We start from the raw sequence: 144,179 nt of genomic DNA on the forward strand, positions 1-144,179 counted from the left end.
TCATAACGCTACTACTACCGAACAACTTGAGAAGTGAATATTCGATAATTATGCGATCATTTATGATTGTACGCAGTAAAACTGAGTAGTCGGGATTGTAAACAACCTAAATAATTGCTTAAAACCATACAGGTATTACCAGAGTTACGTCCATTAATTAATTAGTTATAATTATCGAGAGATCCGCGATACTTGGCTCTCCAACACTTAGCGCCTAATGCGCACGCGTCATCGGTTGCCATGGCACAACTTTTTGAACACTATGTCTAGCAGAAGCAAAATGCACAAGTTTGTAGAGAGATCAAGTTAAGGAAATGTATGTAGTTTATACTATAGCAATTTTATAGATGTTATAAACCGTTTAATTCATCATAGTATTTGCGTATTCAATATTAAGTATACGGTTTGGAACACACACCGAATCTTTGTCAGTTGATATTGAAGTTTGAAGAGTGGAAGATTTCGTAGGCGATCGATGTCTGTATACACTCTTGTATGTATGTCGTATTGGAAATAGCTATAGTAGAATGAACATATTTCATTATGAGCTACGCTTGTAGTATTGCAACAAGATAAGTGTAATGCGGTGATATTTAGCTACTACTATAAGTCAGGTAATTCTTTTACACTATAGTAAACTGATATGATATTAAAGTACAAGTAGCAAATAATACACTGTTGGTAAGAATATCCATAACCTAAGATGGAGACATCAAAATCACCCATCGAACATTCAACTGCTTTAAAGTTTATAAGTGATTACAAAAAGGCTGTTGATGACGAAACAGTTGACAGCTTTCAATATAACGCGTCTGCACTGATCGATCTAGCCAAGGATAAGCAGGAATTATTTGAGGAGGATATCGCCATTATACGAGAACATTTGACGCGACTATTCGTTACTGTCCTCGGAGAAGAAAGGTAATCTTGACTTTTTCCGACCTTTGAATCATTCTAATAAGATTAATACTGTACTGTATACACAGAAAATGATCTAAATTGGTCAGTTAATTAGATGCAATTTATTATCGATAAAGGGCATAATCTAGTAATAAATTTCATCCGTTAACCCCATTGCCAATTTATTAATTATGATATCTCTATGCACAATTATTTGACACTGATGTATAACCTAGCAACGAGTGGCAGTGGTCGAGACTCTATGAGGTATTAGAATCATTACAGCCATGGAGTTCATCAATCATTAGCCATCAGGTGAGGGTAGCAATGTTGATCGTTTAAAAACCATGACTTGCGTGAATATTAACAACTAGAAGTTATACGTTAATAGGAAATTGTTTACATTTTTAAGTCTGTCAATTTTTTACTAATTAATCGTTTTGTATAAGCATAAAGTAGCTAATGTAACATTTTGCTTTAAGTATGATAAATTTCGCTTTTACTGTGGTAGATAACATACTATATCAATCGCATCAATCGACATATCATAACGAATCCGAGTACTCCATGTGCAACATCAATATCAGATATCATCAAAGCTTTCAATTCGGTAACTATTACATTGCTTATGAATTATTTCGTCTCTGTTTACTCTAACTATACAATTTTATCGTTATCTTTACAGTCAAAGGATACAACTAGCAATAATAAAATTACTTCAGCTGTAAATGGCTCGAAGCAGGCTGAGAACGTAACCGAGAATGCATCAAAAAGCCCAAGATTAAATAAACAAATCCCCGCAAGAAATCCATTAAAAGAAGAAGATAATCCCTATGTGCTAAAAATTAGGGTATGAATATTTTCATAAATTACAATATCATACATACATAGTCAGTAATTGTTATGATGTGCCAAAAGTCTTACAAAATAAATCTATATACAAGGATAATCAAAGCTATGTTCCGGATGATGAGTTAAAATTTAGAGACATCAATGAATCTCTCCCTGTAGTGCTCCAAGAAATATCTCAACGTAAGCTTAAATCTAGCAGACTAACACATAAAAAATAATGTATTCCACATGTACCATCATTGCTTACTAAGGGCCAATAATAATACCATTTTAGGTGAATCTGCATGGCCAAATCCTGTAGGAGCAACTATTGCTGCCATGAAATTAAATTTACCAGATCATGTAAGTAATCAATATGTTTAATCCTAACCAAAGATTCTATCTTATAGACAAATGTGATGTATTAAGAACTAAACTGTTGTTTTCTATATATTTAAGGTCAAGGAAACCGGTGAAAAACCTGACTCTATTGACCGTGGCAGTAAAGATAATTTGATAAGCATTTCAATAAGGTAAATCAATACATACGTATTAACTGATAGCATTTCAAAATAATTTTAAAACATTTTATTTAAATTTTAGTCCAAGAACAAAGAAAATCTTAAAAGACAGCCGTGCAGAAGAGCTTAAGGTTTGCTTTGTGCTCACTTATCCTAAAATATGTTGTGGAATAGAGTAGCAAATTTCAACATATTTCTGAATATTCTTACGTAGATAAATACCGAGATTAAAACCGGCTGGGATATTCTTAAGTTATTTGCAGCTGGAAGACATACCGGTAATCTATATATCTGTATATTTGGCCATAAAGAATGAAAATTCTTATGATCAGATGAATAATACTGCTGTTATATTTCAAACTTTATATAGGTCGTTTACAGTTTGCCTATTTAAATTTTGATGACAGTACGAAAGATTTCAGACCTTATGATTTAGTAGCGGTACCAAAAAATAAGGTAACGCATTTTTACGTTATAAATATTTACGTTAAAGTATTCTAATTGTCTCTTTTAAATTGATAATGTTTAGCATATAGCAATATTTAATTTTACTAAATAATGATGAAAACGTTATGTACTTTTATTTACGAAACCAATAAAACTACGAAATGGAAGATAAATCCTGAGCATTTCGTTATGTCATGCTATGGTGTTCTACACGTTTATCCGGATCAATCTGCAGGTTTCACTAATTTCTAATTACTCATATAATCTTATATAAAAGCTTTTTCAGGCGTCCAAAGTGATATAAACAATAATTTTTTTCTTGACTTAATAACTTGTTGCTTTATTTACTTTATTTTACCGACAGAATCATTAACTTTAGATGAATGGCAAAAAGAAGCAACTATATTTAATGCTATAACTAAAATATTCTTTTTTCGAAATTTTCTACTCCGGAAACTGTTTCTTAGGTCAGTATCGTAACATTTCATCTCAAACACCTTCATCTTAGTAGCTATGTGATAATTATTTGCGCTTTCTGTTATAAATACGAGTATATCGGTCATTTTTAAGACATATTCCATACCTCATGATATTAGTTATGTTTTATAATCATTATAATAAATAAAATAGTAATGATAATCAGTAAATCAAATGTAGATTCGGGTCTTACGTCCGACAACATTACTTATCAAGAATTTTATGTACCACGAATCTGAAGAAAAGTATTTATTATATTACACTTGTTGATTATATGATATGACTATAAACTAAAAGAATCATCGAAGATTACATTAGCATAACAAATATTTCTCAGTAAATTAACATGACAGTTGCATTTGTAGTACAAATGGAGAAATGGAAGCCTTTCATTATATAACACTTGTTGATTATACAACATGATTATAGAACCCAAAATCATGGGTGATTACAATAGCACGTTAAATTTTATTCAGTAAATTAATTTGTCACTCGCATTTGTATTAACTTATAAATGTGGCAGTGGAAGAATTATTCGTATGGAATCAAATATTAAATGGATAGACGTTATTTTAATATAACCTGGTTTACGATAATTATATGCGAATTCCTAATTCTGATACTTTTCTTACAACAGATGGAGAAGAAATTCAAAGTATTCCCAGTTTTATAAAACTCGTCAAATCATTAGTCGCGACCTACTTTTGAATAATAACTCATTTTATTCTGCCATATCCCAGATATCCAGGTATAAAAGAAATTTTTGAAGACTTATATATTAAACTTTAGATGTCTAAGCAAAGGAGAAACAATCTGGTATAACTATGATAACAATTTCTTCTAATCCTTATTTTTTAGTCTGCTTGTAGATCTCGAAACAATCGAATTCTTACCTTTGGATGAACAGTAAATCTCTTTTATATACGGATTTTTACGAAAGAATTTTATTTGCAGCTATATATATTAACATCCAGTCAATATTTAAATTATAGCACTTGCTTTACTTTGGCTGACTTTGTCGAATTTTGTCAAAGAACAAGAGAAAAAGCTGATAAATTTATTCGAAAATTTTTTACGTAAATGCTGAAACTTTTGCTAATTACAAAACTACTTTTAATTTTAAGTATAAATAATCTCGGCATTAAATTAAAAATTTTTAAATACGTATGTATCAAAGGTTGATTGTTTAGATTAACAAGCAAAAGGTATATAATCTGTATTGAAATTATCTAATAGCTACTTTGCGGCCAATTTATTTCAGGTATTCTCAGAAGATTATGGATAAAACTTTTGAGAGCTCATTAGACCGTTTAAAACACTATGAAGCCTTGTGTAAAAAGAAACAGCCAATGTAAGTTGGTTGTCATTTAGCTTAAACTATTTAGAGGAGATATTTTAGATTACTTTGCGCTTTCGTTGTGTAGAACGAAAGAATCGTTGTATATAATGAAACAGAAAGCAGATAAACGGCAGCAAGATCTAGAAGATGCAAAAAATGAAGTTCGGTAAGCATTTCATCCTCTTCAATATCTAGTAAGCAACTGATCGTGAAATAATCTCCGCTGCATTGGTAATACATTAAATTATGCATTCTTCTAGGCGTTTAAGCCATTTAGCTAGCTTAATCGACTATCTAACAATCGAAAGTTTGGTTAAAATGTCTCGTGCCAATATCACCAAGTTTGTTACTAAAACATTGAGTGATGAATCGACTAGAAGAGATGCCCTATTTAAAGCTGACTTAGTTTTTAATTCCGAAGGTATGTTATGATATTACCGGATGTTTATTATAACTACATAGCTTAGACATGAATACTGAGTGTTATGCTAGTAGTTTTTAACTTTATTACGTGAGCGAAAGAAAATTTGGTGTACTGAAAGTTTAATGTTATTATCACATACTGTAGATCAGTTGATGCTACAACCGTTTCAGCGCCATTTTAGGAAGATTATCGCATCCATGCTAAACGATATTCCTTCAATCTTGTGTGAAATGATTAAAACTAGTCAATCTCCTGACGAACCTTTGGTTTTACAAACACTTACTAATTCTAGCAGTTTTATGCAATCACCATTACCAAGAATATCCAGCGTAATGAATCAGGCTCAGGATACTACAGAAGTAAATGATTTAGAAGAATCACAAAATCAGCAAAATACTAACGCTAAGCGTGGAGTTGCCTTTGCACCCACACCATCAAACCAGGGTATGGAGATATTTGCATTTAATACAGAAGATCCGCACTATTAATAGTAATGTTGTGATGATTTTAGATGTAAACAACGTTAAAATATATGTACATACATTATTATTTTTATGATTTATCCGTCCATTACCATACATTGGACAAAAGGCAAAGAATTTATGAGACTGCCAACTCCAACGAAGTCTCCATCAATACAATTTTCCGACTCTAAACGCGATTTATCAACACGCGAAGAATATGTTGTTAAGCCAAATTACAATATCGAAGTGCAAGGACATAGTATTATAGCTCAGCATACGCCTCTATCTAAAAGAAATTTAGAAGAAAAATTACATTTAGAGTAAGCGATTTGAATGTATACGCGTATATTATATTATAATTTTAGCCATTTGAAGTTTAATTTTATACCTAATTCTAAATTATTTGTTTTTTTTCTTAATAATGAACAACGAATTATGTCTTTAACTTTAATTAACTCCCCAACAATTTGGTGCCAACTTCTACTTCTTATCAATAGTATTCTAATTCAAGAATATAATCAAAAACAATCACTCTTAGTCGAAGAAGACCTTACAGATATTGATCAGTTTTGTGCCAAGTATGAATGGCTTTGTGAAATTCATGCTTTCGTCAGACAATGGGGTAATGATCAAATGAATGAACTAAACAAAGTTAATCCTCAAGTATTTAAGGTATTAAACGAAAACTATAATATTAAATTATCGTAAGTTTGCCATGCTATATGAATAGTTTTTATATGCATCCTCATCATAGCCGTTTGCATACTATAAGTTGTTGTAGCAATGATGTGCCAAAGTGGCTACTGTAATCCATTTTCTCATTTGATAGGAGCAATTTCAGATCATTAGCCAATGGATTGAAAGAGTCCAGGAAGTTCCTGATTCATTTATCACAAGCAATAAACTGTTTAATATCCACTGTAAAGGAATAGAATATGCTTTACTACCGAGATTAAAGCAGATCTTTAAAAATTTGGATAATTTAATTAGCGAGAAATATCACACATTGGCTGTAGGATTTATACGTGGGATTGACAGTTTAACCACTGTAAGTGATTGAAAGCGCTATCTTATTAACCTGTTGTAGAAAGCTACAACAGAGTGGAATGTATAAATAAGCATAAATTGATCGGAGCACATAAGATAACGTAGGGTAATTTCTAAATTACTTGTTCAGGAAATGTACGAAAGAAAATTTGACATTGAAAAGTTTGCCAAGTTTGTCCATCGTGTTTCTCAAACGAACGAGAGTCAAAATCAGCTAGAAGATGATCTTAATAACATCAAATTTTATTACGAGGTAAGATGATTTATTGCAGTTTTTCTAATTTTAAAGACTGAAAGAGATTCACTTCATTTTCTTTATAGTAAATGCTCTATTTAATCGTTTATATAAGTCAGTAGAATCGATTAAGATCGAGAAAATAGTATAATACACAACTTAAAATAGACATGTTCATCATCCTTTGAATACTACATGAAGAATTTGTTTTCATTTCTAAAACTGACTTTGTATAATGATGTTAACTATTTGCTATTACAACTAGTGTATTACAAAGCGCAATTTCATCAATGCATTATATGGAATTTGCTCTTAATTTCATTATGTGATTCACATATTCTAGTAGTGAACAGAATGTACTAGGTGTAACATCTCAGTAAATTTATCCGTTGTAGGTTATCCGCAAGCACTGCCATCAACCTACTACGGAAGAATCGCATTTGTTATCTAAGGTAGGGTTACTAATTATTCGTTTAGCACGGATAAAAATTTTACCTTGTGCGATAAAATACCTCGAAAGAGCTTCAATTTTTCGTTCACTCCATTCCATGAGTAAGTTCTTCACCAGCACTACCGTGTATAGACGGTTGCTAGGCTTCTAATTTAGCTCATAAAGTATAATCTGTTTGGGACTGTATGATATCTATTAAGTTACTTTCGCAGAGACAAGAAAACAGATTTTCTTCTTGCATACATTCAATAACTTTCACTACGTGTACTGCTACAACACCGTAGTTCGATGAATAAACATCATAGTTGTAAGGAAAATAATCTATTTTCCCTTCTCCAAGATATAACACTCTGCAGCAGTACCAGTGTTGGTTATAGAGGTTAAGCTTTCGAGTCTACAGTAGTTTGATGTGCTGTCTGTTCCGAGAAAGTCTTGAAACTTTATGTCACGATACCCATGACGCTAGTAATTTTTTTATAATAAGTGGCTTTTAATTTAATATCCCCTAATAAGTGCTCTCAATTGGTGATACCGCTAAGGAATTAAGTTTAGCAGATCGAGCTACAGGACTTGTTACGATCATCTTATCGGCTTGCTAGAAGAACGTAAAGAATCTAACAGAAACAAAAAAATTCTAAGAACGATTTATATTGTAATTTTGTCACGAATCTGAAATTAGCCATAAAAATTATAGTTAAAATGTTAATTCCCTTTCAATGGGATGCTACGCTAATTCTATACACTCTGACGTACTGTATCGTCATGAATCTTTAGTATCACTGGATGTGAGTTAAAATAGTCATGCAATAACTATCGATTTATTACTACCATTATGCGAAATTTGTAGTTATTAACCCTATTACACAATTAGTACCATTATTCTAATTACTATTAGAGTTTATCCCGGCTAATATCTACGCTATATTTCGCTTTCCTCCTTGCAGGGCCTGCAATACGCTATGCAGTATACTGCAGTTATGTAATAATTATCTTTTCAGCTAATGCTCATAGTTTTTGTTACCAGTGATTGGCAAATAGAAAGAATTATTATTTGATTGTTAGAATAAATTGTAGACTGTCACTAACCTTGCTAAATTGGTCCTTCTCACATTGCATTGTAGCTAAATTCTTGTTGGAGGATATTCTCCGTTAGTCTGCTGGATGCCGTTGAATTCGTTGATAGCGAAAAACCAATCATGATTGAAGGTTTAGAAGAAAAGATCAAGGTAAATACCGTTAAATGGCATTATGACATTATCCCGATTTTAGTTGCAAATACTTTGATATTGCTAAATTCACTTATTTGATTAATTTGTTCTAGTATACTACTGTATATCATACACAGATTCAGCAAATTGAACACTATGTACTATAGTAATATGCGTAGTATGATTTTTCAGCCTTAAGCTACTATATTAACAAGCAGCAATTCTAAATTTCTACCTAAGATATACGCGATGTAATACTCGTAGTCCTGTGAAAAATAAATATTTCAGTACACGTATGCTATTATATTTTTGGGGGAAAAGCTATTCTGTGGGATAGCATTAATTAGTAATTCGTTTATATCTCATGATTTTGACACTTATAGGCTCTAGCTGCAGATGCAGAAGACATCGGCAAAGATGCCACGTCTGGTATTTTCTTGGATCCCGACCAGAGTCCTTCTCATGCTTTAACGCTTATGAGAGATGTAAGAACAAAATACAGTTATCATTTTTGGATTACTTGTATACGTTGACTATCGTTAGATGTAGATTGACAATGTTCTCAGCAGGCAATATTGACTTTGAGTCTAATCGCTCACTAATAAAATGATATACGGGAATTGATCCATTTTATTTTTGAACTTCTCGATCAGCTACGAAATGAATTTCAAGATATTCGAACAAGCTTACTTAATTTAAGTAAATGGCGTGAGTCGATTACTGGTCGCCCGTATGATTTTAGCCGTTTAACAGCGATCTTAAAGAATATAGACATACGCCAAGAGATGTGGAAATATATTGAAGTTTCGGAAGGAAGAATAAGAGATTGGATGAATACATCATTTTATAAGGTATTGATTCTGTCTTCTAGCGTAACAATATCAAACCTAGTTGTAAATTGACATTTTTGAAAGCTTCTATAAAATTTGATCGCGCTTTATGATATTATAACACGTTTAGTTGGATGTTACCAAATTAATTCATAAAGTAAACGAATGGAAAAATGCATCAGTCCAGCTCAGAAATCAACTTCCTATAGGAGATCGTGTCCTTGATTACTGGAAAAAGAGTCTGGTCGATATTGAACGTCATACACCATTTCTAGCAAAGCTTTCAACGAAATCATTAAAGGTAGGAATAATACGGTATTGGAAATGGCATATTTTATAAGCAACAGTAGAGGATATTTGCTGTAAACGGCTCTTCAATGACTAAAGAATAGCTGAATAAATGATGCAAGATAATATAGCCATGCTATTGACTTCTGTACTAGTATTATAGGTCAGACTATTTAACCATTCCAATTTTATCCCTAAATTAGGCGCGCCATTGGAAAGATATATTTATTGGAATTGGCCAACCTTATGATTCTACGTGGCTTTTCACTACTAAAGAGTTGCTATCATTTGATCTAGAATTACATACTTCGCTAATTAACTCAGTGGTTGCCAGGGCTGACGCGGAGTTTGCGTTAGAAGGATCTTTTCAGCAAATTTGCAAAGTTTGGGAAGATAAAAAGTTACAATTGACAAAGCATATACCTATCGTTCAAGGTTCTAGAGCGTGAATTTTTACTTAAAGTTTCGCCTCAACTCTCTATTTTTTGTCGACTCTCCATGTAACTTTTTTACTATTACATTCTTTATCAAATGTTTAGTTTCAAATGTAAATCAAACACCAATGTCAACAGATAGCAATGTAAATGAGATAGCTAAGGTAATGTTAATGTATATATAGTTGTAATTCTCACAAAGTATTTCATCGTGCCACTGTTTTATCGATTTTACAATAACTTAGCAAGAGATCATTGTCATTTTATAGCAGGATAGTAGAATGGACGACGATGCTCTTGTTCTTATGGGCGTTGAGGAATTAAAAGTACAATTAGAGGTAAATACGTTATAAATGGACAAATCTAATACCTATCATATTACAATTATCATTTGATTCACGTTACTGATTAATTAAGTTGTACGTGTGTAGTTGTTACCAGATTATAATATAAGAATACTGGTTAAACTGTCTTCATGCACTTATTTAAAATTTAATCAAACTACTACCAATGTTATTGAATATTTATTTTGTCTACATGCTCTTATTGATTGATATAAAACGGCGAGTAGATCATGTTGTTAATCAGTCCTACATTTCTATATCTAATACACAAAATATAATAGGATCACCAGATTACATTGCGTGGAATGCTAGTTTCTTCGCACTTAGCAGATTTACGCTATCAAGTCGAAGCATGGTCAACAATGTTGCAGCAACTTAATGAAATTATTGATAGTTGGAGCAATTGCCAACAAAAAGTAAAATCACTGCCCTATTTTTAGAATTATATTATTATAATTTCTAAAAGGATATATTACTAATTTATGCCATTTTCCTACAGTGGCTTCTCTTATATAATGTGTTTCAAAGAAAGCGTATTAAAACTGACTTGAGCAAGCAATATCAAGAATTTGAAAAGATCAACTCTGGTTATAAGGATTTCCTGAGATCAGTTGTCGAAAATCCCAAAGTTTTGAATTTAGTGAATCGTCGAAGGAGCCAGAAAGCCCACAAAGATGTTCACGGAGAGAATCTGTTGCAATTACTATTCAACTACAGCGATACTCAGGTGCATTATACATTTTGACCTTGTTTATTTAAATCAAATGTTCCAGTATCCATTTTTGTAGCTGTTGCTAAATCTAAAGTCACTACAAATTAGTACAGTATCAATATTAATCTCCACTACTACTTAGTGTTAATGCAGCTGAAAAACATTCATTACGTTACGTTTTGTTTATATGCTCTACGTCGTTCTATTTATCTCACAAGACTTTTTATCACGTAGGACCAAATAATAAAACATCTGTATTTTCTTTTGGAAGAAGCTCGTAATGAATTTCCAAGATTTTATTTTATTAGCAATCATCAATTATTAGATATTATGTCGTACGCAGATAACCCATCAGCATTAGCACAATTTGTAAATCACTGTTTTCCTGGAATTTTATCATTAAAATTGATTCTTCCGGAACAAACTATTTCTGTCATGAGAAATACTACTAATGAAATCAATGCGGCTTTCAACGGTAATGATTAATAAGGTTGAATTTTTTAATTATTTTTCTTTAAGAGGAGGAGAGATTGAATAATTATAACTAATTCTATTTGATCTTGAAATAGCTCATTTATTACAAGTATCAGCACTCGAAGGCAACCTAGATGAAGTTGTCGAATTGACAACAAGAATAAAGGCGGAATCCCAGCCACATAAATGGTTTGCAGCAGTGGAAACTGGCATGAAAGAAAGTTTAGCTATTATTTTACAGGATTGTCTTCATAGTCGATTGGATGGTATGAAAGCGCCAGATGATATCTCAAGTCTAAATAAATTACATTACGTTATTGAAAGTAAATTAACTGGACAACTACAATATTGGCGTTATGGCGATAATATTATATCTTATTTTATGAGATATCCTTCGCAATGTATCGAACTAGTGGAAGCAATTGTATGGGCCCAATGTGTCCTGTTAACTTGCTCTCGAGTTACGCCTGTCAGATTTACAGACATTAAGTATGCTAATCATCAACACAATACTAGCTCGCGGAAACAACACATATATCAAAATTTTGTCGTATTTATTTTTTTGTTTTAATGTACTTATTTTTGTTTCAGGGAATGGCTAATGTCGAATATCAACTTTCTTGTTGACAACCTTAATACTGGTATTAAATATCGAGTAGCTGAACATGCCCAAAAAAGAATTGCCCTCCTTATCACATCACTAATTACTAGAGCAGTTTACCATAGAGACGTTATGGATAGTAAGCTTATTTATACTTGCTATCTTAAAACCTATGTGTTGCTAAATTAAATTAAATTGTATATAAATCAATGTGTGCTAGGCAATACAATTGATATGTATCTTTTTATTATCTTAACCTTTTAGGATTGAATGAATCTGCAAGTTACTCACCAAGAAGCTTCGAATGGCAGAGCACATTACGTTACGATATCAAGTATATGAAAGAAAGTATTTCTCCCAAGCAACGTTATAAATTTGCAAATCAATCCGAACTATCGCAGATGTTTAATTTAATGCACATCGATTGCAATCTCAATATTGTTGGTAGACAGATTCAATATGGATATGAGTATAGTGGACCATACTCTAGATTAGTTTTAACTCCATTAACTGAACGTTGCTTTATTGCCATGGCTAGTGCTATCAGTAATTACCAGTGTGGAGCAATAACTGGCTCAGCTGTATTCGGTAAAGCGGAAACAATTCGAGAATTAGGCCTATCTACAGCACATCATTCTGTCATCTTCAGCTGTAGTAGTTTTATGGATATAAGCAATTTCTCCAATCTTTTAACCGGTGTATTAAAAAGTGGCAGTTGGCTTAATTTACTACGAGTTGATTTATTGCCAACCAACGTCTTATCGGTTCTTAGTCACTATCTCAATCAATTAAGAGATGGATTAAAATGCTTAGATCTATCACAATCCAGTCAATATAGTCAACGTGGTAAAACAGTCTATCAATTAGATTATGACTTCAATGAAGGCCTCGAGGAGATTCTAATCCCAATTTATTCCCGTCGAAATTCAATCAATACACTGCATAGTTTCATATCTAAAAAAGAAGATAGCAGTCACCATCAACGTTCTACTCCATTACTGCATCAGCTGCAACGTCGTAATTCAACGGGATCTTTATCTGGATCAATTCAGACTGCTCACAGGCCGATGAAAAAACAACATTCTAATTTTGAATATCATTTTCAGCATCGATCAGCTAATGATATGAAACGCTCAGCTATTGATTACCTTAAAACAACATGTAATTCGACTCCACCAAAAGTGTTACCGTTAGGTTCTATATGCTTCCAACAGCAATTAATCCAAGCTAATCCTCATCTAGGGTGTTTTGTTACTATGGAAGCACACCAGATATTAGGAAGTAGACTACCTGATAACTTTCGCAAATTGTTGCGTCCAATGTGTATTATTCAACCCGATATTCGCCCAATTACTGAAGTTCTTCTGCTGTGTGGTGGTTTTAATCAAATCACCTATTTATCCAGTAAAATAGAGAAATTATGGAAAATGGCTGAAATTCAATTAACGTCTTCGTTGTCCTTGAAACTATTACGTGAAATACTGAACTGTTCAAGGCAGAAACTTGAAGAAATCAAAATACAACAATTGATTCAAAGTGATCTTGATCAGTCATCGCCTACAAATCCTGATAATATCAAATATAGTAGTCCTGCACCATCAGAAACGCTTACAACAAGATCGGCATCCCCTATTTCGTCTACATTAAATCGTTCACCTGTCATGAGTGATCAGGAAAGCAATATCTCCATTATCATGGAGGAAAGTGCTATAGTTTATGGGATACAAACTATTGCAAAAGCGCAATTACTGATTAATGATAATATTATTATAAAAAGATTAGCCGAAGATATATTCCCAGTGCATCGTAAGATAGAAAATATTGAAAATTTGTCAGCTGACGATTCAACCTTAATTACAGCAGTTAAAGAACAGTTGAAATTGGAATATTTAGAACCAACGCCTACTACAATCAATAAAATCATCAGCTTAAATATGAGTATCAAAAATCATTTAGGTGTTATTCTATTCGGTCCTTCAGGTAGCGGTAAAAGTACTTCATATGAAATGTTAAGTCGGGTCTTAAATGTTCTTCATACTGAACAATTATATCAACAGTCCCCATCAAGTAGACCCGTAACCAAAGGTGGCAGCAAAACCAATTACATTGGGCAAGATAATGAACCGACTAAAGCCATTAATAGTGAAGAGTTAACTACGGTATCGACCGGTCCTCAACCGACATTTCCTCGAGTCGAAACAATTATTACTTACGTTAAATCATTAAGCAACAAGCAGCTGTTCGGTTCTACCGATTCTAAGGATGGTTGGCAAGATGGTTTAGTGTCTAAGTTATTTCGCGATGCTGCACAATCTCAACGTCAACAGGCAACACAACGAAGCCACTCCTCAGTCAGTAAATGGTTCATATTCGACGGTGTCATGGACACATCTTGGACCGAATTGTTCATTAAATTATTAGATCGATCAACTATTACTTTACCAAGTTCAGAAAAAATTACACTGCCTTCGTCTTGTTCACTGCTCTTCGAATTATGTGATTTAACAGATGCTAGCCCATCTATTGTTACGCGTTGCAGTCTTGTCCATAACGGTAGTGATGGAGTTAGTTGGAAACATTTAATTAGCAAATGGCGTCAAAATTCCATCGGTAATTGGCACATATCAGATCACGATATGGATTTACTAGCCTCATTAATTGAGAACATCATGGAGCCAGCAATAGAGTTTTTCCGCTCGCATCGGTCTAAAACGATGAATGATTTTCATTCAGTAGGTGTTGTTGAAGGTATTCATGAAATTCACTCCTTGTTGACTATCCTTTCCGCTTTATTCGACCGTTATATGTCGAGAGAGGGTTTATCAACCGCTGACTCGACTACTACGGATTCTACTAAAAGTTTTAGTCGAGATATAGGCAGTTCACGACAGTCTACTCCATCTAGTCCATTGAGAACTAGGTACAGCGGATCAAGCCTAGCTGTAGTTAACCTATTAGCTTATGCCTACATTTGGAGTTTAGGTGGAAACTTGAATGAAGAATTGCATCAACAATTTGATTTATTAGTTCGTAAATGTTTATCATCCTACGGTATACAGCTACCAAAGATGGGATTGGTATTTGACTATTTATATGATAAAAGAACTAGCCAGCTTGTCCAGTGGGAGTCTGTTTATAGTAGTAGCCAGCGAATGATCCCGTCATCCTATTTTACTACATGCAATGTAAGTAGATATTGATAATGGTTTTAGTCATTTTAATTATATACAGGTATCAATTATCATACTTACCTATGTAATTGAAAACGATATTATAGCTAGAAAAGTACTTTCATCTGCTGGAGATATTAGTTGCAAACGGTTCCTCCGTTATGTTAGTTGGAGAGTCTGGTGTCGGTAAAGGGTCTATGATTCAGGTAAACCATATTATCAACGACTAAAGTTGTCGAAGACTTTTACCGAGACTTTGCCTTCTAAAGTTAAAAATAACTTGAATCTCACTACTTACAGTGTATAGTTATGTTGATTTAATTTAAAAAAAAATACATTCTATATTTTTCCTATTTCAATTTGCTTTCTAGAATCGTATTCAATCGCGGCATTCCTATACCAAAATTACAATAACTCCGAACTTGCAAGTTGATGAACTACTAGATACTATCAACAATAAATTAAATAGTTTTGAACGTTTCCAAATTGGCAGGCAAAATAATCCACAACAAACGGGTTCGCGAAAACTACTTTTTTACTTAGACGATCTTTCAACAGCTTACAATGATCCTACCGCTAATGCACAGCCAATCTGTGAAATTCTTCGTCAAGTAATATCCATAGGTTTGTAACTGAAGGAATGATATTCGTGAATACTATCAATTTTTAGAAGAGTTTGAATACTTTCAAAGTAAATTTATATTTTAGTTTTAAAAATTACGTATACTTTATACTGTATTAATCAATTAATGCAGTAGTGATTCATGATCACATCAATTATATTTTATATATAAATTTATAATTTAGGTGGAACATTTCATCGGCACCGATTAAATTTTAGGAACATGAGACATATTCATTTTATTATTACTGCTACTGATCCTTATACCGCCGGTATGGGAGGTGGCGTATCGAGATACTGCATCAGTAGTCGCTTTCTCAGATTATTTCCAGTTATTCGACTACGTAACTCGAGTCATGAGCAGTTAACTGATCTCTTCAATACATCAATCAACTGTTGGCTAGAGCAGATAGTACCTCATCCTTTGGCTTGCTCAAATGAATTATCCAATGCACTTGCAACAGCAACGGTTGAATTATATACAAAAATTAAAGCTAACCTAAAGCCAACTCCACTCCATCCACAATATGTTTTTACCTTACACAATCTTCATAGAGTTTTAAGCAGGATGTTTTCTGTTTCCGTTAACCCGAGAAGTGTTCGACGACGATCATTTGTTCAATTTACAAATAACGATAAAACTACCGATAGGAAAGGTATGGAATATGTGGATAGGATAAATAATAAACATGTCGGCTTCAGAATATTATAATTAGGCCTGAGTCAGAAAACTTTCATTTTGATCTAAATATGACCCTTCCCTTTTAGCACTATCTAGTGTAAGTCAAGATCCAAATTTGCCAGTAATACGTACCACTATACGATTATGGTGTCATGAAGTTAGCAGAGAATTTTCCGACAGATTAACCAATGAAAACGATCAACACCTTTATGAAGAAGAACTACGTCAAATTGTTATTAAACATTTTTGCAGTCGCAGGTCACCGACTACGAATTTACCTTCAAAGGCTACTAGCAACAGTCTTACTATTCCAAGTAAGAGAGATCTACGAAATAATAGATATTATACGCTCTCGTACTAAGTTGATATAAATATATTTACGAGTATATACATAGATACATTAAATCATATCGGCCTTTCAATCGTTTAATGTGTTATTAATAATATTTTTAACTCAGAAACTCCTGTTAAAAAACCAATGCTGCTTACTGTTAATCTGCCTGAAGCATCATCGACTCCTAATTTATCTAACGATCCATTAATACAGCGAGAAGCCTTATTCTCATCCCGAGAAAAGCTTAGAGATATCGTTTTTACTAAATACTTTATGCCCAACAGTGATGGGAGATTTAATCGTGGTGACTTTAATCGATATTATACGGAATGTAGTCTAGGGGAATTTAGAATTGGATTAGAACAATGTCTTGCAACTTATAATGAAGAAACTTCCACTCATCGTATTGAATTTGCCTTTTTCCCCGAAGCAGTTGAACATATCAGGCATGCAGTAAATGCATTATCAATACCCGGCAGTCATTGCTTAATGATAGGTGTTCCTGGCTCTGGAAAAAGTACAATTGTAAAATTGGCTACCTTTGCTGCAAATTGTGAGGTAAAATTGGGAAAATTTTCACTGTAGTAACTGCTAGTTCTATTCCTGGGTGTGGACGTAGTTCTATTCTTTTTTTAACCACATGTACAAAATCTTTTCAAGGGTTACAATTGTACTACAATAGTTTCTTATTAATCAAAATATAAAAATTATTACAGTTCAGAAAATATAACCTAGTCATCTTCTTTGTGTTAAAATTAAATAGTTATGCTTTTAAAATGATCTCAAACTGTTACGTTGTGTTGCGTAAAGGTCTTAAAAATCGACAGCAGTATGATTGATCAAGAAATTTCGGATACGATAAAAATTGCTTGCTTGTCTGCTGGGATGTATGAAAAAAGAACTGTTTTATTGGTATCTGACACGCTGCCAGAAAAATGGATGTACTATATTTCCTGTTCCTTAATGACCGACGGTAATTAATTTGAAATATGGTTTTTAAATGCAGTTAAAACTGCATCTAACATTACAGTATATGGTATTAGTTTGCTTCATATGGCACTACAGATACACCTTTTATGCGGCTAAAATACTTTAACGTTTGATTGCTCACCACAATGGATCAATTGCGGGATTGTCATTATTTGTAAATAACATTCGTTGATATCTATTTTCAATATAGGCATTATTCCAGGTTTAATTACACCTAGTGAACTAATGAACATTTGGTCACAAAAAGCAACTGGTATTGGAACGAGAAGAATTGATAATCCGGATGTAGTATATGACCAATTTACGAATTTAGTACGAAAACATCTCCATGTCATTGTTAGCTTAACATATCGAGGTGGAGCCGAAGGGGATTTTTCATATGCGGAAAGAAGTTTATTAACAATGCTTAATAAATTTCCTCAGATGCTCATCAATTCTTCTTGTGTTGATATCTACAAGCCTTTGTCGATAGCATCATTACAAATTTTTGCTCAAGAATGGTTAGAGAATAATTTCATACCATTAATCGATACGAACGTTGATCATGATTATGATCTCGTTAGCCGTCTCGACAAAATTAGTAACGCGATCGCTAGGATCTTTGCTATCTCACGAGATACCGCCATTCAACTATCCATTAAAGATTCATCCTATGATGAAATGTTTACTTTGGATACTTACAATGAATATTTAGTTCTTATTAGGACGATAGCATGCGATATTCTCGATAAGGAAAAGGTATTAGAATAAAATAAAACTTGTTTTCAAATCGTAACACAAAGATAAGATTAATCATTGTAACGTTCTTTGATCAATTAGGAAATTACTAAGATCTATGAAAGTGGATTGAAGAAGTTAAACGAAGTTGAATGTGAAGTTGAGATGATAGAAAATCGATTATCTCAGTTAAAACCTGTTCTTCAACAAAATCAAAGGATCTCACAACAGTGGCAAGCGGCAGTTGTTCAAGAGAAGGAAGATTATGTAAAGGCTCGCGATGAGTGTCGTGATACTGAGAAAGAAATCGTGCGAATTGGTGATATAATACGAGAACTTAAAGAAGATGCTCATACGGAATTAAATAAGGTTGATGAGCAGGCAGCGGTGCCTTAATATTAGCATTACATTATGTCTCAACGGATATATAGCATTAGAAATCTCTCTAAAGCAAAGCATTAAATTATTGCCTACGGTATCATATCTAAAAACTTGCTCTATATTACTTTTCATCGTAAATTAGGTTTTGCCATTATTTGAAACTGCTCTCAAAGCTCTAAAATCATTAAAGCCTCAGGACGTTGATGAATTACGAACTTATAGGGATCCACCTGATGCGGTTGTCCATGTTATGAATGCAATTTGCGTGCTTTTCGATCGTGAAAGAAGGTATGGCACGTTATTGCAGTAATATTTATGTTCGTTTCCTCATTGATTGAATCAAATAAACTAACGATACATAAAATATTCTATTGTAACGCATTTATAAAACACAAAATTGTAGTTGGTTTGAATCGAAACGACTTTTATACCGCGAAAATTTCTTCTTGGATTTGGAACTATACGACAAAGATAATCTATCAGATAGCAAACATAAGGAACTTCGACGATTTTACAATAATCCGCAAATGAAACCTGAAGTGGTTGGCCAATCAAGTGCTGCTGCATGTTCTCTATGTCGATGGATTCGAGCTTTATATGAGTATTCTACTGTGTACCGAAAATTAACTCCTAGACGTCAGTTCCTACAAGAAGAATCTAAACGACTTATTAAAGTAATTGATAAAAGAACATAGCATATTATTGCATTAATGAACTTAAATCAATTCGGTGAAATTTAGCAAAATCGCTTGCAGCTTTGCTAATCAACATGATATCGCTTAACTGCAGTAATAGTTTTATAGAGGCCAGTAAGAATAGTATTTCAATTGAAAGTAATTTCTGATTATGATTGTATCAGGTGGAAACGTTACTTGGTGATCGACGGTTAACCTGTGAAGGCATTAGAAGGAAATTGGAGTCAAAGTTGCAGTCTCATAAAGATTGTATTCGACAAGTTAAAGAAACTGAAAAGAGAATTCAGGTCCTTGTCATATATACCTTATATGTAATATTACTCAAGCATAGGGACAGTATTTTACAAGTTGTAGTGAAAAAAATTCATTTTTCTGTAGATTTAACTATGGAAAGATAGACTTATTATGGTATACAGCTAAATAGGCTTGCTTGCTACTTTATTCCTTTATTTCTATCTTTAGGAATCGAATGATAGAATTGATAGCGCTACGACATTAATTGAAAGTTTAAGGTTACACACTGGCGACTGGAAAAAGAAGGTTGCAGATTCTAAAGAAAATATTAATTCTTGTTTCGGTGATGCTTTAGTAGCTGCTGCTTGTGTTTGCTTTCATGGTCCTTTCAGTATGGAAACAAGACTGCAATTGCAGCAACTATGGATTGATGCATGTCAAAGTGGTGATCAAAACGCAGCCACCACGGAAAATAATTCTCTACAAGGTTCCATACCAGTTCGAAAGAATTTCAATTTAGTAGAGATTTTAAGTAGCGAAGAAGAACAGTATATATGGAAAAGGAATGGATTGCCAACGGAATCGATTGATATCAATAATGCTTTGATATTAAGAACAGCAAGTGATCATCGTTTCCGATCGTGGCCGTTAGTGATTGATCCCGATGATATTTCACTTGAATGGGTTAAGGCATTAATGTCATCGGAAACAAAGTTAGGTCAATATGCTAAGAGAAGGCTAATGATGAATCCAATGCTAAACTATAAATTGAATGATATTGTACATGATATGACCTTTACAAGTTCAACAACTACCTCACCCGATATCTCTGAAGATAAAATTATCGATCTACCTAGTTTCGGATCAATGCATGGAATATTTAAGCCTCGTACTTTAACAGTGTCATCAGGAATGAATACTTCGCCATCTTTAATAGGAGTATCCTCAGTTTTGCCCGAACAGATCGAGACAAGCATGATGATTCAAAGTCAAGAAAGAAGTGTGATGGTAATCAATATAGACAGCGATGGAATTCAAGAACGTGTTTTAGAAGCCGTACAAAATGGTTATGTCTTGATGATTCGACATTTTGAGCGTGTTGTCAACGATGATTCATTAATCAGTTTAATCCAACGCAATATAGTATTCGATCAATATGATCACAACAAAATGAAAATGCGCATAGCTGGCGAACTGATTGATTTTAATCCAAATTTTCGTCTTGTCCTGATATCATCATTTCCATTAGCAGTGATACGAAGCAGTTTGTCTGTTTTGCCATTTGCCAACCTTGCTATTTATAACATTGCCGCTAGTGATCAAGGAATGCTTACAGAATTATTTAATATGACAATTTCGCTTGAAAGGCCTGAATACAACGGTCAACTACGATCTTTAGATGCTGATGTGCATCATCATCGTCAGCAGTTAGATGTTGAAATGGTAACAGTATTAAGATTAGATTCATATCATAATCAAATTGAGTCTTTTGAACTAGTCAAATTCTCAGATTACTACTGTTTAATATTGTCTTAGTGAAATTTAATAGAATCAACAATAATATCATTGGAGCTAGTTACGATAAACTATTATTAAATATACGTACTCTAATCGTATTGTTAAATATTATCTTATTTTGTATTTGCTCAATGATAGGGACGAATATTGAAAAAAGTTTCCAATTATGAAAACTTAATACTGGATGATGAAACACTAGTAGAAGAACTCCAAAAAACGCGTCAAAATTACGACCTTTATCAAGAAAGATTGCAGGAAGCGTTAAAGCAACGTAATAATCTAATTGATAGACAACAAGCATTTCTTCCTGTTGCAACACGTGGAGCTATCCTCTACAAAATAATGAGTAATATGATCTCACTGTCTTCTTTATATCATTTTCGGTTAGTATCATCCGTTTTAACAATGTTGCCCTATTGGAAAATTGTATAGTTGCATTTATGAAAATGTTGTGGAATTTTTTTACAGATTGGGATGGTTTCTGGATACTTTCACAAGTGCGATATCGGAATGTAAAGATAGTAAAATTATAGGTGGTTCACCGGACGCTAGAGCTGCGGAGTTATGCAACTTTCTAACTCTTTCTATATGCAAGCGTCTTTCTTGGTCATTGCTTAAAAAACACTCATTTCTATGTATTTCAATGGTAACAATCTCGATACTAAGGCAGCAATCAATTAATCAACAAATTACAAATGAGGAATATGTGCTATTTGCTAATGGCCCGAAAACACAGTTATCACTTAGAAATTCATCAGAGTTTACTATTAACGTAGACATTCCAGCATGGATATCTAGAGAGGTTCTATTGAAGTTTTTTTTTGTATATGTTTACTACTTGCCATATATCATACTGAGAGTTGCGACTAACGTATGCGACTATTTCTCCTAATTCAAGGCTTGGATTTCTTTAAAACAAATACCAAACTATGAGCCAATTGTATCGTCATTCTTAACACTAAGAAACCAATGGAACGAATATTTTTCTGTATGATACGATTTAGTGCAGTAGATTTTTGCTTATGAATTGGTATTAATGTATATATGTTATATATATTAATCATGATATTGCCTTTCAGTCAAATCCTAGTTTAATATCAACAACGCCTGGATATCCAACCTTATCTCTCAGCTTCTTTCAGAAAGCATTACTACTAAGATTAGTTAGACCAGAGTTGGTATGTTTGAATATATGGCTAGCATAGATTTTGGCTATAATTCATTGGTACTATTCATTATGAATAGCTTAACTAATGTAGCTGATTTTTTCTAAAATCTCGAATCGATTCTATTTCAGACAACCAAAATACTGGAAGAGTTAATATTGTATACTCTAGGAACTGCTTATAGTGTTATGCCGCCATATAATTTAGACGAGCTTGTCAAATCAAGTAAAGTGCATACACCTATCTTGTGCTTTACTGAAAATCAACATGCTGAAGGTAATCCTATAGGATCGTCGTATTATTTTACAATTATTACCTGGAATAACGACCATAAAGAGTTAATATGGAGCAATTTTAAAGTTTAGAATATCGTTCCTAATTATCAATTCGAATCAGTTGTACTTACATTTTCTTTGATATTATTATTAGATGATAATAAGAATATGGATAATACCGCACTCAGCATTGATGCTCTTAAGGAAATAATGTCGTGCGGTGCACGCTTTTCCATGAATGGTCGAATAGTACATTTATCACTCGGGGAACCAGACTGTATCTCTGAAGCTATTAGAATCATTAAACTAGCTTTAAGAACTGGATGGTGGGTTGTACTACAAAATTGCCACCTTGTTCAGTATTGGTCTACTGCTCTTAAAAATTTAATCCAGGTTAAAGGAATTAGTCTTACAAATTAAGTAATTATTCTCGCGTGCTGATCTAGTAGATTTCTCACTATTTTTTTTTTAATAATCTAATTCTGCTAATATTTATCATATTTAGAGAATTATTTACTCCAAATATTCTCCTCAAAAATGGAATATTCATCAAGATTTTAGATTATGGTTTACAACAAGCATCAATCGAGGATATGAAATGCCAGCACTATTCTCTCAACATAGTATAAAAGTTGCTATTGAACAGAGTGTCAAGCTGCAAGATATATTATTCACATCCTATCATCAGTCAGTAAATTTCCTGAAAGTTGGACTTCAGCGACAACACTATAAACCGTTACAAGCCCATGTATGACATAGTTTTTTCAGATACATTAACAATTATTACTAGGGTGTAGTAGGAATATTATCAATATTATTTAGTCTCTGCTAGAACGTAGTTTAACGAATGTTATTGCTCAATATACTATTTAGGCCAAGAGTGACTTTCTATGGTTGCTATGTTTTATTCATACCATTTTACTAAAACGACAAACTTTTGGTCGCTTCGCTTCAATTCATAACTACCAATGGTAACTACTAATTATTGTAGTAGTATCATAAAATTTTTATTCAGTGACATTTTTAATAGTAAATTATCTTTAATGAATAGTCTCTGTTGGTATGCCGATAAGTTATGGTTGCTAACATATAATATTTTGATCAATAACTGAATATGAAAAAGGTCACAAGAGGACTTACTAGCTGCTATTGATGCTGTCGTTTGCTGTATCAATGATGACATTGCGAGCCTTACCAGTTTAATTACCTCAGTATTTTATGGTGGTGCAGTTATTTCCGAATTTGACTTGAATACAACGCGTTCTGTCATCACATTAGCTATCAAGGTACGAGATCATAAGTACAGTATAGTCAAAATTGACCAGACTATTAAATATTGGGAATATTAAATGAGTTTACACAACTTACGAATATAACTTCTTTGCAGGATTTGCTACCGTTGGTTAAAGATAGACCATTTCTGTCCTATCAAATGTCGAATAAAGATTGGAAAGATGTTTTAAGTCATCTTGATCAACTGGTTTATATCGGACTATCTGAGAAAGTAGACGAAGCTGTATCAGCGAATTTTGGGATGTAAGAATAAAGCTTGTATCATACCTTAAATAATTAATCTGATTTTGGTTTTTGTTATTACTCCGATTATATTTCAATATTCTTCTACTCCTACAGTAGTTTATGATAATGGTTTTGAAAGATAAAAATAAATATCCAATTTACCGTATATGCAAAACTTCCTGATAGACGTTATAATTATGAATTTCATTAAGGGCCATTTTGCATAACATGAAGTTAAGCCTTGGTGACGAAAAATTAGTATCAATTCAATACGATGAATACCTTCAGCTATTAAGTCTTCTGTCGATCAGGATACCTGAGGAAATTAAAGTAGAGGATATTGATGCCCAATTAGACATTGGTCACCTTGCAAATGGTTGTTTACTAAGATTTTTACGTGATGACGCTAACAGGTATAACAAGGTTATTAGGATGATTCGTAAGGAGATATTTCAACTACGTGAAGCAACGAATGGAAACTATTCCTTAACGCCGAGATTGGAAAAAATTTGTTCAAATTTACGGAATTTGATTGTGCCTACGCATTGGTATCCTTACTTACCAACCCATTTACCATTTAACCAATGGCTAGAAGATCTAAGTCGAAAAGTTGCTACCCTAACGTCCTATATTAAAACTAGTCAAGAAAGTGATTTAAACGATTGTGATTTAAGAATTTTCTATCAACCAGCTGGATTCCTCGATAGTTTATTACAAGATTATAACGGTTTAGTTAAAGCTGGCGTACTAGAAATAGATTTTGAGGTCAAAATTTTCAACGATAGCGAAAAGAAATGTGATCATGGCATTCATCTTTTGGGTTTGCAGCTACATAATGCCGCATGGGATTTTACCAAATGCTGTATCACTCAAGTCAAAGAAGCCCAGGCAACTTGTCCATTGCCAATTATTTGGCTTCGACCAATCAAATTATCAAATAAAGTCAAGAAAAGTAGCTATCCAACATATTCATGCCCAGTATTGCACTCTTACTATCAAGATGTTGATAAAAATTGCATGATAAGATTATCATTGGCTACTGAAATTGAAGTTGGAATACTTTATTTAAAACGAGTTGCTATTAGTGTTATGGATAGATAATTATATATAATTACGCCCCCATCCAAGCTACATCGTCTGTTATAGTTTCTAGCGTGGCGTAATAACATCATAATCAACTGTCTATTCGAGATAATTTAGTAACGATTCTGTAATGCAGCAACGTGAAATTATATGCATTTACAGGTTGTTTAAATACTTGTAAAGATTGTGACATTGTTGCTATAGACAAGCTGACATAGAATGTGCGTTGAAATATGTAAATACTCGCACTGTATAGAAATGGACTAAATCTTATTTTCGCGTATATGTGCCGTACATTTTTGCTACCGTCAGTCATGCCTTTTACGACTCTATATATCTATTTAAATTTATTTTTTTATCGATAAATTGTATGATAACTTACTATGGTTCACCACATGGAGCTTTCTTATACATTAAGTTTGATTATTATCAGTTGGAATTGTCATTCAAATCACTGTATGTTTTATCACTTGCTAACCACAATGCCGGCAAACAATCTCTAAGATTTTTGTACATTGCTCTCGGAATAGATCTACGATGTAATGTAATCATCTATTAGTAGACTGTTACTATTCTAATTATAAAAACTACAACTTACTATTCGGTTTCTAACGACAATCTATTTTATGGATAGGTAACGTCTCCAAGTCTTTACATTTTAATACTGTAAATGCAGCATGTACTGTGGTTTGGCTAAAATTGCATGGGAAGAACTTTATAGCGCTCACTGTACTTGAAATCATGATTTGTAAATAGTGCATAATCAATGTTGTAGATCCACTGTATCAACTACTGGCATATACTCAGCTCTAGTATCGAAAATAATTACATGTTGTATCGTAACTGAAGGTCTTCTGCTCGGGTTTCATTACGACGCTCGAAATTGTGTCCCAAGATTATCGTAATGGTAGAACATAATACAAGTGAAAACTTCTTCTACGAGGGATCCGAAGTATGTACTGTATTTCGAATTAATAGAATAATACAGTGCATTGGAAATGCTAGGGTTAAAGTAGCAAGGATTTCTCGTATTTAATTTACTACTAGGCTGTCTCGAGCCTAATAAAGGGCTGCAATATCTTAAGTGATCGATACACACGCGGATAAAATTATTTGATGCTAGCGCGTTACGAAATGAGATTTGGTTGGTAATTTTAATGCAGCGTCTATATTGGAATTGAACTAATAAGTTAGCCCATTCTATTTTTGACCACAGTGAAGTAGCATTTTTGTCTAGCATAGAATCATGTAGTCTGGAACTTCTAAGAGAAAGTTCCCTAGGAAGTCCCTGCTGCAGTATGCAAGTCTGTAGAGGAGGCTATAGGTTAAAATACTTACCTCAATGTATTCTTGCGATAAGTTAGCGTCGCGTGCTCGTCAGTATTTGTAATATATCGTTAACTAACCCTTATTTTGTTCTACTGTATAACGGTAGAGTAAGAGCAACAAAGTTTCATTACAATATTGTAGCTCTACTGGACTCGACTGATGATATTTCGTTAATCTTACTTTTTAAAAAGTAGGAGAGCATTCAAAATCGTAACACTTGTAATACCCTTTAGGTTAAGAAAATGCAAGAAATTTAACTAGTTATAGAGCGTAAAAAAGTCACTGTACGCTGTTCTTTTAGTGTGACTTACAGTCCGGTATACTTTGCAGTGCTACACTGTGAGAAGCACCTTACATAAAAAGACGGAGCGATTATACCGTTATATGTAGAGTGAGTTTCTACTTTATAATGAATGAGATCCTTCTGTTGCAGGTTTTCGTTTTATGGAGTAGAATAGCATTCAATATTATTAATCTATTAACGCCCATAATGCCGTAGGAGAGAAGGTACAGAAGTAACGCCTTTACGCTGTTGATGCCGAGCGGGTTTCTGCTCTACTAAATGCTGAATGAAATCCTTTCCTTGTAGGACCTCATTTCAAGGAGTAGAACTATATCTTAAGGGTACAATGTTACGGAGAGAAGATGTAGAAAGTAAATCTTCCGCTGTTTAAGGCAGAGCAAGCTTGTACTTTATGATGAATGATTTTCTTTATTACATGCTTCATTTGTAGAGTAGAACTATGTAACAGAGCGTATAAGATAAAATAAGTGATTAGACGCGCCTCATTCGCTGTTATAGAAGAGAACAGTTGTGAATATTTTACCAGTGTTTCGAATGTTAACAGTTCACTTGCGCGAAATAGAACTATCTGAGATTATACTAGTTAAGAATATATATCTAATCATATGTTTGACTTGGGTAATAATGAAGATTAATTTGCAATATTACTTAATAGTAATAAAGATAACGATAATTGAATTTTGATGGTGTATGCTTAATTTCAAACAAAATTATGAATTTATGGTTATCTTGCAATCATAGCTAAATACCCATATAATGATTACCTAGTTTGAAATAACAGCATAATAATTCATTTTAATAAGAACAGCATTATTTCGAAATTAAAAGCTGTAGATAAAAGAGTTCATTCCTTTGAGTAATCACACACAAATAAATTTACAGCTAAACGTGAATTACATGATATCAATTCATTGAATTTCCATACATTCAATACTCTATCTCTCCCAAAAAATCATGATCTACTGTTGGGTTGTGGCTTAGATCTTTCTAACATGACTATACATACTTAAAAAAGTTTAACCATTACTTCTAAAATTTGCCAACTTGGCTTGGTACTTCGTAATCACCTTCGTCGTTGTAGCAGCTTCCTTGCATAAATATTTCTTCATAAATATTCAACGGATCTCTATCACTTTCATCCAGAGTGCTTCTCCTGAAATTATCAAAACTTTGCCTGAAACTTGATACGCTATATCGAACAAATGATGGGATAGAATTATGTCGACGGCGATTTGAAGATGATAAAGTCATGGTGTCGTCACGTCGTAAATAGATTTTATACAGCTGGTTTAAGGCGATGACTACGAGAGTTGCAAGAAGAAAGCCTATAAGGATTATTATGATGGTTTCTTCATCGCTTAACGGGAGTGATAGTTCGCAATGCTCACCAGTAAAACCCGACAAACAGAAACATCTCATTTCTCCGTTAAAGCTTGAACAACCGGCACCATTACGACAGCTACATTTACTTGTATCGAAGAGTGATTTGTTGACCATAACTCCAATATCTATTTTCCAAATGAACAACAATAACAACAAGCAGCTGAGAGGAAAAATTGCGAGATTCTTAAAAGATCATCAACTGAGCGAGGAGACGTTCTTCGCTATTGATTCCGTGCTGATGATTACTAGTCGTTCATTGACATTAAATAAGATACTTGGGTAATAATAGTAATGATGATAATAATTTTGTAATGTCATTCTCAATATATTTTACGCTGATTTTATGATCGAGAGATCAAACGCTGGAATTTGATTTTCTAGTCATATTTAGCTGTGCAGTACACGGAAGGCTGATCAATAGTTAACCGATAATTATAGTACACAGGAAAATTTGTCGTATATAGGAAAGTTGGCAGCAGGAATATCCGTATTTAGCTCGATTAAGGTATTAATTCATTCTTCGGTATATACAGTACAATCGCTCTATATAAAACAGATAACTATCCCCCAAAAGCCATCTTGGCACTTTATGCTGAGACATTGACCGTATCGTTATATTACTAATTGTAAGCGCATTGAATACCCCATGGCGGCAGATTTATGTATTTAGGAGTAGATCACATACTGTATTGTCCGATAATTCATAGCCTCAATTAGTCGCGATGATATTATGCCTATTAAGGTCCCGTTATATTTAAATATCCTATATGGACGCTTAATATTGGTCATTACAGTCCTAGAATTTTAATATTAAGCAAGGGAATAGAAGCAGAACTCGCAAAAATAATTAGGGAGATATGTAATTCTGAAGTTTACTTTTTACTAGCTCTACTGCCGGGTGCTTCAATACCTGTTTAGGCAATCTTCGCTACGGTAATAAAACGTTTTAAAATGAAATCTAGAATTTTATCCCAGACCACTAGCCCCTATTTTTACAGGTCCGCCTAATACGTTATATAAATTCATTGATTCGCGAAATACTGTACTATACTATATATATATATAAGTTATAGCGCAGCATATTGTCGCTATGTAATGTAGTAATAGATCCGTTTCAACGGCACATACTACATAAACTGTGTACTTATAACCACAGTTATTACTACAGATGATATAACTTAGTACATTCTACTTTAAGACAGAGAAATCTCTCAAAATAACGAAAGGCTACAAATCTTTCCGTTTAGGTTTAGATTAAAGTTCTCGTATCTCCGGATTCTACTGTGTCAAGGACTGTATAAACTATGTAAATGACCATAAGTGAAGTGGAGTATACTGTAGACTAAGTGATGGAGAGACACACAGCTCAATTATAATTTAATAATTATAATCAGACTCCAAGAATGATGCCAATACTCATGAAGAATTTTATTATCCAAAATATCTTAAACCGGCAATGCTGAATGTTGTTTATATTTTAGCAAGCAATACAAGTTATCACCCGCATAATTTATAAATATATAATAAAATCGATTGATGTGAAAGTTCTACGTGTATAGCTATCCTTCAGCAATTTGCAAAATTGGTAAATAATTCTAATTTCTAAAGCAGTAATGATAATTATTGCATCATCATTGCCTTCAAAAAGCTTTACAACCAAGACTCTTTAACATTACAAGGCAACTTATAACCTTAAAAGGTAAAACTACACTCTATGCTTTGTACTGCGATACTGTAGCTGCTGAAGCAAGACAGAGAAGAAAAATATAATAACATTACTTATATAGAATGCGTCAAGCATACAATTTTAACTCGTAAATTATGGCATATTTTACAGACAATACAGAATGTTGAATTTTCATAAAATTACATACATAGTACATGTAGAATCTTCTTGTAAATATATGTACAGGAGTTTAGAAGAATAAGTGACTTATTACTCCTCTACTTTAACGAGATAGATCTTAAATCGAACCATTTATCATATTGCTATAACATGCAGAAACATTAATTTTAAAAGAGTGTAATTATTGGATGAGAACGTACAGTAAAAACAACATACCATAAAATTCATTTAAAGTTTGAATTTTTCGCCGGTTTTTTCAATGTTTCAATTACACTGCGACACATAACACATCGTAATGGTAGATTTCTTTGCGCCACTGCCACTTGAATAGTTTTGATAAAGCAACGCCTACACAAGTAATTGTGACCACATGGATATGTCGTAGTACTTGCTTTAGCCACTGTACACGCCACACACTACAGTATCGATGAGAAGATAAAACAATCATATTATGCCACAAATCTGTGAAAACATTCGAAAAATTTTATCTGAAATTGCTGAAGGATAAAAAACAGTAATGTACATGCAAAACAATTGGTATAATCAAGAACTTTGAGTAGCAATGGAGTGGTAATTTTGAGTTATTGTTTTATTAAATTTAGCTCGCTGACTAAATGCATAATTCTACTATGTTGGACATTTTGTCTACCTCCTACTGTACAACAATCACTTTCCTGAAATATAATCAGGTAGGGTTTCAACCCTAATAAGATTCAAGAGCGTGAAGTATATCGAGTAAATACGTGCATGACGAAACAAGCTGGGATTAGAATTCCATGTTTACTACCTTGCCGATCCACTCTATTTGTATTTTTACTAGAGCCGATAGTAATATACTGTATGTACCGGCATATATGTTTTCTTCAATCAAAATCGAAGCAGAATTTGTAAATACACACTTAAAGGCAATCAATTAAAAAATTATCTTGGTAGGTAAAGGCATAAACTATATTATTTGCTACAACAAAATGATCGATATACTGCAGTTTTTAGGAAAGATTTGTCCATTGCTGTCAACTGTGCGTTTCCATTACATAGATTGATTGATTATTGGAGATGATTAGAATAAATTTTAAAATTTAGCAAGTATAAATTAATTTACCTCCTGATCATGAGAGTCAGATACAATCTCATTTTCGTGGGCTTCCAGCGCAACTAATAGCTTATCCTATGAGAGAGTAAAATTAAACAGAAAAAGATGTTTGACTTAACAACTGACTTCTTCCTACTCGTAGTTACGTACAATTTTGCATAAGAAATTAAACGTAAGCCCTCATTCGGCTTCAATTTGCAAGTCAACAAGACTACAGATATTCAACACATGTTCACATAGGAATTCAACATTAGTCACACGGAAGATCTGCTTACACTAAGAAGAGCCTACTACATTGAAACTGCATGTCAATGATACCATCTCGTTCGTTATTTTTATCATCATTGATAGTTTAAAAGCAACTAAGAACCTGTAGGTTGCAATACAACTGGTTTAAAATGAAGAATGTTACTAGAATAGCCAGCCATTCAAATTATTATAATTGAAGGCAGTAGAGTAGAGTAGTGTGATGACGGTAATAATTATAATGGATCGTCGTTATTGCATCATTACCGTAACTAGGTATTGGGTGAAAGTACGACCTAGGGTTACTCTCATTTTGATCATTAAAGCAATACAATGGAAGAAAGCCGATGACATATTGATTGGATTACGTTACGACCAACTTTAACATGTCCAATTTCTTGATAGTCGTCATTACTATCGTCTATTTTATGAACTACTACTTACAATTTTCTCGTTTATTGCAGTGAAGTCGTTTTCGCTGGCACATTTTCGCTTATGCGAATAGACTATGGTTCTGTGGCGATTGACAGCATACAATCCGATGATATTAGCAGCTGCTAATCCAATAAATGCGTTCACAACGTCCATTTGAGCAAGATTATAGAGGATACAGTGGACTCATAACAATATTGGATAGATTAAATGATAATTCAGCAAGTATTTGATCCAACGCTCTCACCCTGCACCAATTTCTGCAACGATCAATAACCACTAGTACAACAATAACAAACCCCTTTTGGGTGGTCTTGCAAGCAATATTGCACCGGTACCGTTGCCGCATACCTCACTGGCGAGTCTTATGACTCTCATTCTACCGTATCATTTTTGTTGTTTCTTTAACCTCCACTATGGCTAGATGTCAATGTACTGTAGAGTACTGTACTGTACTGTACTGTACAGTACGCTATGGTACAGTACATTTTTCTTTCCTCGTCGAGAAAAAGACTGTGCAGTACGGGGCAATCATGGACTACTGTACAGACGTACAGCGTACAATACTAGAAATTACTAGTAGTGATTTCTAGCAGTCTATGGTACATACTGCAGGACGTACAGAAGTATGGAAGTAATCTCTATGATTTCGGCTTTTGTGTTATAGTCACTTAATATACTGTAGAGATGCAACAGAGAATCCAAGTGCTACTCGGAGTTTGGACAGTTCATAAAAGTTCACTGTTGGTGAAACAGTGAAGCCATGGTTCAATTCTCCTTAGTATTCCGTAAACGGGCCCAAAATGGACTACGTTCAAGGTCCAAATTATGATTGCCGTTGCGTCCAAACTTTGATGATAGCAACTGGGAGTACAGTTCAAGTCCAATCCAGTGCTCGCGATACTGTACAGTACACTGTAGAGTATCGTACTGTACAGTATAGTACTTCGCTTGTTCTTTCTGTACAGTACTGTACAGTGTACTGTACAGTACAGCAGTGTTTCTACTCCTCAAGCAGCTCAAATTCGATGGAATTTCCTCGGGTTTTGCTAATCATCAAATCATATTAATGCGATTGTACTTGTGTCACGCGGTTATTAACTTAAAATTGCATTACATTCCGTGAAATTCCACGGGTTTCGCTACTAATTATTATTATGGTAAAATTCTACCTAGTAAACAAAGCACGCAAAGTATCACGAGCACCGGATTCAACTAATACAGACAAAATGATGAATTTTATTGAGTTGCAATACAGTATAAATGGAAATTTAATTCCAGTATAAACGTTTATAGTATTATTTACTGAACTCACTCACACATCATAATGCGCGAAGTGTCAGTAAGACTAACTAAATTTGATGAGACTCACAAGCATTCTATTAATGCTATGATTAATACGCACGCGACGCATAGTAGCATTTAAGAGAACACTGTTGTATTCTACCTAAACGTAGCAGTCTATGCTAGTTACAAAATGTACATTACACTGAACATGTCTGCCTAAAGGATTTACTTCCTAATACGCTTATATACCTATAGGGCTCAAAAAATTTAGCATTTACGGCTATATTATCGCACAGCAGTGTTTTGCATTTTCCTCCTTATTCACTCCGAAATCCGAAAACACTGTCACACAATAACCACAAGTACGGATTTGTCGCATAGCTAACAAGTACAACTTGTCAAATCTGAAGTGAATAGTGCATAGAGTAGAGTACCGCACGTTTTTATCTACCCACATCAAATGCCTTTTACACTTCCTTAGTTTTAGAATTTACTTGAATTAATTAAGGACGTTAGTTCCGAAGATCGAAATGTATCATTTCACAAACGAGAAATAGTTTGTAAGAAAGTTTATAGAGGTATCTCTGTTACAAGTTGCATCAGCCTGTATCATGTAATTAAGATAATCCACAAATGTATAATTTAGAAATACTGGGCTGGTGTATACGTATATATATAAAACATATTTTTACAGGAAGTGACTACTGGTAGTTTAATTTATACCGTAGCAGCATTTCGTAATCTTAAATAGCCTTGGACGATATCCCAAGGCAAAGTCCTGATTGTCTTAAATTCATCCGATGTAGAGTATCTAATTTTCGTCTGAGGGTCTGTATATTTAGCCTATAAGTTAAGTAGAGAAAGATATTTATACAGTATTGGTTGTATTAGTACAACTTTACAAATTGAATGGATGCTTTATGATCATCTAATCACCAATGAAGTAATATGAATAAACTTACAATTGTTCCACTAATATCAGAGTACTTCTTTGGAGGGAGGAAAGCACCTGGTGCATCGATACTATTATCTTTGGAAATTTTTAGCAAACTTACAATCAATCAAAGGATAATGCATAGGTGGTTTAAGTTGAATAGTACAGTAAAGAGTTTTTGGTTATCAACGATATCTTACAAGTTGGGTCATATGGTTTCCAAGACAACGATCTTTCTATCGCTATTATCTGCTTAAGATTTTTCCATGTTCTTCTACGGTTAATGTAATAGCCACCAGTCTAATGGAAGATCAAATAACATGCATTTTACTATTAAATACAAAGTTTATGAAATTACATTGAACACGCCATGTTACTTTTGCGTACAACGCATATTGTATTGCGATGACTATACAGTATACCGTGTAATACAACGGATATTTCAAAATGTCAACTGCACAGTATACGTAAAACTACATTATGTTCACTTGTTCAGTGTCTGTCAGTGAAATAGCAATAATCGTATGCATAGGAAAAGCAATGGAAACGAACATTGAATAAAGTAAGAAAGAAATATCTTACGGTGTACTTTGCATCCTTGAAAGTGATACGACTTTTACCAGAGGCCGTTGGAGATAATTTACTATCTTCTTGACTTAAAGTCTTCTTGCTCTCGGTGTCCAGATCACCATCGTCATTCACTTTCGTTGCGCTTTCCACTGCGAGTAAATGTTCATGGCTCGTTTCTTTGGTTGCGCTAGCCGATTTTTTATCGACAGTCAGCTCGTCCGTTATATCCTACGTGATGATTAATGATGAAAGTCTTACACAATTTGCTCTATTATTCATAAAATAAAATAATTTCAAATAATAAGGTGACTATACAGTATTGGTAATGCATGAAGTGTAAAAGTGCTATACGAGTACAGTATTGATTGATTCTCATAAAATGGCTAAAAACATGAAAACTAACGGTAGATATCTTCCTTTTTTTATCAGCAGGAGAGTCTGGTGGGCTATTCGAAGTGAGTGATTTATGTCGTTTGTTTCTTGTCGACATGTTGCATGGTGCAGTGTTATTCAATTAATTTCTTTCAATGCACTATTAGCTCACTATAACCAATGCTACTCTATATTGCATTGCAGCAATGCTCAAGATTTTGCTACTGATTCAAGTAAAGCCGGTGTCAGAGCAGTTACTGTACTGTACACTGTAGTCTACAGTACAGTACTGTACAGTATCGTACTTCGTACTGTACAGCATACCGTACTGTACAGTGTACAGTATAGTGTAGTACAGTGTACAGTACTACAGTATATAGTACTGTACGTACCAATGCAACCAATGTTCTGATTTTCCCATCCCAGGGACTACGGTACTAAAAGAGGCAAGTCTCTATCATGGTAAACTAATTGAGGGCCTATTATTTTTCTGGTCATTCTAATACTGTATACGCTACCACTGAATCTGTATACTACGGTACACTGTACAAATCAAACAAGCAGCTCACTTTTAGATGACAATCATAGACAGTATATTGCATCGTTTCAGTTGGAATGACCAGCAAAATCGTTGGCCCCGATATTTTAGTACTGTACTGTACACCCAACGACCGTTTCCTGTCTCTTCTCTTCACGCGGACTTCTAGCTAGTACTGTACTCTACAGTATTGTAAAGTAGAGAACCTGGTGTAGAAGATTGTACACATGTTCTGTACTGTACTGTACACAATCAGCGACTTCTCAATGATTAATCATGCCCCCCCAAAATCGTCCAATTTCAAAATCATAATAGAGAGAGAGGGACTGGAAAAGAGCTTGCAGTGCAAACAATGTGGAGGCCGATCCTGTTAGATCAATTGTTACCATACTGTTCGTAGTACAGTACTCTAACTGTATCAAAATGAATACTGTACAGTACAGTACATACTGTCCAACGGTATCCAATAGTGACAGTACATAGTACTGGCTATATTGACAGTATTTCAGGTTTGGCGTACAGTACTGTACTGTACAGTACAGTACATTGTACAATGTACAGTGTACAGTACACGATTCGTACAGTACACTGTACCGTACCTTCACAACGTCATGCTAACGTTGGGAAGGCCGTGGATGAACGTTTTCACTAGCATCACCTGACGGTCTCTTACCGGTCTTCTGTGATCAAAGCTGTGAGTGTGACAGGAAGGCACCGTGCGCTACTTTGGTTTAAAGCACTTGAAATCAGCTCTGACATCAGAACGGTTTTTCTATCTTTACTAGACGACTGAGTACTGTATTGCGCACTACAGTAGTACGCAGTCAGTGCATGCTCTCTTGTTTTACATAAAGCAAAGCTGCAGTTCAAGATGGCTTCCGTCGGAGGTAAGAAGATTATTTTTCCATGCCGAAACTAGTGTTAATCCATATTAAGTGGACTATCTCCTTTCTTCCAACTTTAAACATGTTATATACAGCGATATCTTTATTCTACAAAGTATTATTGATGTATTTCTCTTTTGTATTTGGGAGTTCAACTGGAGAAGTTGATATAACGTCGTTGACGATGTACCAACAGAGACATCAACAGTGACTCAACACTATCTTTGTATGAGATTCTACATATTGCAACATAACATTTCATGTCGACCTTGGAAAATTAACGCCATGAACAACTAGTTTACTTATCCGATCATAATTACTGTGCTAACTTTAGGAAATGCAATGTAGTATAAACAACCTTTACGTTCGTTGCATCGACTTACTGTACTGTAGATTGAATTTGGTGTGACTTTTTACCAATACGGTACAGGTACTACAAGATAGCAAGCATGCATTCCCATCTGATGGAATTACTACAATATTGGGGGGGGTCGTTTCAGCGCGGCATTAGCCTTATTGAGACGACTGCTTTCCAGTCTAAGATTGTCAGGCTTGATGAGTAAAACATGAACTGTTTTATTCAAGCTTGCAAAATTACGCTTTGATGATCTTCGTAGCTAAGGTTAAAATTATGAACAGTTTTCATAGTGATCACAGGGGGAAGCACTGTGCGTATCTTTCCATTGGTGCAGTAGAATTACGTTCATCATACACAGAATGGCGTAGTAGTCACACGCATACTACAAGCACTGCAGCAAGTGGTCTATACTCTATCAATGTCTACACTGTTACAAAATCCACTTTTCATGTTAACTCTGGAATACTTACTGCTGCCAAATATCGATAATTTAGACCGTAATGACATCTAACTGAAAATTCGTCATGTCAAACTTTTTAGACATCGAAAAGCAAATCGAAGATTTACAGCGCAATAGGTCCAATTTGAATGAGAAGGAAGAAAAAGTAAGTCTCCTTGCTGTAGTGAAGTGATATCCTTAATTGCTAATGATCGATATTACAATAGTTTCGTTGTAACCACTGGGATTACTTAGTTCGATTACAGTACAGTAGAATGTTAACGTGATGTTAAATCAGCAGATTGATGGCCGTTTCCGTGATATCAATCTGTTTCCAAATTTAAATGTTATTCATTTAAAGTTGTAATAAATTTCATTTTAGGTTGGCTTAGGATCAAAGGGTCACTTCGACAAGGACATCTATGGTGATTCCAGTACCAAGTAAGACGATTATATGCTGCGCCATTCGTGTATAATATTGTACAGCCCATTAGACAGGCAATTGCTTGTTTGTCTATTTGTAATTAGTTATGCCTACATATTATTGTATATGCTGAAATTTATAACAGCGCTATATGAGTTAGTCAAACATTTAAATTTATGCTTTTAATAACTTAATCTATACATCTTATTGCAGGACTGGCTACGTAACATCTCTTCCGTTAAATGAGGCCGAAGAGGTAATGTTGTCATCGTTTTATTATTGCAATATTGTATAAATAATCGTTAACAGTCTATCATATCTTAAATATTGAATTACTGTGCTATTGCTATAGGACGAAGATGACTATTCCGTGTCTAATACCCTTAATAAAAGAGCAACATACTCTGCTCCACAAGCGCTTCTTAATGACGTCCCAATGCAAGATAAGGTTTATAATTGATAAACGTTGTAATTTGTACAATACTTATGTCATCTGCTGTGTAGATGTATAGAAAGTGTAGAGGCACACGTTTCAATATAGAATTAATGCTAATGTTTTGAATACTTAGGACTACGATCCTTTAGCTGAATATCGTCACTCTCGTGTTGCTGATCGTGACGATGAATATCGTGCTAGAAGACGAAATTTGATAATTTCTCCCGAACGACATGATCCCTTTGCAGATGGTTTGCTATTCCTATTTTTGGGGATTTTTTTACTTGTATTGAATGAATATTTTAAGAATCTATTGTAATTCATATTATCTCATTGTACTGTGATCATGTAGGAGGGAAAACTCCAGATCCTAAAGCTAGGACCTACATTGATATTATGCAAGAGCAAGGTTTAAAGAAAGAAGAAGTATGATTCTTTTGGATAGTTACGTTATATTATTTTTTTCTGTTAATCATGAAACTGTATTATGTAGGCTGAGATAATCAAGAAAATTCATGACAATCAAGAGACTGCTCCAGGCGCCCAAGTAAATGGTAGCGCTAAAGCAGGTACGGACTAATCAGATTTTATTTTTAATGATCTTTTTCTACGCAGTAAAGTTATAGTAACTGTTTTGTCCGATAATACCTTTAGAGAAACGGAAGCGACGTTGGGATCAACCGGCTACGGAAACTACACCTACAGCCAAGAAAACGTCCTGGGAACAAGCTGAAGTAAGAATTTTTAGAATTAGATTGACTATATACTGCCTTTCTATAAATGTAATGTTTATCATATATAATGACTCTGATATTTATCATGTATATTATTTAGACACCCTCTGTTAGCCGATGGGATGAGACTCCAGCTAGGTCGAAAGGTGGCGAAACTCCTTCCGTCAGGGTGTGGGATGCTACACCAACTCACACCGCTCCTGGAGCCGCGACTCCTGGTTCTGTATCAGGTAAATTATAGTTCTTGTTCAACTCTGCGCATCACGCGTTACAAATTGAAACACTTACTCTAATAGGGCTTAATAATAATAATAATAATGAATTTTTAATTTTTCGAAAGCACGTAAGCGTAATAGATGGGACGAAACGCCTAAAGCAGATCAAGGTTGATAAGATATACACTTTACAACTTATACTTTGTGGCTTATTAATATAAATATTTTTTGCCATTCTCACGTCTACTATTCTTACCTACAAAGTAACGGGAGAAACTCCTGGTCATGGCAGCAGTGCATGGGCGGAAACACCAGGAATTGATCGCTCTTCTGGTGAGCCAATAGGCGACACGCCTAGTGCAAAACGAAGATCTCGTTGGGATGAGACACCGGTGAATCAAATGGGTGGAGCTACTCCTGTTTTTAACAGTGGTGTGACTCCAAGTGGTACAGCAGCAATGGCAATGCCTACACCATCTCCAGGTACAGAAATGCTGTTTGTTTTATTCAATTTTAGCTTTGCGATCAATAATAACGTATTATTTCTGTATAGCCAATCTCGTCGCGATGACTCCTGAGCAAATGCAGGCCTTCCGATGGGAGAAAGAATTAGATGAACGTAATCGCCCACTAAGTGATGATGAATTAAATGGCTTATTTCCAAAGGAGGGTTATAAGGTAAACTACGGTATTTTTTTATTGCTTTCAATTTATAATACTAATATTTGGTAAAATTATACTTATTTAGGTTGTAGCGCCTCCAGCCGGATATCAGCCAATTCGTACTCCAGCTCGTAAATTACTTGCTACACCAACACCGATGGGTGGAGCATCCACAGGTTTTTTCATGCAGGTAATACATTTGATAAATGATTTAAAATTAATGTATTAAGTTAAGAGTGTTTTAATATATGCGGGGCATTAATGGTAATTCAGGATGAAAAGACTTCTGGATCCTCTAAAGTTGTAGAAGATTTACAACCTGCTGGAAATCTTCCTTATTTGAAGCCAGACGATGTTCAATATTTCGGAAAATTGTTGGTAAGTACTGTATCGTACCTGGTAAATACGTGATTATATTGAAATTGCAATAACGAAGTCCTCCATTTCCTAGACTGAAATTGACGAAAACTTACTATCACCAGAAGAAGCAAAAGAGAGAAAAATTATGAAACTTTTACTAAAGATTAAGAACGGCACACCTCCCATGAGAAAAGTAAGTATCAATATACTCATTACTAACCTTATGGTATTAAATAAATTAAACTAAAAGTATCTTGTTTCACAATGATTAGGCAGCACTACGACAAATAACTGATAAATCTCGAGAATTTGGTGCTGGTCCATTATTTAATCAAATTTTGCCATTATTAATGTCTCCCACCTTGGAAGATCAGGTAGACTTCAATTTAAAACCTACAATAATGCAGTTTAGAATTATGACAGGAGTTATTGTTTTTCTTACATAGGAACGCCATCTTTTAGTTAAAGTTATTGATCGAATTCTTTACAAATTGGATGACCTTGTTCGCCCCTACGTGCACAAAATTTTAGTTGTTATTGAACCTTTACTTATTGATGAAGATTACTATGCTCGTGTGGAAGGGCGTGAAATTATTTCTAATCTGGCCAAGGCACTTCTTTAAAATTGCTTTTGATTTATATCATTGCGAAACAATGAAAGTACTTAATAGTTTTATTTGCTTATTTAGGCCGCTGGGCTTGCTACTATGATCTCTACTATGAGACCTGATATCGATAATATTGACGAATATGTTCGTAACACCACTGCTAGGTAAAAAATTATGTAGACTGTGAATTTGCAGAGTTTACGAAATAATTTCACACCTCGATTTCTCATTTATTACTATATCTTTTTATTTTACAGAGCTTTTGCTGTAGTTGCTTCTGCCTTAGGTATTCCATCTTTATTGCCATTTTTGAAGGCTGTATGTCGCAGTAAAAAGTCCTGGCAAGCTCGTCACACTGGAATAAAAATCGTACAGCAAATTTCTATATTGATGGGATGTGCTATTTTACCGCATCTAAGAAGTTTAGTAGAGATTATCGAGCATGGTTAGTTTCTCATACAGACTCGTCTTTATTTACTCTTTTATAATCATGACACCTAATTATCAAACTCTTTGATTTTAGGACTAGTTGATGAACAGCAGAAGGTTAGAACTATTACAGCTCTCGCTTTGGCTGCTTTAGCAGAATCTGCTACCCCATACGGTATCGAATCATTTGATAGTGTTTTAAAACCTTTGTGGAAAGGTATCAGAAACCATCGTGGCAAGGTTAACCTATTACCATTAAACAAGATTATTTATATGTTAAAGATGTTAGACGTTCTGATGTAATAAATTGTTTGTACATCTTTATCTGTATTTAGGGTTTAGCGGCATTTTTGAAGGCCATCGGTTACATTATACCCCTTATGGACGCAGAGTTTGCTAATTACTATACCCGTGAGGTTATGATCATCTTAATTCGTGAATTTCAGAGCCCTGATGAAGAAATGAAAAAAATCGTATTAAAGGTAAGATTAGAATATGGATATGTGATATTATTTTATTCTAGACGTATAAACGTGATATTTACCACATTTTCGTACACTAGGTTGTGAAGCAATGTTGTTCTACAGATGGTGTAGAGCCACAGTATATTAAGGAACAGATATTACCACCGTTTTTTAAGCATTTCTGGAATCAGCGGATGGCCTTAGATAGACGCAACTATAGACAGGTTTTGCTACATATATTAAAGTATATGTATAAAGCATTAGTTTATTTTTATCTAATCAATGTATAATTATGTTCGTAATAGCTGGTCGATACTACGGTTGAAATTGCGAATGCAGTTGGTGCTGCAGAAATAATAAGTAGAGTTGTAGATGATTTAAAAGATGAATCTGAACAGTACAGAAAAATGGTTATGGAAGCTATAGATAAGGTACCGTATTAAATTATTAAGGATACATAAGTACATTGCTGGTTTGATTTTATATATATATTGAAATCCCTTAGATTATGGCAAATCTTGGAGCTGCAGATATCGATTCTCGATTAGAAGAACAATTGATTGATGGTATTTTATATGCTTTCCAAGAACAAACACAGGAGGTAGAAATTTTTAAAGTGTTTACTATTTAGTGGTGAGGCTTAGAAATATAACTAGGATGTATTTTGCAGGACGCCGTTATGTTAAATGGTTTTGGTACAGTTGTGAACTCTCTAGGAACTCGTGTTAAAGCTTACTTGCCTCAAATTTGTGGTACAGTCTTGTGGAGAATGAATAATAAATCTGCTAAAGTTCGCCAGCAAGCCGCTGATTTAATATCCAGAATTGCAGTGATTATGAAAACATGTGGTGAAGTAAGTACCGATTAGCATCAACAGTTATACGTGATTGATTCATTAATTAGTTTGTTAATGGCTGTATTTGTAGGAGAAACTTATGAACCATTTGGGAGTTGTATTATATGAATATCTTGGTGAAGAATACCCTGAAGTACTTGGTAGCATACTGGCTGCTCTTAAGGTAATTAGATCTTTTTTAAAATGGTAAAAAATCTCTGTAAAAAATTTAACTTTGGTTATTTATACTATTTCAGGCTATTGTAAATGTAATTGGTATGAATAAGATGACACCACCAATTAAGGATCTCTTACCTCGCTTGACACCCATCCTAAAAAACAGGTATAAAATAGTAGTCTAAAACGCTTATTATGGTTGTATAACTTATTGATAATGCAACTTTTTTCCCAAGGCATGAAAAAGTTCAAGAGAACTGTATCGATCTCGTTGGTCGTATCGCTGATCGAGGTGCTGAATTCGTATCTGCTCGAGAATGGATGCGAATCTGCTTTGAATTGTTGGAACTTTTGAAAGCTCATAAGAAAGCAATTCGTCGAGCAACAGTAAATACTTTCGGTTATATCGCTAAAGCTATTGGGTACGTAAGATATTACAAAATAACTAGCTACCTTTCGAATTAGTACTAATTATATAATCACATCTTATGTTTTGTTGCAGTCCACAAGATGTTTTAGCTACGCTCCTCAACAATCTTAAAGTGCAGGAACGTCAAAATCGTGTGTGTACAACGGTAGCTATTGCAATCGTGGCGGAAACATGTTCACCATTTACTGTCCTCCCTGCTCTCATGAATGAATATAGAGTACCTGAGCTGAATGTACAAAACGGGGTTTTAAAGTCACTATCTTTCCTTTTTGAATATATTGGTGAAATGGGCAAAGATTACATTTATGCTGTCACTCCATTGCTAGAAGACGCGTTAATGGACAGAGATTTAGTTCACAGGCAAACCGCATCTTCTGTTGTTAAGCACATGTCTTTGGGTGTAGTAGGATTCGGTTGTGAAGATGCGTTAACCCATCTATTAAATTATGTATGGCCGAACATTTTTGAAACTTCACCTCACGTAATTAATGCTGTCATGGAAGCAATAGATGGTCTTAGAGTTGGTATTGGCCCAACGAAGGTTTTACAATATACTCTGCAGGTATAAACTATCTTTCATTAGCAACTTTTTTTAATATATAAATGCTAGAGATAATTTTTTGCTTTTAATAGGGCCTCTTTCATCCCGCTCGAAGAGTTCGTGAAGTGTACTGGAAGATTTATAACAATTTGTACATCGGATCTCAGGTATTTCAAAATTTTTGTGTACTACGATGTGCTTTCATATACATTGAATTTCTATCTGGATTTTATATGAATTAGGATGCACTTATTGGATCTTATCCCCGGGTTGAAAACGAAGAGAAAAATTCCTACTATCGCTATTTCTTAGACTACACTTTATAAATTTGCAGTATCTTTAGCAGTTTATTATGTACAAATTATTTCATCTATCCTTATCGATGATATTTCATGTGATACTTGTACTGAAGGTGAATTTATCCACTGTTGATTCATACGTTTAGATAAGCATTACAGTACAAGCACATACAATGATGCATATGAATAGAATGTACCTTCAGTTGTTTTATCAGCTAATAAATTAATCCCTTTGACAACTGATATCAATATTCCTACTAGTAGCCTTGATATTCAGTAGATGTGTAGACCGTGGAACGATTTGCCTTAAGATCGTGTTGATCTGCTTGTAAAAATGATAGTAATATGCAATCATTATATAATGTATCGTTTGTTATGTTTCATATTATATAATAAATAGTCAGGGAAGTTCGTGTACCTACTTGACTCGTGTCTGTGATGAATTATCTTGAAAAAAAAATGGCAGGAAGTGTGATTTGTATTATATTAATCGGTTCTTCGATTAACCTTTCTCATAACGTTCTTGAAAAGGTAGAGTACTTAAGGGCTACCTCGTCTTGTCCTATACCGGATGACACACCTTGATGTGATTTAAAACATAATAGAGGGAAGCTTGAACAGAGTTCTTATTTGTTGTCTAGTCAGAACATTGATTGTCTACATAAAGAAAAGGCGTACAGTGCAATCAGGAACTAGTCGACGATCCGTTAGTACCGTGCTTATAGTACTACTCAGACTAATACTAAAGTTAAGCATATTAGATTAATACATCCTATTCATGCTGATGCTAGATTTAGGCATGGACTACTAGAAAATATGCTGATTTACTTATTACTGTATCATGTAGTCATCCATGAATAATATTAAGCCTTTCGCTGAGAGTATTGTCGACAAGACCACGGGAAACAGTGCTGTACGGCACAGTAAAGAATTGCTGCTAGCAAAGGCCCTTTCCCTTAGTCTACGCCCAGTACTGTACTGTATGACCTCCGACTTGAAATCACAGTATACTGTAGTGTAGCAAGTTGCATCAGACTAGACTAGCGGAAGCTGTTCGATCGATACCTCTAGTCCACAATGTGCTCACCGCAAACTGCTGCAGTTTTGCAATCAATAAGGAAATGATTATTTAATTAATTAATTCATAAATTATTTAACAATTTTCTACATTTATCCCTCTGTCTGCCGATCATTTTTGTTATTGATGGCATTTAATCAGCTGTCACGTCGTATTGTTAACTGTAGTCAACTATTACGTTATCGAGTGTGGAAGAAAACGTTGAAAATGTCGTCTATAGATGGTAGCACACACATGGAGAAGACAGAAAATAGCCCTAGGAATGAGGTTAAATCAAATGTTACTAATAACTCATGTGTACTCATACTGATAACCATCGTGCCTTTGCAATCTCATCAATGAATGATTTACTTGCAACACTGATTCATACGCCTATTTATAAATTGAAAATCACAGATTTATCGAATTGATTTCTACGCTTGCTTCATGGATAAAGAGAGATATCTATTTTACGTATAATAGAAGATAGTAAGAGATGATTAGAGATACAGGAGCTATCCAACGAACTATAACCGATTATTGCTATTACAGTTACAGTTGTTAACTATCTATTTTATCATGATAAATTTTAAGATCACATTATTTTAGAATGATACTCATATATCGCTTTGCACATTTATCCAATCCGATTTTTATGCCCATATCTTTAATTATATTATAATCGTATACTGTATTATAATTACCCATCGATGCGATACAAGATGTCGACAGCATGTGATATAGTTGCTTAGTTGGAGACCCAGAAGCTATCCTACTAACTATAATTAGTTGTGCCTATGACAGTTACAGTTGTTAACTATTTATTTTATCGTCATTGATTTTAAGATAAGAGCAATTTAGAATAGCATACCTAATGACCCATATTCTAGACTTTATGTCGTTGATTTCTATACCGGCGTCATCAGTTTACGATCGATAGAAGATATCCATACATAAACGTGAGATTGTCGCTTAGTTACAGATCCAAGAGCTATCTTACTAACTGAAATCAATCATAAAGTGATAGCTATCAACTGTTTATCTTATTACCATAAATTTTAAGATCAGAATAATTTAGAATGATATGTACTGTACTATTGCAGATTCATCTAATCGATTGCTAAGCCTTTGCCTTCAATAACCAATCGAAAAAAGATATAACGTATGATAGAGATCTACGTAGAAACTATCCTACTGACTGTAATCAATTGAACGATTGCTGTTATTTACTATTTATCTTATTATTTAAATTTCATGATCGCTGTAATGATGAGCAATATCGGAGATTCATCTAACTGATTTCTACGCCTGCTTGTTCTATTACCTATCGGTAGAAGATATCTATAACGTACGATAGTCATAGATCGTAGAGCTATTCTACTGACTGTAATCAATTGATAATCGCTGCTGTTGACATTGATCATATTTCAGGTTGTTTCTCAAGCTACACTTGTTCAAATGGAACAAATTTCACCTGATGTCAAATCGCTATTCTTTCGCGTACATGACAAAATGTTTACCTTTAGGCCTGGTCAATGGTTAGTTTCTTCAATTATTCAATTCGCTGAATCTTTATTTACTCGTATGCTAGCTACAGATCGTGTCTTATAAACTCATTTTTCTAATCTTTTAATTATTATTATAATTATAGGATAGATATGATGATACCAGAAATTGAAGTTGTTGGAGGCTTCTCATTATGTTCTAGTCCTTTCTTATTACAAAAAGAAAATTTAATTCAATTAGCTGTGCAATATAGTACCCATCCGCCAGCGTTATGGATTCATACAAAGGTGAATGTGAACATCAAAGTTAACAAACTATACGCTAATGGCGTAAAATAATATGTATAATATTGATGTGATTCCTGTCATTTAAACTTTAAAATAATATTTTAGGCAAAAACAGTGTCAAGTTGAAATGTGATCTAGCATATTAGCGATATATCCTGTAATTTATAATTACAATAATGAAATATGAAAAAATTAGATACTATATCTATTGGATGATATCTATCTACATGCATAAAGGATAATCTGTTCAAATTATTTTAATATCCCTCTGCGTTATCTTTTGATTGAAAAGTGCAAGGTTGGCGATGTAGTGAAATTACGTTGCGGTGGGAATTTTTACTTTGATTTCCACAAAACTGATAAAAAGAAGCATTTGCTACTCATCGCTGGAGGTGTGGGAATTAACCCGATATGTTCAATCGTGCGTGACCTTGCTGAACATATTATTAGAAGTAGATCAGACGAATATCGAGCATTGTTGTTATACAGCGGAAAAAGTAGAAAAAATTTATTATTTAAGGTTAGAGAATAAGTTAATATTAAAATATCCCATTTCTTATTGAATTTATATGCTTTCAACACTAAACGCCGTTACATAAAGTTTTAATTAATTTTCAGGAGGAATTAATGGATATTGCAAAAAAGGTGCCATCAATTAGTTGCAAATTTTTCGCTACTAGAGAAACGTGTCAGGAACAAGAAGTACTATGTTAGTAATGGCAAAGCTTTCTCTTCCACAGAACATGTAGTAAAGCTTACAAAGTACCTTTAAGCGTTTCTAAATCTTTGTTACGTTTTTCTACTTAATTTACATCTATAACACGTAGTATGATGTATTCGTGCCAAGTATACGACAAATCCTACGTATAAACCAAGTATAGAAATGATAAGTAATTGTTTTTATATAACGTTTATACTATTTTGCATAGCCCACAGGATTGATCCGTCTGTTCTCAGGGAGTCCGTCTTAAACCTGAATATATCGAAGATGCAAACATACATATGCGGGCCACCACCTATGATTGAATCAGTCGCTTCAAATTTATTGCAAATTGGATTAGCTGAAGATGATATAAAATATGAAAAATGGTGGTAACACGGATGAAATGCTTTAAGATACGCTATAAAAAATTTACGAGCAAATAAATATATGCTTTATAGCAGAAAGGATGATCGTACTCGTATCTTGATATCAGATTGAATTCTGAAATTTTCTCACCTTTATCAAAGGATATACTACAAAGTAGCATGTTATTCTGTTACTGTACGTTAAAAAAAGAGCAAAATGATTAGTCATAAACTGGATCGTTTAAATTGCATACTACCCTTTTCCTAGTAACCACCTGCAAAACAAACCTTATTAGCACTAATGTAAAATATGTTTCGCTCTGTATCTTATTTTACAATTATCTTTTGGGGCTATCTCCGAATAGCGGCTATTAGATAACTTTGTAAACACCCTTCAACTTAATAGCGTCTTCGTTACAATTTGGAAAAGAAATTTTTTCCGTCAAATGTAACAATGTTGTTTCAATTAGCTATCCATGACAGGGTATTCAATTAATTATAAAAGTGCCTCTATCGGATTTATTCGTCGCGGTCAAACACTCTTGTAAACATCAATTTAGACATACTGTAGTAAAAATTTACTGTCTTGAAGTATTCTTTATCAAAGTTATTGAAATCACGCATCATTTCTATGAATTTCTCATCAGAATATTTCAGATACTAAACACAAGATTGTAATTAAAATTGAATACCTTTTAATGCAAGCTGACTACTCTGTCTAAGCAATAATTGCGTTAGAAATTCGATCAGAGATGCTAGTTTAATTATAAATTGTAATAATTATTGATCATAATACAGTTTTATACTTCCTTTCACAATGATTAAATGAGATAATACAGATGATTTACATATTCTTACAAAGCAAAGTCTCGGTTTGTAATAGTAGAAACGCAGTAAATTATTTCTAGAAATATAAAAAGAAATTTTAATCACTAATATTATTCCAACCTTAATGATTGGGTATTTAGTAATCACATATACACAGCTATATAGGTGTAATAAAGAAGTTACAACATTAAAGCTATTGGCATTGACCGATGATGTTATTTTGTTAATAATGCTACAGATTCCTCGTTATGTGGGTAGCTTTCTCATTGCCTACATATAGTCAATAAACTCTTTCTTTCAAATTAATATCAGGAATATCATTTTACATCGTTTAACATAAATGCTAGCACAGTCCAATAATATAGCAGGGTAAGATTTTGTAATTACAACCTTATTAAACAATTATTTAGTAATAAACAATCAAGATAGGGTTACATTACCTATACAAATGAGATAAAAAAGATCGGCTAAAAATTGTACAGTTAATAATTCTTTTTCAAATTTTAATAACAAAATCATAACCAAACAATTAAAAGCTAGAAAATTGAGTCAATCAAAATTCATCATAGTTGATCTAAATTTGCGGAGCCTTATCACGTTCTACATATTCGCTAAATAACCATTTCTGAGACGGACCATTGTTACAAGGATTTAAGACTACAAATTGTTCTTTACCACGATCTAAGCACCAGCCAGTTGGTGCATGACGCATCTCTCCTTTCTGCAAAGAGGAAATTTTTTGCATTTGTTAAAAAAAATCACAACATTACTGTACAGTAGATTGCTAACGTGGCTTATTCCTACCTTTGTATGTAGCCATTGTTGATTGCCTTTCATTGAGTGACAATCAAGCATTTTGACCTTACTACTCGGTTGAGAATTAGCGTAATCAAAACAGTTATCGTCAACGATGATTTCCTCATTTTTAGTGTAAACCAGGTACTATAAAGATTGTAAAGTCAACATTTATGCGATGCAGTAATTGTTTTAAATAAATTAGTCAAGATTAGAAAGCTACTTGTAACAATTCTTACCTGATTACCCATTTGTTTATGACATTTATAAATGCCAATATAAGCATGTTCACCTGCACCGAGGGAATCGATACAATCTCCGCTAGCGGGATTACGGAGCTAAATTTATAAATTAACGTAGGTTTTATCATATTGCCGTTAGATAAAAGCGATCGTTTACGCTGAGATACTAGCTTCAGTACGTCTTGCACAATTATTCTGGTATAACAATTATAATTATGGCTATACATGTATTTAGATAAAGCTTTATCAGGCAAAGCGAAATATTTCAATCAATTCATTTTATTGCTACGCCAAGATAAACATAACAGGTGATGTATGTTGTTCAAAATAGGAATAGTAAATTGCAACGTTTCACAAAAAAATATTACACTAACCTCTCCTCTGGCAATAATTGAAGAGTTTGGTAGAAAAATCTCCGGAACTACATTCTTTATATACCAATCGAAGTTTTTGCATTTTAATTTTTTCCTTAATTCCAGTCGCTTAGAAATATCCCCAAAAGGATGACCTTTCAAGTGAGGTTGCCGCTTATAAAAGTATCGTTTATAGCCATCCATCCATACTTCAGCAACTCTTTGTAAGTTTTTACTTAAGGTTTCTCCAGTTCCTTTAGGAAAACTATAAGGCTGACTTTTCCGAAATACATGCCCTACATGAGAACAAGGAATGATCTCCAACTGACCACCGCACTGCCAAATCTATCATTTAAAAAAGTTTTCAGTATGATTAAGAGCTGAATCAAAACTAGTCGGAACAAATAGATTAATAATATCTTTTCTAGTACCCTAAATGATAGCTCTAAATTTTCACCGCCCCAAATTTCCATCTGTTTATCGTATAATCCGATGTCTTTAAAATACTGCGAATGAATCGTGAAAAGTCCACCAGCCATTGTTGGTGATCTAGCATAAATTTGTCAAATTTGGTAAATAGTATTTAATTTTGAAGTTATTCATGAATGCATTGATATGATTTATTGCGGCCAGTAACAATTGATGAAGTCTTGTTAAGATTTCAAGAACATCTCTTGGGTAGAAATTTGTAAAGTTATAAATTGTACCTAATTCCATCTGTTCGTGCAGCTCTTCTCTTATTTTCGTATTCCGGTACGGCTTTCCATCGGAAATTAAGGTTCCAATTAAAAGAGCCACGCACGTTCCCAGAGGAATATGTATACTCAAACGTTTCGTCGCTAATAACATCAATCTCAGGGCAAACAACTATCGTCCGATTCTGCATAATACGATACAGCAACGGCTCTAGCCATCCCACATTAGCCTCACAATGTGCATCAAGAAAAGTTACCGTAGGAGATGTTGCATGAGCAAAACCTACAAAAAGGTATCCAGAATAAATTAGTATTTCATATCGTAAGACTAGCTAGTTCGTGTTTGTAGCGCCCTCTATGTAGAGTATAAGGCGAATGCTACCGATAGGGATATTGTTAAGTAAAATCAATTTCAAATGTAAAAGAGGAGCTTTTTGCTATCGACTGACCATTTAGTCTCGATCTTATCAAGCCTTCTCGTGCTTTATTCCTGACAATTTTGACTTTGGATAGCTTAGCGACATATTTTTCAAGAGTAGAATGCAATTCCTCTAAAATAACAAACCAAAGAGAAGGGACATCACTACAATGCAGACTAAATAGGTGTTAACATTGCTAACATTGCTAATATTCTCAGATACGAGTATATTCTACTTCTTGTCTGTATACGCTAAACTCATAGGCCACGTAGGTTATCATTTCTAACATGTTACATAAATAATTATTATAATGAAATAAATCAATATTTTACCGTATAGCTATGGTAACCCTACGTTTTCAATGTTTTGATATTTTATAGCAAATGTTACATTGACGCAGATAAAAGAAAAGAAAATACACTCTATTTTATAGCATAATGCACATATCAGTAGTCTTTCACTCTTGTTTAATATATACCATGATCGCTGCTATCGTCCACTAAAATAATTTCGCGTAATAATTCCGGTGGTGATCTATCTAAAACGCTGTGAACGGTGCGTAACAACGTCGACCATGCTTCATTGTGAAAGACAATTATTACGCTTGTCTGGGGCAATTTATGAATAGGATATTTTAGACTGCTGCACCTATTTATTATTATTATTGCAATAAAAATAAGATTGAGTTATAGACGTATCCAGGAAATCCAATGGAAAGGTTCCAAGTAGCTGTTTGTATAACACTATTTATCATTAACTTATCAAGGAGATCATTCATTACAATTTTTATGCCGCTATGTAGATTGTAAGATACTGTCAATAATATTTTATTTGCACTATGTTCTACTGCATAGTCCAAGATATGTGTATGTCTACTCACTCCAATATTCGTGCATCTGGGAGTGATCGATGCAAGGATATTCGATCACTGGCCCATTGATTAAATCTATTTCTTTGAAATAACTTGCGGCTCTCCTCCTGATACTCTGGAGGTACAATTACACCCCTTCCATTTTCACCGGGTTCACTTAAGCCAAATAAGCCTTGTCCAGCAGCACCCATCAAATCTGGCCGTGCTCGTCTGTTAGCACTGCCTATCGTAGCAATAATGACGATGAAGGCTATCACCAAGCAAGTAGCGATCAGAATCAATACAATACGTCGTGCATTTCTCTTCCACAGCATCATCTTGGAGAAATACGCGTAGTTCGAAAGAGTTTGGCCAATGTTTATTGCTACAGAATAGAATGATAACTGATTATACAGTTTGAGTGAAGTTAGACTTTTATACTGTTTGTATGTTAATATCGCATTGAAAGTGTGTAGATTATTTTTGATACCTTTTACCTTTACGATCACAAAGTTATCTAGACTAGATACTCCATATATGTGTACACATCTACGGAGAAGTCAAAAATGAATTATAATTGTTGCCACATTTATATACAATATCGGTAACGATCGACATTCTACTCAAAGTCTAAGCTGCAGTAAATTACAAAGGAAATTGTTCTACATTTGTCGTATATAAAATATCAATCTTGTTGAGAGTTACTCCTTTCTAGAAGAGTATAGCAAGACAATGTGGTTCATTTTAACAAAATCGGAGGTGGACTTTTATCGCGATATGATTAGACTAGTATTATACCGTTGTTCCTCTTATTGGGAAGCGTGTATACTTGTGGATATATCACCGTATATTGTACAGTATCTTCAACTTGTTTTTATTGTACGACATTTCTTCATCATCATCGCACTATCATTATAGTATAGTATTGCAGAGTAACCGTATCGATAGATTTCTAACATTAAGAGGCTTCGAAATCTGTCTATATACAGACTACTGTATGCACATGCTGTCGATATTATGGTATTCACAATGCACATCTCTGTGCTTCGTTCCCTTATTTTAAAGCATACACGTACTCATATATGGAATCAATGTGGAGCCGTAGAAGAGAGGCTAACATGATATGACCATGATGGTCATATTATGTCTTAGTATTTATTCTAATTCCTACATACTATGCAGTTAGTTGAAGTGTCTAAAGCTGTCCACTGTACAGTAGATTAATATGTGTAGGTATCAGTAGTTTTTTGAATTGTAACATGTTCTCATATCATGAGGTATACGTGCATTTGAGTAACTGACCAATTTCTCGTACAGTCATAAAGAATAGTTAACGGACGTAGTAGATTAGACATCGATACGATGCGCAGGAATAAAGCAACGAATGCTAACTTTACGATTGTATACTGTTGTGAAGGTACAGCTCGCTAGTCCATGATATCATTGTCAACGTTGTATAATACAGTAACGATGTTAGGCATGATTGATTTTGCAATGCTAGCGAGAAGAATTATGAATGATGCATTTAGTACCTGATTTCAATCCTTTTCGATTATCGAGTGGGATGGCAGATTACTGTGAAGCATAATCTCTTGTAGTCGCTATCCTCTTCAAATATTCAAGTGTAGAAGAATATGACATTACTACAGGAGTGGAGTTTATTGCATCGATGGATAGATACCAATCCCGACGAATTGACTACAAGGTAGAGAGTTAATTGCGGATTTTATACTAATGATCCAATAGTAGTCGTCTTGCAACTCTGTAATCGGTGGAACAGTTATCGACCATAGACCACGGAAAGTACCAGCTTGCAGGGAGGAATTTAGCAATATTCTCCTGTAATAGGCGTTTTCCGTTGTCACTTTAATGAATTCTAAATAACAGCCGTAACCATTAGGATTTATGGCATGACGTTAGAATGTCAAATAGAAAGATCGATTTAATAATTGCAGTCGGTAGGGTATTCCATACCTATTATAATGGTTAACTAACGCATCTATTAATTGATGAACTATAAATAATTAATTGATGTGCACCTGCAGAAAGTACGAGTCACAGTCCTACGCTGATCTACTTGCTTTCCCAGGTACAATGATCGCTATAATTGTCAATAGTATAGGAAGCTTAAGACTAGAGAGAACCAAATCAAGACTTTGAATATATCTCAACTAATGAATTTCTAATGGTAAAGATTGAAATAAAATTTGCAAAGGGGAGCTAGAGCTAAGTGATGCTAAACGGCCAAGCAAAAGTTTTGGGGCTAACTGGACACTGGACACTGGACAGCCGCCAGGGGTGTCATCAGAAATAGGAGGGAAGGAAAAGCGAGTCAACCGCCATACTATACAGTAGAGCCTGTACTATAGTGCGAGCTGTTATTTCTATGGCTGTAGTGTACAACACTAGACAAGCCGAAGCACAACTGTGGACATAGCCGTGTCGCTTAGAGTATCTTGATGTGCAGTACATTATACTGTAGACCACTGTACTATATACTGTACTATACAGTATAAACACCTATCTCATACAGTACTGTTCAGTATATAGCACAGTATGGAGATTTAAACGACTGTACAGTATACGCGCTGCATTGGACGTTTGTCATCCTTGATTCATCCAACATTCATGAACTACTAACTACTTCCTAGGGAAGTAGTTTAGGAAGAAGTTTGTTATCCATGATCGAGGTAAGAGAAGAAGCTTTTTTTCTCTTACCTCGATCAGGGTACATGCCTCTCCTGACCGTAGTTATATTGATGGATAACTTGACTACCAGTGGAAGAGATCAATCCGTGCCATGCGCCTGGAGTATTTGGGCACGTGTTATTGTTCATGTTGTACGATGGCCAAGAAGCAAGAAGTTCAATATCTTCAACTGGTAGCAACGCCATTTGATATCGACAAGTCTGGGATAGTGAGGACGAGAAACCCTTCTTCCAATTAAGGGTCTCTTATAAGTACTCTCCACTCGATTGACAGTTGTAACTAGGGCATGCTACTGATCGATCATCATGGACTTGATGATCCCTTCGCTGATGACATCACTTTCGCTCACAATCAGTCTTACTCCTCTTACTGTGCAAGTGTGCATGACCAATTGACCATCTACTGTACACTTTCGTAGACTGCATCAGCATGGATGAATAGCAACGACGTTGATCATGTCTTGCGTATGGCGTAGTACTGTATAAAGCGTTCGCCAAAATGCTTTCGCCATATTAATATAGGGCTGCTGTGCTATGGACTATTTCAACATAAGTATGTACATCGAGAAGTTCATGATTGTACTGTACAATGTACATTGTTATGGAGTAGTCGATGGCAGTAGCAATATCCCACTCCTCCAATTTGGATCGACTTCTATAATCTTGTCGTACTGTTGATACTATGAGAGCATCCATTCGTCGCTATGCAATCATAATGGAAAGTCAATGGAAATTGATTGTCTAAAACTTCTATACATGAATATTGAGTAGTCATTCTTCTACCTTCAGTACTGTAGCTCTATAGAGCAGACATCAGTAACAGTAAGGGCTGGATCGTAAAGGCACATTGCCTACTACTTTGTTGCAATCTTGACTTTAGTCTATAAAAAGTGGAGGAGTTGGATATTACTGTTGATGCGCACAAACTACGAAACATTTTGTCATCAAGTAGTACTATAAATGGCAGTCCCATCGACTACTACTGTACACTGTACACTGTGCACACAGCATATTAGATGCATCGAGTAGTCCATGATGACTCAACATTTACATTGCCATGGAGTAAAGTAGTAGATGGCAGTTACCGGTAGTCATGATTACCCATTCATTGATCATGGACGACTAAAAGGAGTATCCTTGTCTCTTTCTTTCTTTTTACTGTAATCTCTGGCATGGAGTAGTCTACTGTACAGTATATTAGATGCATTAAGTAGTCCATCACAACTCAGCATTGTCATGGAATAGTAGATGGCAATACCAGTAGTTCGTGACTGTACATTGTCATGGAATAATGTAGAAGATGGCAGTTACCAGTCGTCCATGACCCATTAATCATGGACGACTAAAAAGGAGAGGAGCATCCATCTTTCTTTCTTTCATTTTACTGCAGCACAGTGTACAGTGTACAGTGTCATGAAGTAACACTGCACTGTACAGTACTGTACGCCAGCCAGTTGCAATTCCATACAGTACCGTATAGCCCAAAGTGCTCGGGAGTCTGTCGTTACATACTGTCTGTCTGTATAGTACAATAAGTGGACGCTAGGACGGCATGGTATAGTACAGTATAGAAGAAAGTAATTCGACTTTCAAGCGTCATACTGTAGCAGCAGCCTGCATGATGGACGACATGGATGCACCATGTCGTCAAGCATTTGCCATCATTAGTCAGTAGCGGATAAATCATCAAACTAGTCCATCGTTTCATTGATTGTGGGTTAAGGTAAATAGAGCCTAGGGCATCTTAGGTAGCTTGGATAGACAAGGAATTGATTGATTCTTGAAAGTGCAGCAAGACACTCCAATCACAAGATGATTTTCGGCTTACGTTCTATTAAACGCTATTTAGTGCTAGCTGTTACAATCTTGGCTATCGTAACCATGGTAGTTCAATTCTATCTATGGTATAGCGAAGAAACAATTAGCGATATCATCTGGGTTGATAACCGACATAGACAGCATACTGTTGTCTTTAGGAAAGGCTCGAATAGCACTATTGTCATGATGCCTGCATTTCGACCCACACTACCTCATTACCGACGTAATAGCTACGGTGAAAATGGCCAAGCTGTAGTCGTTCCTGCTGTATATAAGGAAGAAAGCGATCGATTATTTTCCAGAAATCGTTTCAATCAATGGGCAAGTGATCGCATTTCATTACATAGGACTTTACCTGATCAACGACCGGCTGCGTAAGTATGATAGCATGAGTTTATTTAGATATGGATCAATGCATTGATTGATCCACAACAGATAACCTACTCAAGTTAGTAAGTTATTCGACACAACGAGGGGACAACAGTTTGATCAAGACAGTCACAAAATTGAAAGCATGAAATTGAAATCGCTCTACAATACAAACAGTAAATCATTGGTCAACACAAAGAAGCTTCAATTTTATACCTCCAATGTCAATGATCAATCTCTTTTCATCCTATCTTGCTTGCCATGCTCTACTCTAGCCAATGGTAGGCATGTTTGATATACTGTAGAGTTGAAAGATGAAACATGGAGACACCAATCCAAGCAGATAGAAATCACTCTATTTGTACAATACAAACAGTTCATTACTTGTTAACGGAAATAAGCTTCAATTTTATACCATCAACGTTAGTGTCAATATCTTTTCATCCTATTTTGCTATATTGTACTCCTTTCAATATTAGGCATGTTAATCAAAGATTTACATGTTGAACTGACGAATAGACGCAGATAGAATGGACTTAAAATGAGAAAACAGTCACATCTGTAATAGAATTGTTGTTGATATCAATAATACCCTAACTAGTCTAGTTCAAGTTTTTTACTTAATGAATCTTGGCTGACATCGTCATTTTAAATTCTCAAAAAATGATCTTGATTCATTCGCACATTATCCTTCTATATTGTTGAATTAATGAATTGTACATAGAAAATGTATTGTAAAGTAATTGTGGATAATATCAATATACATATTACAGATGTAGAAAACAACTCTTTCCTACCAATCTTCCACCAGCAAGTCTTGTTATCGTTTTCCATAACGAGGCATGGTCGACTCTATTACGAACAGTGCATAGTGTCCTGGATAGGTCTGATCCTCGCTTAATGCGAGAAATTATTCTTGTCGATGATTGTAGTGAGATTAAAGGCCACGGTAGGAAAATAACTTACTTTCCAATCAACTATCAACTCAATGTGATTCAACTTTATATTTAAATTTCCTCGTATTATTTTAGAGGAACTTCAAGCTCCACTTGAAAAATACATTCAAAAATTGAAAATTGTCAAATTGGTGCGAAATAAAAAGCGCCAAGGATTGATTCGTGCAAGATTAAGAGGTAAGAATCAATGACAACGGTAGAAACTAGAAGCGAGTATAGATATCTTAAATACGCGATGTTGTTTCATACTATACAATCAGCAAATCGAAATGACTAGATGGGCATGCTGTACTTTATCACGCTACAGCAACTTCAAAAATAAATAACCATTGAAACCAAAATTAGAGGATAATAACATGTTTTCTATACCGATATATACTAGGGTACAAGGAAGTAACCTCACCAGTTATTGTATTCCTTGACGCACATTGCGAGGTCGTTGATGGCTGGCTAGAACCACTACTTGCGAGGATACATGAAAATCGTTCTAACGTCGTCTGTCCAGAAATTGACGTAATTAGCTTTGAAAACTTTGGCTATAGTTATGCTTCAGGAATTCGTGGAGTATTTAATTGGAATTTACATTTTCGTTGGCGCACCCTTCCTGCAGTAGAACAACAACGTCGAAAATCCGTCATTGATCCTATTCGGTTTGTTTCAATGTCAACAATTTATGATTCTAATCATTCCATTGATCCATCCCACTCTACTCTGCATACAACTAGATAAAAGATAATATTACTCATCTATTTTTATACTATTATCTGAACAATTTTAGATCTCCTACCATGGCTGGTGGTTTATTTGCAATCCATAAGAAATATTTTGAAGATATCGGTTTATATGACGATGAAATGGATATCTGGGGAGGAGAAAATTTAGAAATGTCATTTCGGGTACAAATACGATCATAAAAACTTTTCTTTGATCAAAAAATTTTTTTACTACTACTAGATATCAATTGGAAGAGTTAAAAGCAATACGAGTACACACTTAAGATTGAACAAATAGAAAAGCTACATCTTAATAATGATTTTAAAATCCTATCATACGCGTAGATTTGGCAATGTGGCGGTAACTTAGAAATTATTCCATGCTCCCATGTTGGCCATGTTTTCCGCAAAAGTCAACCTTACACCTTTCCCAAAGGTGCTGGTGAGACATTAAACAAAAACTTACAGCGCGTCGCCGAAGTGTGGATGGATAACTATAAAGATATCTTTTACAATCGATTTCCAAACTTACGCCAGCATAGCTATGGCGATATTAGCAAGCGTATAGAATTACGAAAAAAGTTAAAATGTAAAAGTTTTGACTGGTATTTAAAGAACGTTTTTACAGATGTACAATATCCTGATATGATCTTTCTGGCTAAAGGAGAGGTATCTTCAAATTGATAATGCAAAAAATACTTCACTCGAATTTATTTACTGTACTGTACATTATTGCATACAGCCATATGTACTTATTTACTAGCTGTTGATCAATTACTTAATAGTATTATATCGTTCATCTATCAGCTTCGTAATCCTAGTACCGGCTACTGTCTCGACTCTATGGGTAATAAAGAATATGCCGATATTGGGATTTATCCTTGTCATGGCCAAGGTGGCAACCAAGTATGTTGATTATCATCAAACTGATTAACTTTAAGCTCCTAGTTATATTGAAAGGAATATTTGATACTATAATATACTATTTGTGTATGTGATCGTAATACAATTCAATAACTCCACTATTACCATTTTTGATTGTAGTTGTTAACATACACTATTCGTAAGGAATTGGAAATGGATGAAGTATGTTTAGATGCACTCTCAAGACGTGTTGCAGGAACAGTAAAAATGGCACCATGCCATAGAAAAAAAGGCACACAACTTTGGGAGCACAAAGAAGTTAGTAATGATACTAATAAATCCATTTAGCAATATTTATTCTAGCATACGGCAGCTATCGATCTAACAGTTCTTTCATTACTAGGGTGGACAGGTGAGAAATCCAGAAACGAATTTATGTATCGATAAGGGTACAGGAAGTCATGTCACCCTGCAGCTATGTAGCGATGTCGATTCACAGAAATGGTCATTCGCCCGATATTATTCTGATGTTACTCCGGTTCCATAGATAGATTTTTTTTATTTCTAAAATAACTATAGTATAGAAACTTTCCAAAAATGTTAATACTCGATGATATTCTATTCCGATCAGCATACTTTTGCGGTATATTTGTTCAACAACAGTATCTACACAGCCGGCTTTTTAGAAAGTCGGTTTATTCCTAAGTAGTTAATATGAGAGGAGAATTATGTTTTATTGCTATTACAAAGATTAAAGATTAATATTTTGATACATACAGTACGTATATATTACAGGCAATATGCTCGTACCCATTATGCGAGCAATGACTACTACTAAAAATTTAGTAGTCCCTGATGCGAGTACATGGCATATAAATATCAGAGGAGAGCAGATTTATTCTATTTGTCTATAAGATGGATGAAATAACTAACATCATCTTCATCTACTGTAATAATATACAGATAAAATGATGTTACTAGGTTGCATTTTACTATTATGTACTGTACATGTAGCTAGGCGACAATGACAGAATTTTCTTCTCATTTTATGATATGATATTATACTAATTCCGTTAATATATCTATCGCTTAATGAAGTTGATTTTTAGATGGAATTGCGCTTAAGATAGCACTTTAATCGCTTCCTTTGTTTCTGTCTTAATTTTCCCCCTTTATTGATTAACGTGCTGACTGAATGAGACATAAAGGAAATTCATGTATACTTCTTATATATCTAAATTTGGCAAATTGTATTATTATTAAGTATCCCTTTGTGAACGTGTGTGCATAAATGGGAATTATATTATTGATTAATAAGTTAATGTGTAATGATTTTACATTGTCAGTAGCTTAATGCCGATATCTTATAAATAATCGGAATTATCTACGCCAACAGATTTTTGTGTTAAAATAGCCGTAAGTTTATCGCCTGTCGAAATTGGAGAGATCATTTGTGTCCATATTATCTAAGCTTAATTTGGGTATAGATGTAACCACAACTTCAATCTTTTTGATGTTTGAATTATGGTGTGCAATGACTATCTCTATAAACATATATGTTCGTTATAATGCCTATGAAATTATTTTACATCTGCTGATAGCGAAAAATAAAAATGGATACATCAATGCACTCGTGTTAATGTATTGTGGCGCTTCGTACTGACATTGAAAAAGGTGCAATGAGTTTTCATTGGTCGAAAAATGATCGCGTGTAAACATTAAAAAATGCAGTATAACTTTAAATTAAATAATCTTGTGAATAAATTTCTATTATATGCTGAAGTACTTTTGTAATATATCTTTTGATAGAAAGTATTCGTTATTTTAATTATTATTGTCGGAAAACCTTTCGTAAACGATTCTCTACCACGAAAACGGACAAAGATATCCAAATGAAAGATGCTATTCGGGTCTATATAAATCCTTTAGAATTGAAATAAAGTTAAAATATTATTCTGATCACAAATATATATTATACACACATATTCAAGCATGCTATGCAACGCATATATTTTAAAACTGTTTATCGGTACTTACACTTAATAAGCTGTGTTAAAAATAAATTGAAAGCCTACTAATATTTAATTTCATGATTTGTATCTCTACACTCGTATGTCATAAATTAATGAATGCTAATATCTTTCATAACTAGTTCTAGCACATTATGCTTAAATTAAAGAAGTTTAAAATATTAATAACATAATCCTGTTTCAATTTATTTATTCATTAAATAAACATATCGAATACAAAAATTAGAACTACATGTCCACGTAAAAATATCATAGTAATGCTAAGCTAAATGTAGCTTTTTATGTGATTCAATTAGGTAAAAGCCTCTTTAAAGAAACATTGTCTATTTACAGACGAAGTTTACATATTATCGACTAATAAGATGAAATGGTACATACGTATTTAGATAGGAAAAAAAATAACGCAAATGAAATGAATTAAAAAATAGGAGAACAATCAAGTGCTATGTCTTCGCATATTGTTATAAAAAACTATTACTGCAATCAATTCTGTACAATATTAATTATCTCTGCTACGGCTACTGTGTCTGTAACATTTTAAATCACAAAGCAGCAATAGAAGAAGATTTATAAATATTGGATATTATCACTTTTTACATTAACTTCCTGCACATTAAAAGATCATTCGTCATGACGGCATATATAGACGTGATCATCGCTAAATTACCCATGGCTAAATTCCCCAAATTTACTATGCATCAATTTTTCTACTGACATAAAAGTATGGCCTTACAATGCTGTCGTAGCGAAGCTACTAAATAAACTATAGTTCTAGTTATTGTTGTCAACATGTTTGCAGAAGTTAAAAATAGATACTTGTTAAAATGGGAATAATTTTAAAAGAAACTAATTTTGTACTGTCATTATAATATTATATCAATTTAGTTTTCCGCAGAACTATAATAATTGTAGAATTTTCCACTCGTATACAAAATCTCGTAAGTTGTAAGTAATAAATGCGATTTGAATACAGTACTATTATTTAAGATCTCAAGATCGTAAAAATATAAGGTGCACGTAAAATAGCCTCACAATTCTTGTAAAAGTTATAGAAAATTTTATCTACCAGGGCTAGTTATATACAACTGATTCAATTTGATACAGAACCAGTATAAAATCTGTTATATTCCGAGTCTTTTGTGACTAAATTGCGCCCAGTTGAAGAAGTAAATTTAGTTACAATTACAATAATATTCATACTTTCTACATCCATACTGTCTTGAAAGAAAATAGAGGTGATGATAACTTAAACAATATTCTACTAATGATTTCTAAGGTGAAATGAAATAAGAGCTAGTTATAAATCTAAATTTGTAACCAAAGTATTAAATTACAATCTGTAAATTAAATACTACAAGTCTACTGTAAGGCCTATCCTCCCCGATATCGACCTACAATACGATACGAAACACTAATGATATTACTGTCGTCAGAAGATTGCCGTAAACTATACATCTCTCTAGATTAAACTATTAAAGCATAGAAATCTCATCAATAGCAGTAATATAAACTAATATCACATCGTACTATCTGTCGAAAATAAAGGAGTATTTGCCTACCAAAGTCACATAGTGGCAGATTACGTCGAAAATTCTTACGTAATTGCAGCTAGTACTTTCACTTGATATAATGCGAATTCAATAATAAATCTGAATTAGAATATGATGCTTATAGGTGAACTTTATATAACATATAAGCGTATATATATTTGTTCAATATGCGACAAATTCAGTTATCAGAATATAGCTATAGGCACGTAACTTACGTATTTTTCGCATGTAGATTATGGAATGTACAATGTTCTAAGTGATACTAGTATTATAAACTATCTTATCAAATTGTAGAAAAGTGTAAAGTGCACACTCAAACATCCTACCAATTTAAAGACAAAAATATAGATAAACCTACAAAATCTCTGATGATTTTTAAATAACACAGTTTATTAGATGATAGCATTACTGAATGCGATATAAAATCAATAATCTCTGATGACCTTTAAAATGATGCAGTTATGACAGGAAACTAATACTGGAGGCGACATAATATCAATAATTAGTACAATTCTTTATAAACAGAATTAAAGAATGGTTAGTGTTTTTGCGACATAAGTTACTTTACAGCAATGAAACTCTGCAAAATAGCGATACAGAAAATCAAGTTGATCGATAGCCCAACATCCTGTGATAATATTTTCTTTAATCTAACATATTGTAAGAACGCTTTTACAGTATAGCATTTAGGGAGAAAAATACAATTCAGAAAATTGGATAGATTTTTCTCATATGTATCGTGTCTTATCCTGCTATATATACAGTAATGAAGCCTATCGATTTTCATAGTTTATAAATGGGCGGAATAGTTATAACAATTGTTGCTTCATATCAACTGGCTTACTTAAATTAAAAGTTTTTTCATGTTAGCCTCTTCAAAATTATTAAAAAATTTTAATTTACTAATCTTGATAATTTAATTTTGTTCTTAGAGCTAATTTCAAATAGAAATATTTCATTGTTATTATTCACATATTACTAACCAATTACTGTAGATCATATTCACATTGTTTAAATTAAACCTATCGCAAATTTTATCATGCGCACACTGGCATTCTTTCGAGATTAATACTATAAATTGATTAGTGTTTCTTCAATACTTTTATCGATCAAAATTTATAGACCACTAAATCAACTAGTGCATTAAATTGGCATACCATAAGCTCTCAATCGCCACTCGATCAATAATGATTCTACTATTTGACGGACTTAAATGATATCATCAAGCTGCTAAAATAGTAAATATATTACAGTATATTAACGGATCCGCGATAGCTAAAAAAGGTTTTTATCTATTATACTTCAGAAGATACTGTGACGAAAGAATAAAGGTGGTACAAACTGATCTCCAGAGATATTTTTCTGCTGGATTTGGTTTATCTGATGCCTCATCGAAATCATCGATTAAACATTTTATGATTGACATATTATAAACAGAATATATATTACCAAAGTTTTATCTATTTGCATTTCATGCGAATGCATTAATAACGAATTAAAAATTTGATAAAAGATAATCAGCAGCCGAGTAGAAACTGAGGCTCATATCCAGTGTAAGAGCAAATATTAAAATACATTGATATTATGAAATGATATTACTGTTACAGCATAACGGTTCTAATATTCAATAGCACATATTCTGAATCATTTGATATTTGCTATTTGCCAAAGAAAATTAGTTGATTATCAATGTAATATAATGGAATCATCAGTCAACTGAAGGCCAAGGCTTTTACATCTAATGCATCGAATAATTTTACATTTATGTCAATGAAAGGTGGTTCATTGTAACAGAATAAAGGAATCTAGCATAAAATGTGTGCTAAAAATATTTACTATTTCATCAATATCCAATAGCATTGTTGAGAAGTTATAGCTGATACACCCACGATAGCAAAATTTTACGAAATAATAGATCTAGCATCAATTTTTCATTATAAAAATAAATCCTTGTAGTATAGTCCCAAATATATCTAAGACTAAGATTGTTAGATTGTGCGAAAATAGATAAGTTGTAAGCGAGATTGTAAGATTGTATATGGATAGTCCAGAGTTAGTCTAAGAATAGTCCTTGGTAGTAGTTAGACGAACCTAACTTATGTAATAAAGTGAAATTTACGAGAAACTGCAAGTCTTGTTTTATCTTTGAGAAGACACTTTATAAAAACTCTATAGACATACAAGAATAAACGCTATCTAGATAACTTTCTAATGATGATCGTTTAACCATAGCTAACAGTCATTATTATTAACACAGCAAGAATTATCACAATAATGTTCTAAATACCGTACTTCTTTGACTCAATTGTGGTATTAAGTTAGAATTTCGATAGCTACGCCTGGCGAAGATTAATAGATAAATCATTTATTTAGAAGTGAGCCGCCAATATGTACAATTGTTATTATGATTTATAAAAAAAATCAATCACAACGCTCCCAGCCTGTTGTAATAAAAATATTTCTGAAATAACTGTCTTAGTCAAATATTATTTTCAAAAAGGCTTTTACTACAAAGCTTAAGAATAGTAAAGCAATAATTGATTGCTAGCAAAAATTTAATTTAAAGTATCACGAGCTCAAAGGGAAATGAAGTCTCTTACGTGAGTTCATCTCTGTAGTTCTTGAATACATTTCAATAAATCATTTATGACAACACAATCTGTCACTATCAAACTTGAGTTATTAAACAAAATACTTTTCCTCAAATAAACCATCATTATCTTCTATAATCCGAATCATTCTGCTTAAAATATCACTTTTCTTCTATTAATATCTAGCACCTAATATATAGAAAATTGCTCATTATCAGATATTTAACCTAAACCTCAATTAGACTGATATTACATCCAGTCTTAATAGACAACAAGGATATTTACTTCGTTACTTTAAAAAAGTAGGAAGACCTTTACAAACTTTTGGCATTATGAGTTAGGAAAGCGACAAGCTACGGAGATAATAGTCTACGTATAATGTACTTAATTCAACTGTCTTCATAAAATACAGTTAATATTAGCAACCGCTAGCAGAGTCAATGATAGCTCCAGCGTAGCACTAAGGCCATTGAATAAAGAAATTATCCAACAGTAATAATGTACTATCATTCTATTTACTATCCTATTGCAGCTAATTTGCGCTATTACGAGGTAAAGCTTTTAATTTACGATCGTTCAATCGTATTTTAGAATAGGAATAAATAACGTTAGTATGAAGTATCAATAAAATAATCTTTTACAGAGATACAATTTAATCATCAATGCTCTTATTCTTAGTTTTTATCCAGTAGAAATATAGATTGTAATTTATGAAGTAATCAATTACGACTAAATTCCTTATCAAAGATCGGAACAATATGCTTAATACCTAGTGGCTATAATTTCTTGATGGCATGTTTATTTAATTTCTAATCAATGAGAGTAGTTGATTTTTATGGATGTATATATACTACAAATATACATATATTCAGCATTGCACTATACCGGTATACTCTACTTTATATCCATAATCTAATAAAGATAGTATAGAGTAGATTAAATTATTAACGTGGATATGGTTAATCAAAGTATGAATGATTAACGAAATCGTTAATCATTGTTAATAGTTTTACCTTCATGTAGTAAGTAATTTTAACGAATCATTAAATCGAAAAATGCAGTAAAGAAAACCTAAAATATCTTAAGACTTATTCTAAAGTTGATGAATTCTAATCGTATTGGCAACTAGACTCAATTCATCGTAATCATATTATCAATCGATCTAAAAAAACTTGCTTCTTAGAATAGCTTACGATAGACGATATGCTTGACTCGATTTCAAAAGGTTCCTTTCGCCCCATACAAAAGGATATCAGTCATGCGGTAGGATTATTTCATTCCGTAGTTTTTCTATCGTTCCATTTTAGATTGACTAAAAGTTTCCTAATGTATAACATACAGGTGACAGCATTATAAAGTAAGATGTTTTATGTATTATAATCCATGACAAATAAAAGAACGGGGATCTTAAAGTGGAAATTCTTAACACAATCATTTTAATCAATAACGGAGGATATCTAAATTTTTCCTGACGAATAAATGAGAATCTTAACTATTTGCATATTAAGGTCTAAAAATAATTTAATTGGTACAGATAGGCATCAGTACCTCATCAAAATGATTTCAATTACTCCAATAGCGATCTATGTATCGCATTAAGACATTTTAAAACTATAATAAAAAATTTAAATTGATCTCAATACGAATACAGTATTCAATTCATATTTTTACAAAGTCCGTCATACAAGTCACCACCTTCACAGTTAATTGTTATTTATTGATTCATACAGAAACGTTGTAATCATATGTTCGCAACTCCGAATTGGTTCATTTTTTTAGCTGTGAAAAATTTTAGTATTCATCATCTTGCAGTCAATTTTTAATTTTAATCTAGAAGAATGCTGTTGAATAGCTTATGCAATGTAGCCAATGAAGCAGACAATGCATTTCTTAATGCATGTATCGCAATTTAGCTATCTTAAATTCGTTAAAGAAAAAACTTGCAAAAATCATGATCGATAATATCATTCGTAATTATAATTAATACTTCTCTAATATTTATGCTATAATTAATTTATATCGATTTATATCTATTATTTCTTCGTGTCGTAAAGTATTAATTTAAACATAAAGATTTGCTAATAAGTTATTTAAAAATTTTAAATTTTAATATCAGTAAATCGTCCCATCAAAACTTTAGGAAATTTTATAAAAGAGATATAAAAAGATGAATTAGAAGTAAATTTAAATAAACTTAGATACAATTACAATCAGTATTGCCTAATTTTTGCTGTGTTACTAATTATCTGACTCTAGTTGATGGCTAATATGTTACGGAGCTAACAGAAAGCAATCTTAAAATAGAAATCTATAGAATAGTAAAGCGATTCAGATGTGATGAAAAAACTGTTGTAATTTGATAGTTTTTTACTTCTTATCAAAAAATTTGAGCCTTTTTCGAGCAAGTAAAGATGAAATTATTGCAAATGCTTATTAATCAAAGCATAAGCGCACAGTTACATAATTTACAAATGAGACAGTAATTGTTAATCGATAGACTATAAAAAAAGGCCTATTTCTGCTATTGTGATAGAGCTTATCTTTTGATAGAAGAGAGGATATTTTTTAGCGTAGGCAGATGTTAATATTTTCTTTATAAATTATTTTATCGATATGTTAAAATTGAATTTCTAATTCTTTGTATAAAATTGATTTATTCTAATACTATAAATAATTTTTTCAATACAAATCTATCAAATTAATTATTTAATTCTCACGTGAAATGCAATTTAACTTGATTAAGCTATCAATTCTGGTACTTCGTAAAATACGATATCAATACATTTTTGGAAAAGTATAGAATTAATTGAATAATCGAATGCCAACATGCAAAATATACGATGCTATTTATCCTTAAATGGAATATTTAATAAAAGAAGATGTCGGATAATTTAATTAAAATATTTTATAATGACTATAGAAGAAAAAGTTAAATGAATGAAATAACATATATCTTGATAGTTAGGTATAGATACAACACCTTCATCGTCAGCGTTAATCATTTTGTCGTCCCGTAATTATACAGAAGTTTATTTACTATTAAATCTTACCCATTGTAAAATATATTACATGGATGAGCAATATTATAGACAATATATAGGTATATAATAGAGTTGTTTGCTTTTAGTAAATAATCCAGCTGATGTCATCTCCTGATTTTATTAATAATTATAGTCAATTGAAGTGATTATTATCAATACTAGATGTTTTCTTCTTCAAGTCATACCGACTATTTATTCGTTCGTTCTGTGATATGTAGAAATTGTGTCTTATAAATCGGCTAATTAAAATTGATTTGTTCAGTCTTAAATCAACTAACGAGCTGAATTGAATAGCGTTGTTACGCTTACCTTCATTTATTTAGAGTGTAAAAGAACTTGCAATATAAAAAATTTCTATCAAATTTAGCATCTTGCACCGAAAGTTATATTAACAATCCAGCCGTATTTAGTAATCTATATCAAATTATAACTTTAATCATTTTAGGTTGGACAGAAAAATTGATTACCTATGGCTGTTAATGGACTAAATCAAACGATTATTAGTAACCAAACCAGTGAAAACGTCTTTGGTCGTGATTGGTATGTCAAACGTTTTATGCATATCTTATATTGCGTGCTGGCTACAACGGCTATAATCGGAAATGCATTAGTATGCATAGTCATTTTAACTATAAAGAATGGCAAAATGTTAAAGTCTGGTTTGAATTTACTTATTTTAAGCATGGCAATCATGGATACAATGACAGGTATAGTTATGTTTATTGTGCCATCATTTGCTATACCAGCTTCAGATTATATATATCCTACTGGCAATGTTACTGGGATGCTATTTTGTCGCATAATTGCTACACAATACATCTTTTTCTTCTTTGGATTTGGTTCAGTTTTTACTATTACAGCCATTGCTATCGAAAGATGGGTAGCTATTGCTAGACCTTATACGTATCGAAAGATTATTACATTAAAGCGAACTAAAGTATTTCTGACAGGTTTATGGACAATAAATATCCTTATACCGCTTGATATAGTATTCCAGATGGATTTTATAGGCAATGAACAGCCTCCATGCAAATGGAATAATTTTGTTCGAGAGCGACCAGGCATCTATTTCTTCACAATATTAGAAATGATACGTATGTTTATACCGGTCATCATCATCATAGGATGCTATACTGATATTGCAAAAAGAATCATTTATGCTGCACCCAGACCAAAAATTCATCAATCTTTTCCACGACCCTTCGCTTCTCGAAGATCAACAAACTCAATTAACACTCGTCGCAAGGTTACTATTATGGTTGCAATATCAGCTCTAGGGTTTATTACATGTTGGCTACCCAACGAACTCTATTATACGCTGTACGCCTTCAACGTTGTTAAATCTATTAATGTTGATATTACACGAACCACCAAAACATTGATTGTAACTAGCTCATGTTTAAGCCCTTTAATTTATACGGCAGCTAATGACGATTATAGGAAAGGTATTTGGCAATTTTTTAACTATTGCAGAGCTACCAAGTTACCTTTACACAGTGTCCATCATGTTCGAAATGTTATTGCACCATTAAATGTCAGTAAGAATGTATCAACTCCACCTGCTTATGAAACGGAGAAGCAATAATTTATCGTGTGTAAATCTATTTTAAAATTTCCTTTCAATTTAATTTTGTTGTTTATAAATCCTTAAATAGAGCATGTACTGTATTGCTCAAAATTTAGGTTGATCATATTGCCAATACTAAATATATCCAATTTAGTCAATAGATAAACCTAATCCCAATTTAAGATTGAAATTGAAATTTCCATTTCACTTGATATCTTGTGGATTCTTTATTGGTAATTACAATCATCTATTGTATGAATACGTATACATTGTATATTACCGATCGTATACTATAGAGAAAAAATCTCAGGGATATAGCTTACACTATAATAAAATATCGATATCCTAATGTACCATTTCCAGAATTGAAAAAGTGGTGCTCATTTATCGAAATGAAAGCCTACGGTAATTAATCAAAATAATTATTGGTAAGAATGTAAAGATAGCATATTTTTCTGTCATAAATTTATGACGAAGTTTACCTAAGATAAATCTCGAAATTTCTAAAGTCTCCAGGATTCAGTATCCGTGGACTATTTACAAGAACTTAGACGCCTTTGTTTCTACGTTATGCAACTAGAGGACTGGTTTTCTTAAACTATCTTCGGATCTTATACACCTAGTAGCTAGTATTGATGGATCATCTTAAGATTAACAGTCAAGTCTTACTTAATAGCCAAATTAATACCGAAATATTTATAGCCATAGGCTCTAGTAAATAATTCTAGATAACTAAACTATCGTAGGTCCATTCACAGAATTATTTTAGTACGCCTAATATCTACTACTACTCAAAATTATAACCATGTGATATATACCGATCACGAAATTCCAAATTTTAGAAAATTAAGGGCTTTATTGAATCTTATACAAAGATTAACTACACACAGCTCTGCTCTAGCCGAATACTACCAACAAAGACTTCTAGAACGAACTAACAGAATAATCTAAAGTTGCATGCTTTTATACTTTTCGTAGCATTCGCAGCTACAGTCCGCACGGCAACCTTTTACCTTATTTTACACATAGTTAAATTATTCTTAGTAACACTATTCTACTGCGGACCATTATTAATCCGATATGGATACGACTACAGTATTTATGTAGACATTATTCACACCAGCCAAAGTACAATGAATTAACCATATCCTAATATGTGATTTGCGGTTCTATTTTTACCTATATACTTATTAGTAACTCAGCACCTTACTGTATATAGTCATTTGTACTCTAGCATAGAGTTTATACCACTACAGTCTATAGTTATGGCTACCAACTATCTCTTATGATAAATATAGAAGTTACGCTACCGTACAATATACTAAACATGGCTAACAGTCTACAATCATAATATTAAGCTACATTACAAACCACAAGAACTTGTAGCGTAATCCTGACTATCTAAGGGTTAATGTTACCGTCCAATATACAATTTTTTCTAGCACATCATATCTTCGGTGATTCCTACTGTAAGTAATTAATTGTAATCACCGTATATAAATATCCAATTTGCTAAATTTATTCGTTTAATTCTTCGCGGCAATTCATACCGTGACCACCCATATTTACGCGTGTAATGTCCAAGAAAAATGTAAATGTACATGCACAAGAACTTGTATATATATACAGTATACACCGTACAAGCGATATAATTAATGAGTGAAATCAGCATTCTCACGATGGAACAATTTCACTTTAATCTATTCTATAACTTTATTATTGAACTTGTATGATTTTTACAACGTACTTGATTTCAGTGAAATTTTTGTAGCATATTCGCTACTAAAATACTGCAATTTACATCTTCGATTATACGTGAACATATTGAGAATAAATCTTAAATATATTGAGTAAAGAGTTGTTGTTTCAACAATTTCAGCACGATGAATTACATAAGTCATCCATGTTAAATACATGGCTTCAGTTTGAAAGTATACAGTCGTGTCTGTCAATTTTTAACAGCCAAAAGTAGCATAGAACAGAAAGGAGGGACACTTACGATAGCGAAGCAATTCCAATTTAATCAACCGTTTAATATTACTCTTAAGAGAATCTTTGCATTGTATCTGTTATTAATAATATCTTAAATTTGCTGATGTTGCCTTCAAACAAATATTGTATGCCTACAGTATCGTATCTAGACTGTGTAAGGATTTTGATTCATGACATTTTTAATAAGATGTTACAGCTTCCATCTTTGGATGTTAATTCATAGAAAGATACCATTCTCTCAGAAATATCATGTGTTGTAGCCATTATAGTTTATTAACAATTGCATACTTAGGTTTAATTTATACACTGATCCGCTTTTAACTGTAATGGCTTGAGACCGGTTAAGTTGTAATTATCTTCCCGTTCTGAAGATATATTCTAGAACTTATCGTTTACTGGAAAGTTTCAATGAAGATTTCACTATCTTTCTATAACTTATTTGACGCTAATCCGTTCCTAAACTAAGCGATTGGAAGCAAGATGCAATGATATTTAAAATAATATTCATTCATTTCAATACATCAACATTATAATTATAGTGCTACGCTTTAGTTATTATACTTTTCAAATTAAGATATCATTCAACATTTATTATGTGCCTTGAATACGTAAGCAATAAATAAACAGATAATGAAGATCCTAAAATTTGTGTCGCGGTAAATAACCGGTAGCGGCATGATATGTTATTGGAAAAAGTAGAATAATACCATTATTTAAAACTATTTTTGATATGCACCCCTAGTAATACTGAATTACGATTAAATCATTTCAGAAAATTGAATTTTCAACACTTACAAGCATATCAATGTCTTAAGGATTGTTTACGTTTTTATCGAGACAGTTTTCAAAAATGATCAAGGGTAATAGCAATACTTGCTATCCTCAGTAAACCATTACTTTTATGATTTTAAGACTTGACTTCGTATCTAATATTCTCAAGATTTTAATTTGGCGGTAACATTAATAAATTTATATCGGAAATACATTTCGAGTTTAATTTCATTTGGAATCCTGTCACATAAACTCAAAATCAACTTAGGTAATTTGTCTTTCACAAAGACTTGTTGGCTTCATCTATTCCCTTAACGCCTACAGCTGTAATACTAGATCATTATCTGATCTCAAACATCATTGAATTGTTTAACTCTTCATTGATATTGTGTTGGGAAATGTTATTATGGTTACCAAGTTTAAAATAAAAGGATTTCAATTTCCGATTGCTGAAATTACATTCTCAACAATTGAAATAAATAATTCTCAATCACTGATTAGTCTGTTATTTACTGATATTCATTTAGGTCCAGAACGGAATCTTCACTCCTATTCGCTTTTACTAGTAATGTTGAAATGATATCGCAATGAAGGCATTCTCTCGCCGTAAATGATATTCTATAAATCAAAGATCAAAACTATTAACAAAAGCAAACAGTAAATGCTGTACAAAATTATACAAGTGAAAGTATGCAATAAAATAAGAAATTAAAACATATGCTTAATTTTTTTCAATATAAATTCACATTTGCCAGAAAATTTCCCTGAGTAATTTACCTTTCGGAATTTATAAACGCTAAACCACCCGATATCACATACGATATACATAAACATCCGCCAAGTAATTATTTCATTATATTATTTTGGCTAGAACAGAATGGCATTCTCAGAGTAATTTATTGTCGATAAAAGGATATTATCTGCTCAACTATAGATTCCAATTTTAAATAGATCCTGTGTTATATTTTGGGATGTGCTGCCACAATAGCGCTAGAAAATATAGAGTTAGAATATTGAAGCGGGAATATAATCTTATGGGCGTCCTATCAGTAGAATAATTTTGTAGTTCTATATATTTTTAGTTAAAATTATCCTAAATGCAATCTATTTATTCGTAAAAGAAATATTATAGTATACATATAACCAATTTAAGGTTAAATAAAATGCCATCAGAATAATATTAGCTTGTTGTCTTTTTAAAGCTTCTTACGACTTTATTGACGCTTGTAACAAACTTGCTAAGCTATCATATGCTAGTATATATTTCTTTACATTATTTTATAATTCACATTTTCTATTACTTAAGTTATTACTTAATACTCGTATGCCCTGTATTTATAACAACATTAACAAATACGTAACTGTTGTAAGGGCATTGAGGAATACGTCAGCAATCGCATTTTTAGAAAGTGGAACACATAGTAATCTGAACCGTGCTCCAAGATCTAGCTGCAGTATTTGATATTTTGATAAGATCAATTTACTACAATTCGATGTCTTTTGAAAATAGCTTTGTAGAGATTGATTTAACTTATTATGCTGTAAGGCATCCAGTCAAGCAAGCGTGCATGTTGACCATTTTCCGTATCGTCAACAAATTAAATTGAGTTTGCATGCGAATAGAAATAGCCGTGGTGCAAATTGGCATGATAGCATTAGACAATTGGTCATCTAAGACTACGCAATAGCCATTTATCTAAAGTGCTCGACATGTTTCATCCTTTCCACATTTTCTTCTGACTACACCTAGAGCTCGGAGAGATTTACACCCTAAAAATTATTCTAAAAGAAATGAACACTTCTCAAAGAATTTGTTCTCTGAAATGTTGTACATGCTCCATTTTATCTTTTCCCCATTTTACTCTATCTAAACAAAGAAGTTCGGATCGATTTATACCTTGTAAAGCATTGTAAAAGAAATGGATGTTTGATAAAGAATGAAATATTCGATAAAAAATCCATTATGGTTAAGTGTTGTACAGTACGTGGTCAATTTGATCCCTTCTCCATTTTAATCTATCTAGGCCAAGAAGCTTAGATAGACTTATACCCTCAGCGTGTCTGCAAAGTAATGTTGTTGGGTGTTCAGTAAGCGACTCAGGTTTCGTATTGGTAGTTGAAAAGTATGCTTTTCTACTAAGATTACGCTAGACGCGACGCTAACAACAAGAACTGCCCTTTACATACAACTACCGAGAGATACATATGTAGTATGCAATAATTGCAATATATAGCTATTACGATGGGCTAGCATTAGTGTAAAGCCGATTCGGTTATATCTACAATATCCTCAAATAATTTGTGCGCAAAACATATAAAATTAGTTACATGAATTTGTAAGAGAAATCATAAAAAAATATACAATTAAAGAGGCTAAGAAGAACGTCATATGAAATTGTGGTTTAAAATGAAGGAATTTCTCTAGTTTTAGTGACATTATAGTTAAAACGGCAATCACGTTACCCAGCGAACTATGATAGGAATATCGCGCATTTATCAACATAGTATTCGTATTTTGCGCGTAAACGAAGATCCACAAAAACTTTTAAAATTTTTGCCGTAAAGCAAGTTTCCTCAGTCATGCTGTCAGATAGCAACGCTCTTATTGACACCTGATTTACTTAGTCGATTCGACTTGCTAAATTAAATCTCTCGGTAGACTGAATACTATCCATCTAGAAATTATTTAACTAAAAATGTTTGTGGATGCATATTAAAATATGTCCATTACTTAATTATTCATTTTTATTTTGTCTCTCGCTAGGTAAACCTTTTAATACTCCGTCGTATCCATATTCAAAGCTCTTTTCCGTACTATTTTCATAGTGAACTCCATTTTTGGCTACTAGATTTGGTTACGTTGTACAGCTGACAAAGTTAATCATGATCATATGCGAAGAAAATGCATTTCCACCTAGACTTACCTGAAGAGATACAAGCATCCAAACATATTAACTAATCAATATACCAATTTAATCTTGATTCAAGATATATATTGTATAGAGAGTGTAATCAATAGATACAATTGCTATTATATTATTGAAGTGGACGAGAAAGACAACAATAAGTCTTCTACACGTACTTGTCTCACCTTTCGAACTTTACGAGAAAAGTTAATTATTAATGGCGTTATCTATAGGCGATCAATGTCTTTCTTTTGTCTCTTATCTAACGATCACCTTGAACCTTTATTTATCTAGTCACTTTCGCATTCGAGATTGATTCAGTTATCCGCCACGTTAGCTTTGATCATCCAATCAAAATCCATTTCGATCAACAAACATACACATTGCTGAGATCATTATTATTCACGATAATTATCGAAAAAGCGTCATTTAAAGCGCGATGATACGTGACTTTACTCTCAACACGATTGGCATATCCACTGCAACGTCGTGTTCGAATCCGAAAACAGGATATTGAGCATTGATTTATCTTGCAATCAACTTAATGGGTAGGCTATATAAATTAGAATCAAGTCAAGTACTCATCAATATCGATTTAAACTCGCTACCGGAAAAGGTAGTCGATTGGTCCACATTTTAATGTATAGTTATTTAGTCATCAGAGCGTAAAATCATTGATTAATTTTTTTTACAAACCGCTCAATGGGCTAGGTTGTGATCAAAAATACAATAATGTGTAGAAATGAGTTCCTGTAACAACAGTAGACTTACCTACTTTACGAAGGTAAGGATAGCAAGCTTGAAGATGCAAATTAGCCCATTCATACATAGATTAAAGACGAACGATCAAATTATATTTTAATATTAATTTTTCTACTGGCTGGCAGACTTGCAGGTTGACAGCAATCATCGATGCAATCAATCGATCATATCGAAATTAGAGAACAAACCAAGCATGTTGGCGTCTATACTGATCTTACTTTGAGTACGGTAATGAAATTAAAGACTCGCAAAATTGGCGTAAAATAATTAAAAACGATCTATTATCACTTCATTACATCGAAATTACTAATTAACGAAGCATAAACGCGCCTACGTTCATCTTACATTGAGTGGGGTAATGAAATTAAAGTTACGCAAAATTAGCGTAAGAAATTAAAAGGGATCTAGCCACATTTTATCGCATCCAAATCATGAAGAAATCAGACGTAGTCGCACTTGTGCGGATCTTACATTAATATAGGTAGTCAAAATAAAGTTGGGCAAAATCGGTATAAAAATTGAAAATAATCTACCATAATACAAAGACTACATTTATTTCTTGCACAAAACTAAGATACGAAATATCATAAGTATAGAATCAATTTCTTTATTGCCCAGTAACGGCCAATGGATCATTATTGCCAAGAGACTTGAATGAAATCTAAAATTGATAATCATCAAACAGCCATATCAAGATGTTGACCTACATTTTCCTCAAAATCATTTTCTATTTGTAATACAAGTATTTTATCGAACAATATTTTATTTCTGTCTACTACAATAGTTTATCTATGTAAATAATTCATTACATAGATTCGGAATCGATGGTGAAATTTGCTACAATTAAGTAAATTGTCCATGAAACAAACTTCACCAACAATTTTGTATCTCAGTGATAATAATTAGTCTGGTATCGCTTATATCCTTCTCTTGACAGGTATAAAGTTTTTTAAAGTAAAATCTTGACCATAAACTTCTTGTCTTTGATATTGTATCAGAGCTTATCTCAGTGAAGCCGTCTAGCGATTAAATTACAAGATGGGTATTAGATCTACTCCATCATAGAAAAATCTTTTTAGGTGACATTATTCATTTTATTCATGTGATGGAGGGTTCGAAGAGTCAGATAATGTGGTTTTAGTTGCCATGCAGAGAATTGCACAAGGAGCTTAAGAAAAGAGGATACTTTATTGTAGATTGTAGTTACGTACAGTGTGATAATTACGGTAGGTCAGTGTGGTAGCTGCGGTGAGTAAAGTGTGAATATTAACTGTGACTAATAATGCAACTTGACAAATCTAAGGTAGAAAACGGCTGTATTTATAGCTATGGCATTAGAACACATGCAGAGAACATGATTGTAGGATTAGATACAACATATACCATAACAGGTTATAGAATAGCAGATGATTGTAGAAAATAGCGAGGACTATAATAACTAAATGCAGTAAGCCATATTTGAATGTAGAGCAAACAGACTGTAGATATTTCTAAATATAAGATCAATACAACATGTCTATATTTAAGAGTAGAATATAGTTACAGTATATTCTAAATACACTACAACTCATTGATCCAATCGTCGAAGATCACTTTTGGTCTGAGCAATCCAACAACGCTAATAATAGCCACTTTTTGACTGGAAAAATGAATAACTTTTTCATAGATTTTCAGCTTAGTCTCCTCATCATGACTGCTAAATTCAAATCAAGTACTATATTTTTTAAGCGTTATACACAGAACACGGTATAAAGTTACTGAACCTCTGACAGGTCTACACGGTACGGTATAAAGTTACTGAACCTCTGTTAAATGAGCACATTATCGTAAACCGTCAGTAAAGCGACGGGAGTTTGCACTAGTATTATTGATTTACCTTTCTTTTGTGATTGAACGACAAAGTAAAACTTATTTTCGAACTATATAAGGACTGTATACTTAAACAACGTAAAAAGATTGCCAGCTGATAATCAGCAAAAATCTTCATAATCCGTAGCCTTGGAATTAGTTGGAAATTAATGAGCTACTAAAATTTTTTTACTTTGCAAAGAATCTTCCGAACATTATAGTTAATATCACAAAGTGATTGTGAAGGCATTCATTGTCTTAGTAACAAAGGCGATGAATTTCTTGTCTGAAACATGACAGAAATTCCCTAAAATTAAAAAGTACTTATAATGTATGTGTTATATATGATTTTATTTTGCTATTCGTAATAAATTGTACCAAAATGGCCTACAAAAGAAAAACACTTTACACCTTTACGAGTATCGCTTTCTATCATCAAAGTCTGTATTAAATACGGTATATCATTCTTCTAGCACATTACAGTGTATGCCGTTACTCTATGTGAGAGAATAATTTCCCATACAATTCTTGTTTAAAATTAGGTACCCAAACTTTTAATAATCATCATCACTTTAGGCTTTTATTCATTGATCGAAAATTAGCGTTATTTAGCATAATAATAATACGTTTATAATTACAGTCAACGTCTTTAAATGATAAAAATCGCTCATCAATTGCGCTCATTTATAACGTATAGTCTTCATTGATCTGATAATGAAAGTTAGCCTTCATTTTAAAAATCGATACTCTATATTTCAATCGTGGACTATTTGGAACTTTTAGTCCCTATATCGAAATTCGACTATCCTCACACGATTACCATTATCAACAGCGGTACGATATCCACTTTTATTATATTCCCTAAGCAGAAGCCCGGTTTTAATAATAATTTTACAACGTTTAGAAAGGATATCAATTTTTTATTTGTATTGTAAGAATTTCGATAGCATGTTTACATGCTTTGGGGTCCCACCTTTAAAATGAAGCAAAAACCAGGCCACGCCATCCTCCATTGACAGCCTTGAATTTTTGTTCTGCAATCTGCAGTATTAACGTGGTAAAAGTAAAAATAGATCGATTAGATATTAGATATCTCAATTATTCGATGTAAATAAATTATCACAATCGCAATTCGGAATTGTTATCGCTCCTGGATAATTAATGTTAACCCATAGTTTTTGATTTAAACAGTAGTGCGGTAATGAAGGGTACGATGAATGCTATAGCAACTTAATGACGTCACCTATTATTAGCCAACAGTATCATTAGACTGTATTTTATGCAGATAATTTATAATTTTGCAATGTTACTTTTAGGTATCGATAAATACATACCTTAATTTCTGTACTAGACCACATGATAACAACTATTTAAACAAGTAACGTTATACGACTATGATACTTACCTTCGCACTGATACGAAAATAGCAAGCTGCAAAAGAATTTCTGCTAATAGCCCATGAAATCGTACGGTAGTACTTTAAATTTCTACACCAGTTTTGTAGAATAGCTAGTATTTATTGATTCAACACGATAGTCGATTTATCGCTAAAATCTATCTGTATCTCTTTTCATTTTACGCCTAACAATAGAAAAATATTTATTTGTGTTTGCAGGATGTAATATGAGCGCGTTCTAAAGATATACGGAACCTCATAGATAACCAAAGAAACGTCCTATAAATAGATATGTCTATATTATAAGAACGTCCTAGAGTTGTGTTGAATTTAGGACTAATAACATATGAGATAAACAGTACAATACTCGCACATATGTACAGAAGTACATAGATAAGATATTGAGATTCGAAGCCGAAATCACATTCAGAATTAAATTTTCCATCTTAGCGCATTATTTTTGCCGATATTTACTTGATAGATTATCAAATACTTTTGCAAATTTTCTTAATTGTATTGCAAGCATTAAGCCAATATTATTGTTAAGTTGCTAGGTGTAATCATGTGAGTTTATGTAATTATGAGTTGATTATAAAGTTTTTTTATGTCTAGCTTTGCTTCGACGCACCTCTTAACTGCTCAAATACATCATTATCATAGCATGATTAAAAATTATTTTAAAAAATAGATTTGCATTTTAATGTAATGTTTACTTATGATTTCATAACTAGTAATTCGGCTGGATCAATTGGCTTATAGCATGATCTAATGACCGAATACTTGTTTATAATAGGCATTAATGATCGTATAAATGATTTATAGCGTTATCATTTGATCAGTGATCATTGTTACGGCGTTATGATTAGCCTAAAGGTTGATATTGTAAACTGTAATTCTTCACAGTAGGCTTTCAATAGTCTTGTCTTACAGAATGGCTAAATATGTGGTCGCAGATATGAGCCTGATAGACTAATCTTTCCTACTCCTAAAGTCTTATTCGATGTTTCAATAAAATTAGGACGTGTCTGCCATTCATTGCCAGGTTACTATGGATATTAAAGAGAACTAGTGATCTAAATATTATATCTTAAGGACATAAATTTTGTTTAAATTATATTTCTAAAGTAATGCAAATCCTAAAAAATTTCACTAAAATGGACAATAATATCTTATCGGAAACTGCGTAAAGTAGCTTGGCACATTACCCATATAAACAGAAATAAATGCGAGTACTGTACCAGAAAGACACATGGTAGGTGTGGTAAATCAATAAATTATGTAACGAGCGAGCATAGGAGGACAAGATTTTAAGTACATCGTCAGGATCCGGACAAATAACTGATAATTACTTACATTTAGATTTACATATTATCAATAGATATATTGTGCCTAGTTTCAGGACTTTTGCCGACTATGATGATAATCCGTCACCAATATTTACCTTACAGTTAGTTGAATTGGGCACTTTAATTGAGCAATTTGGTTACTGATTGCTTCCTATTCCTGAACTTCCATGCTTTTACTATCACCCCTTTTGGAAGTTAAATATGTATCTAGCTATAAGATCGCAATGAGTAATATTAATGTAGTGTGCTATTCAATTTTTTTTGAGCGCTACGTAAAAATTTAATACAACTTGCAATTATAGTATAAAAATCGCTCAAATTTTCTACTTTATCGAGTAGCATACACTAAATCATATTAATCCTTTCTGAATAAAAAAGCTCGCTGTAATCTCAATTCCATCACAGCTTGACCACTAAATATTTTAGACACTGTTTATTAATATGTTTAGAAGACACCTACATTGCATGTCTAGAAAAATTATAGTTATGCGTTACATTACAAAAAGAGATAATTGCATAATTCAAATTACAAAAATGAGACATGAAATATATCAGTACATCATTATTGCAGTTATAGTGCTATTACATAACCAAGTACTGTACTACAGAACATGGATGAACTTGGTAATGTTTACCGTGAAATTAGATGCTATTAAGTTTAGTGAAATTTTTAATAATAAATAATGAATAATAAACTGCATTATGACTGATATACCTGTTATAGCTAAGAAGTCAGTAGGATTCTAGAAGGTTAATGTAAATTATTAAATACTATAGATTTTAGGATCTCATTTCTTGCAAGACTACTCCAAAAAAAGAATATGAATAGTGTAAAGCGTCTAAGCTAGTAATCCCGAAGAGATAGCTCCTTCGTACTTTTGTGTTCGTTTTGAGAATGTTGTTATTATTATTCTTATATAAATAGCTAAACGGCTGGAAATAAGATACGATAATTCTGTTTTTAGAAAGTTAGTTTCTCATAATAACATCATGGTATGGTTTTTCGATGCAGATGCTATTACTAATTTCTATTTTTGATGCATCGCAAGATCGCTACAATGCAAGGTTAGGTCGGAGAATAAAAATAGCCATTAACAGTCAGCGATCGGTAATTCGTTTAGCACCATTATCGTACACACTTTACTACAACATGACAGATAAGCAATAGTTCGAAATATCAAATACCGTAGGTTGTAGTTATATTGTAAACTCGCCAATAGCTTTTTACAACACCCAATTAATTTTTCAAATAGGTGTTAACAACCGTAATCTATGCATCAATAAAGACTTTCGCAATACTTCTGCCTAGCAAAGCAGTCAAGATTGATAATTTCTATTGCATATCGATATAGCGATCACATTTGTAGGTGACAAGAGTACTAATGCATGAAGATTGATGCGAATTTTAATCTGTTTGCTAGATAATCGTATAAGATTATTCTCAAATTCTAGTTTATAAAACGAAAATCAAAGGTTAAAAATAATTGAAAATTTCTTTTAGTCAATGGTCTGATATGATATTATAATTCTCGATACTACTTATTGCTCTATTCCCTCTTTTCAAATCATTAAGATCATTTTCTTAAAAAAATTACGGAGGATATCAGTAGCAATATAGTTTAAAAGTAATAATGAGCAAAATAGTCTGGAGAACTGCTGGTTGTAGAACTTGTGACTTTTTTCTTAAGGTAGTCAAACGATTTAAGTTCATAACAAATCATTAATACTATTTTATGCTCTATCCTTACCCATATTATAAAATTCATGTATAATTAAAACTTCTTAATGGCAATCTATCTTAATTTGTTAATAAATGATCACGTTAGTTATTATAATCGCTTGAACAGATGTTTCACTTTTAGCATTCTCGGTGCATCATAATTCTGTCATTTCTTATTACTTTCTCACAATGACATTTAAAGATATTAAAGATATTAATAAATTTCAATATTTAACTTAGTTCTCCAAAAGTATTTACAATAAATTTCAGCTCAATCTAGGTACAAATAACGTTAATGATACTATTAATTCTCTTTAATGAAGAGAACAAAAATAGTGCATTTTTCTCTCTTTATGTAAAAGGTCATTATTTGTATCCTTAAGATCAATACATTGATGAAACAGCTTTATACAATATTCTTTCTACTTCTTTTATTTACCTTAAATTGCAAGGCTAAAGAGTCATTAATGATTGTAACGAATGAAAAAGAAGGCAATATACACGTGATAAAAAGACAGACAGATTAGTTAATGGCTTGGAAGATCAAAATTTGCTGATGGATAAAGCATTATTCCAAAGCACTGGATCGTGGTATTAGCCGCAATTGACGGACTATAATATATTAAAGTTGTTACATCCATTTTATTTGTAACAATTTGCACCTAATGATCACTTTTTTTATTAACAGTAGGTCAAAATACTGAAGCATTGTACATTACATTCATTTTTAAGATTACTTTAATTACGGGTAACTTGACCCTGATCGATAGAAGAAATCTTAAAATTTAAATATAGACCATTAGATTAACCTTTCTGCCCTTTTAAAAGAACTTTAAATTTAATAGGCACTGTTGCAAGTTTTCTGAAGGCAAAAAAACTGATGATTGAAAAGTCTTGAATTCTCGCTAGTGGTCGACCTGTATATTTGGACGTTACAATCGAATTCAATCTAGCGGAAAGGCAACAACTCATCATGGAATACTTATATGATCGAACTGCTAATAGAAGTAATTTATCTTCTGAGGCACCGCAAATTTTATTAAGAAATGGCCTAACTATACGGCAAATTTTACATATTATCTATGGTATCTTAGCTTTTGTCTCGATCCTCGGTAATAGCCTCGTCTTTGCAATTATTACTACTCATCGACGTGGAAAAATGCTACAATCTAGCAATAATTTACTTATCGCCAGTATGGCCATGATGGATATGATGACTGGTATAACGATATATGCTACGCCGACATTTGTTTTTCCGGCTGAAACTTATCCATATCCGAAAAATCCATCAGCCTGTGAAGCATTTTGTCGTATTATCGCTTCAGAATATTTACTATTCTATTTTGGATTTGGTTCAGTTATAACTGTTACCGCTATTGCAGTAGAGAGATGGATAGCGATAGCTAAGCCATTAAGTTATAGAAAAATTATGACAACCAAGCGCGTTAAAATTTTCATCAGTATTTTATGGGTATTTTGCCTATTTATATCGGTTGATGTTATGATACAAATTAAATATGAGTCAAATAATACAATACCATGTCAAAGATATGATTTTGCCACCCGTCAGCCCGGAACAACAATTTTCCTCTTATTAGAAGTAGTACGCTTATTCTTCCCCGTTCTTTTAACTTTGGTCTGCTATGCTGATATCGCTAGAAGGATATTATGCCCTAGTAAAGTTAATACTCTAAACCTAACTTCTAATCGTGTAATAGGTATTCGATATAAATCGAAACGAAAAGTAACCATTATGTCCGCTACTACTGCATTAGCTTTCATTTCATGTTGGTTACCGAATGAAATTTATTTTAGTCTTACAGCATTAAATCAAACTATTTATGATCAAACTACAATTCGTATAACTAAGTCATTAATAATATTAAGTTCATGTCTAAGTCCATTTATATATTCTGCAACGAATGAAGAATATAGAAAGGGTCTACGCTCATTATTATCGCCTCTTTGGAATTCAATATCGACAATTTGCAGATTCAGGTATCAGAATCCGTTTCCCGGTAGCAAAAGTAAGAGTATGGTTATCAGTACCTCTGCGGTAGCGCTTTAGAATATGGTACTAACTAACTTTAATCCTTTTTAAAATTTGGTTTCACTCGTCCAATTTATCGTGGCTTAGCAATTCTTACTATATTAGCTCTTAATTTTTATATCGAAAACTTTTATTGCAAATCGACTTGATAGTCCACATAGATTTCTTTTCGCTTATTAGCTACTTCGCTTAGATAAATATAATATGATATACATGAGCTCGCTTACCTAAAAAAGGAACATGTTGGAACATTGCTTTAATATGAACATCCCGAAGTTGCTACATCTCTCTTTATAGTTAAGCTTCTGTTTATTAACTTTACCAAATATATTATCAAAATAAAAATCACTATATCCATTCAAGTGGGGTAATCATGGAGAATGATATGTGTATTATGCAATTGTCTTCAGTTCGATGATTTTATTATTCTAAGATACTTTAATTGAAAAAGTTTCATGCTAACCTTATATTATTTACTATCATCGTACTTTACGTAGCAGCACATTAAATCTATCATTTTATCTGAGTGGTAATGATAATTATTTACAGTTTTAGCGCGATAACATTTTATTTATCGGCCATACGATTACTTATATAGAAACAAACTCTGTTTTCTATAAAAAATTGATTTCTTACCAATAGTATTTTTTCGCGAAGTTACAAATTAAAACTGAATTACCGTAGTATGATATTTAAAGCGGCATATCGATGCTTATTCGTACGTTTAATGCCGAATAAACTTTATCATACGTAACTCTACCATTACAACTGCACTACCGTTGTACATACCTACTCGTAAACAGCAATTCATCACTCAGATAGTCAAAATATTAGTAGTGACATTTTAAAAACTTCTCTTTATCAACTAGAATATGATACTTTTACTATAATATCGATAGCGTAGATCACATTGAAAATTCAGTGGCGTAGCCGATGCACAATAGTATAGAAATTTGTGATTGTAGACGATTCCGGTTAGCTTGCTTTAATATGAATTCACCGCATGAAAAATGTTCTGTCGGTGTACTATAATGATACACGGCAGCTATGAAAAACTACATTAACTCAAAGGCGGTAAATAATTTTTCATGATTTCTATTTAAGAATTAATTACATGTTAAATTGTCAAAAGTAGAACAATTAACGTATGAGTAATGTGGAATTCTTTCCGTATCTATCCCACCACGAATATAATATTTATGTATTTGTATTGTATCGTTATAAATAGATATATAGGTTACGATATATGTTAATATATTTATATAAAATATGTGTAAAGCTAGGCGTAAGCTAATGTCCTATCTGTAGTTCTTATGTTGCTAAGTCTTTATTTACGTAATTATAAATTTACCATCAACACAATTGTATCTGTACACGTAGTGTATCTACAGCAGAACTTAGCTAAGTAGCCAATTAAAATTTGAGATATATAGATATCTATACGTACTCTGATAATGCATATTGCCCATTTTCTAACTAATGTTAATAAATCAACAACAATAAACTCACAAATCCTCAGTTCCAGACAATTTATGATATCACAACAAGTGACTTATAGTTAATAAAATATGTTTACATTTTTACCATCTGAATTCTCAGATTTCGCATTATACAGAAAATTTCTACAGTTCGTAATCAAGTGTAAAAGAAAACAAGTTGGGATATCAATCCAATCTATATATGGCAAGTTAATGAAGTTCGATTGGTTTATAAAGTATCATTTGTAGGTAGGTACTATGTAATAATATAATACCGTATATCTATGTTACCTGACTTTTAACATGATCATAAAAAAATTTGTAATGTTTTCAATTAGAATTGACAGCAATAAGTCGTTTAACATACTAAGATTATAATCTATTTACCGTTCCTTAATCAATCACTAATATAACTAGGCCTTGGCAATGCGAATGAAACAAGCTGAACTATTTGTCTTAAGATACCCGTTTTTGAAATTTTCATAATTTTTTAATACTTAAAATGCGCATACTGAATAACTACAGTTCTGTGTATAGGAATGACCGTAACATATTGCTATTTAATGCAGATCTTTATTAAAAATTTGCAAACACCACCCTCACAATAAAAGATTGCTCATGCTGAAAGCTTCGATTAAGTTGTATTACAACTTGCAATCATACCTTACTAGGCACTGTAGCAGATACGAATCAGAGTAATACCCAATTTTGCCCTTATTGGTGTAAGTGGCTAACGTTAGTGGTTATTTCTTAGATGAAAATAGATAATGAAATACGCCAATTTTTTCATGGGGTACTTTACAGTTTGTGGTATGCTAGACTATGTCAATGATTGTTATTTAAGTACATTCTTTATTAATATTTTTTTATCAACTGATCAAATTTGTTATATTTCGATTGATTAATTATCTAGCATGCTATAATATTAAAACGTTCGATACAGATTTTGAATTTCTACTTTAAGAGAGATAAATTTTACTTCAGTGATACTAATTATTATCTTCATAGTTAGTTCGAAATGCAATTTTTAAATCAATTATTATTAAAATCTATCATTTATTATCAAAACAAAATAACAAAGTACTGTGTAATTTGACTTATTTGAATAACAATTTCACTACTTTATCTTTAATAATTTGCCAAGAAATATCAGATTGAATATTGCGTTATGGTCAATCCCCGAAATTGGCCGACGCTTAATTTGTTTAATATTTTGAAAGCAGCATATGTTCTATGCCATTACATTTAACGGCAGGAGGTGAACCGACTAATATAAGTTTAACTCGTACAAGTAGCTATTCCGAAATCATATTAAAAATATTCCTATAATATCTAGCATAATTGCACGTTAACATCAAAACTGTATGGACTTTGACTGACAAAGGTATTACTCGAATAACAAAAATTTTCAGAACAGGTGCTATACCGTAAATCTCATAACTTCTACTTGGAAGAGAGTTGTCGATTTTGTTGAGGGTCATAGTGATTTTAGAAATGAAAGGAATATTATTAGAATAATCAATTTCACGATATATGATGCTATAAATAGATGCTGTGAATTCGTAAGATTAAAACGTTTGATCAGGCATTGGCTAACGTCGTGTTGGTCCACCATATATTGTATTAGAACTGGTAGCACAAATGTTACTTTCTTATTATTGCAATATAATATATTTTGTCGTAGTCTTTCATCATTCATTACTTGATTAATTACTACTTCCTACTAATAAATTTCGCTATTTAAATTGTTCTTAAAAAATAACGGACGGTTCTTGAATAGAATCCAACTGTGAACTTATCACTTCATCTCAAAAGCCATTGTTGACCTAGATAAAATATTACGATTGCCATTAGTTTATGAATACTACACCAGTGACCTAAGTATTTCGATCGTTATAGTCAAGTTAAAGCTCTTACTTCGTTTCCATGATATAAAAATTTATAGGTGTTCAGCTAAAAATTATTGTCGTTATCTCCGTTAAAATAATGCACTGTAGATCCTATCTCCACATGGCCTAATTAAATGTATAGATACATCCAAAGGCTAAAATAGTTTACCAAATTATGTACAGGCACTAATCAAAACGGCTTAGTGCATAAACTATCATTAGGGCGTTACGCTACTTATAAATTAGAAACGATATAGAAATTACTGAAGATAAAATCATAATATCGCTATAAGTAATACGGTACTGAGTTCATAATGGACTTTTAACTAGTACGAAGATTCTTAAATTAAAGAAGATAATGATTGTGCTGGTGCGGTATACAACGTTAAGTATGCTTTCATCAAATTATTTGCATATCTAATATCCGTATACGATAGATATATATACACAGCCTAATCCTATATACTTTTATGATCTGAATAATTTTATTTACAGTTATAAATCTTTCACATAAATATACAGCGTCTGGCAAACACTGTTACTATTGTCAAGATGACATTACGACTGAAAATTCCATAAAGAATACTAAATATGCATTATGAACATCATATTTTCCGCAGTGAGTTTATTATTGTTAATAATGTTCTTCCGATTAGTTTGATTTGGACTTTGATATCGCATAATCCCAATTTACCATCAATGGTAGTGATGATTGCAATAATTGCACACGTGACGATTAGATGGAAAGAGCAATTAAATAGTAAAGTTCAATATTTGCAAAGTAGATCAGAAATTCCCATTATTTATTTTAAGTAATCTACGATATAGCTGCACTCATTAAATATGGACTTAAATTATTATTGCATTTTCATTTTGAAGTAATATCAATCATAGTCAGTCAGCTTTTATTTTATGTATCATACGCTAGAGGATTAAGATTTCTAACATTATCATCTTAGTTTATATTATTTAACTAAAGTATTAAAAATCTAACTAAAAACTGTAATATAGAAGCCTTTTTGTGTCTTATACAGCTTAACCTTAACCGAACCATTTGAAGTAAACATCTCTAGTCATCTCCCTGATACGATCTTGAAAGACATAAGGGAAAAAGCTATAACTGATTTTAAAACTACTGTTCTACGATATACGTAAGCTGGATGACTCTACCAAATTAAATTTCATCGTAAAGAAAAGAAAACAATTCACCATGGAATTTTTACATAATATGACAAGTAATGAAAATAATTTATCTTCCACCACAGTACCCATTCCATCCCCAAACGGGCTAACTGTGCAACAAATTCTGCATGTTATCTATGGTATCCTAGCTTTTATTGCTATATTCGGCAATGGCCTTGTCTTTACAATTATTGCTACTTATCGACGTGGAAGGATGATACGATCAGGCACCAATTTACTTATCGCCAGTATGGCTATAATGGATATGATGACTGGTATTACGATATATGCTATGCCGACATTTGTTGTCCCAGCAAAGAGTTATCCGTATCCAAAAGATGCTTTAAGTTGCAATATATTTTGTCACATTGTTGCTTCAGAATATTTGCTATTCTATTTTGGATTTGGTTCTGTTTTAACTGTGACTGCTATCGCAGTAGAGAGATGGATAGCAATATCTAGGCCATTTAGTTACAGAAAAATTGTGACAACTAAAAGGGTTAAAATTTATATTGTTATTTTATGGATACTTTGCTTGTTCCTATCAATTGATGTTATGCTACAAAATGAATATGTAGCGAACAGTACAATACCGTGTCAATTCAACTCATTTGCTAGGCACCAACCTGGAAAAAGTATATTCTTGGCATTAGAGATAATACGCTTATTTTTCCCCGTTCTCTTAACCTTGATCTGTTATGCAGATATTGCTAGAAGAACACTATTTTCTAGTAAGGTTGATACCTTAGACCAAAATTCTAATCGTAAAATGAGTATTCGACGTAAATCAAAACGAAAAGTAACTATTATGTCAGCTATAGCCGCTCTGGCTTTTATTTCATGTTGGTTACCTAATGAGATTTATTTTACTCTCACGGCTTTCAATCAAACTGCCTATGATCTTACAACAACTCGCATAACCAAATCATTAATAATATTAAGTTCATGTCTAAGTCCATTTATATATTCTGCTACAAATGAAGAATACAGAAAAGGATTAAATTCATTACTGAGACCGATCCACCTTATTGATACAGCTGGATGTCAATGTACTATTCAATACTCAGTTCAAATCAGTAGAACTGAAAGTAGCATCAATAATATTGCAGTATTAAACTAATGAGTCAGATCAACTAACTATCAGATATGCTTGATTTTAATAGATTAAGGCATTAAAAATAAAAGTCATTACTTTTTCATCGTAAAGTTCCAGTATCTACCATTTTGTTATTTCAAGATTTAAGATTCCGAAAATATTAAAGTCTTTCGACCTCACTGTTTCACTGAAATACAGTTAAAGTGTGTAACAGGATACGCTCCAATTTTCTTTGATTGAAATCGAAATCAAAATGATTTCTTACGCTCATTCTATTGAATCGATATTATTTACTTTTCTTAGCAATTGTAATTATCAGACTGAAAAGGAATATTTGCCCTGTTAGCTATATATCCTCTAATTGAAAATAGCGATATAAATTAATGGTTGTAATTAGACAGAAGACTTTAATATATGTCATCTTGCTACTGTAACACTTGTTAATTTTAACTTGCGAAGATTTTTTGCGGTCTGTAACGTAATACCCTCTTAATCTAGCAATTTTTGCGATTTTTTTAGATTAAAGCTTAGTGCTGTAACGCTAAGAGTGCAAGCAAATTAGGTAAATGAATGATCTACAGTATATTATAACCTATCAACTGATGCAAAATAGAGTTAATAATACAATGCACAAAATAAACCCATTTCACTAAAATCACTTCAAGTGTTTGCATATCCTTGAGTTGGCTATAATTTTCAAAACAGACATTTTATCTATAATAATTTTCTATAGTCACTACTTAAATGCTATTCAAGTATAATGAAGCATTATACTCGAAAATCCTGCCAGTTTTTATTGCGTGATCATCGGTATCATATTAAACAGTGATTGATACGATAATAATAATAAGCGTTCTATTTATTGTCAATTACTGAAGCAGTGCAGTGCTTGCTAATAGGCACAAATTGAAACCATAAGAACAATACAGAAATCAGAAAGAAGTCATAATTACTTCTGTTACTTTGCCTGATCTTTGTCCAAAGACAGAAGACAATATGATAAATTTCTTACAAAAGTACTCTGATAAACATTGCGATGTGCTTCTATCTCTTATATATATAATCCGGCAATATTATATTTTATGATTTCATATACTGTACCTACCGATTATACCGCAATAGTTAGTTTTATTGTTTTTTTGGTTTTGATGCAATCGCTGAAGCAATAACAGAACTAAAAATTTCACTATTTCTTAAATTCCTACATCGTGAAACTTGTTCTTATTAGCTGATAATGACATTAGTTCCAAGCGCTATTATGCTTTACTGAGGTTAATTATTAAGTAGACAATTTATACTATACAGTAGCATTTATTATTTTACATTTTGCTGCCTTTCATTAGGATCCAACTACCTACGTATATTAATTTTATATTAGGGCTGATTTATGTCTTGATTATAAAAAGTATTTTATATTATCCGGCGGTAATTGAAAGTGCAATATCAAATTCTTCTTCTAGTCTAGTTTTCAATGCTATTCTGTAGTAAATATTCATCGATTGTGCGTTACTGTTAGTACATTAGGCAATGTAAATCACCGTTATTTTAATTGGTCTGGTATTCATAATTGAGTTTCGATGCCGATGTTTATGGCTTTATTATTGATAATTAAAACGTTTAGATTTGAAATACGACTCAGAAATATGGAAGCTTTAAGAAATTAAACAGGTAAGTAAGGACATTTTGTAAAGTCTTAACAAAGTAAAGAAGAGTAATAGTAACTTAGAAAATGCTAAAGCTTTGTAAATGATAAACTACTGTCACAGTCATCAAAATAGCTTAGATATGGAAGTGTCGTTTATGATAACATTTTGCTTTGAACTTTTTACGAGTATCAGCTACTACTTTAGGAATTGTTATTGTTAGTAATAACCTAAGTCATTACGGTATTATGATGATATAGTAATATATTACAAGTATGTAATGAGAACATAGGAGCTTGACAGGGCTTACAGTCGGAGTAGATTTACATATGAAATTGTTTATTACCTCGAATGTCAGTATTTGATAATTCAATCGTAAGAACATACTTGTTATTGAAATATGTTAATAGTATAGTAAATATGTTTATAACTACTGAAAGAGTATGTAAGAAGGACTGTGATCAATAAAAAGTGATCCAGGTTAAGGCTAACTTGTGTGATAGCTTTATATGGTGTATTGTGTTGAGCGAGTTAGTACTTCGCAAGGATTCCAGCTACAATGCCGTAGGCTAGGGAAGTAGTTCTGGTGATTAAAGTAAAGTTTATTATAAGTACTGTGTTGTTTTCTTGTGTCGTAAGAATAGTTCTGGCAACTATTCTGCCAGTTCTACCCATATAGGAATGTTGCGTTTCTGATCAGGTTTATCAATCCAGTAATCGTATTGGCATACATCAAATTACTTACTTTACCAATGGTCTTATTGATCTGTCACAATTTAAACTCTGCGACAAGAAAGTGTGCAGTAAAAGTTTATAAGAAACACTGACTTAAATGCCTTTTTACTAAACGTTAAACACACACTGTAAAGTACCGTAAAGATAGAACTTTTATTAGCATAGATATATCTACAACTTTCACCGCACAACGTAAGTCAAGTGTTCCCGTCATATAGGAACTGTCCAATCTGTAAATAACGATAGTATTATTATTATATCTTACTAGGAGAGATATCTCGAGCTGAGATGTTCCTTATATAGATTTTCTATCAGTAAATATTTTTAATCTCTTACTCATACTTAATCTTAATTTAAGCATGTGTTTTGTTTAATTCAACTATTACTAGCTAGAACTTGAATCATATTACTACTATCTACACATAATAGCAATCAGTATCCACGTTAAAGCATTACTTATCTTACCTAGCACTACAAATATGGATATTTTCCATATTAGCTACTGTACTATTATTGTAGAATATCCTAACGGTAAGGTAACACCGTAACAAGATCATAAATAGCACGGCTTACCTTGTGTGTAATTCTAAAAAGTCGCTGATTGAAGCAATTTAGACAATCTGCTACGCAATTGGGATCAATTTTAACTATGAACTAGCAATTGCTAGGTAATACTCAACAATAATGAAAAATTAAGGTTCCTGTATTGCGAAATTATGGTAGTCATTTTTTAATTTGAGCATTGTTACAAATCGAAATTTGTAACGAGGAAAATATACTGTAGAAACTAGGAGTCTACTGTTGGGTTTGGACCTCCGTGATATTTACCTACAATATAACTCTAAATACTCACAACCTCCTATTGTCGAGAGGAATAGTAAAACTACACAAGCTAAACCCAAACTTTATTGAAAGATCCTTCAATTTATACTAAATCTATACAAACATTACTTATCACTTTATACATAATACTATAAAACTATACACTTATCTATTAAAAGAATGCACAATGTCAAAGTTAAATTAATATAAACATTTTCCTAGATAAGTTATCTTATGGAGACTATATTACGACAGCTATGCAAAAGTTACTCTGTAACAAGCATGTACTTGTACTTAGTAAAATTTTATTCTATATTCATAGCCAATCATATTGTGAGAAATATCGTCTAATAACCGCACTTTGCATATTCACGAATAGCATAAGTGAGGCTGAATATTAGCTTAGTTTTTAGTAGGATCCTCAATTTAGACTAATTTTAATAAATTTTGGTATATTTTGTTTACTATCTATTGGAAGGTAGACCTGTGCGATCATAAATTCTTGCACGATAAATTTATGCAGAATTACGGTATATTTTTGCCAAACATTGATTCTCTGAATCGGAATGCCTTTGGCTTTTCATAAATACAGAACTTAAGATTGAATGTAAGCGAAGTAAAGCTTAAATTGTATCGACTACTAACCTTAAAGCCTGTAACTAAATCTTTATATTGCGGACCTCTCTTACTTCTTATTGTTCGTACTCGTGACCTCAATTTATAATCATATAACATTGTAATCATCGATATTTCAAAATTGCTTGATAATTATTCCTAGCGGCATTTTCTGATTTTAAAATTTTCGAAGAAACTAAATTTCTTTGTCATCGTAACCTTGCAGTGACTTGTAGCAGCGCTACATACGTTTATTAAAGAAATTGCTAGTAAATATTAGCTGTGAAGCTACCCATTCCCGGCTAAGGATATATGAATTAGTTAGGTACTTAATTTATAAGAAATCTCAAAGATCAAATTGTGCTTTTATTACAATTAACTTCGTGATATATGCATGCTCTAGCGTGCTTTAATATATAGCTTGTAGTCATAAATATTTAAGTCTGGAGTTTATTAAACTAATTTTCTTAATTAATAATAAGTTTTTGAAAACATTATTTACTCTTGAAGCTGCTCGGAATGATACTGAAAGGTACTTAAGCACGATATTTTATACAAAAATGACTTTAAACATTGAACTCAAAAAGGACTCATTCTTGCCTATAGTTACAGCTGGAACCTGTTCTTACGTCGCTGTAGGAAATGTAGAAAGGCAGTGTTTATGCATATTGCATAACATATCCAGACTCTAGGCTTTGTAATTTTGTGATAGTACGAAATGTAATATTTGCTTGCCAAATAATTCAAGAATTGTTAATTTTGTAATGAAGACTATGAAAATGTGGCAATCGTAGCGTCATCAGGGCTAGGAATTACAGTTATACCGAAAAATATACGCTTTCATAAACTTAAAATTTCTAGACTAAAATGTTACTAAAGTCGTAATAATAACGAAATGTGACAAATTGCAAATAATACATCATCAAGATGATGTTACATATGTAAACGTGTGCAGTTATACCGTAGAATTATTTTTACTTCTATAACCCGCTCTACCAACAATAAGGTTCATACGTAGGTACCTCATACCTCAATATACAACAAATTTAAATTCAAATCTGGAGTTGAACGGTAACGTATTTTCGTCTTGGCTATTTACCGTATTAGCAATATTGTGTGTCTACTACATATTAAGGCAAATGGAATTAGCGAAGTAAAGCGATTTCATCCAATATAATTCAAGAAATAAAACTAAATATGAAGGCCTTAAATATTTAACAATACTAATTCCAAATTCAGCGAAAATATTTTTAAAAAGGGATTGAAAAAGGAAAATATATTTATGTTGCATAGAAAATCATCTGCTGTTGTGCATTGAAAACATTTTATTAGCCGACAAAACCTGAATGATGATTTTATTTATTTATACGAAATATAAATAAAAATATCTTGTTATTTTTCTCTATTAGGTTGACATTGTATATAAATAATTCAGTATATAGAGTCATAGATTTTCACAAGTCTTTTCAGAAATTTAAAGATAAGCAATGCAAATTATTTTTGATACCTTAGACTGCATTTTAAATCATTTAACCGAGATATTGCATATGCTAAACTTCATTTTGTGTCCTATGCGACAGTAGTGATATAAAATTTGTTGTATCAAAAGTCATAATGGATACTCCGACATTTATTGTTCAGGATAATTCATTTGTATACGACGTTGTCCCTTAAGAATTTTGGCTTATTCATATAGTATCATTTTTATCGGAATGATTACTTAATCAACTTTAATCTACAATGCATCATGAACTAAGCTTTCAAGGACTGCAATAACGAATAGACCAAAGTGCATGACATGACGAAAATAATCACGCATCTCAGGTCTATGATATCTACTCATGTAAATAATAAACGTCGATACACTGGTAAATTTATAAGTATCCGAACACTATCTAGAAAAAGCCTATCGAATACTGTAATCGAAAACATGACTGAACATGCCAATTTACATTGAGAATTTAAACTTACATCGGCGAAATTTGCTTATCTTATTAATTATCTGTAAGGAGATAACTTTTAGCTAACAGATATACCTGCTATAATTATTAGAGTAATAACTAATTAATTACCAGTACTGGATCAAAGTCCATCCTCCCAATATCACTATGAAACTCTTAGAAACTACATTATGCACACTGATACAGCAAAACATTTCTCTATTATTATGACCAGAGTTGATAATAATTAATAACTGTCTCATTTTGCTGCAGTGTTCAATTATCAAGGAAACACCATTCAGTATCAGCTAGCGACATCACTGTCATATAAGTAGATACTATTGATTTTTAAAAGACCAGGTATTAGATGCCATGATCACAATCTAATTCTAGCACAATTACGAGATACGTGAGAATGAATCTTTTTTTACAATATCTTTCTGCCTGAATCAGAGCTCCTTTGTATATTTAGCTCTACGTAGATACGAAATAAATGTAGCGAATACCAACACAATAAACGATGCTAGGCCTACTATATAAATAAGTACAGTAATAAAATCATACAAATACTTATACTACTCGAATGTGCACATATACGAAATATTTCGTTAATGTAGAATTGAAAAAATTTACTGCATATTATTGTAAATGAATAAATATATACTGGTCTCCTTAATACAGAAGTTCAAAGAATAATTTATTAGTCTATCATGATATTTTGAAGCATTTTGCCACCGTTAGATTAAAATAATTAGTTGGTAATCAGTTTTAGTAAGGTAAAAATTGAACATATATATAGGTTAAAATCATTTCTAGCAGTATATGCAGCGGACTTTGGTTAATAATTTATTTACATTCTAAGCACCGTTGTTACTTTGGATGAATAGTATAAAGACATCAATTTATCTATAAAATGTGATTTCTGAGCTAATCTTTTCTGATTTCGAAAATTAAAGAAAAAAAGATGCTTTATAATATAATTTATAATATTATCCAGCTTGATAAAACAATTACGGAAAATGGTAAAGTTTTTAAATTGCAAAATGTATCAGTATGCTTATTGCGAATTCAAATCAGTCAGCTAAAATATATTAATACTGAAAGTAATTAGGAAATTCGAAAGCATAAATAAATTGTAATTGTGATTAAATCTTGACGCTATTTGTGGGGAGATCAAGCTATAGTTGACAAAATCGATGATCTTAGGACAAAGGCAGTTTGAAACCAATCGCCTTACCTAGAGGCTATAGCAGCAATCAACGTTATTAATTATTTGATGTAAGAAATACCTAAAACATACAGCGACAAATGTATATATAATTTCGACAGTAGGATTGGTGCTTATTGTAGAATTAATAGTGTTGGAAATTGAACAGTGTGTAGGTCTTAATCATTTTTGATGTATCTTTGGATTTTGAGTCAGTTGTGTTTACAGTATAGATATCATTTAGTAAAAGCCATCTAATCTTAAATGATGCATTGAAGAGAAATCATTTAATTTATCGTTTTAATATAAGTAAATTTTAAAATTTCACAGTTTGGTACGTAATTTTCATTTGATATGGAAGAATGAGTATTTTTAAATTCGATATCGATCAGTTTGAAACTTACACTAGCTATCTCGTACATCGAATATCTAGTTTCTATCATTATTGCTCAATATTGCGTTAGTTTGCAAGAAAATATTATTCGATATAAATTACTTCTTGCAATTAGATATATTTTGCAATTAATCGTATTCTTAAAACACAATTGAACAGCAGATAGAAGCTACAAAGCAGTTCCTACATAGAATAGCTCCTATTAGGTAGAATTAATTGTAAGTAGTTTGGTTAATACGATCATAAATATAACCTTGGTCACTCAAGCATAAGTTAATGCTATAGCATTAAAGTGCCCAGATATGTATATCGTACATAAACATATATGCCAGTAATTTAGAATATATTACAGCTTTAAACTGTGATAGCTTCAAGATTGTGTTATAGGACTCCATTTATATTATACAAGCAAATTAATTCGTATAAGCAATATGAGTCAATAGAGCACAAACTGCTTATATCTATGTTGTATAAGGGGACACAGTTAATTATATAAATTAAATTGTATTTTAAATGAAAGTAGTATATTGAACTTTCATATTAATCGTCATAAATCATTTGTCTTATTTGAATCTGGATTGTTAAATACTGCTTGCGATTTGGTATTTGTATGAAATAAATAAATTAAAATGTAGTTTAATCGCTATTTTAAGATCATATTCGTACTGGATTAGGAATGAAGAAAAAACGCATGTACATTGGTAGCTATTTTCTTTTTTTCAGTTATTTTGAACTGATACAAACAATAGCTCATTAATTTAAGAAACCGAAGGTGATATTTAGACTGAGCTTGATGATTAAAAACGAGTTGACTTGAAATAGAATTGTTCGGGATAAGTATGATCTTTTTGAAATAATTTTGTATCTACATTGTATCCAAGTTTACAATTTCGAATTTTGTTATTATTCAGCGTTTTTGGAATCGTTGGAAAACTACCAGAGTTTGGATATTGATTATTACTTGAATATTTCGTCTCACAGCATAGTTGATTTTTTATTGTTTGGACTGTATGCTGGCGTAGTACTTGATTAAAGTAGCCATAGAGGAAAGCATTAATAGCAGGATTACTGAATGCAATGTAACGCAAGATCTTGATAACTTTCATAATTTCCTCTAATGTCCAGTTAGGAGGTACTTTATAGCGTACAACAAGAAATATCGTAACAAATGGTGTCCAACATGCGATATAAATTCCAACCAGAATAGATAGTGTCTTTGCAGCTCGAACATTTTGTATCCATTGCTTGCATTGATCATAGGTGGTTAATAGTTTGGCATGATGATGAGCGAGACAATAAATTCTACCGTAAAATAAAATCATTCCTCCACATGGAACGAAATAAAGTACAATAAAATAAACCAAGTAATATATGCTTTCATATTGCATTTTGTTAGGATCTACAGTTATACAGTAATCGCGATTTATAGGCCGCCAAATAAAGTATGGTAGAAATGAAAACAGTATACTAAGTATCCATATCACTACCAGATAAAGAACTACGCGTGTTTTATTAACGATACGGTTGTATAGAAATGGATGAGAAATATAAATATATTGATCTAGACTAATAAGAAATAAATGCAGATTGGAATTGATAATAAATGCCAAACCTAAGGTTACACAAATTTGGCAAAAGATAACGTCAACGCTACTGGGAGATAATACAAAACGGGGAAATATGTAAAAGGCTGCAAGTAAGATTGCATTAAAGGACATACTGCCAATGATAATATTAGGGTTAGTTCTACATTTACGATACCAATAAATGAGAAATATGAGAAATAAATTGGATAGAATCATAACCACGCAAATAAAACCCCAAACATATTGGTCTTCTATTACTTTACCAAGCTCCGAAAATCCGTCATTATTATTATTATTGCTATTGCTATTGCTATGAGAAGAGGTATTGTTAGCATTTAATGCAGGAGTAGACATTTTTTATAAGTTAATAAACGTATTGCGATATTATCTCAGCGGTAATAGTCTTATAAATTTATCTGAATTTTTTTCTATTTTAAATTAGTCTGTATATTACTAACTTCGGTACCAATTGATTATATTTATGGCAACAACGTATAACACTAGTAATGATATACTGGTAGGAAAAATCTTACAAATCACTCGGTACAGAACGATGAAATGACGCCTTCGATATCGTTACCACAACTAGAAAGTAGATTGCAGTTTTAGAATATTGTGAAAGTTAATTCGATCTTTATAACGAGGTATGTTCGCAGTCTTCGATTATTACGAAAGTTAATTCGACTTTTATAATGAGGTATCCAGGACGAAATTGAACTGAAGCCTTTTCTTTTTCACAAGTTTTTTAAATTTAGACTAATAATAGGATTTTATAGATTAATTCAAAAGTTGCAAATTGCTATCTTCATCTTTCTTTATCATCAATGAACCGTAAACAGAATGAAGGCGGCAAATTTTCAGCTACCATACATATCGATACATGTTTACGTATATTCACTTGTATATTCTTCTTTCTATTATCTTGGCACGAAGTTTTTTGTAATTATAACGTATGATCAAAATTGTAGTATAAACTACAAATATACAATGATTATAGACAATTTCTGATTTAAGAATACTGAAGATCCGCAAGTTTTAGACACAATATACTATCTTCCATTTAACACAGGGTAATTAGTCTAAGAGAAAAGAGAACAAGAACAAATTACGATTCAATGCTTTAAATTTGATTATTCTTTTTTGTCAGTTGTCTTATAAAGGTACAAGTACATTGAATAGATGAAACGCCACATCATATTTCTTTACATTTTCGATTCATTAGAGAGAGAAATAATACTTTTAATTACCACTATATTTCTGTGTGAAGTTTTTGACATAACGAAATGAGATAATTTTACAATATTTTAAAGTTTTCAACTTCTTCACCTCCAAAGATATTATGATTACTTTTCATGTAAATTTTGACATCTTACCTTTAAAATGGCATCAAAAATAGATAGAAGGAAGAAAGCTAGACTATCTTTTATTTCTTCTATCTCTTGTCATTCCTTTCTCTTTTTTGGTAAATAGAAAAGTCTTTGCGATAAGTTAGGCCTTAAATAAAATGTAAGGTAATAAATTGATATTGAGATGAATCATATACGTATACTCTGTCGCATTAGAAAATAAGAAAAGAACTTGATAATTAATTTTTATCAAATCATACCGATGTATTTCATTAATTTAGCATAGCACTAGAATAATAAAATAACGTGAAGCATATATTCACATTTAGTGTTATGTAATAAGATTAAAAATTCGTAACGATTAGGACAATGGAATTGAAAAACGAAAATAAGTCTGGCAAGCACTTTACCTTGATATTACAATAAAGCCCATGGGAACGGTAGAATAAGTAAACTTTTTATGTACAGACAGCAACCATTTAAATTGTAACCACTATTGACTCTGGCTATCATTGGTTGGGCGTATTTTTTTCTGTTCTGTCTACATAATTCACAATGCAACCTTATTTTTTGTTAAACAAAAGTCGATTCTTTCATCAATAATGCCAGGAATCAATCAAAAAGTAGCATAGAAAAATACATTAGCCAATAAAGTTGTTATAATAGCTAATATCATTTTAATGATCATTATAATACTTGAGCATCAAAGGTCTATTCAATGTGATAAATATACGTTCTAAAATGATGTTATGATCAATGTCATTGGTAACATTGACCTTTGACGATAAAAATGAAATTAAATATGTTCCATAGGCATAACAGCGTTCTAAATTGTTTATAATTAATCGATAATAACCCCTTCCTTATCGTTTTCACTAGCATAGCAACTTACAATATATTTGGTATTCAGTTAGGGTAACTGGTAACAAAATTTTCAATTATTAGAGGTCATTAATACTTCTAACCGTTCTATACATATTAACATCTTTGCCTTAATAAATGATTAAGTAAATTATTTCATTTATTACAAGGAAGTAATTTCTCGTCAAGGCCTATAAGATGTTATGAATAATCTTTTTTTCCACATGAATATCCTAGTATTATAATTAATTCATAATCTTATAAATAGGTGTAGGTAAGCCTAATTAAAATTAAAATTTTCTTCCTTTTTATCTAGAATTGTCAACGTTCTGCATAAAGGAAAAACAAAAGACTTTGAAATATTTTTTCATCAAATAATTTTAGGTAAACGTATCAATATAGAATTAGGCAATAGTATAGTATCCTAAAATATTTATGCAATTCATATTAACTCTTTCAGAATTAGTTTAAGCCTTCAGTATTCACTTTACTGAAAGTCATTATTATTATCTAAGTATACTGCTTGAAGGTTAATCTTTGTAGTTGGTCACTAGGACAAATGTCGTATTTTCGATTGTTAGTAATTCGAATTTTTTATTTTTGTCCTTAAAAATCGGTTTTAGTAAATTTTAAACGTCTATTTACTAGATTAAGCGTACGAATATTGAGTGAGGGACTCACAGTATATAATCAATTGATTACTTCTATGCAGCCATTATTGCTCTATACAAGCACGTCTAGAAGTCATTTTAGAAAGGTTTTTCTATAGCTTTAGTAATTGCACTGAATTCTTCAAAATTTATGTAATACTAGTAATTTTCGATTATGTTATAAGTCCAAATCAATATAATTATTATGCTCGTATATTTAATTTCTGATTGATCCTGAGTTTTAAAAAACTTTAAACATATTTTTAAGCTTTAGAAATTAAATTGAGTCCTCAAATCCCACACTAAGGTAAACTGTCTCTTGCAAGTGCAAATCAATATGATTATTTTTTATACACAATTTCTGGCTTGATCTTGAGTTTATCACTTTAGATACATCATCTTTAAACAGTAGAAATTAAATGAAGCCCTCAGATTTTGTACCACAGTAAATTGTATCTAGTAGAAAAATAGTATCAAAGTCAACATTCATAAGTTGTCTTACATTGTTACCAGATGGATCAGAAACGTATACCTTCGACTGATTTCCTTATGATGATACTATAGATTGAATTGTAAACTTTATTACTCTATCATCTTGCAGTTGCATATTTAGTAACTTATATTTAGATGTAAATATTTAGTTGTAAATCAACATTTTTTCACTCTATTCGTACCAATTTACCATTGATCATCATCAACTGATTACTGACACACAGTAATTACTTTTATCTTTCTGTAGTCATCTCTTTGATTGGCAATAAACTAAAATTATACACTACACGTTGGAAGTCAGATATAACGAAAATAATTTAGTTTTAATCCCCTTTTAAGACCTAATAGCCATAATATTACTTTGAGAAATTCTTTATTCATCACCGTTTTTATATAAAGCACTTTGTCTGTGTAATATTGAATCGTTTTCAATAATTATGCTTGATAAGTTAATATTATAACTTACACAAGTTGTGTTGTCTTGTATATATACAATTTTAAAAGCATCAATGCTATATTCCAGGATAATTTCAAGGTTTCTTATTAAGTCTACTACCTAGATCAAAAGTAGCTTCGAGATTTTTAGTAATTATATTATCAAATGCTCTTAATATTAAACATGTTAATCTAATTTTATTAAAGTAATTATAATGCAGACTCTCTATAGTGTACACCTAGTACTAAAAATTTGTACATAAGCGGTTAAATAAAAAGATTCATAACCAGAACAAATTATGACGTAGAAAAATTCTTCGAAATCTATAGTAGACGGAATTTTAAAAGGGTTTAATAGCAATTTCAAAATAAGAGACTAACACAACCATAAGAAGCGGATCATGCTTTGATAATTAAGCATTATAAGTAATCAATAAAATATAAAATTAGTAATAACAATGGGTAATGTTAGTAACCAACTGAATCCAATAGATCTATCATTACGACTAGATCATGTACGAGTGCAAATATTGCATTTCGAAAGAGAATTCTACTTTACTTGAATCAGTTTAAATTACTACGATAAAATCTAATCACGAAAATTCCAAAGTTGTAGACTAAAATTGCCAGCTTATATTCATTTGGTAGCAGTCGCAGCCACAATTAGCACAGCAACATTCTACCTTAATTTGCACATAGTCAAATTATTATTAGTGACAAACATTTTACAGCGGATCATCATTAATCCGATATGGAAATAACTACAGTATTTCCGTAGACATTATTCTTAGCAGTCAAAGTACGGTAAGCTAAGCATATCCTACTATATGAATTACACTTCCATTTTTACCACTAACCTTAATAGCAACTCAGCGCCTTACTATATATAGTCATCTGTACTATAGCATAGAATCTATCATTACAGTCCATAGAAGCGAGCTACCAAATACGTCTTAAGATAAATATAGAAAGTTACGCTTCCGTACATCTTACTAACATGGCTAAAAGTCTACAATCACAATACTAAGTTTCGTTACAATTACCAAAATGATAGTATGGTATCTGTTGGAAATTTAATTAATATGCCTGTTATATAATTCTACCATACGGGTCATTATCTATTATTATATACAGACATTTATAAGTTTACATAAGCACAGATTTGATTTTTTCCTCGTTATATCTCATAAATATGCCGTTATTTCTGGGTTATTTTGCTACATAGATATGTATACGTCGTAACATTTACTAATAAAGTAGTACCAATGCAGATTGGATAAATAATTCTTAGTAATTTCTTACATTTAGTTTTCAAAGCTATATGGTTGCATAATTCATTATTTTTATTACACCAATAGAAGTAACTAATTATGACAGCGATGTGGAGAGAACATAACAGTAGTTCCATCAGAAATCTTGGAATGAATAGCATAGGCATGCATAAGTTACTTCTACTTTGACTAGAATACAGTTAATTGCAATAGCCTCCAGTTATGCCATATTCTACAGTTGATTTACCTAAAGTGTAAGTCAATATAACTAAAGCAGACTTCTAATTAGACATATTTACTGTCAATACGGAAACTCATCTTTGCAGGCGATGTTTTTTTTATACGCATCTAAGGAAGAAATTTGTCAAAGATTTTAATTTTCCTTTTATTAGAATAGTAAAAGGGAGAAGGAAACGTTATTGTGAAGGAAATGAAATCACATATTTCCGTAAGTCTTCACGAAGGCTTGAAGTAAGCGTACAAAATATTCATGTCGAAATCGTGAATCCTTCTTTCTGATTGTATTTACAATAATATATTTTATGTCATACATCAAGAAATTTTCACTGACTAGAATCACAGCTGTAAATTATTTGCCGAAGTCGTTACTGTAGGAAGGTTATGTATTGTAGAATTATGTTCTAGTATAACTATATCATCTGTGTTTTAAGAAATAATTTTATAAGTTGGATATATTTATTTGGATATAAATACAGTATATTAGAGTTAGAGTATATAGTGCTTAAATCATCAATTCAAATTATAAAGATTCTTGAGTCTACAACTGCACGTCGGTAGTTTATGTTGTAGCGGAACTATATTTGTATACAATTCTATAAAAAATTGTTCTTATCTCAGGCTATATTTGCAGAACATTATCAGCTATTAGAACTAGAATTCGTAGGTATTTCTGAAAACATGATAGTACGGGGGGGTTTTATATCGCAACGATTATATTCTAGTGCGATTATATCCGCAAACTTAATAATTAAAATTTATTTCATAAATTGGCCACATTATCATTGTAGTTCATCTATAAATTATTAAATTTGTTATTACATGATGCAGGTCTTTTGATTTAGGCAAGAAATGGAATAACTATGTCTCCCAAATACTACTCGAAATGAATATAGATTACCGTACGTCAGCTGGTTGTAAATAAGAGGCTTTACGTCTACATTGATGTCACAAACCGGAATTGTTTGTGGCAAGGAAACGCAAGATAAAAGTCCTTAAGCAAACTTATGACTTAAACGCCCTTTTATTTACGTAAAGACGACTTATAAACCGGAGAACTACAACAACTAGAGCCTTTTGCGCAGCGCATTCGCTTTTATAAGGCTCGATGATAATCGAACATACCAATAACAAAAACAACTTCGATACCACATTACACATGATTTCGACTAAGAGATAGTATGAGATTATTCTATTAAGTCATAGTAACCATTATTACATATTGCCGATACTGTCAAACAATCCATTTAACATAACATGGTCATATATCGACAATAATTAGTAAACAACAACATCAAGTTATCATCAGTTCTACCATATTAGCTAAGATTACGTAAATCTATTCAAATGGTGAGATAACACCGTAACAATTGAATACCAATACACTAACAAGCCAGCTGTAAGACTATACGCGTAAGCTAGTGTACGAAAAGTATATAAAGAACTAAGATCTAATGTTTGCAATTATTAGACATAAATAATTTATTGTTGAGCATATTCGATTTACAGTATGAACGAGTACCGTATATATACACGTATGCCTGCGAAATCTTTTAACGATTATAATTATTTGTATTTGAAGGATCACTGTTACAAGATATCTAACTGAAGAACTGTCATCTTACGATAGTATAACATTATTTAATAATAGTAAAGGGCTAAATACAGAATTACTTTCGTAGGATAGATCGATTAAGTCTATAGCATTAGAACTTGGTTAGTTATTTACGTATTTTATGTAATCACTTTTACTTATGTACAATTATGTACGGGTATATATGAGTATATATGTTAAGAGCTAGTAATAGCCCTAACTTGCAACAAGGGTTGAAGGAGTGCTTTCTAACCTACAGCACACTACTGTTACTTGGAATACTAGTCAGTTGGTATTCCTAGGCAGATAGAGTTTAACACCGTGAAACCTTCAAACTTTCTAGAAATTCACAATCTAATTTATAGTCAACGAAGCTGCCGCTTATATAGGTTTCGATACCTAAAATCGGTTTAACTCCATAGCTTCCGATCTTGTTTAGCTATTTATGCATTTCATGTAATCGCTTCTACTTACGTGCAAATATATATACGAGAGCATAGAAGTATAATAGAACTACTATAACTATAAAGAAACCTTCCTGATTAATCCAATGTTTTAAACTATGATCATTCTTGTATTACGGCAATGCCAATCATAGGAAGATACTGAATGTGATACGGTGTGTTGCATATAAAATACTAATGTTAAAGAATAAGTAATAAAAAATTCAGGATTTCTCTCAATTAAATTAAGTTTACAAGCATTCAAAATATCCGTTGCCTTTCTTCAACCTTGCAGCCTTATTTTCTACACCTGTCAGGTAAGAGTAATTATGATATTGGAGGTAAAATAGATCCTATTACAGGATCATAAATATTTGTATTTGGCCTGAAGGTTGCTAAAGAGTAATGTAGCTTGAACATTTTTGCATATTACCATATCGGTAGGCTTGATTAGGATCGACTCTTGAGTCAAAATGCTTGTAAGTTCCTCTTTTTGGCCCACTACTAAAGCTTCAATAAAAGTAAAGTAGGTGGCGTAGTAAGTGGATAGACATATATAAAAGCTTCAGAGTTATTGAACTTGTATATTTCAGGCAATAATAAGATTTAAATCGCCTGAGAAGTGAGGTCTTTCCAAATGCAAACTCATTCTTAAACATTCTTTTAAGTATAAGTTAAAGTATGATAAAATGTCTTAAAATTTTACATTAAGAATTTTAATTTCTCGTAAACCTTTCCTTAATTAGATGGATTAAATCCGTCTGTAAGTGGCTAAGGATTATCCACCTTTATCAGAATAAAACTATCTAACCGCCTACATTAAAAATCTACGAATTAGATATTATAATTTTATTCTTAAGGGGCCTTCAGTGCATAAAACAATCTACAGGAAAGATCGATTGTATGGCATAATTTCATTCTTTCATATACGCCCATTTAGTCATTAAATTTATTCAATATTTCAAGATGCCGCTGTTCAAAATGCCTTTGTCACTCTGAGTTCATGCACGTTTTCTAATTGTACGATAATTGCTTAACTGCTTAATGATTATTGCCAAATGATGGCTAGGGATAGTAGTATCGAAATAGCAATAAAACTAAAATGCTGCTTTAATGCTTCCTTCGCTTACGGTGCATTGATCTATCGGGCAACTACTACTACTATAATGTAAGTCAATTACTTTGAAATAATTAATTTTTCTTCCATATTTAGTACTATCTTATAGTGATTTTTAGTTAGTTATGGTAGTCACATGAAGCACAATAGCACCAGGAATTTCTTTGTAGAAAGCAGAATAGACTGGTACGCTTAATAAAGTAATTGTAAAAGATGGCTGCTATGATGAAACCGTTAACTAGTACTATTGATATTGTACATAATATATAAGTGGCGGTAATCAACAACCATATCACGATATGTTTTATATAATGCACTAATGTGATCCCTAACTCTAGAGTAGAATATTGCAGAGAAATATTTAATTATATTTTGAATAAGTTACATGGCGTTGTTGTAGAGACTTATCAAGGCGACGATTTGGTTTTATCTTAGCTGTTTTCAACTATTCTTATCTTGGGAAAATAAAAAATTCTTCTCCGATATATATGCTATTAATAAATAATACATTTAAGGCTAAAATACGGTGTTGATCTGTTGTGTTACATTAGAGATTTGCTCAATTTTAATCACTCAAATTTTCAGATAGTAGATTGTGAACCTATGGGGTTATAAAATCCATTCACTACATCTGTACAAATTTTCAAGTCATCATTATAAAATAACAAACAAAGGATTCACTTGATAAATTAGCAATAGGTAACACAATCACGATTTCATCATCTTTGTTAATTGAACAGCCAAGTCTACACGCATGTATTTTAATAACGGAGTTACTAATGGTCTATCGAATCGTAAAAACCAGCAACAGACAAAATTATTACCAGAGCTTAAGTAATCAATATAGTATTAGCTAATCAAAGATCAATTATCCATTTTGTAACAGTGGCATTCGTAGTTATGGCTTTCTAATGTTTATAAGATAAGAGTTGCACGAGCCCGAATACTACCAATACAATATCGTGACTTCTATAATTATTCAGGAATCTAAATTACACGTTATCCTTAGAGGTAACTCAAGTTATTTCCTCAGGCAAGAACATTTTACCTATGGTTATGATGTTACAGTATAAAACTAGATGACTGAAAATTTTAAGGTAGCTACTGTAACATAAAAAATTAAACCTCAATCTCGATATCCACGATCATACAATAATAAAAGAGATTATTTTTGAAAAGGGCACAAACTTTAGCTAGTTCAGACTATCATAAAATCAAATTTTCTTTCTATCGACAAATTTGCGTAATTTTGTCGGAAGAACTCCTGCTGTTTTACGATAATGATCAATTAATTGATCTAAATCGGCAAATTGATATTGATCCTCTAAGCTATATATGATGATCACTTCTTTTTCGGTTATTTTTACCTAAATTGAAATGATGAAAATGAATACTATTTTAATATAAATAAACCTGATAGTACTTAATGGTAGTATTCCAACAATATTATTAAAGGGTGTTATGTAGTTTTTATTAATACAGACGAAAATATTAATAAGTTTTTATCCATCAACGAGTACTAGCATTTAATTAAATCATATGATAAATTTAAGCTACGTATAGTACGATAAGAATATTTCTACCTTGGATGCCATTTTTTCTTTTAGGGCTTCACGATTCGGGCAAGAGCCGGCACGAGAGCGGATCTTGTTAATTCTATCAGCCTCAGTTTCTATAGGTACTTTAACTAGTTTTGGTGTTCCAATAATTCGGCTAGATGATTTACCAAACTCCATCGGTACTAGATGATCACCTGCGTTTTCTCGTAAATCCTAAGAAATTAGCGATAAAGTTTCCGATATCACAGGCGCATCGGTTTAATAATATATCTCATTAATTAAAATTAAGTGATATTATAAATATGCATTTTAGCTTTGTAATATCAATTAAAGAACTACCCTATTCCTTATAACATACCATGTAACAATTATTCTAACAGTACTGAGCAGTTAATCATTTCAGATAGTAAAAGTAATATTTTCTAATGTTGTTGTCTATTTTACTTAAGGAGCTAATATTAAAATCTAATTCTGCTGCTATTGAGAATAAATAGTATCATGCGATAACCGGTTGCGACCTTTAAGAATTAAAAGCATCTTATTATAATACAAATAAATATAGATCTAATGATATACAAGCATAATAATAATTTGCAATCAGCCTTTCTTGATTAATAGTGGACTTACAAGAACAATTTGAATGTGATGAACTTTCTTTTTATGGCATAAGGACAATACTAGAGACCCTGGAGTACTTGTGCTTTCGCGAATAAGAAAAAGCCTAGAGGATATCATTAAAAGTTCATAAATAAAGGTACCAACTCGTTCCCATGATTAAATCCTATTTACTTGCTAATTTATTTTCCCTTACTTTATATTGATAATTATTAATAATATGCAATTGTGTTTTTAATATTGATAATTATCAATAATATACAAATATATGTTTTTTGAGAGTTTCCTTTAGCAATTCTTATCTACTGGCTAGTTTAACTTATGTTACAGCTCTTAATATTGATAATTATCAATTAATATGCAAATATGTTTTTTAATACTCTTACCCATCAGATGTTCCTTTATCAGTTAAAATATCGACTGCTTGTATTCGGCTGATAGAAGTATGAAACCATGGCTGATCGTAAGATAAATCTTTCACGGAAATTCCTTTAATTAAGTAGATCATCATCAGAAAATAAGCTCATCAAAGATTTATTTGGTGATAGGATTGCAATTCATTTGTAATTATTTTTGCTTACAGCAATACAATTTAAAATTAGTGTACATACTGTATATCTACAATAAAATAAAACCTGTTAAAAATACCTTTTTTATCTCTTGTAAATCTCTGTAAATAGAACAAATATGTATAAATTAAAACTAGTTCCAAACACAAATTATAAAATTCTCTTGTAAGGTAAAAGCGTCATTTTGAAATTGAACTACTAGATTATTTGCATTACAAGTAGATGAATAAAGCTATAAACCAGTCTATAGCTAATGAAGTTATCATAGCTCAACAATCGTATTCACGGACCGCGACAGTAATAGAGGGGCTAGTGCATTTACATAGTGCTTTGAAATTTTATTTGAAATTAAAAAGAGTTTTACTTACCATTGTACCCGTTCTTGCTCTAGGTTCTGGTGCATGTAATAATGGGCCAGACAAAACCGGTGAATCATTAGCTGGCGATGAAGGAGTAGTAGCTACTGTATCTTTCCTTTTACTTAGACCACGCAAGAATGAAAGTGATCTACTCCTTGGTAACTCGCTGGTAGTATGGCACCGCGATCGCTGCAGTATAAGTTAGATAAATAGTGATTATACGTATATAGAGAATCTAAGGCGTGTTATTAGATAATCGTAGCTTTATCTAGCAATATCTTAAACTTGGCTATAACTTTTAATTTGTTAACTTACCGTGGATGCAAAGTCTTGTGACATAACCTCGGGAGAACTTTGAATCATTTCCGTGTAATTTGTTTTTAATTGCTGGCCGTACTATTAAAATAAATTAATCGTCAGTCATATTAGCTATAAATTAATTACTGATGCACCCAATATCATGAGAATAATCTTATATTATGTCTTTATAATTGCAAAAGCCAAGCATTTGATATTCAAGGTTATTTAAAATAATAAACACACAGATGACAGCTATATTTCAAGCCGTAAAGCAACCCATTTAGTTATTACCTTTCCAACGCGAAATACGCTAAACCATGCAAACAACTTCTCAGCATCATTAGTACACAAACTTTTAAAATTCTTAGGATTAAAATTTTGTAAATTTTCCTGAAAATATATTTATCTGCAGTTAATTTCGTATCTTTATTAATCACTGTACGTATCATAATCACTTAGGATATAATCTTTAAGCTAGGAAACCAACACTTGGACGAATAAAAATGATTTCCGCTTGATATAGAATAAGATGTTATCAAGCAAATAAATGAATTCATTTGAACTTACTATAAATACCAAGCAGTGATTACTCGGTGCCCCAAAGTGTTTTTTATAATTTAATCCATAGAAACAATCTAGTTCGGCAAACCGACAATAACAGCTAGCTGATTCCTGTGATCAAGAATTAATTGTCATCATAATTTAAAATGGAATGAAATCTAAATATTACGTTATAAGTTTCGATATTATTATATATACGAAACGCTGAGAACGTTTCCTTTTAGAACAATTGACTGCGGTCAAGGTGACATAAATAAAATGTTATTAAAGAAAAATTTCGTTTTTCATTCCTTTACGTATTGACTTGAAAGAGGAAGTACAATACTAATAGCAAAATCTGTCTATCTTAACAAAGGCATTATGATAGATTTTATTAGGAATGTATTAGAAATTTTTAAAAAGCTATTAGTTGTATAGAACAAATTTCAATACTCTGGGATTAAATTATCATCTGCCGTAGAACAGAAAAGTTATATCATGAGATAGTTTGTTGATGTTTGTTACCACTGCTACAGGAATAACTTTAATCACCGCCTATTACGGCTTACTTACTTTAGAGTCTGATTTACCACAAGTATAAATGCCGTCTTTACGCATTATTGCCAGAACTTTTTTCCATTTCTTACCCTCCTTGATATGTACATTGCCTTGCAATTCAAGTAAATGAGAACCGCCATTAAAAATATCCTGAGTAAGAAAGTGCCTAGTTACCATAATTACATTGTAAGCGCTTTTACATAAAATAGTATAATGTTGATTTGTAATATTACCATTAATAAAACTTGACGCAATTTTTCAGTATTCTTACTACCATCACTTTGGGTAAAGAAGGGTCCCAGGCAATCCTATAAAATCAGCCCTGTGATTTACTTTTGGAACTTTTTGAAAAAGTACACCTCGTATATCTATATGCAATAGTACCGTCTCAAAAAGATTAAATACTTATCAAATCTAATCAACAAATAAGTGATATTCAATAATTATACCGCTGGTCTTTTGATGATATCATATTTTTTCTCATGTAAACGAAGAGTGAGTAAATGATTAATCGCTGTAGATGAAGATTTGCATATATCCAATACAATTTGATGATCCTCTATAGGCCTTTCTAAAAGTATATACGGTAGAAATCAAAATTAAATCAGTAATACGATAAAAATTACAGGTGAAAAAACTGTTGAGTTACAAATATCAATTATGCAGCTTATAGATTAGCCGATGAACTTAAAAAGTACATATATAAATTCTAAAATTTCTTAATTTGGCAATATAATATTTTAATCCTATATTGCAGTATACTAATTTCTTGTTATATTACAGAAATATTGTTACCGGTACTCACCAATTTTATAATCAGGATAATATTCATACAACTGCCAATAAATACTTTCTGCCTGCTGATGTTGGTATACTGCAAGCTGACAAATTTCACTTGCAGGCATGGTCTTTCCGAATTTGATATTTTTATTGCAGTTATTTTCATTACAATAGATTTCGTGAGTGGTCTAAATATTTATAATGAACAAAAACCAATTACTCGCCTACCTAGCATTAACTGTATATTAGAGAATCGGATTACGAATAAAAAACAATGTCTAACGCATTAAGTAATTTTTAGCTGAAGAATTAATAAGCTGATAGCTATAACTGACTCCAATCATAAAAAAATTACTTACTTGTTCAACATCATTAATTGCTCTGTCGGCTACAGCCAATGCAGCAAAAAAATAAAATGAAAAAACAATCAAGAATTTTAGATAGCATCTTGCTAAAATTAAAAATTATGTTATTCAGTCACTTTAGCTTTTTAAGGAGGTATATGCCATAATCTTCAAATTGACCTACATTTAGATTTCGGAGACAAAATTGTTACTCTAGGATGGGCATAGGACATGCTACGTTTGATTTCAATTCCATTGGATTTTTTTTGAGGAACTGACATTATCTGCTGATGATTTCGAAAGCGAACGCGAGTAACACGGCAACTAGGAGATGAAGATACAGGCTCGCGTGGACTATCTTGTTCGTCTAGAAATAAAGAATATTAATCGCATCCATAACTATGTATTAAGACTGTATCAAATGTTAAATTATCTCTTATTTTAATTAACTTCTGCTATTAATATACCTAACAGGCACACTATACAAGCTATCATAAGAATTTCTATCTATCTAAAGTGTCATCAATTAGGTATTTTAAAAAATTGCTTGAATCACACAGTTTGCGTAAATCTTTCTTTTAATATACCAAGATCTTCTTCGCTAATGCTGTTCATATTTTGCATCGAACCCCTTCGAGAATTAATCCTGAGCTATGTGCAATATAGTATGGATATAATTTCAAATAAAAGGACTTTAGCATATTCTGTTACGCGTATTTTCTCTATCGAATTTATTAACCTGAGTGCCATAAGCAATATCATCGGTAATAACTTGGATATCATCCAAGGTAGAATTAAACGAAGGATCGCCTTGATTGTCCTTTGTACCGTTAATCTTAGACATAATGGATTGACGATGATCATAAGACTGAATACCAATGGAAATTAGATCATGGTTTGTTAAATTTCTAGTTGAAGGATAAAAGATGTAGTGTTAATTTGATGAAGGAGTAAGATTTATGAATGACTTTTGCAAAACTGAATCGACATTATCAGATTTCAGGATATAGAGTGTATGTAGTTTAATTCAATAGAACCATTCATTTGATAACGTGAATTTACTGTTGATTGAAACTATTATCGTTTCGAAATTGTTTCAATATTGATTTACCTTATATCAGAAAATTTATATAAGCTAAAATTAACGCTGATGAATAGCTTACTATACACCATAGCAGTATCAATAATTACATGATATACTTGATAATATGATTTGCACTCCATTAAAATAACCATTAGAAAATGGGCTGGCAAAATATAACGATAGCAAGTGTTCAAAAATAACATAAATGCCCAATTTTAAGTACGGTCTTATCAGAATCTATCTTGAGTCGTTCATACTTGTGAAATAAATAATATGTGCACCAAGAAGCTGTATAAGTGTAGCTATCTTGATTGTAACCGAATAAAAAAATATTTTAAAACTGAGATTGTCTTAATGAAATATAATAAATAATTCGATCATAACTTTAACTAACCATTCTATTTTATCACATCGCTGATGTATGCCTTACTATGGAATGGCTACTACATACTAAATATTTTACTGAGTAAGCTGTTTTATTTGAACTATTAGTTTCAGAGTAAATCAAACGAGATTATTTCATCTATAAATTTAATAACCTTTCCACCAGTTAAGAAATACCATCGATTTGCTATGATTTATTTACCCCTTATATATAGACATGGCAAATTTTCATGATAATTTTTCAGCCTGATACACACCCTTTGCTTTACGTATAATTAAACATATGCAGGTAATCTCCTAAATTTATCATTTCATTAATTGTTTTGGTTGTTTATCATTAATAAGACGATAATATCTTCTATCCTAGTCAGCGGATGACAAAGGTTGGAATTTATAATTAATATAGCTTTACGATGGAATTAGTGATACAGACTTTTATTATTGATATAGAATGCTATGATGAATATTATGGTTACCACATAGCGGGATATTTGTAACAGGAAATTAATAGGCCGATCAATGAACAAAATCGACGATAATATCCATTTCAGACTAATTTTTGTTTTGACAGTAAATGTATGAGGCCAAGTCAATCAACCAAATGTTGTGTTTAGAGCGATAGCACAGTATATTAATAAAGCACGATGATATTTAATGACTGAAAAGTCTTGAAATTATTGTTAATTAATTTTCAGGGTGGATATTTATGAAAGCTTATGTATCCTGACACAGATTTTGATCTGCCTCCATAAATTGAGTCTGTATGGCGAAGGCATGGGTTTTTTACGCATCCATTTTAAATCATTCCTCTAGTCAGCTGCGGAATCAGTTATGAGGAATACAACTGTTTACACAGTCCTTTTAGGTCGGTTTATCAGAATAGGGTAGGTTTATATTTGTAATGAAAGCAGTTAGTAAATATTTTATGCTGTATATCTAAATAGACAGTCAGATGGTAGCTGATCCATGCTATCAATGGAATGTTGGTTTCAACAATTCCATTTGTAATTATGATATTGATAGTAAATTTCGAATTTAAGGACTGATCAAATGATCGCAATATAGTATGTTTCTTAGCGCAATTCCATAAAACAACTTCATGATTACGATATTCAAAATTTTAATTAGATGTTGTAATTTAATATCTGTCATATTAAGAATAATTTCCCTAATTAATGAGTAAGGGTCGATAAATTTTCTCTAATGAAGTAGAATGAAAAATAGTAAAAATAATAATAAAAAAAATTTTTTTTAAGGCGGAGAGATGTGAGAACTAATATTATAAAGCGCCCAAAAACTGTTTTACATCTCAAATTTATCATAGATCCTTATAGAGCAGCCCAAAATAAGCTTAAGACTAAGATTATATTGGTAGTTGTAAGACGAACCTAGTCTTATGTCATGAAGTGAAGTTTACAAGAGAGTGTAGTTCTTATTATATTTTTGAGAAGACACTTTATAACAATCCTAAAGAGCGAAGCTGATGTTAATGATCTTGAGGATTTAATCTTATAGTGATGAAGTAATAAGGACAAAATCATAATATGGTTCTGTGCACTTCAAGACATTTTAAAAGAATATAGGATATTTTTAATAAAGTATACTAATCATTTAAGCTAAATCATTTATCTATACTATCCGTAGTATATACAACTACAATCTAGTTTAAAATTTAGAAAGATTCAACATTGATAAATCCATTTGGTAAAGGTATAACCTTATTGATCGATATAAAGAATATTCTGAGTGAAAGCTAAAGTATTCCATTAAAGCCGTAGCCTGCCTATTAATCAATCCATATTATATAAATCGTTGTTTGTAATTGCAATCGTTTTTATTAACATTGAGATTGAATACTGACGAGTTTTACTGTAATATGATCATATATCAATTAACAAGAGATAACATTTGATTGAAGAAATGGAGTGTAGTAAGATAATTGGTCGCAAGGTGGAACTAACGATTCTAAAAATAACAGCTTAGAAAGATCAATTGAAAAAATTAAATTATGATATTGAGGGACAAAATTAATCGTTTACATTTTCTATGGCATGTAAGGTGAGATAAATTGTTCTGAAAGTGCTGCACTTCGGGCTAATCATACAATACCGCATGAACAAGTTAATTAGAAGATGATGCAATTAGTTCAGTGCTGAGTAGCAGTACTGAAATTGTGGACAAGTACAAGCAAATATTCTAATGGTTTATAATAATGTTGTCTCTAAATGGATCATGCTGGCGCATTAGATTGTAAGATCATACAAAATGTCTATTATACCTTGACTGAAGACGTAATTCATAAAAGACAATGAAGTAAACGAGAAATGGATATTTTTGCCTTCTTATTTTAAGACACTTTATAATAGGTATAACTTTTTTTTTAACCCAGAAATAGTTTAGATTACTCGTTAATGAAGATATGCAAACATTCTTAAGTATCACTTGGGATTAGAGTAAGGAGATGATAGATTAATAGAGGCAAAATCAGCTTGTAATCAAAGCTTTGTGCTCAGTCATGGTTTACAATATGGCGTTCAGGGAGAAATAAAAAATTATCAAACTATTTCATTTCGAGTTGGCAATTGTCGATCAGTAGAGTAAATTATCGGTCACATCATCATTTAGATAAAAAGATTGACTCGATAGATAGTGGTTGATATAACTACTGGTACTATATTACTTACCTTCATAATCGTCTTAGATTATTAATTCTACCTTTAGTGATCAATTGGTTGATTTTCGATGTAATTTTCGACGGATTGATCAACGAAACAGCGACAGAAAGAGTTGAAGGCTGAATCGAACTTTCATATACGCATATACAGTATACTAGTACAAGTGTTTTCTAACAATTTTTACACTCTATTCTCTCTCTACTTGCTGTAGGATGAATGAATATCAACGAATTGGCGTACCCGATTTCGACCGGAATAGGAATCGTCTCAAGAAGCAAAAAACCTTTATTTTCACCAAAATAAAATGAAAAGGATGAATCTTGATAGTCTGTTCTTTAGTACTGATATCAAGTGATTTTCACCAGTTAATGCACTATTCTATCGTGAATAAAACATAGAACTGATTGGCTTATCCAATTTTATTCCTGATAGAAGTTACATGGTAACAATTCTTTATAAAAGATCTGTATTAGTTCATTTCCAGTAAAATGGTGCGACAAAGATCTATTGTCTGATAAATGATTAGCTGCTTATTGTATGCTTGCATTGGAAATTTGTTTAGTTAACATCAACACCATTTCTTATATCTATTAAACGATACTTAATCTGAGGGGTACTTGCCTTGTATGATCGAGCGGAAATTATCAAGTATCTACCCTATCATTCTTATATGAATAGTTTAAGGAAAGGCCTAAGACAATAGCAATAAATGATTCATTTAATTCTTATGATAAAAAATGATGACAAAATGATGTTGGTAATTAATGAAATACGACTACGCGTATTCAAGGCGATACTCTGAGTAGAAACAAATATCTTTTGCCTTATTCACAAGCAGATCGATGCCCGGACGTAGCAAGATTTTATGAAGGGTGTAGTAAAATTTTCAAAAATTACTCTTCAATCTTAATATTTATTCTAAGCATGAGGATAATATCAGTAATTGTTGAGTCTCGACAGTAGAAATGAATCTTTCGAGCTCATGAGATTCAACCATTGCTAGATCAAGAAATGATCCATTTTACAGCAGTTGAGAATAGTTTCTGTCACCTTGTCTATCTTGACATTAAAGATGGGAGATATTACATAGACTAATACCAATCATAGCTGTAATTTTATCTCAACTTAGAAGGATATAGAACTGGCAAGAAATCCCTATTTAATACAAACTTGATATCTTATATAGTTTATAAGCATAAAGAAGATCATAACTGACAGCACCAGATAAGATACGGTGCATATAAGTCAAGTTTTCACCGGCCGTAGCTAGACATTGTTAACGAAATGAATGCAGGTGATGAACAGTTTCCGGTAGAATTAATTTTAGTGTATAGAAACTTATTATATTTATAGGTTCATATTCGATATTTTGAAGATTAATTGCATCTCTTCATGTAGAAGAGTATCATTGAGTTCCGCTAATACAGTCAATATATCCAGCCGATATCCAACGAACATGACTGTAGAGTAGAGGAAATAATAACTACCTAGTGTTAATTTATAAGAAAAGTCATTCAAATGTTTTGATCTTATCCTTGTACATTTGAGCAATATGTTTGGGGCAAAATTGCCATCTTACATCTTTTCTCATAATAGCGCTACATATCCATCAGGCGTATCTAAAAAGTAAGAGTGATAGACTACTTTTGTGCTCCGAAGGAAAAGTAAATTTTGTGAACACTACGAATAAAAGCGACCATTTGCTTTAGGGTAATCAAATATGGATACAGTGATTTTCAATCATGTAAAAGAATTTTCATTGCTCCTATTGTCGTCCTTTTTTAATGTTTCAATATTCAACTTTACTATTCAAAACTCGCTTAGCAAGTCAAAGCGTGATCTCTAAATTGAAATCAATGACATTACTTTTCGTTTGTGGTAATTTAACCCCATGAATGTGGAAAGCAATTGATCAAAACCGACAATGAAATAAACCAAATCATGTGCTGCGACAACAATCTTTATAAGATAATCGTAGCCTATTTCAATGCTAGTCGACAAGCTATCTCATTTATGATTTTTACCCTTTTAATAGGATTTCATCCATTTTAAACAAGACTTAAGTACTAGAAGAAATAAGTACTAGTAGTAATTGTTATTAAATCCATGATAAATTGTAACACAGTGTTCAAAATCAGAGTCTAACGGTAAATCAAAATAGTAGCATGTGGGACAGTTTATATCAGTTGCAATGGATAGGCGATATTTCGTCAGACTGGTAATCTATTTTCTAGCGAGATAAAGCAATGTATTTATGGCAGATAATGATCATAGAAGAGCAATTATATCTTGTGTCAGGATTATTTCATTGAAGACAATTCTACTCAATGACTAGGTATGAAAATATTTCTGTGGAAATTGAATAGTAAAGCATAAAAACGAATAGCTGGATCGTATTTTATCATTCTCATTTTTATCTGCCTGCTAGGCAGATCAAACTTGTACTACCTACCTTAATTCACCTACTGTTCTGATGTTATGTTTCAAAAATTTTTCCAAATAACTGGATAAGTGGATCGAATTTAATAAGGTGATAATATCACCATCGATTTGGGAAGCCATTTTCGATCAGCTAAATAATGTTTATCAACGCCTGGAATCTATAGAATTTCTTTTATTGCCACGACCTTGGCACAATTTCAATCAAGACAGTAGACATAAAATAAAGGAAGAAAGCAATAAAACAATTTATAAGGCCGATACTAATTATCGAATCTTTCTGTATTGATATCACTGCTGGAATAATATCCAGTTATTAGCAGAGATGATTAGAGTGTAACAGATCCAACATTCAACGAAGGCAATTTATTAGTAATCAAGGAGTTTCTGAAGTGATTATCAATAAGCAGTTATTATTAATAATGATGCCATTATTCACGTGGGCTAATAGTTTTAACAAGGAGGCAGTGTAAAGTGTGATATTTCAAGAATAAAGTCAATTTAAGTATTAATTTTATTCAATTATTCAAATAAGTCTACGTTATTTTTCTTATTCAAAAAGTTATTGTTTTGATTTGCTGCTTTGCATAAGAAGTAGTTAAAACAAAGCCACTAGACATAATTTATTGCTGACAGCAATTGGCTACTAGGCCCAATAAGCTTTCTCCCCTTAAATGTGCATATTGTCATGCTTAACTCCACACCCTTTGCATTTAAACGACTACAAATAGAAATTAAAAGTTGAATATAGCCTTCATGATAGCTGAAAACTAGGCAAACAATACCATTTATCATGATTGTATTCATTTCTAGCTCTCAATACGCAATAATTTATTTCAAGACTCCGTAGTCATCACTTAACCAATTTACTGTTGTAGCTATGACTATTGATTGCCATTCTTTTCCAGCGATAGCTATCATTTTGATTTATTGCTTGATCCAATTTTGCTACTGTAATAGAATGACGTAATACCATCATGATAGAATGGACAATATAATATATATATATGTTAGAAATAGAAAATAGACTCTCGTGAGTCTTTGTCCAATTACTATAGCCATAGGAAAGGAATCGTACCACCTTGAACAGAATCAACATTTGTAACACAACTGAATTGTAAAATAAAGCAGAATGCTGTTATGCTGATTGTAGTTGCAAATGCTACGAAAATCATATAAGCAAAACAACTTTAGGTTACTCTAGTAGTTGTATACGGCTAGAGTACGACTGTGTTAGGTATGTTTAAAGGTCAAATACGCGCAATGTTATAATTTTTCTACCAGGCTTGGAATTTTGCGATCAATTTGCTCACCGCATTATTCCAAATGAAAAATTATTCCGTGAATTCATCGCTACCGTAAATTGTTCTACGTCTGTTCGGATTAGGCTTTACTTTACTCATGCGACAACATTGTGCTATTCATCTACGAAGAGAATCAGCTTTGTTTTACAAAGATACAATTATTCTACTGGCAGTAAGTTATAAGAAATTTGTTCTTTGATATCAGACACCGTAATGTAGTGCCATTAGTACTAAAGATCAATATCATGAGCCAAGAACAGTCTTCAATGGTAATGAGTCGTTGCAATATATTCCCCAATATGGCTAATCTATGGATCGCTATGACAGACTATACAGTATAAGGAATAACAAGTTGAAATTACGAAAAGATCTAACTATAATGTAATGTTTATCAAGATCATCGATATTATTAGCTAGACGTTTCCAGCTAAAGGCTATAACCAATAAATTGTTCAAATTGTTCAAAGTGAACATTAAAGCAAAATGTTTATTGTCACCTCCAATAAAATTCGCTAAACCTATCCACCAAAGAGGATATCACGAGTAACTCGTTAAAACATTAAAAGATCTGTCAATATAATTAAGCAGATAATGATACGAGGACAAAATCGTTAATTATGAATTAATTGAAATTTTGCTACTCTAGTATGGTCCTAAAAGGGAAATGGGAAATAAATTGAAAGGTATCGCGCTTTAGTGAGCCTACGTTATGCTATAATTAAGAGTGGCATTATTTACCATGGGAGCCTATTTAGATATCGCTATGCAAGCTGTATCGTCTCGTTCCCAATATTTTAGATCAAATAGTGGATAAAAAGACTACTTTAATCCAATGCCTTTTTTATTTATTTTATTTGTGATCGAATAGGATATCAAAATCAACCAAATTCAAACTCAAAGAGGATAGGTATCATGGTCATGTAATACCTATTATATATACATTTAATTATTAATGAGTTCATCTGGTCGAATTTCGGTCAAAACTCGAGTTGTCCTCATTATGGCACAAGACAGGAATTGATCCATCTTAAATCCCAATTTTTTCCATTCGTGTATGCGGTAGCCATTTTACTCAGTCCATACTTAACATTTCTGCATGAATGATGGATTGAGATGTAATTGACAATGGAACATGAACTAATCCATGTCGAGCAAGTGAACAACTTCGAATAGAGGATATGCCCTTTATTTCTATCTACTGTTTTATTGAAACTAGATAATTAATTGAAGGCCATTTCTAGTGTCTCTGATCGATCATTGAGCACAAGAACTGGACATAGTAAAGATATTTTCTTTTCAGTTGGTATCAGGAGTAATAAATATAATATCTAACTTTTATCACTCGTTGATTAAAATTTGATACCTTGTTGGCCATAGCCCATAAGGTGATCAATGCCCAAGCAATTTCATCTTCATCCGTAATAGACTATGCATCAGTGCGACATGATATTATTTGAATAACCTCATCCGTTGTTGATCAAATGCATTGTTTACCATGATACTGTACATGAACTTGTTAATGTCAACTAAGTTTTAACTTCATGCATTGTAAATTACCATTTACTATTTTCTATTTTGATTAAAGAGATCTAATCAGTTGTGGGTCAAAATTTTATTTATTCTGCAGCGGGTGAAAATATAAAGGCCAAGCAATCTCGAACTGTAGGCGTTACTATCTGGCATTTTTAATTAAAATAACGTGATCAACCACTGATTAAGACTTATTAATAACCAAGACATTTTGGAGTTTAAATATTGGAAATGAGGCAATAACAGGTTACAGTAGTACCTGTAGTTAGCATTTCATGAAAATAACAAGATCAATTGTTGGCCAATTCTGACTTAAGCAACATATTAGCTATGGGCTAATAATTTATAATACTGTACATAAAATGATCGAATACTGAGTATTAACCGATGGCTGATAATTTCGACAAGCTCATGTACAACATATTATATAAAGAATTCGACCTACAACAGATAAGATCATTTTACTATAATCAAAGTGCCAAACGGTCAATACTCACTTGCTACACTATAAAAATTTCAAGTTGGAAACCATACAGTAGTACTTGGGATATTTTATTAAAATACTCTGATTAGGCAAACGATTAAATATTCATCTTCGACACTGTGAAAGTTCCTAGTTAGAAATCATCCATTAGTACTTGGGTAGTATTAATCAAAATATCCTTTAGCCTAAAGGGCTTCTGCTTATCCTGCTATCGATAAAACTCACTGCCGTACATTTTATGAAAATTCCAAGCTGAAATCATACACTAAGAGATTGATTAACATTCCCTGATTAGTAGTAGGTTAATCCTTGCTTTCTACTGTATCTAATACCTTGTTGCCTTTGGGCTTGTCCACTTCTAGAAAATTTCCAGCTTATGTCTTGAAAATTTTATTCTAGTCTATGACAATATTATTATAATCAGCTGTTGGTCGATATTTTATTTACAATGACAATGTACATGAACTTTTCAATGTCAACCAAGTTTCAAGTTCATATATAGCAGGGTGGTTAACATAGGATGTTTTGAACTATTGTGGTCATAAATCGTTCAGGAAAGATTCCGAAAATAGAAATGATCATTCTGGTACTACTCAAGCTTGCTGCTGAGCAAAGTACGCTGACTCTTAAGTGGATATTTGGAAGTAATGATGAAATTATTCATAAAGAATTACGTATGATAAATATCTTTGACCTTAATACGGAACTAATTTTAACTCTTGTCATCGCAGCCAATTGAAACTATTTTGTCAACTAATCTAGTATGTATGGACAGTGTGGTACCGGTGCACAGTTCTTATTGACATTTTTGACATTCTTTAACACTAAATTATTTATTAAATAGATTTCACCCTCGTAATTGGACTTTAACGGTGCTATTTGGACATTGCAACGTGACCTATTTTTGTTCAATGATGCTACCATAATGACCTATTTGTCGTAAGGATAAATAAAAAGTAAGCATTAGCACTATTCCAGAGTAATGGAATAAATAAATATAATGGATCAAAGGGTAACGCCATAAGCTCTATCCTATTTAGTAACACAATCACTACAATTCTAGGGAGAACTATGAAAGATCATAGAATCATTTTATATATAGCTTATTTGTCCATATTAGTAGAGTTAGCATAATTTACAAATTCACTAACCAATATTATACCGGGCACTGTCATGACTGTGTAATACCTGTTATACAATTCTGAAGAGAATTAGTAAAAATCATAGAATCGTTTTATAGATGACTTATTTATCCTTTTGACCAATCAATACCACCATTACCTTTCGAGATAAATGGCAAAAATGAAATGCAATATTTCATGTACAGTGGAGAGCGCATATAATCTACGAATATAGCAACAATCGTCAAACCACCCAATGGCAAAAATGGAGTTACTGCTGTTCTATTCATGCTGTATTGAGCGCAATAATTGTACAATTCTCCACAGAAATAGCTAAATTATGACGTCGTGCTTTACACACTCTAATCCATTACGTATTCTACTGGATCTTCTTGATCTCATTACCATACAGTTTCATTAAAGTAAAGTTTATGAGTATCATTGCTGTTTTTCTAGTATTACGTATTTAATGTGAGAAACAGGAAAATGATTGCATTACATTAAAACACGTTTAAGGTATGTTCAGACGAGCGTAAGAAATCACCAAATGGATTTGTACGGCCATCGTCTAAACCATCAATGTTAAACCATGAAGTTCATGAAGAGTGAACGCACATGTTTTAAGTAAACATAGACTGTAAATTGATTTCTGTGTTTATTAATATGAATAGAGTGAAGCAACACTCGGGATACTTTTTAGATAGTTATTCATATTGACTGATGCCGTAATTGATTTCCATTGATCTTATAAGATTGCTGCATAGAGTATGGAAATAACAATGGAGTTTATGAGTCTCACGATGTAAATGCTTTGCACAAACTGAATCAGTAATAAAATTACTCGCCCAATTTTTCAATCATATTGATGACAATATCGAGCTAGAAGACGATAGAGTATATTCCTATCCAGATCTTTATACGTATTAATTACGCTGTATTGCTCATGCTAGGAGTAAAAATGAGAGCATTTCTATGCATTCAAGTGCCTTTAAAACTCTATTAACAAATTCTGAGATATTGATAGAGCCATTTATAAATTGGTATACCGGGAAACGTGTCTACATCTATAGTGCAGCCCTAAATAAGCTGAACACTAAGATTGGCAGTTATAAGCCAAACCTAACCTTATGTATGTAATTAAGTGAAGTTTACAAGAAACTGTACTTCTTGTTATATTTTTGAGAAGACGCTTTATCACAGCATCCTATTCAAATCGATTTTTATCAATCCATTCTTGTCATATGTTTAATAGTTTAATTCTGTTTGATAATTTTTGCTATCCTGCCGGCAATTGATTGCTAATCAATGCTAAATACGCTAAAAACCACCTGGAATAAAAACAAAATTAACAATTAAAATGCAAAGCCGATATACGATAAATCACAAAGGAGGCGCCAATATTGAAATGAAAACATCTGTATACTTGATTATTGATTTATTCTATACTGCAGTATAATATAATTATAAATGCAAGCATAGAAAATATTTGAAAAATTCACCATGTATACCTGATACATACGTTCGATTAATTTTGCAGATATCATCATCAAATGACAAAATCAATTCAATATGTTGCGTTGAATATTTTCAAAAGTTTAACACCTAACCATTCTCTATTATACCAGCTTTCACAGGACTACAATAAATACAATATTTAGGTCTTGAATAAATAGTTGAAGCAAGACACATTAGCCAATTAGCAGCCAACTAACTTAAAAGTTAAAAGTTATCACTCTCCAATAGAATGATAATCTTGATGATCGTATAGAACAAGGTTTACATCGATCGTATTATATTCTATACGTAGAAAGTGATAAAATTAATCAATGTAAAAACACCGTAATCCTTAATTGATATATATTACGTGACCTACGTGATAGAGATATTTGCCAGGGTTTGCATACAATTAAGAATCTTATTATCTTAAAGATAGTAAAACACGTATTAAAAACGTATAGAACAACATTAAAGTTCTTTCGTTGGAGAAGATCACTAAGCACTGAAAATAATTTCGGAATTTAACACGAGATTTTCAAACATTCATGGCATACGTAGGCCAATTCCTATTCTAGGTAAAACTAATTCGATTTCAGGTTAACTTCTATAGTTCTATTAAATTAGCTTAATATTACCAGATTTACTGAAGAGGTAAGGATGATCAGTAAGATGAGGTTCTAGTCAATATAATTTTATCGCTTTCTTATACAAGATGACATTCCTTCAAGTGCCCAAAACACCTGGAAATGCCATGACTCCGAAAAATATCTTTCTAGCACAGTAGTCCTCAGAATAGACTCGAGATAGCTCTTGATACAGTATAGTAAATAAAGGTTAAAGAATTGAGTATACTGGACGTAGTAAAAGATATGAATTGTCGTGGATAACTTTAAAGTATCTATCCGGTGTAGTTATTCATAAAATAATCCTGAAATAATTTCCTGGTACGGACGGAAAACGAGGAAAATTTAGTGATGCTTTTCTCGTATTGATTTCAGTAGCTGTTGCGTCTATCTTGTGAATTAAACTAAGATTAATGTTGAATAGTTAGTTTAGTAATTGCAATTGATATTGTTGTAATTCTACGAAGCTAACGAAGGAAATATAGCAATACCATAAACTGAGCGAGACTAGTTATAGTCAACAACCTCATTTTTTCTTTCATGATATTTCCTTATATACTATGCATCAGCATTCATCTTTGGCAACCGATTGGTACATACATATATATATACTTATGAGCATAACTAGACTAGAATAATCCCAATTTCTATCTTAGTACGCTGCAGAGCTTTGCAGACCATGAATGAAAGCAAGCCCATACCAACCCTACCTGCTGGTACGCAGTATTTTAGAGGAGTAATGAGTTATATAGCCCAGTTTCACATCCTTCAAGTGGTTACTTCACATAGCTTATTAAGGTAATAGCGAAACTCTACATAATAGGCGTACCAAAATGAACTAAATGTACATGTTTAATGTCATTTTTTACTGCTTAAATAGAATTAGCAAATACTAAAAATTGGTCTGGAAGTTAATTAGTAATAGATGTGGTATTCTTTCGTTATTGTTAAATGGAACTTTTTATCTAGACATTGCAAATCAGCAAGCAGGAATTAAGAAACTCCGTGAAAAATTGATATTCTGATTCGTAGAGGACAATCAATTGAGAAATAAAATGAAATTTTACAAATCATCAAAATTTAGTAAAAATTTCTGCATTTTCCCAGTAAAATCACTGATAAGATTATAATTTGTAGATAATTGTGATATAGATAATTAATCTTCTTTAAGAGTCATAAGCTAGCACTAAATCAAGGCCATATTTTAGTGCCATGACTTTTCATTATAAATTGATAATAATCTTAATTTGAAAAACTTATAATTCAAACTAAATAACTTCAGTAGTCCCTTGTGATAATTTAGCACAAATAATTATTTCATTCCGTGACTACCAACATATTACACACTTGTTAGTCCATTCTTGGTGGAGGTTTCGGTGGAAGTCCTCGGAGTGATTTTTTCCTCAAAACTACTGTTTCTTCCCCTTGATCGTCAACATTGGTGGTAATTAATTTTTGACGATCAATTTGTGGCGGTGGTGCATATAGTTCATCAAAGGTAATCACGGCTGAGGTAGGAGGAGGTGGCAAATCTAAGAGGTCTTCCCCTTCACCAGCAATATGACTCTCTGCGACGGATGGCTTATCAGTTTGTGAATTATAGCGTTTTACTGGCATTACATATAAATCGTCAAGATCCTGTTGTGTTGCTTCCGATTCAACCATGTTCTTTATTGGCATTCCCGATAACTTTAAGATAATTGTAATGTAGATTAAATAGGTTTAATTATACATTATTTTCTACATTAATATTAAAAAATTATAAAGTACCAAAAGCGTATTCTAGATAGATTGTCTTCTACAATTGCTCATGTTATAGTTAAATAAGTCTAAATTTGATTCAAGTAATTATCACGAGGGACTAATCGGCTGAAAGAGCTAAAAAAATTGACTGAATATCATAAGCAATTTACCTTTACACTGAGATTTCTATCTAATTTTTTGATGCTCTTAGTACGAGATTGAGATTTTACCAAGCCTTCAATAGTTTCAGACTTCTCCTTTTTCTCGCTATTTCGTTGCCTTAATTTACTTAACGCATTTTCAAATTGAAGATCTTGTTTTAATATCGCCAATTTAGAGTTAGTACTGCTCTCTTGTGATTGTTTTGCTTGAAAATAACTTTGCAAAGGGTAAACTATTATTTTAAATATTATAATTATTAATATTTATCCTTGCATCAAACCTCCCTATAATTATATATAATTATGATCATGATACAATTTAAAGAAGGAAATATCGAATAAAATAAATGATCTTTATGAATAAAATATCCATGTAGGCAAAACTGAAAGTAATTACAATAACTTACTAAAGCAATTCTAACTCCGGTATACCATAGTTTCATTGATGATAAATCTTCAGTACAGAATCTAATCACCGTTTTCTTTTTCTCATTAGGCTAAAAACATGATAACGTAAAAAATTGTATGGATATTCTCGACTATTTCTATATATAAAACGGAAATTTTACTAAACAATGAGATCTTTATTGCTTAAATAAACTAATATTATCACACAGTTACCCATAAGCAAATGCAAAATTCAGTTGGTGCGTTATAAAGCTCGCGATGTTTTAACCCAATGAAAGGTGTATAGCTCTCGAATTTTATTAGGCACTGCAAATTCCTAGACGAGCCTAATAAACTCTAGTTATAACGTATTAAATTTCAATAATGAACGGAATGATATTAATATGGGAATGTAAAAGCAAAACCAATCCTGTATTAACGTTTCTAACTTATTGCTGGAACTCTACTTCTATTTAATAAATAGCAACATTGGATAAAAGATAGCACTTACTTTGGATTTAGACTGAGAAATGTACAGCCCTGAAACTCTTAAGACGCAGTGATATTTCTTCCACGACTTTTTACCAGATCGGATATATAAAGGTCCGTCAACATCAGGCACGCGTTGATTGTTGCTGAAAAATTCCTGTGAATGAAATCGTAATTGTTGCTTAGATAATACTACCTTTCAATAAAATTCGTTAATTTTACGAGTAAATCTATGCTACGAAATAGCGACTATCCCAAATATCAATTTTAAATATTATACAAATAAGTTCAATTATCTTATTTGAATCTAATACTATTACGCTCTTTGTATGTATTAATTCATCTCTTTTTCAGTTATTATGAATCGATCGTTATTTTAAAAAGACAGCATCAATTTTTAATAGGTACGGTATCTGTCGATCTTATAAATCAGCCTTTCCGTATCTGAAGGAAGCTATAAAAATTTCCGGATATTTTTGAACGACGTATTGACAGTGTCAAGCTACACATATTCCAATTAAACAATTACTGGATAACTTTGGTTAAATAGCGTTGAGAACTATCGCATAATGACAATATTTAACCTACGTTGAGCAATCTTTCTTTATCTTTTTCAGCAGATTTCTCAGCAGCTTTATCGGATCCAGAGGCTAATAAGTAATGCTAGAAAGAGAAACAATACGATTTAAGGTATTTTCATTAAATATTTGTTATAGATCTATAGCAAGCCCTCGTCATATATCACACAGATATATATATATACCCACGAGTACCGATAATTATAGTAATCTGAATTTTCAAAGTTCTGTGTATTAAATAGCTTAAGTCTCAAAATATTTCATTACTACTGCAAAGTTAAGCAGAATAGCTATAGCAGATATCATGATATCTGATTACTGAAAAAATCTATAATATAGCAATTATTGACAGTTTAGAATTACTATTTTGGTAACTGGCTAGAAATAAAACTTAATAGATATTACTCTAAGCTAAATAATAGAATAAAGTATACGAGATAACATATCTCAAATTCTGGTGCATCTTGCTAATATCTTGGCTATTAGGGTAATTATATGTTTTCATCTACACATTTATGTTGCATAAATATTAAACCTGTGGATTCTTGAATAATGCATATTTATTGCTCTTTAGCAGAAAGTAAAGCTTGTTGTTAGAATTAACAGGCCATAGGCTAACTATATCAACCACAATTTGATGATCTTCGATATTCCTCTCTAGTAAAATGTACATGAAATTTATCAGTACCAAGTTTTTATTCCTGATAAGCTCTATTCAAACGCTAATGTTAACGTATTACCGCCTTTATGAGATTGAGAATAACTATGTGTTAGCTCAATAGTTAGCAATCAGTAAAGCCTAACTATCTCTTAGATATAATTTCTAAGGTACAAAATGTAAAACTTTTAGCAATAAGTTTCACAGAAAAATATCTAGTAGCAGTTGCATGATATAAACTTACCCAAGTTCTGCTCGGTTAAATGCTCGACTAAAACCCAGCTAGGATCGGGTTTAACGTGACACTTTTCCATCATAATCAAGCAAATTTCGCCCGCTGTCATCTTATCGGAGATTAAAATTGTTTTACTGCTTTCATTAGCGCTGTAGATCTTGACAATTCGCTACATTACGGAAAATAAATCCATTATTAATATTTATAGATCATAAGGGTCTTTTATAATATCTACTGTAGAGTAATATGAAATGCCGTAGCTATGCAGCAAAGGGATCAGAAATAATTAGTTATTAGAGTAAGCTAACATGAAATAGCACATAAATCTAATACATTTTTGATATTGGCTATCTACTATAAAGTAATATCAAATATTGTAGCTATACAGCTAGCTCTAATAATTTATCCCTATTTCTTTGCTGAAAGTTAATATAAAAAAGGGCATAAATTCAATACCTTTTGGACGTTGGCTTCTTTAATTTTATCCAGTGCAACACAAATTTTTTCCTCTCGAACTCTCATCTCTTCTTCTGCCTATCGATATCAACTGTAAATGAACTGAAATCGACTATATATCATAGCATCAGTATCCTATTTTGTTGGCTTACCTGGGCTAATTCTTTAGCATCTAATTTTGTTTGAAATCCTTCTAACTGATCTTTAATTAATTGTGTTGTCGTAGCTTGCAATTCTTGTATATCATAATTTAGTGATATTGATGAGTGCCTATTACTTGATATTTGATCTTGTTTGATATCACTCTGAAGGTTGACGATATCATTCAACATTTGATCCAAATCACTGAGAGCCAGATTAACTGATTATCCGAATGATGAAAGAAATATATTTAAATCATATTTTAAAAATCGCATTTTATTCTTATAGATAATAGTGCAAATAGTTGTGGGCCTTTACGAACAGAAACTGATGTTGATATAGATAGAGTTGTATCTTACCATCAAATTGTGATTCATTTACATCCAATTCCTCATTTTTTTCGTGGTAATCATTCAGTAGACATAAAAGCGTAGAATTATATCAATTATCAACTAATTCAAATACCTGTTTGCAACTATCCAGAATCGATAGTCACAATAATTTTATTGAATGGAAAAACTTCAATTTAATGCAAAAGTATTATAAATTAGGATTCATTAATGTTATAATTTGTTTGTACTGTAGTTTATAATCTTTCTGAAATTTTGATAGAAAATAAATTTTAAAATCTAGTTCTTGTTAGTTGTGAAATTAGAATTACTATATTCGATCTTTCTACATTTTTCAGCCTCTCATGCCTCATCACAGTCAAAGGTTACTATCCCAGATCTGTTTTTAATGGGCAAATGGACATTAATCATCATTGCAGACTAACTGCAATAACTTTATCTAACTATAGCATAAGAATAGCAATTTTTCCGGGTTTAAATTAAGGTTGGCAGGGTCTAAACTGACGCTGTTGATGAATTCACCGTCTCGATTTTTAGCATATTGTCGTTATGACAGCGTAAAAAATCTACAGCAATTTTATTGGACTGGCCGCCATTTCTGCTAGATTACGTAGATATGATGCGAATTATAGCAGTTGATGCTCGTAAAAAGATAATTCTTCTATGATATACGGTAACACTAAACGGAGCTTATGCTACATATTAGTTAACCCTCTCGGTCTCGCGATCTTATAGCCATTATTGGGTAAAATCTAATCTAATCCTTATAAAATTTGGATGGCCATCCATTACATTTCCACTTTAATTTAATAATTTTTATAGCCGTAAAAGAAAACAATTCTTTCCTATTTTAGCATTAAATAGATTCCAGCCACATATAGGTGAGTTAAGTCTCCCCGTCTCTTAATATACTATATCATTACCATCAAAGCGTACAGTTCTAGATTTCTCAACTGCTTTTTCTTTAAATAATCTCAATCGCATTCTATATAACTACATTAACTTGGTCTAGTCAAATACCTGATCTTGGCGTTTCTCGATATCTGAAAGTGATTTTAAAGCATCATCTTCCGTTTCTTCATCACCATGAATTTCACTCTTGTGACTTTCTAACTGTGCAACCTCAGTTTCCGCTTGCAACTCTTCTAAGCTTTGCAATAGCGAGTCTAAATCTTGATCGAAGCTTTCTTCTTTTTCCCTATTGCATATATCATATATTTCGAAAGGAAACACTTACATATAATATCGAAATAGTAATCTATATCCAAAGCGCAAATATCAGGGAAAAGTTAATAGAGCACATTATTAAAGTCTTCGAATAAATATTGCGAAGTGAACTATATACTTAAGACAATCACCAATTATCGAATATGCCAGAGCTTTTATAGTATTATCAATGTCTTTTATATGTAAAATAGTGACGAATACCCAAATTTTTAGCTAACGTAACGTAAAATTAGCTTTGTTATGAGTTTACATCATCAAATAGTCTTATAGTCCATATTTGAAAATGACAAATAGCTATTCCGATAAATAAGTGAAGTTAAGGCCTTGAAATGGGGATATATTATAGCAAATTGCTTTTTCTTTTATTAAATCTACAGTATATAGATTAAGTTTAGCAATCACTGGCTCAATCTTCATAACTATGGGTGTATACTAAATGTTGTCATTAGAACAATAAGATATTTAGCTTCAGCTATAGCGATATAATGATGTAAATTAATTTTTAATCAATAAACCAGTTGAACATTTCGTTCGTGATACTTTGCGTATTTATAAGAAAATCTCTTTACAAATTAATCAAGAGAGATCAAAGATAATCAATAAAAATATCGGCAATGATTGATTATATCAAGCAAGATTTTCGTATTTGCAATTCATCGTCAAGCAAAATAGATCGAAACACAACCAGGCTTAATGTGCAGCCTGGTAGTAATCTTAATAGTTTACATTTCTATTTGATTTAAATTAACAAATCTTGCATCATAGTTTAAAATTAATCCATTGAAACGAATTAATTTAGATCAGTAAGAATAAAGTTAAAGGAATCCTTAGGATATCAAGATCTATGTATTAGCTTACATCGATAAAACGATAATTATAATTGATTTTCGGAGGACGTTCAATAGATGGGCAAATATTCCAGAATAACACGATTGGTCGCTACCGATTCTACGTAACTCTTTTATGAAAAATGATTCATTATTTATACTAAGCATGTGCATTAGGCTAGCTAGAAAGCCAATAACAAGGAAGACCTCATGTAGAGATTTGTATATGTTATCACTCCGGTTGGATTTTGGTCGCCGTCATTACTAAATGTGAATTTTACTAATAAGGATTATTACTAATTAGTAGTTATTAAGGGCTCCGGATTAATTCATAATAGCATGCATAATTATATTGCCATTAATTGCCAAACAAGGAGTATTAATCGAGGGGAACATGAACAGATTGTGTCTAATGACTCTAGATTAATGAATAAAAAGAACATATATACTCGTTTACCCTATCAATGTTTTGGCGAGTGAATGTGTCGAAATGAGCTAGTATTAGTTAAAGTTGCGTTGCTTAAGAAAATATCATCTCCAAGTTAATTTTACTAATCATCTATAAGATTGATATGCTAAGTGGCGAATAGGAGGTTCTATTATTCTATGACGGCATGAATAGCTTTCGCTACGATTACTTCTCGGATTTAGGGCAATGTATTAATAATCGAGAACAATTTAGGATACGGTTTGATGATTTTTAATTAAAAATAAAGTTGTTGCTCTCGGTACTTATATCGGTTTGCACATAAATCCTCATCTACAGTATGTTTTTGTTCTGTAAATCTAACAAAGTATTTGTGCATTTTTATACAGTGCAGTATTGCTTAACCCCATACATTTACCATGGTATTAGTACGCCAAATATAAAAAATAATTTATCTCCTATAATTAATTGATGGTACATATTCGGGTATGATATGATTATAGTATATAGCTGATTCGGCTGCTAATGTCGTTGATTTAATACGCTAGGGTTAAGCTATATTATAAGCTACAATTTTTCACATCTTAACTTAATATAGACTTGATATCATCATCAGTCAGGCTATAATAAACTATAGCACCAAACATGTCGTTAAGTTATTGTGGTAAAGTAACAAATTTGATAACAGTGATATGATAGTATTTAGATATTGTAATAAAAAGTTATGGCTGTATGAAACTTCATGTTAGCTCATTGCTCTACAATATGCGCTGTTCGATATCAATTTGATAGATTTAATCATAGGGTAAATTTATTCTTGCGGATTAAGTTTATGACAAAGTCGAAAATGAACTGATTTACCTTATTAGTACATTTGAAATTCAATCTATGTACATGGTCTACTAACTAATTAAAATAGTAATCGAAAGCACTGCATGCTACATCTTGCAACTATATATTATAAAGTATCGAAGATCATTATTACAATTACGATCAAAGAGGCCCTTGCGTTCAACTATGGTATGATACCTAATCATAACGACTAAATGATAAAGGCTATTTATTTGGATTTACGTATCAATCAATGTTCGCATGATGCAATACTTACGTCATTCAGGCAAATCTAAGGTACCCTGTAATCGACAGTGATATTAAAATATGATAAAGACTGGAAGTACGAGTATGGGAAATATGGATTTGATTATATCAGAAATAATTGTAGAAATTGTAAAATAACCCTTTAAAATCAACATGGAAATTAATCAGCGTATTTTTATTTATATCAATTTGTCTCTACAAAGCCATGCAATCATAATCCTATTGCTATTGGCTGTCTAAAGAGAATCACGGGCAGCTTTCTATGGTAACATTAGTAAAGGTACTAGATAATGTTACCATTATTTTCGGCTCATATGGTAATAACTTCCGGTTGATATCAGCAACGGAATCATTAACAGTAACAAATTTAATACACCTTATACCAGCGTTTATAATAAAATTGAAGTTTTCTAGGAATTTTCTAATTACCCAAAATCTGTTCAAACAGTATTAAAATAGGAAAAAAATAGCTCAAGCGAATAAAGAATCTAGTCGTAGATATTTAACCGCGACTTTGTAAGTATATATTTAGGTAGCTCTAGCATTGTAATGGTATTTCTTTCAATATTCTTGTATATTAAAATTCTGTACACTAACGTACATTTACATACGTATATATATATATATATATTATATATATAAATACATATATATATACATACATACATACATATTTAAAACCATAAAGAATTAAGCAGTATTGATTAGTGCTGTCAGATTGATAACAACAACCCTAAGATAAAAAAGTTCTTCAAAGAAGTTTTCATTGTGAGCAGCAGCGGATTAAATGCAGCCTCTTATCCCCATTTTCAAAATAATATCTAGTAATTGAGCACTATAAATTAAATCGCTTTGTTAATGAAAGTTTTAGACATATGAATATATGAATCGCAAGTAACAACAGTTCATGAAATTTGCAAAGAACGCTATTCTAGCATTATTTAAATGAAAAATTTTCCCTACAAGGGTATCAGTAACAATTTTTTGCCTGATATAATTGTCATCATAAAGCAAGAAAGCAGACCAGATATTTTCTTGGACTAAAAATTATGTTCCTATTTAATAATGGTAATTATATTTCATTGCAAGACACGCCGATTAACTTCACCAACCATCAAGATTAGCGGATTTAGTCATTTAAGCATTTAATTCGAATTAGCTTATTTTATCTAAGATTGATTCACATTAGGTACCGACTCGTCGTCTGGATAACGTTATGTTAGATTGCCCATTTGAGTTTTGATGCGGTCACGAGTCTTGATAGCAGCTATTTCTTCTGCTGACATTACTCTACTACTGGAAGCGCGCTTTGTTTGTAAATAATTCGGATCTACGGTTATACTGTTACCAATTCCGAGTTGATTAAGTTGAGTTGATGATCGAGAGTTGTTTGCCTTGACAGAAGTTATAGGACTTGTAGTTTGAACAGTAGCCAGAGAGCTCATACTAATATGATGGCTTTTCCTGAAATAGAGTTGAGACCGTATTAACATCGAACTTTATGAATGCAAACTCTAGTCGTATTGTGATTATGCTGCATTTACTGTAAAGAATAGCAGGTCATACATTACTTACTTTATATGAGGATCGCTCTTAATTGTCTTAAATGTTCCAAAGCTATCTGGGTTTTGTATAATCGGACGACGAGCGCTTCCTGATGTCGGAGGTTGAAACGATATGCTTTCGTTACTTATTTTCCGAGGCCTTTGAATGGCACTTTGCGATGAGGTTGTTACCGTAGGGTATTGAAACGCCGATTCACTACCGGTATTTTTTCTGACAGGATTGGTCGGACTTAAACCACTGCTAACCATTATAGGTTTTGTTGGCGGTGAACTAACTGAGCTTTTTGTTGATAGCCGATCTAGCACTTTTTGATAGCCGCTTGCGGAATTACTTGTTGGTTTTTCTGACGGAGTTAAATGAGACTGCGAGCTATAACTAACGCTACCACCACCTTTTACCGTAACTTGAGATGAAGTAGAATAGGATTGACCAGGTCTGATAGGCTTCACTGTAACAGATTATATTTAAACAAGTTATTACGCCTGATCGCTTATTTTTGCATAACTTAATGTGATACGTACCAATATTAGCTTGGCTAGTCTTTCTTACGTTGCTTATGGTTGCTAGAATTGTTAAATAGTGGGAAAAGGTAAGTTTAGTCCGTTATTATCGAAATGAGCATCGTCTTGATCCGTAATGACATTTATATCGGAGCTACATTTGGTTATATCACTACTCATACCTTGCTGTGCACGGGCATGCTCTTCTTTCAGGCGACGCATCTCAAGCTCAAATCTATATAATACATTGTATACCCCTAAGTCCTTATGGATATGTAAAGTTTAGCTATATTTTCACCACAATGAATTTGGTTATATCGCGTACCTTTTCTTCTCCTTGACAGCAGCTTCGCTAGATTGCTTTAGGGCTGTCTCTAGAGCTTTTACTCTTTCGGCCGAAGCTTTTAATCTTTTCTCTAATTTCGGTAATTCTGTCCTCAATTCTGCGTTGTCGCGCACGAGCTTAAAAGATGAAAGTGAATGGAGTTATGAACTATGAAAGTTTAATATAGAATTTTGAATTATTTCTAAACTGAGAAACCAATTTAGGACTAACTTGCTTGTGCACTTTCGTTAATTGATCTAAATTTGACTCTAAAAAAGACATCTTTTGTTTATGGACACTGGGGATATTTTCTTCACCGTCATCATCACCATTACGATTCTTAAACAGGAGAAGGTTTAATATAGGAAATAAAAAAATTTTTCAACAAAAATGCATAATGGTCCAAGTAATATAGAGTCAACCCGAATTACCTTTAATTTCTTTTGCAGATCAGCTACAAATAGCTGTCGTAGTTTGTGTAAATGCTTAAGTTCTTTCGACTATAGTAATAAATTACATCAGTTAATATCACATCGTATAACACATTTAGATGGGAGCATAAGCTTGTAATACAGTACGTACCACAGCTTCCTCAATGTTGAGAAGTTCAGCTTTTGCTTGCTCTCTTTTTTCTGATTGTAAGCTAATAGTTTTGATTAAAAAAATTGTCGATAATTAAGTATAAAAATATTAATGTTTTCTATTTTAGGGATGAAAAGATCATACTTCAAATCACGCAATTTCGCGACAGCTTGGGATTCGGATTCTTTTAACTTTGCAAACTCTTGTTGAAGTTGGTTTTGCTTTAATGTTTTCTGACGTAAGGTACTATATCGAAAAGTTATCATAAATATTTCGCTATATCTATTTTTGTATGACAGATGAGAAATATACAATGTGATGCACGTACTCTTCCAGATTAGCAATATCCTCTTGTTTAGCACTAATTTCATCACGTAATTTAGCCAATTGTTTGGCATGCTCTTGTCTATGTTGTTCCATTCTTTCTTGCACAGCATCCTAATATGGACAGTTTAAAATTTGATTATAATTTACAGTCGGCAAAAAACTACTATATACACGTAGAGTATAACCTTTATCTCTTGTGCTGACTTTAATATATCCGCCTGTTCTTGCTCTTTATCCTGAAACGCCATTATTCTCATTTGTACTGCAATACCATCAATAATATATAATGTAAATACATGATAACATGTGCGCACATATTATACACAAAATTCGCTTTGATCGTCGTAATTGCAAAGCAATCTCATCGATCATAACATCATCTTCCTTACCATCAGACTCGTGACGGGATATATCTTCTTTCAAGTTATCGATTTCTTCATCCATGGTTCGTTTTTTAGCTTCTAAATCTTTTGCCACAGTCGACAGTGACTTACATTTTTCCTCATACTGTTTTATAAATTTTATGTTAATTTTAGTTTCTTAAATAGCCTTTAGTTATCAAAATCACTACAGGACTACAATTTTTAAAAACATGCCTCAGTTAGAAGCAATTGATTTTCTGATAAGTTCGCTTCAGATACATTCAATTTCTTCTCAAGTTCGGCTCTTTCCGATTCTATTGTATGATTTCTCTGAAGAAATAAAGTATATCTTATTAAGACGTAGTATAAAACAAAATATTCGTTTCGAAATTTTACTATATTACTAACTGTAAATTAACTTATAGGTAAGAGGTAAAGTTTACCGATACAAGAATTTTCAATTCTCCTTTAATTTTTCCGAAATGTAAGCGAGCTAACGTAAGCTCTTCATCAGATACTTTTTCAGAGTCCTTAGCAATAGCAGTCTGTGATAGAGTACATTATCAAAGCTCAATTAATATTGTCGATTAACTACAAAACAAAAATATATAATAGGTGCTTTCGATCCTTACAGCAATAACTTAGTTACTATTTATGTACAATACCTTTAATTCTTCGTCTTGAAGAACGTCTCCAATCTCATGCTGATTTGAAAAATAGCGAAAATAATGAGGTTACTTGTATTGATTGAAATATGGCCTAACTGTAACTTGAGGTCTCGAAGTCATTGTGCCTCATATAATCTAGTTAATATCTTCACATTACCATATCTTGCAATAGGTTCTTAATTGATTCGGTAACTCTTCTTTTGTATCTCTTTTCGGTATCTTTTGTTTCTTCAAAGTTTTCTTCCATATTTGATAACTTAGACTAAATAAAAGTCGCGTCATTTACTGATTAACTATGTTCATATAAACGGTACCTCAACGAGTATACAGATCTTATATAACATACTTTAATGCCCATTAATTCCTCAAGATTCTTTTCGTATTCTTGCGATTTTACTTCTAATTGTCGACTCTTTTCATCAAAATTAACATATAACTCTTCTAACGCGTTCAACACTTCCTTAACTTCGTCTTTGGAGTCTTGTAGTTCATCTTCTAACGCGTTTATTTGCGCTTGACGCCTAGTGCTTTCATTCTTTATTAAGTGAAATTCCTAAAAAATTTGATGAGAACCTCGTTACTTTGATGTAATGTAACTAAACTTGTCCCTTTAGGTATCATATAATACCTCGTCTTTATCCTCCAATTGTCTTCTAAGCTGCTCTATAAGAGTATTTCTATTATTAAGTTCATCATCCTATGAATAAAAAAGTTATATAACTGTATTTTTGGGTACGCAATATATAGCAATATTTTACTTAAAATATTCCATAATAAGCAACAATCAAAGCTTCTCTTAAATATACTTTTTCGTCAATTTGTTCATAAAGTCGGTTTCTTTCTTCGTCAAATTGGACTCTTTCACTTTCACCCAATGCATCGGCAATATTTATTTTAGATGTGGAATGATTGCTTGTTAATTTTCCTTCGTCTTTGCCTCCGGCCTGTTCGTTTACCGGTACATTTTCACCTAGATTTTTTGTTGGATTATATGTAACAGATCAGAGATAAAAATCCATTGCGCTATTTATAATATGAATTAATGCTTAAATATCGTATAACAGTTATCTATACGAAACTTCACAAATTTATGATCAAAAAATCGAATAGCATACCATCCCTCCATTTCTTTAATTCTAGTTCATAATTTTCCAATACGCGCTTAATTCTAGAAGATTTTTCTCGTTCTTTTTCATATCTTCGCTTCCATTCCTCTGCATCGCCAGAGGGTTACAAAAGAATTATAGGTATAAGTAAAATGCGTTAGATATAATTTTAATAAATTGATCTCTGATGTTCAATCGCCTAACCATATATACGTATAAATAACTCAAACTAACCAGCTGGTAATTCTTCGTTCACTTTCACGCTATTTTTGATTGTTTTAGCTCTGATTAATAAAAATGACACGGTAAATACATGGTAAAATACCAATGATTCCATAATTGTAATTAATTCAATATTAAAATTATACCCTTCATGCGACAAAATATCTTTTCATATTACCTGGCACCAAATTGTAAGGTAGTTTTAGTTTCAGATTCATTAATAGACGATGGAGAACAGCAAATGATTATGGTAGTACGAGCGTTACCACCTATATTAATAGATATGATGAAAGATATGGTCATCAGAAATCGAATTCTTCTCTATCTTATGCGTTCTTTATGTTACTCAACATCAAATTAATTATCTATTATTTGTTACAATAGCGAATATCGCGTACCAAGACTTTCTTGTAAAATCCTAGTTAGCTTACTATCGCGATACGGAACGTGTGATTTCTTTATCAAAGCAAGAAGATTAATAGACAACGTTATTAGAACTTATAATTTCTTTATACCGCACAATCTACTTTTTTGATAGTTCAGCGATAAATTCCTAAAAGTTTCGCAATTATGATTTAACAAATATTTTTGTCTTACTTGAAGTTATTGAATACGTACCGTCGCTTCCGAAAGAGCTGAAATTACATTTCCTAGAGCTGAAAGTGACTTGTTAATATTTTTGGCTTCGTCAAGTACCATACCTTCAGCCCCTGTTTTACTAACCTGTTATTACGGTATACGTTGAAGTTTATATATGCAAAAAAATATTTGGCTTTCCATTTAGTAGTTAAATTTCTAAAAATTATGTACTATTTCTTACTTTTTCGGAACCAGCTAAATCAACGAGATATAATTTTCCATGTACACTTTTGTGAGTTTCAACATTCTCTTGCTTTATGTGGATTAGAAAAATACTATGGCTTCTGGAACTATGTTCATTCATATCTTCATAGAAAATAAGGAATTTAAAATATTAAAGTCTTAATAACAATGCTCTACGTCATGGTATATAAGAGCTATTTCATTTCGTACTAGTTACAGCTACATGGCGATTAGATTTTCCTTCGTCAATAATCTCAAATACTTCCTCTGGACTGGAAACGAATCTTTCCGTTATATTCTATACATGAATTAATATGAACTATTGGTCAATATAAAATTGCTGGTAAAAGTCAGTTTATTTTATACCGCAGATTACCTTTACATATGGAATTCTATTCTTATCTTCATGGACCGCAAGATTCGTTTTAGTTACTGTTGTAAATAAATACGAATTATCTTCAATTAGTGATAGTTACATATCAGTAAAGGACTTTACATCTTCTATGAACTATTAATGATTTATTATTAGCAATATCAATAGTTATTGACGATAGAAGTCAACTACCATCTAATAGATCACGAATTTTATCCATATAAATCTCGAAATAGGAAACCTACATTCAGATACCAGATGAAAACATAAAATTTTACACAGAATACAAGTTAGTATAATTGTTTAGCTGTATTTACGGTATGTGTTAAGTCGACATAAAGTTCTTATTGAGTAATAAGTGCTTCAGTAAGTCTAACCTTAATATGAAATTCAAGATTTTCATCCATGGTATAAATATAGGCAAAAATATCACCAATAATACGAGGAATAATCCCTTGCCATTCTGGATCTCCAATGACTCCCTATAAGCAATGTCCATGACATGAAAAACGCTTGTTACGGTTGCAATAAACAATTTTATATCTCATTCATCAAGTAAAGAGCGAGTATTGAAATGAATTTTTATAGCAGTAGTTAGAATAAGTATGAAGGATGGATATAAATATTTCCATTGATGCATAATCCTAACACTACAATCGCTGAATGCTGTAGATTAGACTATGATAATACAAGAGCTTATACAGTACGTCAATTTTTTTATATTTTAAAATATAATGTTGTGGTCGACTTTCTTTTGATATCATTCATCCTAAATTCATAGAGTACTTTAAATAGTTAGGCCAATTATTTTCAGAACTTACCTCCATCGTATGTGTTTTGCCACTAGAAGTTTGGCCGTAGGCAAATATGGTACCATTGTAGCCAGCTAAGACATCTAAATAATAATATAGTACAGACAATAAAAATAATAGCTTTTTAGCTTGCTTGTATGCGTCATATGTATAGTGCAATATATACACGTATAATAATATAAGAGATCTACAGTATATCATATTGGCTGATGCGTATTTTTTATGAAAACTTTACATCAATTATCATTGAGAAGTAATCAATTGTATTGGTGATGGAAATGTTAAAAAGAGGATAATTTGGATAATCGACAGAGTCTAAAGCTTTTAATTTCATATTAGAAGGTACACTGGCTAAGTGCAATAACGATATGGACGGTAAATATTTTATTCGTTAATTACACTATTTAAGTATCCACTTGGTTTCAAAGAAATACAGGATTTAGTAAATTTTTGATAGAAAATAAGTCTTGTAATACTATTGATTGCTATTTGGGCAGGATTTAGTATAAAGAAAGAATAATAATAGTGCAATACTTTATTCAAGTCTACGTTGCATTGTTAAGAGATAAGTAAACGTATACTGCAAACATATTCAGCTGGAATATCTCTTAATAGTTGTAAAGTATAACTTTTGAAATTATCATTAATCAACAGCATATTCTATTGTAGTTGACTTGCTGTATAAGTATTAACATATATGTAGCAATAAACTATATAGCTATTAGTAATAGTATTAGCATCGACGACAGCAGTTCCTTCATTTTCGTGTATCAAATCTCATTTTTTCTAAGTTAACATA

The 144,179-nt window shown here is 32.1% G+C and overlaps 15 protein-coding genes across 15 annotated transcripts in view; 8 read left to right on the top strand and 7 right to left on the bottom strand.

Annotated features, from left to right (window-relative positions):
* Positions 1–703: 703 nt before the first annotated feature.
* On the top strand, positions 704–24,351 carry TRIADDRAFT_54030 (uncharacterized protein; the record flags this gene model as incomplete). The annotated part of the gene is made up of 55 exons (XM_002110200.1): positions 704–921; positions 1,137–1,215; positions 1,586–1,750; positions 1,845–1,932; positions 2,027–2,094; positions 2,191–2,264; positions 2,335–2,383; positions 2,467–2,530; positions 2,623–2,708; positions 2,868–2,934; positions 3,064–3,166; positions 3,814–3,924; positions 4,438–4,527; positions 4,601–4,681; positions 4,776–4,936; positions 5,084–5,383; positions 5,531–5,723; positions 5,901–6,075; positions 6,233–6,451; positions 6,581–6,703; positions 7,081–7,137; positions 8,258–8,362; positions 8,728–8,829; positions 8,998–9,195; positions 9,305–9,475; positions 9,666–9,897; positions 10,002–10,060; positions 10,166–10,234; positions 10,522–10,656; positions 10,740–10,967; positions 11,187–11,427; positions 11,522–11,915; positions 12,018–12,166; positions 12,292–15,212; positions 15,305–15,403; positions 15,569–15,821; positions 16,005–16,475; positions 16,588–16,815; positions 16,960–17,393; positions 17,646–17,808; positions 18,016–18,563; positions 18,645–18,911; positions 19,066–19,211; positions 19,327–19,597; positions 19,783–19,905; positions 20,081–21,295; positions 21,509–21,753; positions 21,839–22,172; positions 22,450–22,548; positions 22,668–22,812; positions 22,966–23,204; positions 23,317–23,559; positions 23,685–23,782; positions 23,935–24,097; positions 24,199–24,351. The coding sequence occupies 55 exons, from the start codon at positions 704–706 to the stop codon at positions 24,349–24,351; spliced, it is 13,512 nt and encodes a 4,503-aa protein (XP_002110236.1).
* A 206-nt stretch (positions 24,352–24,557) lies between these two features.
* On the top strand, positions 24,558–25,430 carry TRIADDRAFT_54031 (uncharacterized protein; the record flags this gene model as incomplete). The annotated part of the gene is made up of 1 exon (XM_002110201.1): positions 24,558–25,430. One exon carries the CDS (start codon positions 24,558–24,560, stop codon positions 25,428–25,430), a length of 873 nt encoding a protein of 290 aa, XP_002110237.1.
* Positions 25,431–30,498: 5,068 nt separating this feature from the next.
* On the bottom strand, positions 30,499–32,201 carry TRIADDRAFT_54032 (uncharacterized protein; the record flags this gene model as incomplete). Its single annotated transcript, XM_002110739.1, has 3 exons — positions 30,499–30,690; positions 31,377–31,442; positions 32,058–32,201. The coding sequence occupies 3 exons, from the start codon at positions 32,199–32,201 to the stop codon at positions 30,499–30,501; spliced, it is 402 nt and encodes a 133-aa protein (XP_002110775.1).
* A 1,848-nt stretch (positions 32,202–34,049) lies between these two features.
* TRIADDRAFT_22902 (uncharacterized protein) lies at positions 34,050–34,548 on the bottom strand (the record flags this gene model as incomplete). The annotated part of the gene is made up of 3 exons (XM_002110740.1): positions 34,050–34,175; positions 34,295–34,362; positions 34,467–34,548. Coding segments are annotated over 3 exons (276 nt in total), but the record flags the coding sequence as incomplete, so codon positions are not given.
* Positions 34,549–36,617: 2,069 nt separating this feature from the next.
* TRIADDRAFT_54034 (splicing factor 3B subunit 1) lies at positions 36,618–44,069 on the top strand (the record flags this gene model as incomplete). The annotated part of the gene is made up of 31 exons (XM_002110202.1): positions 36,618–36,633; positions 37,529–37,593; positions 37,810–37,868; positions 38,065–38,107; positions 38,204–38,299; positions 38,421–38,538; positions 38,640–38,713; positions 38,781–38,856; positions 38,942–39,021; positions 39,122–39,251; positions 39,362–39,406; positions 39,501–39,719; positions 39,790–39,914; positions 39,985–40,089; positions 40,173–40,277; positions 40,351–40,452; positions 40,532–40,633; positions 40,949–41,031; positions 41,125–41,312; positions 41,391–41,536; positions 41,632–41,778; positions 41,859–41,984; positions 42,066–42,191; positions 42,266–42,361; positions 42,431–42,613; positions 42,687–42,779; positions 42,853–42,938; positions 43,009–43,194; positions 43,275–43,764; positions 43,836–43,910; positions 43,986–44,069. 31 exons carry the CDS (start codon positions 36,618–36,620, stop codon positions 44,067–44,069), a joined length of 3,669 nt encoding a protein of 1,222 aa, XP_002110238.1.
* Positions 44,070–44,501: 432 nt separating this feature from the next.
* Positions 44,502–47,988, top strand: TRIADDRAFT_54035 (uncharacterized protein; the record flags this gene model as incomplete). Its single annotated transcript, XM_002110203.1, has 8 exons — positions 44,502–44,573; positions 44,890–44,955; positions 45,262–45,387; positions 46,531–46,637; positions 46,751–46,892; positions 47,185–47,412; positions 47,511–47,601; positions 47,822–47,988. 8 exons carry the CDS (start codon positions 44,502–44,504, stop codon positions 47,986–47,988), a joined length of 999 nt encoding a protein of 332 aa, XP_002110239.1.
* Positions 47,989–49,362: 1,374 nt separating this feature from the next.
* On the bottom strand, positions 49,363–52,354 carry TRIADDRAFT_22201 (uncharacterized protein; the record flags this gene model as incomplete). The annotated part of the gene is made up of 9 exons (XM_002110741.1): positions 49,363–49,500; positions 49,578–49,730; positions 49,823–49,921; positions 50,200–50,523; positions 50,610–50,727; positions 50,886–51,156; positions 51,323–51,424; positions 51,771–51,940; positions 52,173–52,354. 9 exons carry the CDS (start codon positions 52,352–52,354, stop codon positions 49,363–49,365), a joined length of 1,557 nt encoding a protein of 518 aa, XP_002110777.1.
* Positions 52,355–56,851: 4,497 nt separating this feature from the next.
* TRIADDRAFT_22839 (uncharacterized protein) lies at positions 56,852–59,918 on the top strand (the record flags this gene model as incomplete). The annotated part of the gene is made up of 8 exons (XM_002110204.1): positions 56,852–57,042; positions 57,811–57,986; positions 58,069–58,170; positions 58,376–58,643; positions 58,772–58,889; positions 59,052–59,375; positions 59,514–59,612; positions 59,751–59,918. The coding sequence occupies 8 exons, from the start codon at positions 56,852–56,854 to the stop codon at positions 59,916–59,918; spliced, it is 1,446 nt and encodes a 481-aa protein (XP_002110240.1).
* A 9,333-nt stretch (positions 59,919–69,251) lies between these two features.
* TRIADDRAFT_54038 (uncharacterized protein) lies at positions 69,252–70,367 on the top strand (the record flags this gene model as incomplete). Its single annotated transcript, XM_002110205.1, has 1 exon — positions 69,252–70,367. One exon carries the CDS (start codon positions 69,252–69,254, stop codon positions 70,365–70,367), a length of 1,116 nt encoding a protein of 371 aa, XP_002110241.1.
* Positions 70,368–84,063: 13,696 nt separating this feature from the next.
* Positions 84,064–85,158, top strand: TRIADDRAFT_54039 (uncharacterized protein; the record flags this gene model as incomplete). The annotated part of the gene is made up of 1 exon (XM_002110206.1): positions 84,064–85,158. One exon carries the CDS (start codon positions 84,064–84,066, stop codon positions 85,156–85,158), a length of 1,095 nt encoding a protein of 364 aa, XP_002110242.1.
* A 4,559-nt stretch (positions 85,159–89,717) lies between these two features.
* TRIADDRAFT_54040 (uncharacterized protein) lies at positions 89,718–90,809 on the top strand (the record flags this gene model as incomplete). Its single annotated transcript, XM_002110207.1, has 1 exon — positions 89,718–90,809. The coding sequence occupies one exon, from the start codon at positions 89,718–89,720 to the stop codon at positions 90,807–90,809; it is 1,092 nt and encodes a 363-aa protein (XP_002110243.1).
* An 8,129-nt stretch (positions 90,810–98,938) lies between these two features.
* On the bottom strand, positions 98,939–100,081 carry TRIADDRAFT_54041 (uncharacterized protein; the record flags this gene model as incomplete). The annotated part of the gene is made up of 2 exons (XM_002110742.1): positions 98,939–99,540; positions 99,862–100,081. The coding sequence occupies 2 exons, from the start codon at positions 100,079–100,081 to the stop codon at positions 98,939–98,941; spliced, it is 822 nt and encodes a 273-aa protein (XP_002110778.1).
* A 9,306-nt stretch (positions 100,082–109,387) lies between these two features.
* TRIADDRAFT_54042 (uncharacterized protein) lies at positions 109,388–114,641 on the bottom strand (the record flags this gene model as incomplete). The annotated part of the gene is made up of 17 exons (XM_002110743.1): positions 109,388–109,540; positions 109,757–109,945; positions 110,360–110,453; positions 110,734–110,836; positions 110,996–111,017; positions 111,285–111,464; positions 111,591–111,671; positions 111,867–111,965; positions 112,143–112,247; positions 112,689–112,823; positions 112,907–112,981; positions 113,123–113,244; positions 113,479–113,641; positions 113,813–113,904; positions 113,982–114,164; positions 114,385–114,448; positions 114,537–114,641. The coding sequence occupies 17 exons, from the start codon at positions 114,639–114,641 to the stop codon at positions 109,388–109,390; spliced, it is 1,965 nt and encodes a 654-aa protein (XP_002110779.1).
* A 13,647-nt stretch (positions 114,642–128,288) lies between these two features.
* Positions 128,289–135,097, bottom strand: TRIADDRAFT_54043 (uncharacterized protein; the record flags this gene model as incomplete). Its single annotated transcript, XM_002110744.1, has 12 exons — positions 128,289–128,627; positions 128,852–129,075; positions 129,124–129,127; positions 129,250–129,339; positions 129,741–129,875; positions 130,307–130,381; positions 130,832–130,953; positions 131,199–131,358; positions 131,646–131,723; positions 131,798–131,950; positions 133,157–133,334; positions 135,036–135,097. 12 exons carry the CDS (start codon positions 135,095–135,097, stop codon positions 128,289–128,291), a joined length of 1,620 nt encoding a protein of 539 aa, XP_002110780.1.
* Positions 135,098–139,599: 4,502 nt separating this feature from the next.
* Positions 139,600–144,179, bottom strand: part of TRIADDRAFT_54045 (uncharacterized protein) — a gene marked incomplete at both ends in the record, with an annotated part of 7,254 nt that continues 2,674 nt past the window's right edge. The window contains 18 exons of the mRNA XM_002110745.1: positions 139,600–139,707; positions 139,821–139,922; positions 140,043–140,081; positions 140,203–140,307; positions 140,392–140,598; positions 140,674–140,742; positions 140,852–141,015; positions 141,161–141,259; positions 141,386–141,435; positions 141,552–141,642; positions 141,772–141,829; positions 141,992–142,096; positions 142,194–142,318; positions 142,406–142,493; positions 142,572–142,627; positions 142,761–142,809; positions 142,946–143,050; positions 143,390–143,463. Coding sequence (XP_002110781.1) covers positions 139,600–139,707; positions 139,821–139,922; positions 140,043–140,081; positions 140,203–140,307; positions 140,392–140,598; positions 140,674–140,742; positions 140,852–141,015; positions 141,161–141,259; positions 141,386–141,435; positions 141,552–141,642; positions 141,772–141,829; positions 141,992–142,096; positions 142,194–142,318; positions 142,406–142,493; positions 142,572–142,627; positions 142,761–142,809; positions 142,946–143,050; positions 143,390–143,463 — 1,694 coding nt within the window. The remainder of the gene's footprint in view (positions 139,708–139,820; positions 139,923–140,042; positions 140,082–140,202; positions 140,308–140,391; positions 140,599–140,673; positions 140,743–140,851; positions 141,016–141,160; positions 141,260–141,385; positions 141,436–141,551; positions 141,643–141,771; positions 141,830–141,991; positions 142,097–142,193; positions 142,319–142,405; positions 142,494–142,571; positions 142,628–142,760; positions 142,810–142,945; positions 143,051–143,389; positions 143,464–144,179) is intronic.

Source organism: Trichoplax adhaerens, genomic scaffold (genome assembly GCF_000150275.1).
Source record: "Trichoplax adhaerens TRIADscaffold_3 genomic scaffold, whole genome shotgun sequence".
NCBI lineage: Eukaryota > Metazoa > Placozoa > Uniplacotomia > Trichoplacea > Trichoplacidae > Trichoplax > Trichoplax adhaerens.